Source organism: Talpa occidentalis, unplaced genomic scaffold (genome assembly GCF_014898055.3).
Source record: "Talpa occidentalis isolate TD23 unplaced genomic scaffold, MPIMG_talOcc4v2.1 talOcc4.2, whole genome shotgun sequence".
NCBI lineage: Eukaryota > Metazoa > Chordata > Mammalia > Eulipotyphla > Talpidae > Talpa > Talpa occidentalis.
Window position 1 is genome coordinate 101,030,207 of NW_023602073.1, and position 144,179 is coordinate 101,174,385.

Consider the following 144,179-nt stretch of genomic DNA (forward strand, 5'->3'; position numbering starts at 1 on the left):
TCTAAAACCCCCTCCAAGTCTTCCCCAGATGGACACATGGCCAGGGTGACTGTGCACAGGACGGAAATTACTCAGACATTCAAAGGTTAACAGATATTACCCTGCACTGATATGCGCCTCCAGAAATTAAAATGTCAACCTGGTCAGGCAGCCAAAGGAGTTTGTAAAGATGAAGTGATAGATGGAGTCTTGATCTGAGGCCATGCATAGCTGATCCACTGGGACTGCAGACCCTTTCTGTGTTTCTGTGGTTATTTCAATAATATGTATTTTTTAAAGATTTATTTATACAAAAACTGGTGTACAGTCAGAGGCTCAGGAGGGTGAGAGAATTCACCAGAGACAAAGCAGGGAGCAGAACAGGCATACAGACCAAAGACACTGGTGAGGGGAGCAGCAGGCAAGACAGGAGATGTCTGTCTCACTATGTGGGTTTTTCCCTGGCAGGCTGGGATTCGAACCCGCACTGCAGAGGCTGCAGACAGCTTCACAGCATGGTGCTCAACCACTTTGCCACTGGGGAGGCCCTCAATAATATATTTTTAACCAAAGATATCCAATATTCATTTCAACATGTAATGATATATATGGTCAATATCAAAATAAAGATATTTTACATTGTTTTTTCATGTTACTGTTTACATTTGCATTTTTAAATCATATTATTTATTGAGGTAACATTGATATATAATGTCATATATGATTCAAAGGTATAGGTTCACAGTTCTTCAGATGCATATTACCATACCACAGCCATCACCAAGGCATCCATAGTTCTGATACACTTTTTAGATTTAGGAGAGACTTTACACTATATTTAGATATGCTGTGCCAGCCCATTTACGAGCTGCCAGTTTTAAATGAGTTCCAGAGTAAAAGAAGCCTCGACTTTGGGCACAAGCTGTGTGCGCAAGTGACCCCGCTAGTAAGGCTTTATGACCAAACAGATTCAAAATCAGCAGACATTATGGAGGGTTTCATAAAGCATAAAATGTAATGATGGAAAATTAGAAAAAAATACCCTTAATGTTTAAAAATAGATGTACTCATATAATAGGGTATTAAGAAGCTATTAAAAACATACAGAATAATAATCAGTGACATAGAAATGTTCACCAACTATTGCTAGGTATGAAATGGTGGATTAAAAAGAATATTCATAAAAAGAATATTTATAATGTTATACAAGGGTTTATAATGCAAAATTTAAGTCCAAATTTAGTAATGATTCACACAGTTGTGCTAGATTTCAAAGATCAATTATAGCAACACCATCATTTTTTTTAAAGTTTTATTTATTTTATTTATTTATGCACACAAGAACTTGGGTGTAGGTTAGAGGTATGGAGGGTGAGAAGGCTCACCAGAGACAGAGCGGGGAGCAAAACAAGCAGATTGACTGAAATACACTGCTGAGGGGAGCAGTGGGCGAGACAGGAGAGGTCTGCTGTGCCATGTGGGTTAGCTCCCTGTTCAGGGAGAGAACTCAGGCTGCAGTGGCTGGTGATAGCTTGATTGTGCTGTGACTTTAACCCCTGCGCCACTAGGGAGACCCAGCATCCTCATTTTTTGGTGAGTGTACTAAAATCCAGAAAAGTTAATATTTCAATGTAGAAACAAACAAAATAGTTTGAGGACATCAAAAAATGTGTGTTTATGTGTGTTTGTGTGTATATGTATGTGTGTGTGTATATATATATATATTATATATAGACATATTAAGTTTGCAACAAAATGTTACTGACACTCTACCTGTGGTATGAGCCAATAATTATTTCGTAAGTTTTCTCTATTTCCACCACATTTGCAATGAACATGCAGAAACAAACTTCAAAAATGTGTTCCAGGAATTAACATGTGATTTAAGAGCCCCTGTTCAAAATGCTTCTCAAGACCTGCCCTATATGTACCCTACAGCTCTCAAGTAGGTATTCATTAGCATTTACACAAATTCATTAGAATTCCCACAAATTCTTTAAGTTCAACATTACCTTGGTCAGGATGCTATCTTTTTTTTTTCTTTTGTAAAAGCATCTGAAATAATAATCCCATTGCATGAAGACAGGACTATAATAAATGAACATTGAAGGTACATTGAGTACCTTTGAGTAAAATTGATTGTTGGAATCAACTAAACTTAGACTAGTATTCATGTAACATACATAGTTTTCTACTTAATTGTTACACTGCTGCTCAACAAATATATCTAAGTTAAAATTAGGTCACAAAAGTACCATAAAACCAAGCTTAATTTTGAATGTTTCCCTCTTTATGTGGTTTCTATTATGACTCCAGATTTCTAATTTTCCCCAGTGGAATTTACTCTTTAGTTCCCTTCACCGTCATCAATATATTTACCCTCATACTGACACACTGAAAATCCAGGGGCTAGACTTCCAGCACTGCTGGTTGACTCCCACCTTACACCTTAAGTGTTAAGAAAATATATGTTCATATCCATCAGCATCATCTGAGACGCATCATCAAAATCCAAGTGTTAAGCAGCTAGTCACCATACCACACTTGAAGTGCCCAGGAGCTATGGACAACAGAGAACTTAGGGCTCTAGAATGAGCTTTGGAGAATGAGGCCATGGCCCCATCACCCCATAGTGTCAGCTCAATAAAAACAAGCAGGTGGTGATGTGGGAGAAAGCAGAATGAAGAATGGCTCTGTATCTCTGGCATTTGAGAACTGAGTGAACAAAAGATCAGCAGAGACTTGCATTAAATAACATGGGAGAAAGAGGCTAGTCCAGGTACTTTAATTCTAACCCAAACTCTAAGGCATTCTAAAAAGCTGCAGTGGTTTTGCCTGTAGGTCAGTCTTAAACCCAAATTAATTCAGGGAAAAAGAGGCCACTTGCAAAAAACCATTCATGCCTAAAATTTGGAAATCGTTTATTCCCCAATGAGAGAAACACAATAAAATACTAATAGCAGGAAGAGTTCACCCAAAAAATAAGTGGAAAATATATATTAACTAACAGAGTTCTAGGGCTGGACCTCAGAGATCAATTATAACAACATCCTCACTTTTATGGTGAGCCTACTAAAATCCCAAGAAGCTATATTATGAAGAGTATAAGTAGACTGGGCAATAAGTTACTAAATCCCGAAACACCAGAAGCAGAAGTAAGGTGAAATTTTAAAGAGATTATTCTAAAAGCAAAATAGTGAATACAAATCTTGTATACTGATATGTTAAATTTAACTATTTGTAACCCAGCCAGTGTCACTGAAAAGTAAGTATTTAGAGAACTATAAAATGATAGACCATCCCCCCCCCAGTAGATTATTATGGAAATTTTATACTATTTGAGATTAGTGTTATGACACAGTCTAAAGATCTCTGGAGAGTGGTCAGAAAATATGATTCTTCCTATATCACTAACCCACTGTAACCCACTGTATGGCCTTGGACAAAACAATGGATCTCTTTGTGCCTCCTCCAGCCTCTCCAGTATAACAGAGAAGGCATAAGACATGACTTCGAATGTCAAGGTCTACTACACTATAATGTGAAAATTACACTTTCTGCAGATTTCTTGAGGGCTCTGTCTACAAATACTAGACTGTCCACACCTTTCCTCTTATTCACTAAGAACATCTCATGATTTCACATAAGCAAAAAAAAACCTTAGACCATTTTTAATATTACTTTTTATCAAAATTGCCTTAGAACTCATACAGCAAACCCTCAAATAATGCATAATGTAAATCTCTGTCTGATACCAACTCAACAAATATTATAGAGCGATAAAATTCTAATAAAAATGATGAAATATGTCCCACAGGAATGAGACAGCAACAAAAATACAATAACTATGTAGCCCCATGAATAATGAGCTTATAAATTACAGAACTGATACATAAAGCCTCTGAAAATTTTCTAACAAAGATTAAAAATCAAGATTTAAAAAAAAATCCTCCTCTAATTTTAAGTGATGACTGGAAAATACAACTGATTTAGGAATGATTCAAATACTTAGTCAACTAAAGCATTCTTAAAAAAATAAATCACAACACATGCTTAAATTATGAAACCATGTCCAGATTTAGAAGAATTTTTTAAAATTATTCTCTTGAACCTTATGAAAAAAATAAATTTGAAAATATGTTTTAGACACTTGACATTGTCAAATGTTCCACCTCCTCATCCTCTTTCTAGAAGTCAAGGTAGCTCCTAGTGAAGTGGATAATCATGCATGTTAAATCAATACCTCCTGCTCCAGAAATGTGATCACACAGAGTTCACCCTCTGGCCCACAGGCTTAGGGTAGGACTGAAATGAAAGGATTTTTTTCCCTAAAATTATTGAGGGGAGGAGTCTAATACATTTTTTTCAAAGACGTGAGCATTATTCATTAAAATGCTCAGTCATCTGGAAAAAATAATAATTGAAGTTTTGAGGGTTATTAAAAAAACAAATAATTTCAAGTTTAAAGACAGTGAATGAGATTCTCTCCTCAGGTTAATTTATCCAGCAATATTAGAATCTCAAGCACATCTTTTCCATCAAACATCTGACCTCCCTGAAGACTACTGCACTCCCAGACATTTATCAAAAAATGGTTCATATTTTTCAGTTTTCTTCATTTATGGTTTCTGGGAAACATACTGACATTGATTTTTGGATATGACTCTGATTGACTCCAGTGGGAGTTCTGCACACAATTTATAATACAAAATGATGTCACCCTAGCAGTCTATGACCCTCCATAGAGGTCTTTTATAGTTTCCAATTCCCAAAATTTTATTTTCTAAGTCACTTGCTCAGATCTTCAGAGATTTTTCTTTGTGTCCTCTAATATCTCAAAAGATTAAGTTCAAAACCTGGGTAAACTATTTTTAGTTGTAATTTCTAATGTAATATTTCTTAAACACACAGTCATTGTGGCTTCAGGTGCCTAAATGGTGTAAACGCTCTTACTAGCATTCACTTTACAAAACGAAAAATTACAAATCATAATAGTCCCCTGAGTAATTCACAGTTTATAGCAATGAGAGCAAAGAGATGTATTTTTTATTCCATTACCAACAGGGATATATATAATTTTTTTTTTCTTTTCATAGGAATTGAATCATTTAGGACAAATTCTGCTTCAAGTAATCAAATATGTGAATTAAAGTGGACTGCACATTAAAGGCATTTTAGTATCTCATGAAGACTGAAATATAAGTTTATGAGTTGGTTACATTAGCTGCTCAACTATGTCAGCGCTCTGGGTTGGCTTCCCTGCTTTTATGGCTCTACCCTAATGGTGACAAAATAGCTGCAGAACCACAAGCTTCTTGCCTTCACACGCCAAGATATGAAAAAAGAGTGTGGGCCTCTCTTCATGGTTTATTCCCTGGAACCAGAAGACATGAGTGGAACTCCATCTTCCCTGCTCACATTTCAGTCTTATCTATCCAAAACAAATGTTTTATTTGCAATGAAGTAGAAAGAATGAGTATAAGGACAACAGTCAGTAGAATCTATAGTTGGAAAGCCTATTCTACCAAAAGAGAAGCCACATTTATCAATTATTTTGTGTGACTGCTTTAAATTTAGTCACAAATGTACAGAAAGTTCCTAACAAACAAAGTCTCTGTGTGTAGGTGGGGAGGACAGTGGTGCCCAGGAACTCAATGTATTTATTCTCTAATCAAGAACCCCATATTTATATAAGGTCAGAGAAATTGAGATGACTTATAGAATACCTCAGGAACACCTAATTATCTTCACTATCATTAACCCATGCCTGCATTAATAAATATTTTATTTGACTATGCATCAACTCATATGAATACCAATGGTATAAATTTGAAAAATATTTAATATATCTGCAATGAGTAAATTGTATGATTATGTATATTATACCTCAATAAAGATATACATACATACCCCTCCTTTAAAAATGGTAATACAACTTAGGCACTGGTGCTCTCTCTCTTGGGATATTTCTTCTTGAAACCCATTATGCTGTGAAAAAGCCCCAGCCTGATGGGAGAATCCACATATAGATGTCCCAACCTTATCCCCAGCACCATCTTCAGCTGATAGCCAGCATCAACTGCAGACACTACAGTGAGCAACCTTCCAGATGATTCCAGGTCCAGCTGAAACTTCCAACATCATAGAACACAAAAAAGATATTGCTACCATACCCTATCCGAATCCCTAATAAACAGAAACCATGAAAGATAAGTTGCGATTGTTGCTTTAAGCCACAGAGTTTTGTAGTAGCTTGTTACATCAATAGATAACTGACACTAATGAAATCATCACACAAATTAGTACAAAATTATGACTATGACAAGTTATAAAATGAAAGCACTGAGAGTATAAAATTGGGGGATGAATTTATGTCTCATAATAAATACATAAAATTTCAGGAAGGGCTGCAATATTCTGGATGAGTGGATGATAACATGAGTAAGTAAATAATGTGATTTTGTTAAAAAGCCTAAGAATGAAGCCATAGGCACAGAATTACTAGACAACAACCCTAGTTTGGTAGTCACAATTAACTATGTGGCCTTGGCTGAGTAACCTCTCTGAACCTGTTTCATTGTATGGGAAATGGATGCATTGGAGGATTAAATAAAAAGATGTACGTTAAATACTTAGCTTAGGGTCTGACTCAATAAACGCTGAATATTGATACTATCTTGAAATATGTGGGTGCCACCAATAGCATCTCTGCCTATAAAATTGCCACTCAACCACTGATTTTAGAGACATGAAAATAATAAGTTTTTGAAGTCCTTAAAATAAAGTCAGGCATCTTCAAGTCTCTTTTACTAATTCCTACTTGTTCAAAGTCATTTGTAGAATATAACCATAGAACCAGAATTGCAGTTATTGCCAGCTGAAGGATGACGTTTTCATTTATTATTATAATTCATGGAATTTGATAGTGATAAATATTATTTCAGCTGATACCTTCTTTGCTAAAAAGAGAGTCTTGCCATGTCATTTTTCATATGACTGTTTATGAAATCATACAGCTTTTTCTACATGCTATCTGCTATTTATAGAACAAGTAAAGACACAGTCAAAACAAAAATGATTGAAAACTTGAAAGTTGACCATTTTTTCTTCCATTAAAGTTACTGCAAGTTTGTATTCAGAGAAGCTCATCAGTAATCAGTAGGGTGATAAGTTGCTTCTAGCAACCACGGTCCACTGCTGATAGCCAGACAGAACACAATCAATCAGATTCATCTGATATGGGCATCTTCTGCTGCATTTCACTGAATGACTTGAAAGGTGAACATGAAAAGAGGATGACCTCTAGTAAAAAAACAAGCAAACATTTGGAGCTTTGCATTCTATGTCATTTTGCTCTTCAAGGACATTAGCAAAGAATTGCCATCACAAACATTTATAAAGCAAAGAAGTTTTTCTAAGATTTAGTGTAGTCTGTTCTGTTCCTAGTACCTTGTATGATTCCTAGATCAGAACAAGCATTCAATAAATGTATACTGACCCGAATTTAAGTCCTAGGTCAGAAAGCATATTAAAAGTCTTCAGAATGCTTTATAGACCCAGTCCTGCTGCTGTACTTTTGTTATTCTCTCCAGGCCTTTTTTCTAGCTAGGACTATACATTATAGCATGGTAGATAAGTTCAAAATCTCTGAAGCACATCTGACTGAGTTCAAATTCCAGTTCTTCCACTTAGCTATGTTTTACTTTACACACGGACACTTACCCTCTTTGTGCCTTAGCATTTCACTTGCAAAATGGAGTACAGTACTACATACCTGTTAGGTTTATTGTGAGGAATAAATCCATACATATATGTCAAGTTAGGCAGATTTCAACTGGCACAAAATTAACAGTCAATAAAGTCTAATTGAAATGATAGACATAGAATGGCATTGTCTAAGGCATGGTGCCCAAGTCCTAACTCTTCCCCTCTTTTAAACCACAAAGACACTGCAACAGTGTCTTTGCATTCACACACTCAGAAAGATACACAGAGAGGGTTTTCTTCATGGAGCTCTAGAGAGTGAGTTTGATGGAGAGCATACTGTTAACCCTAGAAAGTCCAGCTATGAATACGACAATCTTATTTTATTTCATGGGCAGTTATTTTCCTGACAGTTTAGTTTTAATCAATGCCAAATATGTCTTGAAAATTCAACAATTCCTTGATTTTTCTCAACAAATTAGACAATTTTAATAGATGTTTTAAGAACTTAAAATATTGCAACCTAGAACAATTATTTCATAAAAATAACCAAGGCAGAGATCAAGAAAGGCTCCCAAAATGCATTCTAAATGTTATTTTAAAATTCTACAATGTAAATTAGTTATTTGTCTAGTGGTATAAATAAAATCAAACAAAAAAGTGAATGTAATTTAAAGTAAAAATAAATAGCATCTTTCACTGTTAGTTAATAATTAATATTTTAAGCCAGCTATCTATCATAGGCAACATACTACTTTTGTTTTTTCTGACTAGAATAATTCCCCATTCAGAAGATAATGGGAATATATATAGGGAATATATAACTTTGTTAATGCTCTTTGATTATTGCTAAATAAACTTCATTTTTCATCATTTACTAATCCACTTATTTTGGTCCACTCTGTATTTACATACAAACTCCAGGAATAAAATAATTCCACAACTGCCTACAACTGTTCAGACTACAATGATAATAGAATAAAATAGTCATGGAAAGATTAGAGCTATTTTTAGGTCATTTAATGGAACAGTGTCATATTTAGTAAAAAAGTATAATGAACTTAAACTCCTGAACAGTCATTTAGCACAGTTCAACAGAATACTTGGAAATATGAAAGTATCAGAAGTCATCTTCCCTTTCATGGATACTGTACTATGTGGAAACCCAATGTCTCCATCCTCAGATGGCATGATCATTATGCTCCCCCCATGCACCCGCTGCGCTTTTTAGTGGCTGATGTCTCATACAGCACATAATGTACTTAGTGATGGATCTCAATGTTCACAATAGGGGAGAATTTGATTACATGCGTCTAAATTCAACCATCATAAAATTATAGATTTCAATTCGAAAGAGGAATATAATATTACTGTATCAAATTTATTCTGGAAGGTTGGCTCAAGAACAAGAAAAATTAAATGATGAGGAGTTCCTCTAACATTATCTTCTCTGTCTTCGTATTGCTCTGCTATGGTCAAACATAACTATTCTACGCTTACGAAGTGAATACAGGGCTCCACCCACAATATGATGGAATAGAGAGTTTTGGATCACTTTCTTCCCTTAACACAACTAAAAAGAAAATAAAATTAGCTCAAAGGAAAATCTGGAGGTTCACTGACAGAGACAGAGGATTTTCCTGACGTTTTTGAAGTGAGGTTGGTAGCTTGCTGTGGAGGCAGGGCAGAGATAAGGGAAGCTCCCTCACATCGCGTCAGAAAGATCAAACAAAGGGAAACTCAGCTGAAGCTGAACATGTGAAGCTGATCCAGTCTCAGTTGTATAGAATTGCACAACTCATGGAGTGGGCGGAAAGACCTCTACCCCTTTCAAAAATATCCCAGTGAGTGACACACAGTACCTGGTGGTCTGGTTCTCCTTCCTGGAAAACCAGGGCAAACAGCTGGTACCTAGCACCCTGCCAGGCAGTGCAAGTCATTCTGTGTCTACCTGCTCATGCTCTGCATATCACTCCTTATACCCTTTGCAGGGCTCAAAGTTGGTGTAACTTAACCCCATACCACAGAGGAAATCAGCAAGGAGGCATGGTAGGAATTTAGGATCCCTGGAGCACTTAAAAGAGCTTGCTTTCAAGAGAAGGTAGAGGTGATCTTTCAGCCAAGTACTGCTCACTTCTTCCCACCAGGACTGAGACTGAGTCTCAACTTCCTCTTACTTCTCCACTTGCTGCCAAGGCAAACAAAAAAGAGAAACAAACTAAACTAAATCCACAGTATAACTCAAAAACAGCCAAGTAAGGCAACATACATGAAGCAAGGAAGATATGAACATACATTGGAAAAGCAAGAGAAGAATATAGACTATAAAGCCACAGATATATAAAAGGTGCAAAGGCAGAGGATCTAACAGGCAAAGAATTTAGAATAACAATTTTTTAAATGATAAATGAGGTACTAGAAGGGCAGTTAAATCTAAAGGAAAACATGAACTTAAAATAAAAGGCTAAAGACAAGTGCTTCTTGCTAGTAGCACAGAGAAAATGCAGGAATTGCTAATCTCACATCTGATAAATTAGACTTTCAACCAAAAAAACGGTTATCGGGGTCAAGGATATTATATAATGATCAAGGGAACATTTTATCAAGAAAATATAACTACCATTAATATTTATGTACCTACCATAGAGATACCTAACTATATAAAACAACTATTAACAGACCTAAAACACACTGAAAAACCCACTTTAATGGTGGGGACCCTCAACACACCACTTACACACTAAGGAATAGATCATCCAGACAGATCATTAACAAGGAAATAAAGGCATTCAATGTGGGGTTCACCAATGTTTTTAATTCAGTTTCATTTATTTCCATTCAAATTTTCATAATTTTTCTACCTTTCTTCTACTGAGTTTTGGTTTTGTTCTTCTTTTTCTAATTCTTTTACAAAGTCAGATTGTTTATTTGAGATTTTCCTTGTTTCTTGTCTTGGGCCTGTATTTCTTTTGTGAGACTGACATGCTGGGCCAAGAGGCCCCTAGCAATACTGCTTTCAGGTTATCTCATAGGATCTGGTAGCTTATCTCTCCATTCTAACTATTGTCCACATACTTTTTGATCTCTTCTTTGAGAGAAATGGTCCGGCCAAATATTGGTCCAAATTCTAACAAGCAGGATACTTTGGTAGAAATCATTTTCTCTAATTTCTTTGAATGGTTCTTTTAAGGCTAGCAATTATATAAGTAAAATCAAAAGATATACCTTAAAAATTGCTAAATTATTTTCAATTTATATCTTTTAATATATGATTCCTTTATAAAATTAAATAATTTATTCATTTACCAGTAATTCTGGCCATCTACAATATATCCAAATTGCACTGGGTTTGCAGAAGTTTAGATATTAATTAATCTCTATATTCACCAAAATCCTAAATTATAAATTGGTAAGGTGACATGATTCAAAACAATATATAACTACTAAAAGTTAAAATAAATCAGAACTCAATGATTTCCTAGCATTTTTATTCATAGTAGTATAATATCCAATGTAATTATTACCCAATTTTTCCCTGAAATGATCCAATATGTAGTGTCATTATGTCTGAAAAATGTTCTTCCACACTGCTTTGATAGTTACAACTTCCTTAATATACCAGAATGACATAAGAAAAACAGGTTAGAATTCATAGACAATCCCACTGATTATAATGCCCAATAGCATTATGGGTTTAGATGATACAATAACACAACAAAAACTGAAAAAAGAACATTTTTTAAAAAAGATTTATTTATTTATGCATACAAGAGCTGGGGCACAGGCCAGAGATGTGGGGGTGAGGGTGTGAGAGGATCTACTAGAGACAGAGTGGGGAACAGAACAGGCAGATTGACTGAAATACACTGCTGAGGGAGCAATGGATGAGACAGGAGAGGTCTGCCTCACCAAGTGGGTTTCTCCCTGGCTGGCCGGGGATTGAACTCGTGCTGCAGAGGCTGTGGATTGCTTCAGTGTGATGCTTATCCCTTTGAGCCACCAGGGAGGCCCATGAAAGTAAACATTTTTATCTGAAGTTCTTTCCACATTAAAACATTTCTCTAGGGGCCTCCCTGGTGGAGCAGGTGGTTGAGCACAGCACTGAGAAGCTTTCCGCACCCTTGGCAATGCTGGTTCGATCCCCACCAGTTGCGAAGAGACCCACAGGGCGCAACAGACCTCTCCTATCTCACCTGCTGCTTCCCTCAGCAGTGAATTTCAGTCAGTCTGCCTGTTCTGTTCCCTGCTCTGTCTCTGGTGAATGCTTTCACCCTCCTGCCATCTGGCCTATACCCCAGTTTTGGTATAAAAAATAAATAAACATAAAAAAATTCCTCTAATTCATTCCCAAATAGGCTCTAACTCAATCCCCAGCAATTCATAACAATAAAGATGTTATCAAAAAAAAGTAGAAGCAAAGAGCTTTTAATATTTCTTTTTTAAGAGTTCTATCTGATGTGCTTATATAGTGGCACACCATATTGGCAATTAGCACTATAAAGTTTATTATAAAGGTGCTCTTGATATTTTGGCACCTGAGTTATAGAATTATTTCGTAGTAAGTACAGATAAAGATGTCTCTACCCCATTAAAAAGAATATTGAAATAAGCCTGGAGCCAAATGAAATGCCAAATGAAAGCCTCTGTGAAAGCATTATTAATTCATCGTTATTAATTAAAAAATACTAAGTTTTTATAGAAAGCTCCAAAAGAGAGCTTATAAAGCCACAGCAATGACAGACTTTAAATTCTGTGCCCTTTCTCCTGAGGAACCAATGCAGTTCATCCAAACTGAGTTCTAGGCTGTTCGAGGATATAACTATAAGATTACTAAAAGATCACTGTTAAAGTCACATACTTTTTCTCAAGTAAAATTTCAGATACTCAACAATGTGTGATGTTCTCACTGAAACACTTCCATAATAAAATTATTAGCTTTTCCTTATCTGCTTCCAAGCAGACTATAGTCAATGGGCTTTTTTTTTCCCTCTCACATATAATTATTCTGCTCCATTAATATCCTTTTCTGACCATACGTACAGAAATAAGAAGAATCTTCTCCATCCTTGGAAAATGCTTCACAACCAGATTAATTTTCATATACTATTTCTACCATGTTATTTTTTTCTCCTCAACCACATCCAAAGATTTACTGATAATAGGTAATACAATTTAACCTGCATTCCCTGCCACCCATAGCCTTTCCCGACCCTGCCTTCCTTAGAGCCTGGTACATGTCCACCTAAATCCTCTGTACTATTCACACTTGTCAGCCTTTTGTCTTCCAACACATGTATAAGTTAACTATGGTAGAGCATTTTACCCCCAACATGTTTCACTTGAAATGAGCTCTCACCCTTTTCTCTACTAGTCAGAACCCTTTCATGATTTCATCTTCATAGAAAGTCTCATGTTCTCTATGAAGCTTTCTGTAAAGCTGAAAGTCCATCTCACAGTTGTTCATACTTCAGAGGGTTCTGTACTGCAGTAATTGTCTTAGCTAACCAAATAACATTTATTATATTTCTTATATTTTTTAATGAACTACTTGAATATTATATATATATACACCCACACATATAAGTTTAATAAGGATAGAAACACCTTTTTAAAAATATTGCTTTTACCTTTATTGTCCATATCATTCATGAATGTAGCAGGTGTTTGGCAAATTCTTAATTAATTCAAATACATGCAAAGATCAACACAAGAGATTCATGCTACATATAAAACATTCTTTTGCAGAGAAACCTGCCAAGCATCGCTTTAAGCTTCCAAAAAAAAATCTTATCCCCTAGGAGTCACTAAAAATAGATATACACTGGGCCTCCCTGGTGTCGCAGAGGTTAAAGACAGCACTAGCAAGCTATCACCAGACACTGCAGCATGAGTTCGATCCCCAGCTGGCCAGGACGCAACCCACATGGCGCAGCAGATCTCTCCTGCCCACTGCTCCCCTCAGCAGTATATTTCAGTAGATCCGCCTGTACTGCACTGTCTCTAGTGAATCCTCTCACGCACCTCTGGCCTATACCCTAGTTCTTATGTGCATAAATAAATAAATCTTTAAAAAAATAGATACACACTATTTTGTGCTGGATGATAGAAACAAAAGTAAAAACTCAGGAAATAAGTAACCAGGGGTGTACTAACCCTAGTTCTCCTGTTTCATTATTCTTTAGACATTTCAAATAACTTCCAAACTGTAAACACACAAAAGAAAGAGATAATTTGGTAGTTGAATGGATACTTTAGTCTCCAGTGCATGCAGGACATGAAGAAAACCATTAGAGATAGTGAGTGCTATTTGTGAGTCTAAAGTTAGGCTTGACAAATCTGGGAAAGTTCAAATGTGTTAAATATAGATAGTTTTTATGATATATACCTTCTATTGTACAATAATAGCCAGAATCTACTATCATCTCTCAGTTTCATCCTTCTATCTCTACCGTTAACAACTCTGCCTTTTCATTGGTCTGATATACCACTTAAATTTAATGCAACTATTAATAAGATTGGTATGCAAATAACACTTTGCTGCTTGATTTCTATTTGTCCTGTTATTTTTTTTTTTTTTGATTCCTAGTTTCTCCTTTCCTGCCTTTCTTGGGGGAGGAGGTGATAACTGAATAATCTTTATTATCTTATTTTAATTCATATTGCCAATTTAGCTACATGTATTTATATTATTTTGGCGGTTATCATAAAGATTAATTTATCACAGTCTACTTAGACTTATTAGTGTGTCAATTTAATGTAACTTTTTTTTTTTTTATAGAGGCATGTTTTCTTTCTTTCTTTCTTTCTTTGTTTGTTTGTTTTGTTTATACATGTACTGGGTACAGTCAGAAGCGCGGGAGGGTGAGAGAATTCACCAGAGCCAGAGTGGGGAGCAGAACAGGCAGAAGGACCGAAGTACACTGCTGAGGGGAGCAGCAGGCGGCAGGAGAGGTCTGCACGCCATGCGGGACCCTCCTCCGGTGGCCGGGAAGCAGCCGGGGATCGAACCGGCGGCGCAGAGGCCGCGGGCAGCTTCGCAACCCAGCGCTCAACCGCTGCACCACCGGGGAGGCCCAGTGTGTCAAGTTATATAAAATTAAGACTCTTGCAAGAGTAAAATTTCATTTGACTACTTCTTATTCTTTTTTCTACTGCTTTCATATATTTTACTTTTGTTAGAAATTTTGATGGACCTTAGTCAGTTATCTCACAAAGAAAGTAAGAGAAGAAAAAGTAATCTTTCACATTTGCCTTCATATGTACCTTTTCCAATGCTCTTCTCCCTTGCAATACACCCAGCTTTCAAACGATGTTATTTTCCTCTGCTTTGAAGTGCATGCTTTAGTATTTCTTGAAAGGCCTGATAAATACTCATTATCTCAACTTTTATTTACCTGAAAAAACTTCATTTCACCTTCATGTCTAAGAATATTTTCACTAGATTAAAAAATCTAGATTGATAATTATTTTCTTTTCTTACAAGATTTTAAAGATGTCATTCTATTGTCTTCAGTATTCCAATGTTTTTAATGAGAAAGTACCTACAATCTGTACCATTGTTTCTATTTATGTAACATGTCTTGTTTCTCTAACCACTTTCAAAATTTAACCTTATGTTTTCTTTCCAGCAATTTGACTATGATGTCCCTAATTTGTAGTTCTCTTTCTATCTTTCCTGTTTGGAGTATGCTGCATTTCCTGGACCTGGCAAGTTGATGTTTTTCACTTAATTTCGACCATTATTTTCTCAAATATTTTTCTTCCCCATTCTATGTCTAAAGATCTATAAGATCACATATTATCATTCAGTACACTAAAACTGTTGATTTTTCTCCTTGTATTGGTTTTCCTTCTTTTCATATTGGCTAATTTTTGTTGATCTGTCTTCCAGTTCCTGACTCTTTTCTCTACTTAGTGCTATTAAATCCATCCAGTAATATTTTTTGTTTCAAAAACTGTACTTTTTGATTCTAAAATTTCTAGGTTTTTATAGATTTGCTTTCTTTACTGAGATTTCTTATATCTCTCTACTCTTCATAACCATTGTTTCTTTTATGTCATAAATACATTTTTAAATTCAAGTTTCAAATCTTGTATGATAATTTCACATTAAATTCATTTGCTTTTTTTCTCCTGATTACAGATCACATTCTTTAGCTTCTGTGCATGTCTATATACTTTAATAGTATATTAGATATGATATTTTATTGTAGTAATATTGGGGTCTTTTATCTTGTATCCAAAAAACATTTGATTTTTGTTCTAGAAAGAGTTAAATTACTGGATTGTCACACAGAATTGTGAAGGCTCGGTGTTATGCTTTGCTAGGGTAAGTGGAAAATCCAGGGAGTTATAAGTTCCCTAATTTGAAAGGATTCAAACTCCAAACTCTCACTTCTTTGCCTTGAGAGTATCTAAAATCTCTTTCCAGGTTTTCGAACTTTCAAGCATTATTTTTTAATTGATTTCTTATAAACTTCCTGTGCATGTATAGTTCATCAACCAAAGATTTGAAGAGTTTAATTTCATATATTGAGTTTTCCTCACTATGAATATTCAGGCTATCCATCCAAGTTTTCATTCATTCTAGCATTCTTGAATTCTACTCTCTTATTCTTTAAGCCAGCAGAATTCTGGCTTTCTGCTTTTTTGGCTTTTAAATGTTATATATCAGGCAGATGTCAGAGAGACTTCTGTTTTTAAAGTCATATAAAAATGATTCTCAGAGTTAAGAGTTAAATCCTCCCTAACTCTCCAATGCCTTCAAATTATGCATATATACACAAATATACACACATGTATATATTAGAATTGTTATCTGTGAAAAGGTCAGTCAAATTTTCTGCAATTACTGGAATTAGAATTCCATTCTTGGCATTCATTTGCAAACCATCACTCTGAACTATAGCAGACTCTGTAACTAGTTCCCAAGAGTTTTTAACTCCTCTTTAGCTTACAATTTTACCCTGCTCAAATATATTCTCCTTACAGTAGCCAGTTATTTTATTAGAAATCCAATTTTAATCAAGTCACTCTACTTAACACTCTTTCATGGCTTCCCATTACACCTATAATAATATCCAGAATTCTAAGTACAGCATTCAACAACTTATATAATTTGCCCATCTATTTCTTCAACTACATTTAAAACCACATTTTAAATGAGTAGATTTCTATTATTTTTCAATATTCATTATCTTTATTTTCAGAAATGGAAGCAAAAGGAATCTACACTACTCAAGAACTATTGCTGTCATGGGAGTTAGCCTCCTGGATTCAGACACACCAGCTCCCATATGTTGAATTAAGCTAACAAGCAGATTGTTACTTTAATCAAAAGTTTTTCTTGGTTGAGACAATATTTGAATAGATGCATCATAATTTAGTATTCAGTTTGATAAGGACTATTCGTTAAATACGTAGGACACATTAAAAATAAACCTTACTTAAGAAGCTAATAAAAGAGTATCAACTTGGAGGTCACTATTTTGAATATATCTGAGTTTGTTTTCAACATTAGCAGTCATCAGAATTCTCAGTTACAAGTTTCACAGTTCAGATGACTCAAGAACAGCAGATCTCAGGAAAAAGTCAAATATTTTCCATTCCTTTACCTCTAAAAAGGTAACACTATTAGCATCACAACTGAGAATGTTCATGTTTCTCAGAATATATCACCTGCAGGGTTCATTGGACAGATCTAGAGTTCCTCATCACCCCAATTAATTTTCATTCATTCATTTATTCAACAAATATTTCTTTTGCTGCTTCTGTGTGGAAGTCACATGCTGGACACAGGAAATACAAAATTGATTGAGATAAATATGGTCTCTCCATCATGGAGCTTAGAGTCTGGTGAATTTAAGAAAGTTATCTAAACTTACCTATACATCTCCCATTTGTTGTATCCTCCATATGAGGGACTTCCATATAAAATAAAGAATATAGACTTTATGATAAGAGTTAAGCAATGAGGGCTTTTTCCCTTCCTCTTCAGATTCTCTATTTTCATTTTATACCACTATCATTTCATAAGAAACAGTAACATTTATCTCATTCATAAATTAAAAATTTTCCTTTAACCACATTTTCAGTGAGCAAGCTTCTGTTGATTTTCGGTTTCTCTGCATTAAGTGCTTTGTTCTCTCAAGGTGGAAACAGAAGCAGATCATAAATGAACTAAAGCAGTATGCTCTCAATAGATTAGAATGTAACCACTGGGTGACTGGAATTGGTAGCTTCCTTGAGCTTACCAGGTTGAGTCAAAACAATGAGACTAAGATATTTGATGAGAAGTTTCTTGGCAATGATATTATTTTAGTCAAGCTGAAAGTATATCCCATTCTATTCTCATTGCCTCTCAAAATAAACATTACAATGATAAAATAACAAAAAGAAAAGATTGGCAATTCATGAGTTCCTCAGCACCAAAAGTGAATGTAGCAACTAAGTTAAACAGGACTCTGTATTACCTAATATTCTGTATAAACTTCCCCTGGTGAGTACTAACCATTTAGCAGCCTCTGGAGAAGCTTTGCTTGCCAGAGAACTCTGTAAGATGCCAAGAACACTGGAATCAGATCAATTCCCCACTTCCTTTGACTCTGGGCATTCCCAAGTCTAATTCCCTTGCCAAAACATTACTGGTGATGGTATTTCTTCTAGTAGCCTCCGAATTTTGTGATTTTTAAAAAAATTATCTTATTTACTTTTCTGAAATCATTTCACCTTTTATTATTTCCAATCTCCCTCATTTCTCCTTATTTTCTCTCTTATTTCAGGATCTCCTGAAGCAAAGCATTTTTTTTTTCATGCCTAACCTGCTGGGTGTGAAATCAACAAGGATCTCTCATCCATTCTTAATTTGCTTCACAGCAGGTGCTGTGGTGCAGCAGCAATTCTGGACAGAAATGTAGTAGAGCTTTTGTTGCAGCTGCCATGCCAGTTACCAGAAGATCAATAAATGATTAGAATACCTAACACTGTGAAGGATTCCAGTAGCATTGAAATGATGATATAGGAAACCACTTAAAATTCATGCATACACTTACTCTTTGACTGTCAAGATTTCAAATTTACCATGCACAGTACCTAACCAGTTTCTGAATATATTTTTTGAAAGAGTTTTAAGGTTGATTTTTTTGTTCCATAAGTTCCCACATACATTTAAAGAAAAAGATAAAACAAGTTAAAATGTTGACAATTTAATCAATTAAAAACTAAAGATGTACAAATAGAGTTTATTTGTTCAGCACTTGTCAAGTACATTTTCTGGATAACTTATTTTTGTTCTTTCTGGAATGAAAATTTCAAAATTTATAGCCATTGCAAATCAACAAACATTTTCAAAGTTCCTATATATAATTCTTTTCTTTTATATAATCTGAATATTGAATAAAATTTCATTTTTATCTTGATGCAAGAATTCCAGTTATTTGTTTGCACTTGGTTTAAATGACTTTAGCTGTAATTGCTTTTTTATAGCTTTTCCATCTTTCCATGGGTAACAGAAAATGCCACAATCTCACAGAATGAATGTATTTCAAATCCCTATGTCTATACTTGGGCTCTCGACACTGATCATCAGTCCTTCTCTCTTTCTTGTTTATCACTGTATCCTTCCTGCAGAATACAAACTGTTCCCATGTACTCAGGCTACCAATTTCACTATCCACTCTCACCTCCTATGGTCTTCCTATAATATTGAGAAAATTGAACCATGAATGCAAGAAGGTCTTTCCTATTTCTAATTCAGCATTTCAACATAAGCTTCCCTTCCTCAGGGGAAGAATGGGTCCTTTGACCTCTGCTTGCCGCCTCTCTTCCAATGAACTACAGGAGTTCCATCAATTATTTCTCCTGATTGTTCCATTTTAATTCTGTTTTCCTCTTAACCTATAAACCTATATGTCTCTTTCATGGTAAAAAACAAACAAACAAGCAAACCAAAATAACAAAAAACAAAAAACAAAATTCCTATTGATATTCTAGCATGCTTTTAACTATTGTTTGCTCGTACTGATTCTCATTCATGACTGGTACCTTCAGTGTTTTAAAATTTTGAATTCTGAGCTCAGTTAATCTAAATCTATGGAAATAAGGGGAACTATCTTAAAAGTGAATTTTCTAGAGAGTAATTTTACTTACTTCTGCCAGAAATTATAATAATTTCTAAGTTTGGGATTATATAGATCAAAGTACCAACTTCACATGAAGTCAGGATTATACTTAGGAATTGCTAAGAAATACAGTACTATCATTCACTTATCTAAAGCTTGAGCCAAGGATGAACAAGTGTCATGTACCTTTGCTGATGAGAAGACCTTCTTTTCCGAAAGACTATTCTGAGAAAATATCCCTTTGGAGGAACTGGCTATAGAATCACAAGGTACAAGGTATTATTTCAGCCAAGAAAACCAAATCTCCTGGTACCAGAAAATACCTTCATGCAGCCACAAATGCAGCATTGGATTACCAACCCAGATTCCTGCATTTTCTTTACTTTTAGACAATGAGGTGTTTCCTTGTGAATGTTAAAAAATTGTTACATTATATTCAGTACATTTCATAGGTGATGGAGCCCTTCATATTGCTGGAAGCAAAAATCCCCAAGTTTCTCTAGCAGAAAAACTGGAGTCCCATCTGTCAAGGTACTGTCAGAATGAATTATTGTGATAACAGGGAGCTCCAAAATAGCAAGTTGTATATGCCTACAAAACAAAATATTAATATTTTAATCATTTTCTAGTAGAAAGAAAACAACTAGTCCAAAGAACATCATACTTTATATTAAAGAACAGGTAAAAATAAAAAGCTATATTGCACAGTTAGCTATGGAAATTATATTAATCACAATTTCCATTTCAAAACCATGTAGGAAAATAAGCCTTAAAAATTTAAGCTAACTGCCTAAAGTCACACAATAATTAAAGGATAAATCTTGCTTTTAAAACTAGAGTTTGCTTTTTAGAGAATCCACAATAAACAAAAGGATTATAGCCGTTTAGAAGTTTCCATTATATAGTTATTAAGCAGACATAATGAAATAATTTTTTAAAAAGATTTATTTATTTATGCATACAAGAGCTGTGGTGTAGGCCAGAAGTGTAGGAGTGGGAGGAGGTGGTGAGAAGACCCACCAGGGGTCAAACTCCTGCAGTAGCTGCCTACAGCTTCATATTGCTGAGACTTAACTTAACATAATGAGATAATTTACCTTTAGGATACAAATAAAGACTTTAAAAAGGAATCCATGATATATTGATAAAAGAAAGAAGACTCTATAGAAGAGGACAGGAAGTTTAAAAATAATAAAATAGAATTTAAATGAAAAAACCTAGCAACTACTCCTCTCATTTGCAATTATAAACAAAAAATTAAAGATCAACCTTCAAGCTAACAACAACTATTAAAGCCAGCAAAATATTTCTTAAATCTTTCATTTCACTCAAGGATTAAAAAGGCAGGGATGAATTGAAAGGTCAAGATGTAGGAGTAAAACTTAAAACAATAGAAGAGCTTTACATTTAGGGACACTTCTTTAATGCACATACATGCTCATACCAGAAGACATACCTGGGAGAATCAGGAACTTAGCAGGATTTTTAACAGATTCATGGTACAAAGGTAACAAAAAAATAGAGTTCACTACCTGTCCAGAATAGGGATTATGATAAATACCTTGGACTTTGGTTTGAGACCACAAAGAAATATACCCTAGGAATGAAGCACTATCACAAGACAAGCTTTATAAGAGCTGATCCAGGGGCCTCCCTGGTGGCACAGGCAGTTGAGCGAAGCACTGTGAAGCTGTCCACAGCCTCTGCAGCATAGTTTCGATCCCGGCAGCCTCTGCAGTGTGGGTTAGATACTGGCCAGCAGGAGAGATACCCACATGGCACAGCAGACATCTCCTGTCTTGCCCACTGCTCCCCTCAGCAGTGTATTTCAGTCTGCTTGTTCTGCTTCCCAGCCTGTCTCTGGTGAATCTTCTCACCCTCCCACACATCTGGCCTGTACTCTAGTTCTTGTATGCATGAATAAATAAATCTTAAAAAAAAAAAAGAACTGATCCAATAAGAATAATACTCCCAAACAAACAAAAAAACAAAACGGAGTCATGTCAAACCCTGACTGAATTAGATTTTCTAGAACTGGAATTTCTAGCCATCTCCCAGAATTTCTATAAATCCTCTATGATGGAAAATAATATCTTCATACCCCTAAATTATTCCTCCTGCTTCATGTGACATGCACACTTTATATTAAAAAAAATAAGGAAGATATAGGAAGAAAATACAACATGATCACAAGCAGGAGAAAAACAGATAATAAATATAGACACACAAGAAATCCAAATAAGAAACATATTAATATATTCATGGAAATATAAAGTGAAATTGAAAATATTTAATAGATACCAAAAAGGGGGGGAGATCAGGTGGAAATTCTAGTTATAAATAAATACATCAACAAATTAACAACTCATGGGTTTACAGTATATTAAGTATATGTGAAAAAGGAGTAAGTTACCTGGAAAATAATTCAGAAGAAAATTTAAAGAATAAAATACAGAGAAACAAAGAAAAGTAAAAATAGAGAATATTACATAAGTGATACATAGGCAACACAGAAAAAAACTAAAACATATGTTACTGAAGTCTCAGAAAAAATGGGGCAAAAAATACCTAAAAATATTATGGCTATGCATTTTTCACAACTAGAAAAGGATATTGAGCCACAGACTCAGGTTGCATTAGGTAATCCAAAAATAAAAAATACAAATCCACATTGGCATATGATAGTAAAATCATGAACATGAAAAACAAAGGATATAAAGGATAAAATAAAGGATATAAAATAAAAGATATAAAATCAAAGATTAGTTATAGGAGAGGCAAACAGAATAGCTTGATGGGATCCACAATAAAATTCATCATTTAATTTTCAATAAAACTAATAGAAACAAGAAGACAAACATTTGCACTTCCAAAGTACCAAAAGAAATTACTGTCATTTTAATGCTCAATAGTCAATAAAAACATCTTTGTGGAATGGAGCTAAGTTATGATATTAAAAGATCAAAACAAAAAGAATCTGTTGTCAGGAGATCCACTGACATTGTTAGCATATTCCATTAACAGGAATGTTAAAGAAATTATAGTCACTACTAGTAGAAAGAAGGCCCTAATAACTGGGACAGGACATAAGGTGTCTTCTGGGTGCTGGCAAAATTCTATTTTTTTAATATTATAATATTACAAAACTTTATTATAATATTATAAAACTCCAAAGCAATCAAATGATAGACAATCTTATACATGCAAATGGATTTTGAGCATATAATTGGGACTAAATGAAATGTAAACATAACACATATTTCAAATGTATAATCTTTAAAAATACATTCTGTAATCAAAAGTAAAAATGTATATATGTTTTCTGACTTACATTATTCAATCAACTGGTTTTTTAGAAAACCATTTTAGCTTTAAGAAGTGTATTTTTAAAATATTGTTCTCAAAAGATGCCTGAGTAGTCCTATGAGTAAGATTAATGTCAGCTTAAAGGTCCCAAAATTTTCTTTAAATGGACCAGTCATAATTTCAATTTTTTTTAAGAATGCAAAATAAATATTGAAGATAGTTTTGTCATTTTAAATTAAGGAATATTCATAGATATAACTAATAATTGACAATGGTTCACTTTCCTAAAATATGATGGTCTCTAATAATTCATGCATTTTTACATTACTTGCTATATTCTGTGCTAAGTAGCAAAAATTGTGTCTATTTTTTATATATTATTTTTTATTTTTTATGTATTTTTTTACCAAAATTCTATTTTTTAACCTACATCATGGTTACAGGGTTTATTTTAAAACGATTCACTTAGGGCCTCCCTGGTGGCACAGGCAGTTGAGTGCAGCGCTCTGAAGCTGTCCGCAGCCTCTGCAGTGCCGGTTCGATCCCCGCCGGCCTCAGAGCAACCTACATGGTGAAGCAGACCTCTCCTGTCTCACCCGCTGCTCCCCTCAGCAGTGTATTTTGTCAGTCTGCCTGTTCCCCACTCTGTCTCTGGTGAAAACTCTCACACTCCCGCGCATCTGGACTGTACCCCAGTTCTTGTGTAAAAGAAAATAAATCTTTAAAAGAAATAAAATGATTCACTTAGACTTATCCTTATGATTTGTGGATAAGTTATACTCAGAAAATTAATGAAGTGTATATACATCTGTGCAAACTACCCAGAGAACAGCATAAGGAAATACACAGACACAATGAAGAAGTTTAGAGACACAGAGGCTAGAAAGTCTATAGAAGTTACAAAAGGAGAGACTAGAAAGAGGAAAGAAACAAGAATATTCTAAAGTGCTGAAAGAAAATAACTGTCAACTTAGAATTCATTGACACATTTTTGATGTATTCAACAAATGAATACACTTTCTAGATACAGTATTAATGAATACATTATTTCTTCTCTCATAGTTATAAGGTCAGAAGTCTGAAATTAAGTCCAAGCATGGTTCTAGTACCTTCTGGAGTCTCTGGGGGAATCCTTTCTCCTCTGGTTTTAGAGTCAGCTGGCATTCATAGACTTGTCACCCTGTCACTTCACTTTCTGCTGCAGCATCATATTGCTTTTTCTGGCTCTGAGTCCTCCTGAGTCCTTTTTTTATAAGGATCATTGTGACTATATGAGGCCCACCCAGATAATCAAGGATAGTATCTCCATTTCAACAGCCTTAATTTAATCACACCTAAAAAGTCCCTTCTGTCATATGAGAGAATTCTGAGAATTAGGATCTAGAGATCTTTAGGAGACAATTATTTAGTCTCATATATTATGAATACATTTCTGTTGAATTTTACTTCGGAGCAAATTGTTAGGGTAGCTATTCATTACATTCAGCACTAGTCAATAATGCCAAACAGTTTTTCCAAATTGTTTTATCTACATATACATCCACTAGCAATGTTTCACATACTTTTCAACACATAAAACTGTAGGTCTTCCCAATTTTAGCTATGGTGGTAAATGTGTGTTATTTTATTAGTTTAATCTTGATCATGTTTACTTTCTATTTATTAGTAACTAAAAAGTTGGGCATATATCATATGTTTTAATGGTCATTTAGATAGTCTCCTTTGTAAAAAGATAAACAGCTGGGGCTACAACAAACTAAAAAGATTCTGTACAGCAAAAGAGACAGTAACCAAGAAAAAGAGACGCCCTACTGATTAGGAGAAAATATTTGCACTCCGCAAAACTGATAAGGGACTGATATCAAAGAACTACAAAGAGCTTACACAACTCAACAAAACAAAATAAAGAATTCAGACAAAACGTGGGCAGAAGAGCTAAAAGACACTTCTCCAAAGAGGAAATACAGATGGCGAACAGGCACATGAAAAAATGCTCAGCATCACTTATAATCAGGGAAATGCAAATCAAAACCACAACGAGATCTCATCTCACACAGGTAAGAATGGCCAACATTAAAAAAATAACAACAGGGCCTTCCCGGTGTCATAGCAGGTTGAGCGCTATGCTGCAAAGCTGTCCACAGCCTCTGCAGCACGGGTTCGATTCCTGGCCCCCCAGGGAGAAACCCACATGGCGTCACAGACCTCTCCTGCCTCGCCTGCTGCTCCCCTCAGCAGTGCTTTCGGTCCATCTGCCTGTTCTGCTCCCTGCTCTCTCTGGTGAATTCTTTCATCCTCCGGTACCGCTGACCTGCATCCCAGTTCTTGTATAAATAAATATTAAAAAAAAAAAGTATCAACAACAAATGCTGGCAAGGATGTGGAGAAAAAGGAACCCTCTTACATTGCTGATGGGAATGCAAACTGGTCCAACTACTATGGAAAGCTGTGTGGAGGTTCCTCGAATTACTAAAAATGAATCTGCCATATGACCCAACAACTCCACTCCTAGAATCTAGCCAAAGGAGACAAAAACATTAATTCAAAATGACAATTGCACTCCTATGTGCATCACAGCACTATTTACAATAGGTAAAACAACCTAAATGCCCCAAAACAAATGACTGGATCAAGACACAATGGAATACTACTCAGCAATCATAAAAAGATAAAATTATGTCATTCACAGCAACATGGGTGGAGCTGGAAGGGATTACGCTCAGTGAAATAAGTCAGAAGGGAAAAGAAAAATATTGGATGGTTTCACTTATATAGGGAAACCAAATAAGGGATCAGGAAAAAAAATTATTATAATAAATAAAAAATACAAAATTAAATAGGCTACTATAAATCAGAGACATTCTGCAGGGAATGGAGAGGGAGAGGTATCGAAACAGGAGGGAAGAGCACAAGAGTCTATGGTGATGGTTCATGGATGTCTTAATGGTGGTAATTTTGGGGGGCAACACCTGAGAGGAGAAACAAAAAATTGTACAAAAATGAATGATGATGTAAAAATATAGAAATTTTTTTTTTTAAATTCTCCTTTGTAAAGTGTCTATTAAGTCTTTTATGCTCATTTTCTTATTGGGTTATAATATTTTCCTTATTGATTTGTAGATGTCTTTTATGTGTTTTGCATATAACATATTTGTAAGATATATACATTGAAAATACTTCCTCCCATTTCTGAGATCTGCTTTTTCAATACCCAATAATATCTTTTGATGATAGCTTTGATAAATTTTAATTCATCAGTTTCTTCCTTTTTAGTACATTTGGGGGCAACGTATAAAGAATTTTTGCCTACTCCAAAGATGCAAAGCCATTTCTTTATGCTTTTGCCTATAAACCGTTTTAAAAATATTTTTCTGACTGCTGTGTAGGCAGTAGTCTTAGATAAACTACAACAGTTAAGAGATTGCTAATAAACAATCCATTATTCAGAGATATCAGTGCCAAAGTCTCAGTAATTCTCCTGGATTTTCTTTGCAATCAGTGGCCAATAATGTTCTTTCTACCACATTCACTTTGAAGGCATTAAAATGCAGTAAGGTGCAATGTTTTTTCTCTTCCCTTTGTTCTTCCCAGATTTATCAGCTCTGTCTAAAGACTTCTTCCCAAAGCTACACCCAAAGGCAACTCTGTAATCTCCTCTGCCACTTCATATGTAAGAGTGAAGAGAAATTCTAACTTTGAGCTATTCAGTCACGCTGAGATAATTAGAATACAATTTTTAAAAAGGAGGAGAGAATGGATCTCTTGGAGCTCATTAGCAATATTTCCTGAGGGGAGGAGTAGAAGCAGGAAGATCACTTAGAAGCCTACATTCCTACCAATAATGTATACAAGGGTTCCTTTTTTTCCACATCCTTGCTAACATTTGTTGTTTCTGGTCTTTTTGATATAGGTCATTCTCACATGTGTGAGGTTATATCTCATTGTGGGTCAGTTTTAATTTTTAAATATTGATAGATATGACCCATATACCTCTTTGGGAGGTATTCAAAAGGTTTAAGACCATAAAATTCCCTGAGACCAAAAAAGCATGGTGGATTAAACCACTTCTTTTTTTTTTAAAGATTTTATTTTTATACAAGAACCAGGGTACAGACCAGACACGCAGGAGGGTAAGAGGATTCACCAGAGACAGAGCAGGGAACAGAACAGGCAGACTGATGAAATACACTGCTGAGGGGAGCAGCGAGCGAGACTGGAGAGGTCTGCTTTGCCATGTGGGATTTTTGCCAGCCAGCCAGGATTGAACTCACGCTGCAGAGGCTAAGGACAACTTCTACAGTGCGGTGCTCAACCGCCTGTGCCACCAGAGAGGCCCTAAATCACTTCTTTTGTTGTAGGAAAACAAAACCAAAATGAAAGTTTCCCCTTTTGCCATTCTACCACTTTATTACTCCACTGAACCACTAGTCCCAAGGAACAGTCAGATGTAATAATTAGGTACCATGTTCAAACACAAAAAACCTGTCAAGAGAATGAGAGGAATCTGAGTGAAGGCTACCCAGATAATCGATGGCTCTATAGACAAAACACCAATGTAAGTTTTCTGTTTTCATTTCCATCCTATATTTACCCCAAGTTTAAAACAGAATTACCTTCTCTTAATTCCTGAGGTCTGAGAAATTAGGATCACTGTCTGATTCTCCTTGCACAGTTGCCCCATTTAGAGAGATTTCTGATATACTCCATTGGTGACCCTATATTCTGATGCCACTGCCCAGAGGTCTTTCTGCATGAGACTATTTCTCAGAGGTATATCCTTACTCTGGAATGGAAAATGTATTTGATACCAGGTGCCAACACTGATATATTGTTAGCAGCTGACTGGAACATTGTTTGAGAAGGATTCTGAGGATTCTGAGGCATTTCCAGGCTTAGTAAGACAAATGCCATAATTGATTAGTGGTCTACCCTGGGTGCTAGAAGAAAGAGTGTTTGCTTATTTGCTGTATATTTGCTGAGTGAAATCAATTGGAATTGCTATAGTCAAACAGATGCAGAGCAAGACTATAAATGTTTAGTGCATGTAAAAAGAGACAGAAATGTAGCTACTATGACGCATAATAATTCATATCAGCAATATCTTCCTCATAAGCAAATTTATCTGCTTAAAATATTAGCACAGATTTTAAGATTCAAAGAAACAGATTAAAGAAACAGAAGAATTACCTTAAAGGTTTGCAATATTACTAAATTCAAAGAAACAGATTAGTATAAAGAAATATAAGAATTGAAAAGCTTCTGCACAACAAAAGAGACATTAACCAAAACAGAGACACCCTACTGATTGGGAAAAAATCTTTGCACTCCAGTCAACTATTAAGGGTCTGATTACAAAGGTATACAAAGAACTCACATGACTGAACAAAAACAAAACAAACAATCCAGTCAAGAAATGGACAGAAGAACTTAAGAGACATTTCTCCAAAGAGAAAATGAAAATGGCCAACAGGCATATGGAAAAATGTTCAACATCCCTTATTATCAGGGAAATGCAAATAAAAACCACATTGAGATACCAACTTACACCAGCAAGAATGGCACATATCAAAAAAAAAAAAAAAAAAAAAAAAAAAACAAGCAACCAGAAATATTGGCAAGGATGTGATGAAAAAGGAACTCTCCTATATTGCTGGTGGGAGTGCAAACTGGTCCAACCACTATGGAAAGCTTTCTGAAGGTTCCTCAGTCTACTAAAAAGTGGAGCTACCATACAACCCAGCAATTCCACTATTTGGGAATTCCAATACTTTGGGTAGGGATCTACCCAAAGGACACAAAGACATTGATTCAAAAGAACACCTGTACACCTATGTTTATTGCAGCACTATTTACAATAGGTAAAATGTGGAAACAACCCAAATGCCCGAAAATAGATGAGTAGATCCAGAAGATGTGGCATAGGGGCTCTGCAGTGGTGCAGCAGGTTGAGCACAGCACTGTGAAGCTGTCTGCAGCCTCTGCAGTGCCAGTTTGATTCCCAGCTGGCCAGGGAGAATCCCACATGGTGAGGCAGATCTCTCCTGTTTCGCCCACTGCTCCCCTCAGCAGTGCTTTAGGTTCATCTGCCTGTTCTGCTCCCAGCTCTGTCTCTGGTGAATCCTCTCACCCTCCTGCGACTCTGGCCTGTACCCCAGTGCTTGTATAAATAAAATAAATTAAAAAAAATAGATGTGCCATATACACATAATGAAATATTATTCAGCAATCAAAAAGATAAACTCATGCCATTCGCAGCAATGTGGATGGAACTAGAAGGAATTATGCTCAGTGAAATAAGCCAGAAGGAAATAGAAAAATATTGCATGGTTTTACTTATAGCAGGAATATAGGGAAACCAAATAAGACATCAGTGTAAAAAAAATAATAACAGTGCAAAACACAACAATGCAAAAACGGACAATTATAAATCCAGAGATACACTGCAAGGGAGGAGGAGGGAGAGGGATCAGAGGGCGGAAGGGAGGAGCACAGGGGACTGAGTTGATGGTGCATGGGTACACTAGTGAAGGAAACTATATGGGGACTACACCTGAGGGAGTGGGGGGAAACAAATATTGTTTAAAAATTAACAATGATGATGGGCCCCCCTGGTGGCGCAGGCGGTTGAGCACCGCACTGTGATGCCATCCGCAGCCTCTGCAGCACGGGTTCGATCCGGGCCAGTAGGCGAGAATCCCACATGGCGAAACAGACCTCTTCTTTCTCGCCTGCTGCTCCCCTCAGCAGTGTATTTCGTCAGTCTGCCTGTTCTGTTCCTCACTCTGTCTCTGGTGGGTCCTCTTGCCCTTCCGTGCATCTGGTCTGTACCCCGGTTCTTGTATAAAAAATGGATAAATCTTTAAAAAAAATGAACAATGATGTAAAAAAATAATTAAAAAAGAAATATAAGAATTACCTTAAAGGTTTGCAATACTTATAAATTTGTAGCCATTTTTAATTTTTACATGAGCCAACTACTCTTGATTTGGGCACTTGTAAGATTTTGGCCAGAACAGATTTTCAGAAACAATATCAGAATTTAGGAAGATGAATTTTAGAGATGCCAGCTATGGCTCTTGACAACTTCCAGATATTGGCACTACTGCTGCAGTGTGGCATCTGCTACAAATCCTCAATTTCTTTATAACATATTATCTTGCTGTTATAATTAATAGTTATTACATGGAGGAAGAAGAGGATGAAAATGGAGAGAGGAGAAGAAGCAAGAGAAAAAGAAGGAAGACACAAGTTGCTCCTGGAGATTTGAGCCACTGTGAACCTACCCTGCCTGACAGGATGCACAGACACTACATATTTCTTTAGAATTCATCCCTCTGACAATTAGCTCCGCACACCATACTGTCAGCAGTGATACAAGCTGGCAATAGAGTTCTTTAAATCACATTTTGTTGATGAAATAGGGGAGTTTTCAGCTCTTTTGAAAATGAGGGCCAAGCACTGACAAGAACACTAACTTGTTCCTTTGCGAATTTGCCTTTCTGTCATTTTGCCTGGGAGTTATACTTTGGAGAAGTGTACGCAGGAAAGCAAGTGATGCCTGGAGCTAATAAATCTGCCTCTAAATACAGCATTGTGAAAGATTTGAGGGAAAGTAGCAGAACCAGGAAAGACTAATATAGAATGTGTTCCCTTGGAAACATATAACTTAGTGCTTTAGGACTTTATATAGATAAATATAATTTGCAGTAAAGTTTTCACAAAACGTGGCTCTAAAATGAACTTCTGGGGCCTCCCCTGGTGGTGCAGCAGTTGAGCGCTGGGCTGCGAAGCTGCCTGCCCCGTCTGCAGTGCCGGTTCAATCCCAGGCCACCGGTGAGGGTCCCACATGGCACGCAGACCTCTCCTGCCGCCCGCTGCTGCCCTCAGCAGTGTACTTCGGTCCTTCTGCCTGCTCTGCAACCTGCTCTGGCTCTGGTGAATTCTCTCACCCTCCCACACTTCTGACTGTACCCAGTGCTTGTATAAATAAATAAATAAATCTTTAAAAAAATAATAAAATAAAATGAACTTCTGACAATAGAACCACAACACTAGTGAGAAATAAATGGGGGAGGGGAGCATCAATTCATATTGAACCTAACAGCTTACAAAGTATTTACATGCATTTCATTCCATAGATAGGACTCAAAGACTATACCAATGAGAATGTGACATGAACCATAAGCAATGTCCATTACTGATTGATCTTCTGATAAAGGTAAAAGATCACAATGAGCAGAAACTTGCTCCCTCACCCCTCAAACAAAGCTGCAAATATCAAAAGGGAATTTTAAACCTCACTTTGAAATAAAAAGAAAATGAAAAATATAGGAATGCAGAAAATATTCTAAAATAAATTACTAAGGCCATGACTTTTTGGGATTTAGTTGGAGAAAATGTCAATTAGTAGGAAAAAGTATGAGGTCCTTAACCTAAGTCTTGGGAAATGTACTCCTAAAATTCATAAATTTGAACTCTGGAATTCCATAAACAAGGTGGCATTCCACCATCTTCCCTAAACAAAAGGAGAAATATGGTATTTTAAGAAAATCATACTCAAGGGTATATATTAGCTCTCTTTCATAAAACAAATGTATCAGACTATTAGCTATCTTTAAAGCCTCCTTGAACTAATTTTATTTAAAATCTAGATTTCTAGTATTTTAGCGTCACCAGTTTATCACAGCAATGTACCTTTGATTCTGAATTTTGTTAACTTTAGTAAAGACTTTATCATTGTTATCAAATGTATAGATGACAGGTGGTCACAGAAATAACAACACTGAATAATATATCTAATTTCTGAGATAATCTCATTCAGATAGAATAGTTTGTTCTTTTTAGTATCCCCAAAGCATGCTACTATGCCTGGCATATAGACCTCAAACTCTATTTGTTAAAAGGATGAATGAGTGAATGAAGGGGTGAAAACTAAGAAGATGAAAATTTATCAAATGAAATTTATTTGTTCAGTTACAGAATAGGTTAAACCTAGTTTGATAGCAATTTAGATAAATACCAGTCAGAAACAGTGCATTACTAGCTCAATTTAAGCCAAGAATTCAATTAACAGAACTATAATATCTAGGGAAATTAATCTCACTGACATCTGCTCTAGGCAGACTATGTGTAAAATACTAAATCCCTTCTGGGAATCACTTTCTAAAGCTGACAATGACAAAGTAGAGTACAATAAGAAAGAGTAGCCAGAATATCTAGAGGTGTGGAAACCTTGTTAGGAGATATAATTGAAGGATCTCAGGTGTTTAACATGGAAAAAGAAACTGGGAGGGACAAGTGTCAAATAATTAGAAAGCTGTCATGAGAAAGATATTAGAGTCATCCTGTCGATCATTCACCAAAAGAACATGGAAGCTACAGAACAACAGACCTTGTAAGAAGGAGGAAGGAATTTCTAACAGATCTGTCCAAAAATGGACGTGTCTACTAGCAAAGGGAACATTTCATCATTTTAAGTGTTCAAGCAAAAGAAATCTGCATAGTCTATAATTCTATGATCCCGCAGTGAATCGCCACCTCTTTCTTCACTTACTCATAAGGTAGTCCAGCAAACTGACACCATGGCAGAAAAAAAAAAAAAAACCCTCTTAAAAGTCACAACCTCTTTGCTCTAATAATCAATGCATTATTTTCATTTCCTTTCAGTCTGCAGGGGTACGAACTATACCATTCCCTGTACCTTCTTGCTTCCTTTATTTCTACTTCAATTTCACCTTCCTTTTTCTGGCCTTTTCTCCCTCTTCTTCCACCCATAAAACATAGTGGTTTCCCAAGGCATGGATGCCTTTTAATTATAGGATTTAATTGCCATTTTTGATGGTGAGATTGTGAAATCTCTACAATAATGTCAGTAATGTAATCAACACTGTCATGTCTTTCCCATTTCTCTATAATGACAAATTATAAATACTGACTTCTTTGATAACACTCATTTTGCAGTTAAGTTTTATTTTCCTAGTTGAACTGGAATAAGAACTTCAAATTTTGTTGCTTTGTTTTCCTAGTTAACAGGAGGAAATCCTGAAAATTTCTCCAAAGTTTCTCTTGGAGAAGCTTTACAGAATCATATCTTTTATCAGTGAAACTATCAATCCACATTACCTATGACAGAAAATTTTATTTTAAAATAATAAAACTTTGTTTAATTTAAATCATGTACCTAATGACATAATCATTTACCCGGTGTGGCTGAAAAGGCCATGAGCCCTTTTCACATAATGGATATGTCAAAATTTAAGTTTCTAGAAGCTATTAGAAATATTTCTAGAAAATTCAAATTGTATTTTCCAAGTCTACACCAAGATTGTTCTTCAAAGTCTTTTGTCTTCTGTGTTATCATTATTCTGGTCTTACATTACTTAAAGCTCCTCTACTCTGTACCAGATGTTGGCCAACACTGAAATATTTCCCATTCAAATTCATATTCCTAAATTAAAATAGATAAAACTACAATTGGGGCATATGATTGATTGGTGAAGACAGTTGCCTTGAGTCTCATGATTTCAGAGTCTGAAGAAATGTGTGCTCTTTTCAAAGGTCTAGATTGGAACTCTTCAATAGAGTATTCGGTAAAGATGAAGATGGTTTGCTATACTCTTATAAGAGAGCCATGAGTAACTATGGCTATACAACATTTGAAACATGGATATATTTACTGAAGGACTTACTTTTAAATGTTATTTAATTTTTAAGACTTTATTTTTTTCAGCATATTTAAGTTTACAGCAAAATTGACAAAAAACTATAGCGATGTCCCACATGCTCCTTGCCTCCATCTATATACAGACTCTTCATTATCAAGATCTCCCACTAGAGTGGTACATTTTTTATAATTAATGAACCTACAAGGACCCATCATAATTACTCAAAGTCCCTGGTGTTCATTAGGATTCATTTTTAGTGTCATATATTCCATGGGTTTGGAAAAAATCTATAATGATATATGCCTATCATTATAGTATCACAGAGTATTTTCACTGCCCCAAAAATCTGCTGTGCTCTGCCTGTTCATCAACCCCTGCAAATAACTCCTATTCATCAACCCCTGAAAATACTGCCTCCTCAACCCTGCAAACACTGATCATTTTAATGTCTCCATAGTTTTGGCTTTGCCAGGCTATCACATAAATGGACTCATACAGTATGTAGCCTTCTCAGATTTGCTTCTTTTACTTCGTAGTGTACATTTGAGGTGCCTCCGTGTATTAATGACTTGATATTTCATTTCCTTCTAGTGATGAATAATAAATATTCCATTGTTTGGATGTTCCACAGTTTACTTATCTATTCACCTACTGAAGTACATCTTAGTTGCTTCCAAGTTTTGGCAATTATATATAAAGTTGCTATAAACAATCATATGGAAGTTTTTGTGTGGGCCTGAATTTTCAACTTCTTTAGTAATACGAAGGAATGCAACTGCTGGATTGTACTGGAAAGGTATATTTAGCTTTGTAAGAAAAGTGCCAAATGGTGTTCCAAAGTAGCTTATCATTTTGCATCCCCACCAACAAAGAGGTCTTTCACCAGCATATGATGTTTCCAGAACTCCACATTTTGGCCATTCTCACAGGTATATAATAGCTTTAATTTACATTTCTCTGATGACTTAATGATGTGGAACATCTTTTGATATGCTTATTTGCCATCTGTTTATTTTCTTTCATAAGAAGAACTCTATTAAGGTCTTTGCCCATTTTTAAATTTTGTTGCTTTCTTATTGTTGAATTTTAAGAGTTCTTCATGTATTCCAGACAACATTCCTGTATTGGATGTGTCTTTCGCAAATATTTTCTCCCAGCCTGTGGCTTGTCTTCTCATTCTCTTGACATTGATTTTGGACAGGGCAAGTATTTTGTTTTTTTAAAAAGTTCAGCTTATCAATTATTTCTTTTCACGGGTCATGCCTATTGTATCTAAAAAGTCATCACCATACCCAAAGCTACCTATCAATAAGTTACCTGCTAGGAGCTTTACAGTTTTGCACTTTACATTTAGATCTATAATTCATTTTGAGTTAGTTTATGTGAAGAATATCAGGTATGTATCTATATTTTTTTGTTGTTGAAATGCTGTTCCAGTACCATTTCTTCAAAAGGCAATCTTTGCTTTCTTTGCCAAATATCAGACAACTATACAAATGTGGATATATTTCTGGACTCTTATTAAACTGATTTAGTTTCTTGACATCCATAAAATAACTTGCTGGGATTCTAACTGGGATTGCACTGACTCTATAAGTCAAGTTGGAAAGAATTGATGCTTTAGCAACACTTAATTTTACTATTCATGAGCATGGACTATCTCTCCATTTATTTAGTTCTTTGAGTTATTTTCTCAAATTTTGCAGTTTTCTTCATGTAGACCTTACATCTTCTGACAGACTGACACCTCTTTTATTAACTCTAGCTATAGAGCATGGCGTTAAAAGTATTTTTTTAACTTAAATGTAAAGATAAAAAGGGAAAAAGAAAGAAATATCGACTTTTTACTGATCTCAATGTAGGAGAAAAGCAAAATAAACTTGCTACTGGCTTCTTCCATTTCATCCACAACCACATTTATAACCTTAGTTTTAAAGTTTTAAACATTTTCGCATTATATGACTAACCAACTTTTCCCTTAAAATAGGAAAGGGTCTAGAATACATGAAAGCAACTCAACAGTCTTTATGATACCCAAATTGTTCATCTTTGTGCAAAAAAAATACAAAGTAATTACCTTCAGTAATGTCCTACACACATCGCTCTGGGCCCAGGTAAGAATTAACACCATTTCCTATATAAAGGGGACAGTACATTTGGTTAAAAACAGCTAGAGATGTGGGAGAGGCTCTTTGCAGGTCCAAGCACATCTCTTCCCGACCCCTCCCTCCCAAACAAGAGGGCAGACGAGGGGCGGGGGAAAGTGATGAACTTGATCCAAAACACCAGGAATTATGCAAACATAGACCTGAAGTAACACTCTACTAACTTGACGCCATCCTGCAGGACTCCCGCAAGACGCAGAACATGAGCGACGGCAGCGCCAGCACCGAGAAGGTCGCCCCGCCCTCGCGCGGGGGGCGAGGCTGAGCGCCTCCGCGTCGCGCGCCGTATTTGCGTCGGGGGCGGAGCCTCTTGTCCCTCCGCGCGGTCCGTTCCGCCTGGCCTCCCGCAGGCGTAGGGCTGACGTGTCTGCAGTTCCTCGGCGGCGCAACGCACTCGGCAGTGATGGCGGACGCCTGGGAAGAGATCAGGCGGTTGGCGGCTGACTTCCAGCGGGCGCAATTCGCAGAGGCCACGCAGAGGTGCCTGATCCTCTTCATTTTCTGGTTCCGAATATCCTCTAGGCGGCCACGCCAGTGTCTGAGGCCGCAGATTTCTGGCCCGAGACCCCAGACTTTCTCAGCCTGTCATCCCGCCATCCTTTCTCCTTCCCGAAGTTGGATTGAGGTTCCGAGTACAGTTCTCGCGGGGAAGCCCACAAGCTACTACACCCCAAAACTCTAACCCTGCCCCGCCTGGTGCTGGCGCGCCCCGCACCCACGACGGCCTGGGCTAGTGGCTTCCAGCTGTCTTAGTGTCCGTCCCATACCTGTCACCAGGTCACTGGGGCATCACTGCCACATTATACACTTGCTGACTTAGACTGAGCTCGAAAGGAGGGGCTAACCCCAAAGTAACAGCGTTTCGCAAATAGTACGTTCACTCTTGCCTTTTTGTCCACCTGAACAGATGTGCTGGGCCACACCCTTGGGCCCTTCTGTTAGTTGTACGAACTCCAGGACACTGACGTTTCTTCTAACACCACTAACTTTTTGCTTTTTTACTTTGTGCTGTTATAGAACACATTTAATGCTAATCGAATTCTTTTTTTATACAGTGATTACTTTCTTGCCTTCGATATTGTTGTTCTGGGGCTGAAGACATCCTTCAATGTTGTGTTTTGTATCACTGAGAGCAAACTAGGGCACCTGAGTGCTTGAAGTAACTACAATTGCAGTTATGGTTTTCCTAGGACAGGCAATTTGCAGTTAATCTAAAACAGAATTCTGGGTGCTTTATTTTTAAATGAATTGAAACTGGAAGTTGAAAGAAAAGTAGACCAGTTTTTTTTTTTCCTGCTTAAATTATATGTCCACACTCTTCTGTTCAGATTTGAAGATTAGAAGGAGACCTGGAAGAAAGCAAACTTGAAATCTGTAATAGGATGATTTCATCAATTAAGTGCATGATCTCAGGACATGCAAATCTGCTTATTCCCAAGAGTTTAACTTATTGAATCAGTATTGCTGTATTAGTGAAAGATACAGATTTTGTAATGAACTAATGGCACTTTGTGCAAACTTCGAAGGTCTGCTTTCATACATTCTGTTTATTTTATTGATCCCCAAATGTATCAAGTGTTTTTTAAAACTTTTCCTGTTTCTTTTAGATTGTCAGAGAGGAACTGCATTGAGATTGTGAATAAATTGATTGCTCAAAAACAGCTAGAAGTAGTTCACACACTTGATGGGAAGGAATACATTACACCAGCCCAGATTAGTAAAGAAATGAGAGATGAGCTACATGTCCGAGGTGGTAAGTGACTCCTTAGTTTTGTTTTGTTTTGTTTCTTTCTGGTTTTTTGAAAAGAGGGAAACTTTTAAAACCATAAATTATTTGGAGGTTATTGGACATCCTACTCAATTGTTAATACAGTAAGCTACCTTAATATTTTTAACAAATTCAGGCAGACATAATACAATTTAAATGAAGTCAAATATTATCACTTTACAAAATTGTATTTTTTGAGTTACGTATTCTATGTGAATTAATCAGTTTTCTTTTCATAATGTATTAATTTGTCCGTGACTTAGAGGAGGATACTTAGGTGCCTGTTATCAGGTGGTAATTATGAAGGGGGAACAGGGATTTTAAAGGATTATATATTCTTGAAATTCATGATGGTACTGCAGTGCTTTTTCTTTAAAACTTGCCTTTTTAAGTATCTTTAAATTAGGAAACTCAATTCAATATGGTACCTCACCTATTACATTTTAAGAAATGTTATTACACATACACAAAGTTTTGATTTTCCTTTGTCTTTTTAAAATTTGAACGAACCACTATGCAAAATACTATTTCATTAAAATAAAAACACTACTATGAAAACTACTCTTTAAATCTTATTAGACATACCCTTGCTTTTTTTCCAATCTTCTTACCTAGTGCTAATAAAATGTTAGCTATGATTTGAAAATTATAGATATCTTTAATTAGGAATACTTCACATTTTTTGCTGATAGGTGGGAAAATACTTCTAATTTCAAATAATTGAAAAAGTTCAACTAAATTTAATTGTCCATATCTTGGTCACAGTAGATAAATTCTGAGTTCTGAAGAGAGATAAATATCCTCCATTGGTCTGACCAACTTGTATATTAGTTAGTACTTGTAATTTATCTTTTGTGACAAAATTTTGAAATTAATATCTATTCTGTCATGAGGATTTATTCAGCTAATAGTTTGTATTGGACTGTGACTCTATGTCCTTTGTTGAAAGAGGATATAGACTGTCCAAAGTGTAAATCTGTTGGCATTTACAGGTCTTGATGGTATGTACTTTATATGTAATCTAAAATAAATGAATGTCTTGTCTTTTAAGGTCGAGTTAACATTGTTGATCTACAACAGGTAAATTTTAAACTTATAAAATATCCTTTTGCTTTCACAATTTTTTATATGAATTTTTTCAGTGTCTTTAAATGTATTCACTAACAGTGGTATTATATTTTCTATGTTTGTAAAGAAATAATTGCATAAATAATCCTCACTAATACACTGCATCAATAAGGTTTTTTTTTTTCTCACTGACTGACTTATTGTTTATTCTTTACCGACTTAGTAGTCATTTTGTGTAATAATAGGGTTATGTGATTTTGGGAGATAAATCACTAGTTTGTGATTACTCATTTTTAGTATGTGGAAGTATTAGAGAAATATAAAAAAGGTAGAAAATAAATTTAGAAAATATATGTATACCTATTATCAATAAGATACACTATATACAAGAAGCTGGTGAATCTTGTATGAAATGGTGACTGTCATATGAAAATGTAATTCTCTGCTTAACATACTTTCCTAGCATGCAAAGTGTAATTATTTCAAACTGAAAGTAAATAAGCAATAAAGCCTCTAATTTTTTATTTATTGACCAAGGCTTTTTTACAATATTCCAAATCAATTTGAAATTCATCTAAGAGTAAGTTTTTGAAAAGATAGTTTTAAATATATAAATTCAAGCCTATTAACACTATGAATTTATCACTAATAGAATTTGTATTTATTTTATAGGTAATTAATGTGGACCTGACTCATATTGAAAATAGAATTGGTGACATCGTTAAATCAGAAAAACATGTTCAGCTAGTGTTGGGACAATTGATAGATGAGTAAGTGTAATACTTAAGATCATTTTGTCATTACTTTATTGTTCAAATTAGAATAGTTGTAGCCGTGTCACCATTTTATTTAGAACTCTTATAAAGCTGATCTTTACTATACAGATCATTGTACTTAAAAAGTAAGTGCTTAAAAGAATATACACTGAACCAAGGAAAATCTCTTCAATAAATGGTGCTGAGAAAATTGGACTGCCACATGCAAAAGAATGAAACTACACCACTATCTTCCAACATATGCTAAAATAAGCTCAAAATGGATGTAAGATCCTTACTTGGATGTAAGACCTGAAATCACAAAACACAGAGAAGAAAAGATAGGCAAAGCACTCCATAACATAAACTTCAGAAATATCTTTGTGGCCTCTCTCCAGCAGCAAGAAAAACAAAGGAAAAAATAAATAATAACTGGTTCTGCATCAGACTGAAAGCTTCTGTACAGCAAAAGGGACAGTCACCAAAACAAAATGCATCTGACAGGGGACTGATATTGAAGAGTTATGAAGAGCTCATACAAAAAGAAAAATAACCCAATCAAAAAATGGGCAGAAGAGCTAAATAGGCACTCCTCCATAGAAGACATGCAGATGGCCAACAGGCATAGGAAATTATGTTCATCATCACTTATCAGTGAAATGAGATACTACCTCACACCTTTGAGATGGCATATATATATTAAAAAAAAAAAGTGCTAAGGAGGGTGTAGAGAAAAAGGAACCCTCTTACACAGTTGGTGGGAATGTAGACTGGTCTAACCACTATGGAAAGAAGTGTGGAGAGTACTCAAAAGACTGAAAATGGATCTACCATATGACCCAGCAATTCTACTCCTAGGTATATAGCCAGAGTTCAAAAGCACTAATTCAAAAGGAAACCTGCACTTCTATGTTTATAACAACACTATTTTCAGTAGCTAAGACATGGAAACGACCTAAATGCCTCAGAAAAGATGAGTGGATCAAGAAGATAATGGTGTACACACACACACACACACACACGCACTCACGCACACACACGCGCACACACAATGGAATATTACCCAGCAGAGAGGAGAAATTCATGTCATTTGTGTAACATGGATGGAACTTGAAGGGATTATCCTAAGTGAAGTGAGCCAGAAGGAGAAAGATAAATACGAGATGGTTTCATTTATATGTGGAATACAGAGAAACCAAACAAAGGATTAGAAAAAGAGACTTTTAAAACTGATTCCTGAAAGCTGACCATAGATCTGAGGCACCAGGAGGGGAGGGGGGAAGGGAAGGGAGAAGGAGAGCTGGATGGACTATGGTGGAAAACTATGGTGACCACACCTGAGGAGAGAAAACCTGTATTATAAAAAAACAAACTAGATTGCAAAAACAATGTACGTTATTGATTAAGAAAAAGAAAAAGAGCTAAATTTTAAAAAATAAATGCTTAACTGTGTGGGCTTAACTTAATTCATGTACTTGGAAATATTTTTTTCTGTCATCTTAAATCAATACGAAACATAATATTTTTAATCTTTACTATATGATCTTCATTCTGAAAACAGATTTGTTCCAAACATACTAATGAAAAATGATTGCAGAATTTCCAGTGTTAAAAAAATGCTGACACTCATAATTTGATTAACTTTATATTAACTTTATAGTAATGAGAAAAAATAATTATCAGAATGAGTGATGGTATTCACCTATCATACCTCATTGCAACATACCTTTTGGGGCATACCTTATTGCAACAGAAATTGAACATAAAGTGGAAAATCATTACTCCTAATTATTTTTTTCTTTGACTTTTTTTTCAATATTAGGAACTATTTGGATCGGGTAGCAGAAGAGGTAAATGATAAATTGCAAGAAAGTGGTCAGATAACCATATCAGAACTATGTAAAACCTATGATCTTCCTGGAAACTTTCTGACACAGGTATTTTTTCTTGGTAATATAATGTATCTTTTTAGGGAAATAAACATAGAATTCTAATGGGAGGAGAAGACTGGACTTTTTCTTATTGTGGGTTTTTTTTTTTTTTTTTTTGGCAAGTGTTTGTGACTATTAATGTTGTAGAATAATATTTGGGAGTTAATTCTTAATACATTGATGGCTATGATAAGATCATTTATGGAATCTTCTGGTCTATAGTAAGATGTGTTACCCATTGTACACTATGGTATACATATAGTATACCACATAGTATACCATATAGTATACCATAGTGCATAGGCTTATATAATGGAAGGATTCAAGTTACCTATATCTAGAATATTGACTAATCATTTTTATTTAACATTAGAAATATAACCCTTATAAGCAAGAGCACTGTCTTTCAAAGTACCAGCAATTTGACTCATTCATTTCTTGGTTCTGACATGAGATTATAGATTCCTGGATCCTAAATCTTTGTTTTAGCTCATATAGCTTGTGAATTTATAATGTGAATATTAAAATTCCTCCATCACATTTCTCAGTACATCATCATGACACAACAGCAGCATGACTTTGAAGAATATTCAAATATAAATACAGGTATAGTTTTGTTCTTTCAAATTAATAAAAATTTGCATCTTTATCCCCAGGCACTAACTCAGCGACTAGGTAGAATTATTAATGGACACATTGATCTTGATAACAGAGGAGTAATTTTTACTGAAGCTTTTGTAGCTCGACATAAAGCACGTATCCGTGGGCTATTCAGTGCCATCACCCGGTAAGCATGTTTCAAAAGTATATATTTTTACAATTTTTGGTCATGGTTAGCATTTCCTTTCCTAACAGCTGAATCTTGTTTTAGCATAATCTCATTCAGGACTCTTAATGAATTTCTGTGAAACAGGAGCTCCAGAAAGTAGTCACATTCTCTTCACATCTCCTTCACCTCCCTCCCTGTACCATACTTTGTGGCTGCAAATGCACTTCTGCAGAATACCCAAATCAATATATAATGTCACCCTGTGATCATGTAAAGAACATGTAGTTTAAAGTCAGAAGAAGCCTTTAGGTCATAGAACTGTGATGTAATAACCATGTAACCTTGAGCAGATTAATCAATCATGAGTTTCCTTACCTCAGATGTGACTGGATGATTTTAGGACCCTTTTTACTAAATACACTGTACAAACGTTCTAGTGACTAACAGTGTTACTTTCAAGATCACTTTAACTTTCCTGAAATAAGAATTACTAATGTGTTTAAATCTATGTGTGGAATTAAGAAAACCTGCATTCTCATTTGCCCTCTCTCCTGTGTCATTGACTTTATCTCAGTGATTTTGTGTCCTACCATGCTTTTATATATATCCTAATTTCTCTCATTTTACAGCAAACCTTCTGAACCCCATAGTCTATTCCATATACCATCCTGTTTGTTCCTTTCTTTAGACTGTCCTTTCAAGAGTTTATGTCTACATTTATTATCTGAGTTTTCTTAACTTCTCAATTAACCCATCTGGGTTTTACCACTTATCATGAAATCTAGTAGATACTGCCTATCGTAGTTTACTTTGCAGCAGTACTTAACTACAGTTATTTCTTTCTTTTTGAAATGTTACCTTTTTTTTTTAAGACACCACACTTTACAGTTCTCTTTTTATATCTTTTTTCTAAGTCGCCTATTCTAGATCTTCCTCATTTCCCTAACCTTTCAAATTTTATTTCAGACCTTCTTTTCTTCTCAGTCCAGCACTATCTTCTTGAGTAATTTTACCTATTAAAATTCAGTCTCATACTAACTACTTAGCATCGCTACTAAAATGTTTTACAAGTACCTCAAGTTCAACATATTTAAAATAAATTATTATCCCTGAACCAACCTGCTCTACACTGCAGCTGAATTTATTCTTCCACTTGTGTTTCTACTACCAATAAATGTTACCATCTTGTTTGTTTTTTTTTCGAGAAACCCGGCATCATGCTTTTATAACCTTTCTCTTTCCTCCCCCACTCCCATTTCCAGAACCCAAAATCTTTTGAATTCCATATTCTAAATATATAGGTATTCTTTACTTCTCTGATATCACCATTCCTACCACGGGTCCATTTTTCACCAGGATTATTTTATTAACTTTCTAACCATCTCACTATGCTTGCTTACTACATTTCAGGAACTATTTTTTATTGCAGCCATAGTGGGTTTTTTAATAACTTTCATATATTTTTTACATCATTTTTCATTTTTGCACAATGTATGCATTTGCAGCCATAGTGATTTTTTTATTGAGCATCTAATGCAGGCAAGACTCTGGTGTAGTAAAAACTAGATTAGAAAGGAGAGCTTGCAATGTAATGCAACAAATGACTGACATAACATCCCATTATCACAAATACTTTAGTCTGTATGTCCAACAAACAAAGACATTTATCTTATATAATACAAACATCTAATCATCCAGTGCTACCACCCAGTTCTCAGATCCCACTCACATTTCACCAGTTGTTGCCGTAACATCCATAAGAATCAAGGATCCTGATGAGAATAATATACTGCATTTAATTGTCATATCTCCTTAGTCACTTTCAACCTGCACACTTAACTTGATCTTTCCTTGACTTTCATGACCTTGACACTTGAATATTACAAATAGTTATTTTGTAGAATATTCTGTTTTGCTTATCTCTCATTTATGTTCCAGCTTTCTTCCCTATGTGAAGGCCCTCCTTACCCCACATAGACTTTGAAAGCTGTACCAATCACCCACTAATACAAAAAATGCTCACAGTTGATTGTTGGAGAGCAACTAGGTAACTGAGTGATAGGAGTAGAGGGGAAAGTATTCCTGCAACTTTTTTGTACCCTCTGCATTTATTACTTAGTAAATAATTCTAAAAATAATTTTTCCTGTCCTTTTTTCTTTGAGTAATTATTGTTGAAAGTATAGTTATCATCAGATGCAGCAAACATATTTTTCTGACTCATGGTAGCCCTGAGTTTTTCTGTATGGAGATATTATCAAGCCATGAAAGAAAAAGAATATTTGAGCCTCACAAGATGTTGCAAGGCTATGTGGTAAAGAGTGTTCCCTTTATGTACCATATCTTCATATTTGCCCCTTAAATATAAGGAATCACCTTACTTTTCTGGTCTTATCTTGAGAAAAACACCTGCATCTCTGATTAAATAAAATGAATTTATGTTGTTGTTATAGGATACTAGAAAGAAAGCAATAAATATGTAGAAGTGAGATATGTAGGTATATCAAACTATGTTGTATTACAAATTGAAATAAAAATGCAGCAGCTAAAGTTTCATTGTACAAAAAAAGCTAGAAATTTTGTGCAATACAAAGCAACATTTATTGAACACCCACAGTATTATTTACCCAGAAATTTTAAGATACAGTCTTTTAAGGAGCCCTCTGTATTTTTGTAGAGATGTGCTCAGGTAAAATGGAACAGAAAACACACAAAAAAATAAAACATGGAAGGTTGTACTAATTATAAACAAGGGAGAGCAAACTTCACACAGCTCCTTAGTGAACATAATCGGTTTGGGGAACCAGTAATTTAGTTGAAAGACTTGGATAAAAAATTTAGTAAAAAAAAGAATTGATTCACATAAGGATTTAGTGAAAGTAATAATTTAGTGAAAAATTCCCTTTATTTTCAACTGCTCTCCCAACTTTATCATAAAGAAAATTTATGACACTTTAATTAATAATAGGGAGTTAAGTAGTTGTAATAACATAATAGTCTCTTAATTATATAGTTAAAAATAAAAAACAGACTAATAAACCTAGGTCAGCAAACAGGCATAATGACTTAAAATGTATTGGGAAAAAAATTATAGCTAGGGAAAATGTCTAGATCCTGTTCTTTATGGTTTCCTTAAAAAAAAAGTTATAATTCCTATACAAGGGATCTACCCAAAAGAAATGCAAATGTATGTTCACAAAAAGACATGCACACAAGTACTCATAGCAAGTGGCACTATTGTTTTTATGTATAAAATTGGTTTGATTTATGATCTGTAAATTACACCTTATTAAAGCAGCTAAAATAAATGCTAGTCATTACAGAAAATACTAATAAACAAAAGAGAACATTTTAAATGTATTCCCCCCAGTCATCCACCTGGGAATATATCATTTTAGATTCCATATATGTATATCATATATGAATGTAAATACACATACTGTTATTTTCCTATGACATTCTCTTGACTATTTCCTAGTAGAGAAAGAAACTTCAGGACAGTAAGAACAGAATTAAGAAATCAAGCACACAAAAAAAGGGCAAGACAGACAATAAGGTCACTAAATCTGAGATGAAAATTTGATGGGAAGGTAAACTGTTTCTGGACTGAGAAGACATACCAATTTCTTGCTATTTCAGTAGTATAATTCTGGTTAAGGATGTAAAATTTGGTGGGTTTTGCCTACATTTTTTTTCTTTTAAATTATTTGATGTTTTACATTAATTATCCTAGTTCCTTTAATTTTAAACATGTGTACCTCTATAATAAGAAACTTTTGTGTTTTTCTTTCCATAAAGGCCTACAGCTGTGAATTCCTTGATTGCAAAATATGGATTTCAGGAACAGCTTCTTTACTGTGAGTTTGGTTTAAATCATATCAACTGATGGCTGAATATTGGTATTGTAAAACTCACCATTTTAGGGCTTAGGCTATGTTTGCCTTCTCTTCCCAACCAGAAATGCCATGTAATTTAGAACATGACAGAATGGAAAACTCACCAGTCACCAAACTTATATTATTGCCTCATCTAATCTTAAAACTTAATGTAACTAAAATATTTATGGTTGAAATAGGTTCTCTATACCAGTTTCCATTATCTGTTTATCTTTCACATCCTCTAAACATTTAATACTGACTACACCCTGCCCCAGGAAGGGAATGAAAAAAATACTATATCTTATCTGCTTTTTAATATTTATACCTGCTAATTTATTTCTATTTATTTGGTTTTGTTTTAAGCTGTACTTGAAGAACTTGTTAATAATGGACGCATACGAGGCACTGTGCTTGGTGGGAGGCAGGATAAGGCAGTGTTTGTCCCTGACATCTACTCCAGAACACAAAATACCTGGGTGGATTCCTTTTTCAGGCAGAATGGCTACCTGGGTAACTAATTCTTTTTTTTTTTTTTTTTTTAAGATTTATTTTATTTATTTCTGCATACAAGAACTGGGATGTAGGCCAGAGGGTGTGTGTGTGGGGGGGAGGCAGGTAGGGGGGTAGTGAGAAGATTCACCAGAGACAAGAGTGGGGAGCAGAACAGGCAGATCTATTGAAATACACTCCTGAGGAGAGCAGTGGTAAGACAGGAGAGGTCTGCTGCACCATGTGGGTCAGCTCCCTGGCCAGGCATCAAACTCATGCTGCAGTGGCTGCCAGTAACCTGATAGTGCTGGGACTTAACTCCTGGCACCACCAGGGAGAGCCGCATTTTTTTTTTTAAACCAAAACTTCTTTTTAATAATAAACATATTAATAAAAGTGTTTTTACTAGCCCTGAGACTACACACATACTTTATTCTTGGCCAGAGCTTACGGTTCTGTCTGAATATAAAAGTAGTCACACTGCAGCTTGTTGTGGGCCTTGGAATCAAGTTTAACTCCATAGTGAATGAACAGGTTTAATATAAAAAACTGAAAACTGATGTTCATTATTACTAAACTTCCAGTAATATAATTATACTATGCAACTTCAAATATTTTTAATTCATAAAAAAATTAAGTTTAGTCTATCTTATTTTATAAAGTTGTTCAGTTTTTCAGTTACATCATCCTGAAATATTTTATTACCTTACAAATTCATTTTTATTAGGTATCTAACAATTCAGATATATTGGAATTATTCTAAATTCTGTGTCTAAATTTCTGAGTAAGTCCTTTGAATAAAGTAGTTTGATTTAATTCAATCATTGATATTATTAGCAAATACATATAGATATATGTAGCTCACTTACTGATCAATTTCCAAGTTAAACCATGGAAGAAATTAGTTGTTTTCTCAATAATAAATCTATAACATATTATTAGTTCTCAAACAGTTTAAGTTAATACTAGGATACTGGGCTTTGCTTGTGTTTTCTTGAATTTCTATAAAGTACTTTTGAGTTTCTTCAACCATGGACTTGGATTGGAACCTTCTTATAATTATTATCCTTAAATATGATTACTTGTGAATGGAGAGAGTAAGGTATAATCTCCAAAATGTTAATGGTTATAAGCTTATGTCTTATTTTCTACTTGTGTTTTTTGTGCTAAATGTTTTACTAATTTAAGTAAGAATGGATACTTACATTTTGTCGTAAGTTGGCTGAAAAAAAATTTGAAAAATAGATTCCATTCCTTTAATATAATTGATTCCAATTTGTATTTCTTTATTTGAATTGTTACCTTCCCAATCGCCTACTTATACTTTTATTGCTCTGTAGTTCTCATGTTTACTTTTGACCCTTCAATTGAAGAAGTACTGAAACAACTGGAATTGAAATGCTTGAACCACTTTTTCTATAGATGTTTAGTGACAAAAGCATGGGAAGTTAACACAGTGAGGGAATAGACTGTTACATTTCTATGTTTTATTCTTTTAAAAATATTAGTATACATTGCATAAGGTGTGAATGATTGACAGTTCTATTCCAACTTTGTGTTGTACTTCCAGAATTTGATGCCTTATCCAGACTTGGAATCCCAGATGCTGTGAGCTACATAAAGAAAAGATATAAGACTACACAACTTTTGTTTTTGAAAGCAGCCTGTGTTGGTCAAGGACTTGTGGATCAAGTGGAAGCATCAGTAGAGGAAGCCATCAGCTCTGGAACATGGGTTGATATTGCAGTATGTTTTATCCTCTTAATTTTTCTTTAAACCAGGGTTAACTGTTATTTCACTAGTATATGCCAATTTTAAGAATTAAGATACATAAATATAATCTTGGGTTTAGAGGCAAATTTTAGCAGTCATTGGTGTAATAACAATAGTCTTAATATTTTATGATTAAAGATTTTTATATATGGGTGAACAACATCCAGAATTTAATAAATCTCAAAACAAATAACAAACAATATAACGTCATATGAATACTGCCATACAGAAATTGATATTTCTCACAATTTTATCCAAGTATTTACAGCTTTACTAGCATCAAGTTTCATGTAGCATTTGTTTACCCTATAGTAAATTAATCTCTGCCAGTGTATTAACACAAGCTGCTTTAGCTGTGATAGTATTTTATTTCAGTGTTCAATGATGACCTGCCTTAATTATGCCAAAGATAAACAGTAAGTGAAGAGAGAAACAAGACACCAATCCATTTACTGGTCAGAACTCAGACTCCCTTTATAAAGCAGAAAATTCCTTATTTTGGATACCCAAGTTCCCAAAGTTTCCACATACAAATATTTATTAAGCAAATTTATATATATATATATATATTTTTTTTTTTTTTACATTTTTCATTTTTGCACAGTGAATGCATTTTCATCTTGGTTATAGTCCCCATACAATTCCTACCCCCCTTATTTTGACCATAATCCTTCTCCCCTACCCCCCACCCTCTGAAGTGTGTCTCTCATCTATAGTTGCTTGTCGATTTTGATTTTTACTTTATTATAATTAGTCTTTTTCCTGGTCCCTTATTTAGGTTTTCTAAATTCCTGCTATGAGTGAGACCATCCAGTATTTTTCTTTTTCTTTCTGGCTTATTTTGCTGAGCATGATCCCTTCCAGCTCCATCCATGTTGCTGCAAATTGCATGAGTTTATCTTTTTTGATTGCTGAGTAATATTCTATTGTGTATATGTACCACATCTTCTTGATCCAATCATCTATTTTGGGGCATTTGGGTTATTTCCATAGCTTAGATATTGTAAATAGTGCTGCTATAAACATAGGGGTGCAGGTGCCCTTTTGAATTAATGATTCCATGTCCTTTGGGTAAATAGCTAGGAGTGGGATTGCTGGATCATATGGAAGCTCCATCTTTAGCAGGTTGAGGAATCTCCACACAGCTTTCCATAGTGGTTGGACCAGTTTGCACTCCCACCAGCAGTGCAGGAGAGTTCCTTTTTTCTCCACATCCTCGCCAACATTTGTTGTTGCTAGTTTTTTTAAGTATGTGCCATTCTCACTGGTGTAAGATGGTATCTCATTGTAGTTTTGATTTGCATTTCCCTGATTACAAGTGATGCTGAACATTTTTTCATATGCCTGTTGGCCATTTGCATTTCCTCTTCAGAGAAGCTACTTTTTAGCTCTTCTGCCCATTTTTTGACTGGATTATTTACTTTGTTTTTGTTGAGACTCTTCAGCTCTTCGTAGATTTTTGTGATCAATCCTTTATCATTAGTGTTGTGTGCAAAAATGTTCTCCCAGTCAGTGGGGTGTGTTTGTTTTGGTTACTCTCTCTTTTGGTATCCAGAAGCTCTTTAATTTGATGTAATCCCAGCTGTTTATCTTTGCCTTCGCTATCACTGCTTTGGGTGATGAGTCTTTAAAGATGCTACTGAGGTGTATGTCATGTAGTATTTCACCTATATTTTCCTTCTATATATTTTATGGTTTCAGGTCTTATGTCTAGTTCTTTAATCCATTTTGAGTTGAATTTTGTGCATGGTATGAGGTAGTAGTCAAGTTTCATTCTTTTGCATGTAGCAACCCAGTTCTCCCAGCACCATATATTGAACAAATTTTCTTTGCTCCAATGCATATTCTTTGCTCCTTTGTCAAAGATTAGTTGACTGTAAATCTGTGGGTTTATTTCTGGATTTTCTATTCAGTTCCATTGATCCATAGTGTCTGTTCTTGTTCCAATACCATGCAGTTTTGATTATATGGCTTTGTAGTATAGTTTGAAGTCTGGGAGTGTGATGCCTCCATTCCCTTCTTTTATATTTCAGGAGAGCTTGGCTATTTGGGGTTTTTGGTGGCTCCATATGAACTTCATCAATATTTGTTCTATTTCTTTTGAAGAATGTCATTGAAATTTTTATTGGAATAGCATAGAATCTGTAAATTGCTTTTGGTAGGATGGCCATTTTGATGTTAATTCTTTTAATCCATGAGCAGGGGATGTCTTTCCATTTCTTTGTGTCTTCTTCTATCTTCTATTTAAGTGTTTTATAGTTTTCTTTGTATAGGTCCTTTACCTCTTTTGTTAGGTTTATTCCCAAGTATTTGATTTTTTTTGGTTTCAATAATAAAAGGGATGGTTTTCTTGATTTCTTCTTCAGATTTATTGTTTGTGTATAGGAAGCCTACTGATTTTTGTGTGTTGATTTTGTATCCTACTTTACTAAACTGATTGATTAGTTTGATTAGTTTTTCTGTGGTGTTTTGGGGGTTCTCTATGTATATTATCATATCATCTGCGAATAGTGATAATTTGACTTCTTCCTTCCCTATTTGGATTCCTTGTATGTCCTTCTTTTGTCTTATTGCTCTGGCTAGGACTTCCAGTATTATATTGAAAAGCAGTGGTGAGAGTGGACATCCTTGTCTTGTTCCAGATCTTAATGGAAATGCTTTCAACTTTTCACCATTGAGAATGATATTGGCTATGGGCTTGTCATATATTGCCTTTATGATATTGAGGTATGTTCCTTGTATCCCAAGAATTTCAAGGGCCTTTATCATAAATGGGTGTTGTACTTTGTCAAAAGCTTTCTCAGCATATTGATATTATCATATGGTTTTTATATTTCTTTTTGTTGATGTGCTGGATTACATTGATTGATTTTCTGATGTTGAACCATCCTTGTATTCCTGGAATAAATCCTACTTGGTCGTGGTGAATTATCTCATGGATACATTGTTGGATTCTGATAGCTAAAATTTTATTGAGGATTTTTGCGTCAGTGTTTATTAGAGAAATTGGCATGTAGTTTTCTTTTTTGTGTGTTGTCCTTGTTTGGTTTTGGTATTAGTGTAATGTTGGCTTTATAGAACATGTTTGGTATTTTCCCTTCCTTCTCAATTTTTGAAAGAGTTTATGTTTTGAAGGATAGGCACTGATTCATTTCTGAATGTTTGGTAGAATTCATTTGTAAATCCATCTGGTCCTGGGCTTTTGTTTTTGGGGAGGGTTTTGTTTACCATTTCAATTTCACTGCTTGTAATTGGTCTGTTTAGGTGTTCTATTTCTTCTTTATCTAGCTTTGGGTGATCGTAGAGTTGTAGGAATTTGTCCATCTCTTCTAGATTGGTGAACTTGTTTGCATATAACTGTTCATAGTAGTTTCTGATTATTCTTTTGATTTCTGCTGTGTCTGTTGTGATTTCTCTTTCATTTGTGAACCTATTTATTTGTGCTTTCTCCCTTTTTCCCTTTGTGAGCCTGGCTAGGGGTTTGTCTATTTTATTTATTTTTTTGAAGAACCAACTTTTGGTTTCGTTGATTGATATTTTGGATTTTTTTTTTTAGTTTCTGTTTCATTTATTTCTGCTTCGATTTTTATTATTTCCTTCTACTGGTTTTAGGGTTTTTTGTTGTTCTTTTTCTAGTTCTTTGAGATATGAGATTAAGTTGTTTCTTTGAGTTCTTTCTTGTTTTTTGATGTGAGCCTGTATTGGTATATATTTTCCTCTTATTACTGCTTATTAAGCAAATTTTAAGTAAGTACCTTCTTTATGCCAGGTACCATTCTACTATTGTGAGATATATTACAGTAGTAATTGTGAGTATCCAATCTACTATTGTGTGGTATCATGCTCTTAAGAGATAAGTTTCCTGCTCTTAAGAAGGATACTTTAATTGGGGAGAGATAGTTAAAAAAAAAATAAGATAATTTCAGACAGTAGTACTAAGAAGAAACATATCTTGGATGTAAAGTCATCAGAACTTGCTGGTGTATATTGTTGTGGGTCTGTGAGAATGAAAAACTGGGTGTGACTTGTCGAATTGGGGCCTGGTCAACTGAATGGAGAGTGGTACCAATTACCGAAGTAGAGGGATTGATGAAAGAAGAGTGGGTGAGAGCTTGGGGTGTAGGAGTCAAGACATTGGAAGTCAGTGTTGGTTTGGACATGTTAAATTTGAGATGCCTATTGGGCATATGAGTAAGGAGATTAGAGAATCAATAGGATTTGTGATTCCAGAGTTAAGAGTTATGATGAAAGCAGAAATATAATTTGGAGGTTATCAGCATGAAGAAGGCATTTAGGAAAGATCGCTTAGGGTGAGCAAATATGTAACAGATGACATGTCTGTATTATATTGTATTTATGCTTTGTTTTCATTTTGTTTTTAATTCTAGCCTCTACTACCCAGTTCTTTATCAGTTGAAGATGCTGCAATGTTACTTCAACAGGTGATGAGAGCATTCAGCAAACAGGCATCAGCTGTAGTCTTTAGCGACACTGTTGTAGTCAGTGAAAAATTTATAAATGACTGTACAGAACTGTTTAATGAACTGATGCACCAAAAAGCTGAAAAGGTATGCTAATTGCTTTAATCTATTAATCTTAACAGTATTTTCACATTTGTATCTGGTATTTTTGAAAAATAGGAAAAGTAGTGTACCCCAAAATAGATATTGTGTTTCATATATCATTTTCCCCTAATGTGTCATATTCATGCCTTCACATTCCTATCAGGACATATGAATTAGAACTTGGGAAACCTGTTTTATGAATTCAAATCATATATAAGTGAAATTATATGCTTCACAGTTAACTCACTGTCAGGTACTCAACAATACTCTCACAGAACAGTGTCTGTGTATTATATGCATAGGTGTACAATATATTGGTCAATCAATACACTAAATATTCACAAATTCTAGCAGAGCAAAGCCTTGTTATTTTACCTTTTGGGGGTGAACAAGTAGGATAACTTACTGAGGAAATAAATTGTTACTATCAAAACTGATTACTTTCTCAGAGCAACTGCTATCAAAGTGTTGAGAAGTAAAGGTCATATCAGATCGACTTTATGACTGCTCATGTTTCTAGTTAGGATCATCTACATATAAAGTCTGCTGATCACAAATAGGTACAACAAGCCCATTTATCTTACACTGTAGTAAATTCATAGGCATTTATTAAATATGGAAATAATTTGCATTTATCTATATTTCTTTTAGCTCTTTAATAGTCTAAAAAAATGAGATCATTTTCTACATGTGACTTGTTAAGTAGAGAATAGTAAAAAGAACAGAAGATTAATATCAATAAACCTGAGTTTTAATTTCAACTTATTTACTCTCTGACTTTGGACAAATAGATCTCAATATTCTCATCTTCAAAGAAAGGATACTATAAATAAAGGAGGGATATATATCATTGTTTGGTACCTGCTAGCTACCAGTTACTAAATTTTATTTTTGTTTTATGACGTGTTAGCAAAATAAAACTTAAAATGCTCATTAATGTTTTCCTCTTATGCTCCTTCCTCTGGCCACAATTAGAAATTCAGAAAAAAATGGTGATTTTATTGTTTGAACTGTCAACATTTTTTCATCAGAAAACCTAAAGGGAAATATCCTTTTTTAATTTATTTTTTTCCTTAAAATGTTCCTTTTTGTGCAATATTCCATTACTCCCCTCAGGGCTAGTCCCCTATAGTTCTACCACCATAGCACCCGTGAACCATCTCCAGTGTCCCTTGTACGCTTTCTTCCCCTGTTTTGATTCTTCTCCCTTCCTCTCCCCTGCTGTATGCCTCAGATCTATGGTCAGTTTGCAAGTTTTGTCTTTTTCCTGACCCTTTGGTTTCTCTCTATTCCACATATAAATGAAACCATCCAATATTTCTCTTTTTCCTTCTAAATAATTTCGCTTAGCATAATTCTTTCCAGCTCCATCATGTTGCTGCAAATGACATCAGTTTATCACTGACTAGTGTTCCACTGTGTATATATACCACATCATCTTGATCCATTCATCTATTTTGAGGCATTTAGGTTGTTACAATATCTTAGCTATTTCCTTTCACATTAGTGTTTTTGTGTCCTTTGGGCAGATTCCTAGGAGAGGAATCACTGAATCATATGGTAATCCATTTTTAGTGTTTTGAGGAGTCTCCACACAGCTTTCCATAGTGGCTGGTCCAGATTGCATTCCCACCGTGAACAAGTATAAGAGGGTTCCTATTTCTCCACATCCTTGCCAGCATTTGTTATTCCCAGTTTTTTGGTTTTTTTTAAATATGTGCCATTCCCACCGGTATTAAGGTGGTATCTCATTGTGGTTTTGATATGCATTTACCTGATAATAAGTGATGTTGAACATCTTTCACATGCCTGTTTGCCATTTGGATTTCTTCTTTGGAGAAGTGTCTTTTTACTTCTCTGCCCATTTTTTGACTGAGTCATTTGCTTTGCATGTGAGTTGTGTAAGCTGTTTGTAGATATCATAACAATGAAAATGTGCTTTTTCATTGTACAGGTTTACAATGCTTTCCCATTATAAGGAACCAGTTCTTGAACTTAGGAATAGTCTGTTGTTCTTAACAAAAATTTTAAAAAGCAGAGACCAAGATTGAAACAAGAAGGGAAAAAAACATTTATATGACTAAATGTATAATTCATATCCAATCATTTTGATCGGCTGGTAATTGTATATTTTCTTACCTTTCTAGTAATCTCAGGTATCCAAGTAAAACTGGACTTTGGAGTTTCTGAAAGAGAGAGAGTCAATAAGCAATGGTGAAATCAACCAAAAAACTGGTGGAAAGATCTATATCTGATATTATGTGATCTGGATTTCTTATTAGCTGATAATAAATACATAAGCCAAGAACAGCAAGAAAAGAGACTGATTTTCTATAAGGAGAAATAGTATCAGAATCAGAAACAACAATTGTGAAACAAAACTCCATAGCTCTTCTTAATAATGAAACCAAACAAGAATAATTAGGATATAACTTGTAAAAACAACCTTTATTTTCTACTTTTGTAGTATTATGTTTTTTGCCTTCAAAAAAAAAAAATGTTTTATTTTAGGAAATGAAAAATAATCCTGTCCATTTAATCACTGAAGAAGATCTAAAACAAGTCTCCATGTTGGAAGGCATTAATACAAATAAAAAGGATAAAAAGGATGAACGAAGGAGGAAAGCAACAGGTAATAATTATTAACAAAGAAGTTTTTAGGTTTGCAGTGAGCTTTACATTCATTAGGCCCTAAAGACCCTTTATTTTGGTTGATTCATCTTTAGCTGCTAATATTAATCAGTTCTTTTTTTTTTAATAAGTTGAATTTTAACTATGAAAATGGAAATATTGGTAATTCCTTACTTTATAATTTATGTTTTGAAAATCAAGTCAATTTTATGATCTAGCCCATCTCCTGTTGTTCTTTCCTTACCTCTGTTCCAGCCACATTCACCTCAGGGTCTTTGCACTAGCTGTGCCCTCTACCTGGCATGTTCTCTCCCAAACTTCAATTTCCTGGTTTCTTCTTGTCATTGAGAGCTCAACTTTAAATGTCAGTTCCTCAGAGAGTCCTCCCTAACCAACCAGAATAGTAGACATAGTCATTGTTCATTATATTATCTTCCCAGTGTTTTCCCATCACTGTTAGTTATCACTGTGGTGTATTTTATTGTTTGGGAACCTTGTCCATCTCATTTACTATTGTTTTCCTAGTGTTTAGAGCACACGAGCATATTTTAGTGCTCTGTAAATGTTAATTATGTGAATGCATTTCCCAAGGAGATATTATTTGTTTTAATATCTATTTTTAATTAAGAGTCATTGGGCATTTTTCAAGGTAGCACTGGTATACTAATCACTTGCATTTGGAAGATAATATGTATTTTCCATACTTTCTATGGTAGGAATAATTTCACTTGCGCTGCATAAAGGCTAAGAGCTTAGATAATTCAACTCCTTTTACTAATAAATGCAGCAATATTGAACATGTATTATAAAAACCTAATTTTCATTTGCTATGGGAATTTATTTCTCTTTGAGATTGTTTCTTTGCTTTTCAAAAATCTTTCAGTGGTATTTTGGAGTTTCTATTCTTGAAAAGCTATAGTAAATTAGTCAATAAATCACAAACTCACAACCATGCATGTTATCATATTACTTGGAGATATACTATAATTAATTGGTTGTACTTATGTAAGTATATGTTTTTGTTTTATTTTCTTCTAAAAACTGTCATCTGGTGGTCTGATAGTGATAGTCCTGTAATGTAATAGTTAAACTACATTGTATGGAATAATGTCTTAACATGAAAGTCTTCCCACAAGAAACTTGCTATGAAATGTAAAAAATACATTCACTTTAGGCTTGTACTTTTGAACATGGTATTTTTCAATAAGAAAAGCAAGCACAAAATAATGGAAACTTTCATTAATATGATGATATCTAAGGGAATTCTACTTTGAATTTAGAAAAAGATCTTTAGTTTAAATAAATCATTTTATTTCATGACATTGTATCTTTTATAATGAAATATAGGTTCCATAGGTTTCAACCCTGTTAATAAGTATTCTCTTTTTTTGAATATTTTAAATGTAAATATCTAATAGAGACATGATTCTGCTCTCAAGAAGTTCGTGGTCTGAATGAAGTGGTGGATGAGTTAGGATGTCTCTATAAACATGGGTGGTAGTCTTTCAACCAAGAAGACAAAACTGAGTATAATTAAATTTGTGAAGTATTGTAATGGGGGATATTAATGAGACTGTGGTAACAGAGAAAAAGAAAATAAGGGCAAATTTATTTTAGGGACGATAGAAAAGGAGATACTGGAATAGGCTTGATCAAGAAAATTTTAGACAGACTTATAGAAAAAGCTGAAAGAAAAGAAGTGACATTGGAGACTGGGGAAGAGAATACATTTAGAAAGGTGGGTTACCTGAGATGCTCAAATTCAAGAGATTTCATATTTTATTATTTATTGCATTTCATCGGTTGAATTTGCAAAACTTTTGGTCAGTAATTAAACGTTTCTGTAATTATTTGACTTTTATTTTCAACTGTAAAGCTAAATATGACAAAATAATGTTAGCATTTTCTAAAAACACTAATTTAGTTAAGTAAAACTAATGTCATTTTTCCACCAGAGGGCAGTGGAAGCGTAAGAGGAGGAGGTGGTGGCAATGCCAGAGAGTACAAAATTAAGAAAACCAAGAAGAAAGGAAGAAAAGATGATGATAGTGATGATGAGTCATCTCACTCAGGTATGTAGCTTTATTTTTTTCTTTCTTTATACATGCATGATTTTTTTTTTTTAACATTTTTCTTAAGATGCATGCAATTAGGTGTATATGCTTATACAGGAAATCTTGGCACAGTTTCAGTAAGCATAAATTTCAGTTACCACACTTTAGTTAAATGTCAGCAGCCCCTCCACCAACACAGTTCCTATTTCATTTACCAGGGTATATTAACTATGAGTGATTGCATTGAATAGAAACCTCACTGGTAGCTCCTCACTCCACAAATTGACACATAAATAACAGATGTGCACTATTATCCATGACAATCACATCACTTATTTCAAAGTTTGTCAGTGATTGATCATGGTGCATCTATTACTCACTTTATACTTAGACAACAAGGCATATGGTTGTATTGCTTTCTTATCTTGCAGTGATAAAAACACAGACTTTACAATCAGAAGAGAGTATTTGCCAGCAAAGATAAAGTGCTGCAAGAAAGTGAAAAATGATAACACTGCAAAGTAAAATAGTAGTCAAGAATAAAAGGAGTTTTAACCAATATAACAATATGGGAATGTTAACATTGCCTCTATTAAAAAGACTAGCTATGTAACCAGAGGAACATAGTAAAGGCACACTACTGACATAAGTTAGAAAAGTGGTTGTGACAAAAAGAATGAAAATATCTTAAAGATGTCAAGGTGGCAAAAAGCTTCCTGTTAAAAGAATTTTGAGATGTTTTACAGCATTGAAAGGGCAAAGAATAAAATGTTGAAAAGTGATCCAGAGTTTCAAATGAAGTATGAAGACTTATCAAGGCAAAAGAAAGATATTTATTTTATATTGTTAAGTTACAGATAAGAAAAGAACAAATACAATTCAAACTGTTCTTGATAAAGTTTTTTGGAAAGAAATAAAATGTTTTCATTCTCAAAGATGAGTTGTATTTCCTTATACATTCATAACCAAGAATGAGAGCTTTAAATGTTTACATAAACATTATTAAAATGTTATAGAGTAATTATAAAATTCCCCATTAAGCACAATTTCAGCTGGCCAAGTCATTTTTATGTCTCCCAGTGCTATACAAAACAATTTGCAATATTTTATGAAAAGTTAATTTCTGCATATTTAAGTAGGAAATACTCATTTTGTGCTTGTTTAATTGTTATGGTAACACTGAGTTGGTTAATTGTTTCTATCTAATGGGAAGAATTTACCATATGCATTCTTTCTTTTCTAGACTTGTTAGTGTTTGGTGTGGTTAAATCAGCAAGAGACATCTATCTTTGTTTTTCTAAAGAAAATTATCTTTTGTTTTTCTGTTTAAGAAAATTAACTTAATGAAACCATGATAACCCCTCTTCTCCTTTTACCCAGCCAAACAAAATTGAAGTAGCAGTTTGAGATTTTATTTTTTCTAGTCCCCAAAGTTCATTATATATGGATTTAGAGCTAGCAGATATTGATATTAAATGACGTGATTTCATCTGTCAATGTGCTACTAGTTGTACACATTACAAGTATAATACACAATTGTTTAAGATATGTATTTTATTCTAAGTTAAGTAAAATTATCTCTTGTTATCTACATGCATAAGGGAATATTAATTAAGGCAAGTATCTTCATAGAATCTACTTTCTTTACCCTTATTTTAAATATTAGGAATATCTTTTGTGGATTTTACTTTTATATTTTTTTTATTTGTTTATGTGTACAAGAACTGGGGTGTAGGCCAGAAGTATGGGGGCTGAGAGGATTCACCAGAGACAGAGTGGGGAGCAGAACAGGCAGATTGACTGAAATACACTGCTGAATGGAGCAGCGGGCAAGGCAGGAAAGGTCTGCTGTGCCATATGGGTTAGCTCACTTGCAGGGGATTGAATTCATGTTGCAGTGGCTGCTAATAGTTTCACAGTGCTGAGACTTAACCCCTTGCACCACTAGGGAGGCCTCTACTTTTATATTGATTAATGAATATCTTGTTCCCCAGATGTGGTAGGAGTGGGAACAAAGGGGCATTTAAGAAAATACTTCCTTAAGTAGTTGTTAAAGGAGATAATCTTTTTGTATTTAGCTGATTATGGAAAGGACTAAAAAAAGTAGTTAAACCATTCTACCTAAAAAAATGTAATTTCATTGCTTTTGAAAAAGCATTGTGTTGTAATTTCTGAAATGGGGGATGTAATTAGGTTCTCAGTGAAAATATAAGATCAACTCATGTGAGAGATTACTAAAATGAAGTATAATTTAATAACTTATAAGTGCATGCAGGAAGCAAACGGAAATCAGAAGAAACTATTTGGTGTGAAAGATCAGGATAGCAGAATTCAAGAAGAAAAGATAATACTTTATTCTAAAGCTGTGTTCACTTAGATATTGATGCATAGTGAAAATTGATTTTTGAGCTATTTTCCCTTTATTGCTAAGGTTTCACTTTTAGAGTTAACCTAATTTATCAGGAAACAATCACTTTTTTACTTTTACAATTAAGAGTGGAAATATTGTTGCCTTTCATTGTATACAATCTATAATTTTCAGGTAAATGAGTAGGAATAACATTACCATGATTAACAATTACTTCCATTACAGTAGCTGCATAGAAATTTTTCTTGTGTAGAAATTATTTTTGTGAGAGCACATCTAAATTATATGGGTAAAATTGTGAATTTTTTTAATCTATGCCTTTCTAAAGAGATAAATGTTAGCTTAGTTGTACTGGAGTTCTATTTTACTTGATTATAAAGATGTTCTGAAGATCTTATATAAATTACAAGGATGACTTGATTTTAGTAAACATTCATTTTTATAAAAAAAAGTCAACCCAGTATCCATTGTTGCTCAACAAAGTAAGATTATTCTTTCCTACAAGAGTTTTCCATTTACTTGATTGTTTTGATTTCTGTTTGCATCATCCAGATTAGATCAGAGGAAAAAGAAATCACCTTTATCATTTTTGATTGAATCAGAAAACAGTCATTATGAAATAGAATTGGAAAATTTTCACTCAAAAGAATACTACTTCATATCCAATGTTTAAAATTGTTTTCAAATAGCAATTGCTATGGCTATTTGACATTGACAATATTGTTGACAATAAAAATTACTATCAGTGTTTATGGTAAGCAACATGTTAGTATCTTAATGAACTTTCTTTGCTTTTAGGTTACTTATTTGTTTTTGCTGTTGTTTTTCACATTACTTATCTCTATTGTAGGAAAAAAGAAACCAGAGATCACTTTTATGTTCCAGGATGAGATCGAAGATTTTTTAAGAAAACGCATACAGGATGCTCCTGAGGAGTTAATTTCTGAACTTGCTGAGTATTTGATAAAGCAAGTATACAAATATATTTTTTCTGTTTTGTGACAGAAATTTAGTGAATTATTACATAAAGTTTTCACCTACATCATAGAAAACATATTTTAGGTATTTTCAAAGCTTAAATGTTCATCTAGCCCCCCAAATCCCCAGTAATGGTTGTCTACAGCAGCAGTTTAATTCAACAGTAAAGTGCTTTAGACAAGGAAGTGGGGGAGTTAAAAGGCAAGAATGTGGAGATGTCCTGGTTCATTGATCTTCCAGCCCTAGTCACTAATCACTGCTGGTGTCTTCCATAACATTAAAGGTAGCATCTAAGAGGACTATTGTTTTTTATATGGATTTGACAGTTAAGGGTACACTTTTAGGGAGAAAATAAAGTAACTACTTTCAGAGAGAAGCAATTTAGACAAACTAAATTTCTTTAAATACAAAAGTAAAAGAAGTTATATATAACTTGACCATTACTAACAAATATGATCTTTCCTAAGTTTGTCCCAATTTGTAAGTTTCTATAAATGTGACCCAGGAACCCAGTGCATTTAGAAATATAGTTTGTGAGATATTTTTAAGTGAATATATTTGGCACATAACTAATTACATAATAAAATGGGGAAAAAAAGGTGAAATTGTTAATGATAGTCATTTGCATTGCTATTTAAAATAACCTATTTAAAAAAAATTATTTCTATGGTACTTTAGAGATAGAGAATTTAAGTTATTATTCCTGAGGATGGGAAATAGACTCATAGTCTCTACTCTTCTCCAAATTACTTTAAAAAGCTGCTTTGAACTGAATTTGAATGAAGTTTTTTATTGTACCTTGTCTCTAGTGCAATAACTTTTCAGTTCTTTAAAATTGAGAAAAATGATACATTTAAGTTATGATTCCTGGAATTAGAGGGCAAAATCTGTGAACTGTTCTCCAAATTATTCTTATTGTTTAAGAAAATAGAGATATTTTCTTAAGTCTCATTTCCATAGAGGCAAAGTTTTATGGACATAAATTCAGTATATTTTAATAATCTAAACATATTTTTCTTGTGCACAGACCTCTTAATAAAACTTACCTTGAGGTGATACGTTCAGTATTCATGTCTTCAACTTCCTCTGCCTCTGGAACTGGCAGAAAGCGCACAATCAAGGACTTGCAAGAGGAGGTTTCAAACCTATACAATAATATTCGATTATTTGAAAAAGGGATAAAGTTTTTTACAGGTATGCTTAATACAATTTTTTCACTGATTATAATTGTTCTTGGACACTCATTTTAATCAAGCACTGTTATTTTCCAGATGATACACAGACAGCTCTTACCAAGCACTTGCTGAAGACAGTGTGTACTGATATCACTAACCTCATTTTCAACTTCTTAGCTTCGGATTTAATGATGGCGGTAGAAGATCCTGCAACAATTACAAGTGAAGTATGTTGTGATTTTCTTGACACTCTTGATGTTTTGTTTTGAAATCTTAGTTTGTTGGATTCTCTGACTTCTGAAATAGTCTGAATAGAAAATAAAATACAGAAAAGAGGTTTTGGAGAAAATATATATACAATTTTTAGTTTAAATTTAGTACAGTGTTTATATAATTGCTAGCAGAATTGGTAGTATAATTATTTATTAAAAATAAGGGTGCTGGGGCCTCCCCGGTGGCACAGTGGGTTGAGCACAGTGCTGTGAAGCTGTCTGTAGCCTCTGCGGTGCAAGTTCGATTCCTGGCTGGCCAGGGAGATTCCCACATGGTGAGGCACACCTCTCCTGTCTCACCCGCTGCTCCTCTCAGCAGTGCTTTCTGTCTGCCTGTTCTGCTCCCCACTCTGTCTCTGGTGAATCCTCTCACCGTCCCGCGCTTCTGGCCTGTACCCCAGCTAATATATAAATTAAAAAAATCTTTTTTTAAAAAAAAAAGGGTGCTTAGTTGTTTTGAAATCAACAATTTTACTTTTTCCTAATTATTGTTAAGTTACATCATTTTTTTCCTGCTGAGTTGCAAGTTCCTTAACAGTATTCTAGCCAGCTACTCTAACTTTGCAGTCATTTTCATTGAATGATACCATCTCATTTCAATATTAAATTCATCCCAGTTCATTTTTTACAATTCTAAATTCAAACTATTTCAAAACATAGCTTTCCTTCTTGCAATATAAGGTTGAGCTATGACTCCCCCCAGTTGGGTAGGGGAATGTGTAGTCTTACCCTGAGACTCCTCTTCCTCCTCTTCTCATTATTCTAGGTCCACTGTAGGTCAGAGCTTAGGAAACATGGAGACAAAATTGTTTTCATATGACATACACATATCATTGGCTTTGCTCTAGGACAAACCAAATCAGTATAATGGTAGTAGCCTCTGATGATGTGGCTGTTGTCACATAGGTTGCATAGGAGCTTTGGAGATTGTTTTAAGCATCATGTGACTCCCTCTTAACCTCCAGAAGGTATAGTTATTTCCCTCTCCTATCCCAGAAGGCATTGACCCCTAAGATCCCTGGCTACATGAACAATTCCATGTATCCTGCCCCTATACCAATCTTTGCTGTGAGAAATACTCAAGGCTCTGTCCTGACCTTTCAAAGGCCATAGAAGGATAAGTGTGGGATGTGGCAGGGAGGGAGTAGGCTGCCCCTGTCTTCCCAGACACACTGCTGGGCCTCTGTTGATTGTAGTAGGAATTCCAGTCCAACTACAAAATTCCAGAAATTTTGCAATAGAAGGAGCCCTGACACACAGGTCAAGAATGCAGTCAAACTTCACAAGACATATCTTTGTAAAGAAGGGTGCTAAAAAGATTCCATACATCATACAGCATAAGAAGCACCCATCCATGGAACAAGAACCCAGGCTTCTAAAATTATAGGTAACCTTAATGTTTATGAGTATGCACCCCTCCCCGCCTTACCTGAAGAGAGAAAAACACTCTTCCCCACTGGAAAAGAGAGTAGCCTTAACTCCAAATTCATTGGTATCTCTCTCTCTCTCTCACTTTTCCCACTCATTTTCTTTGGAGCAAATGAATGGGAGGAATAGGTAGGATTTCATCTACCTTCTCTGGCTAATTGAATATTGGTTTGCTCTTAGATTTTAGAATGTTTTTAGCATATTTTTATCTTAAGTTTGAGATCTAAAATTCAAAAACAGACAAATTCCACTCAGCATTCTGTTACAATATAAATATACTTTTGTTTCATATGATCTTATATCAACCACATGTCAGAAGCACAATGCCAAAAGAATTTTTATTCCTTTACAGGTAAGAAAAAAAATTTTAAGTAAATTATCAGAAGAAACTAAAGTAACTCTCACAAAACTCCATAGCTCTTTGAATGAAAAGGTAAGTAAAATTTTATTCTATTTAGAGATTGGAGCTGTAGTTTCTAAAGATTTTTAAGTAGATTTTTTTTTTTTTAGAATAATTATAAACTACATCTAAAACTAGTACTCTGCACTCATTCTTATATGGGAATGAAGGGGAAGACCAAGTTGAGGATATTTTACCCTCTTTAGTGCTTAATAACAATTCTGAATTTAATAACAAAATGACTTTTTTAAAAATTGTATTTAGGATGGAAAATTATAAAACAATGTTAAATGGCTATATTTCTTTATGCAGCTTGTACATAAAAGTAAGTCATGGTATTAAATAACCTTTTCAGAGCATAGAAGACTTTCTTTCTTGTCTGGATGCTGCAGCAGAAGCTTGTGATATTATGATGAAAAGAGGAGACAAAAAGAGGGAAAGGTAATATTGAATTGCTCTATACTGTTAATTCTATGTGTGATATTTCATATCTGATATTGGAATTTGACTGTCTGAATCTTGCAGAGAGAACTATTGTTTCTAAATGGCTGTAGAACTTTAAGCATATTTAATCTTAATATACTTAGATGTCCTTCTCTGGCCTATCTTAATCAAGTCTCAGAATTCCTTAAACCTTTAGTTGATCAAGTCTTGGAGCTTTTTCTTAGCTTTGAGATCTACATTAGAAGAAAACTTATTTAAACCAATGCAGTTCTATTTAATCAACAACTCAAAAATAAAAAGTATACTTTGAATAACCTTGATACCCAGCTGTTTCTGTGATTTTTTAGCATATTTATCATGCCATTTACAGTTAACGTGTTTCTGTGTCTGATATCTAAAAGATCCCTTAAAATGTTCATGGAAATAAGTTGTATAATTAAACTAGAGAAGCTAACAGTTTATATAGAATGGAAGAACTTAATAAAAAAAGTCCAGTTGGTAAAAATTCACTAAAATATGTTAACCTATTTTTGTGATTTTCCTTTTTTTAAGGCAACTACTGTTCCAGCATAGACAAGCACTGTCTGAACAGCTAAAAGTCACTGAAGACCCTGCTCTTATTCTGCACCTCACATCAGTCCTATTATTTCAGTTCTCAACCCACAGCATGCTCCATGCACCTGGAAGATGTGTCCCACAGATCATTGCTTTTCTTAATAGCAGAATTCCAGAGGTATTACATTTTTAGTACATTTGAAATTTTTAAAGCTTTTTGATTCTTAATATTTTGAGTGAATAGATGTGAATCATTGTAAACTCTAAGACACAAAACATATTAATATCATCTTCCTGCTTCCAGGAATGGCAGCAGTAAATTAGTAAAACTCAAGAATCTTTAAGGATCCTTCTAGATCTATGGGAAAGAATAGTGTAAATTTGGAAATTAGGCTTTTAAAAATGTTGCAGTTAAGTCCAGTCTGCTTATGGAGGTTTAACCTGCCCCTTTAAAAACCAGCTCGAAAAGTCTTATCCTGCACACATTCTTCTGAGACACTTTGCAGCTAAAAACAGTTTGCCTTCTTTGAACTTCCATTTCACTTTCACATTATCTTTGGTGATGGAACTTAGGTAAATCAACTTACAGTAGAGTGATCTGTGATCATACTTTATCTTCCCTTAACTGTAAATTGTGTGTGACCAGGGACCTTGATAGATTCAATCTTAAACTTACACAGCCAAAGTTTTGTAATAATGAAGACCATCAGTGAGTATAGGTTGAATAAATTCTACTTAGTTCCATGGAAAATCAAATCATGGATTTGTTAACTTCTCTTTTCTCTTTTCACAGGATCAGCATACTCTTTTGGTAAAGTATCAGGGTTTGGTTGTAAAACAGTTAGTTAATCAAAATAAGAAGACTGGACAGGGAGATGATCCCTTGAAAGATAAATTAGACAAAGAACAAGAAGATGTCATCAATACTACCCGTAAAGAGCTCCAAGAACTTTCTTCATCCATTAAAGACCTTGTTCTCAAATCCAGGAAATCATCTATGTCAGAAGAGTAATGATTTACTTTACTTTTTTCATATAGTAAACATTTTTCCCCCAAATTAAAGATGAGTACTTACAAAAAAGTATTCATGAGTCCCTGATCTCACCCTAATATGCCCCTCCCCCACACACAGTTCAGTTAAAACAATAGTGCCCGATTTAATGTAAAGCTTATAAAAATGTAAATTTTTGTAAATTGGGTTCTCCATGGGAGTTTTCTTTTTCACATTATAATTATAAAAATTACACATTTTAGGTTTACTTCTCTCTAGATGCTGTAATAAAGAATAAATTTTCTGATGCCTTTTATTTCTCTAGTAAAGGACTCATTCATTGTGTTAATAGATTCAAGTGATATTTAAATACAGAAACTTAAATGTCATGTTTTACAAAAAAAATACCCCTTTTGCGTCAAAATTGAAACTTGTGTATTTTACTTTATAGTTAATAGAGAATGCTGCAAACCTAAAATACAGAGATTTGCAAAATGTTTAATACTAAACCCTTGCCCTCATTTCTGACAGATTAGAGCGCCTTCCATTTCTCCCACTGGAGTAAACTTTGTTTGTGCTTGGGCTATATCTTTACAGGTGCAGAACACAGAAGGCCCATGCCTTGCTGTGCTCTGTTCTAAAATAAGATGCTAAAACTTAATACAAGTATTTTTCTTTAACCCAGTTTGCATTTGTGAACTTCATGGTTTATACCAATAGTGACTCTAATACCTAATATTTTGTTGTAGGGGGATCTATAAGTACATCTGAATCATTGGAACTTTTTTTTCTCCCAAAAAGGAAAGAAAGCCCTAATAAAAAATACATTTTCTTGTTCTAAAAAATACTAGTTAAAATAATAGTTAAAATGGGCTAAAATAGTTCCTTAATTACTTCATCCAAATGAGTTTTAAGCAACAGTATGTTGTTATTAAAAAAAGGAATTTAATTATTTTGAATAGCAAATTTAATATCAGATATTTTTAAATTGATATTTTATATAATTACTTATATGGCATTTAAAACTTAAAATTTGTGAATACAAAAGTCAGTCTACCTCTATTCTTGACAAAGTATTAATAGTGAAAGAAGTTACATAATTGCTGACTAAGTATTTATTATTAAAGTTGATAGGAATGTAACATTAAATTTAAAAATATTTTCATTGGTCATTTTCTATAAATATATTTTCATATGGACAATTGAAGAAAAATGACAAATCTAACCACAAACACCAATTATTTTGTTTTCTCAGCTTCCAAATATTGAATATCCAACCTAATTTTTTATTCAGTTTGTCTTTCAGAACCTTATCATTTATACTTCAGCAGATACCAAAGTAATCCACATTATGTCAAACTACACCATAGACTACACCAAACAAAATCATTCTGACTTTATTTGTGAAAATAAATACAGAAGTGACAATGATGTAAATAAAACTTTCAGTCTTAGTCTGTTTGCATTAACTTTTCTTCTTTTATCAAATTAGTTCTTTCACACAACAATCAGAACAATTCTTACTGTTTTTTGTAAATAAAAATAGCTGATTTTGTATGGAAAGAAATTTCATTAATAAAACCAAGATTGTTAAATGTTTCTCTACCATGATCATAATGGGCAGGTTTAAAAATATTTAAAATAAAGTTGCCTGTTGTTTCAATTGAATTTTTGGTACTCTGAAGCTTTTATATGATGCACATATTAAATTAATGTATATTTCAAATTCTTCTGAAGATTTTTAAAGATTTTTCTTTTGCTTTGCTTATTACGGAAATAGTTACATAGTCTTTAGCTTCTTTTATGTCTTGCAAGTTTGTTATTTATGGGCCATTTCACCTCAGTAAATAATTTCAATTAGCTAGATTTCAACTATGCAACTATACTCTCTTATTTTCCAATTCCTACTATTGCGAATATAATGGAGCTACTTAAGTAGCATACTTAAATTAAGTTCACAATCACATGTTCTTTCTCCAAATCATGTTTTTGAAGAATCAATGGAAAGCCATCAGAAAGTGACAAGCAAAAGGTGGCATATTTTATCACATCACTGTGTATTTTCAGAGAAGACCCTAAAGCTAAATTAAGGTAATAAATGTAGAAATTGTTTAACATGAATGTAGAGCCATCTTGATCTTTTTAGAGAGCGTAATTTTGTCAGATCATAAAGCACTGAGATAAGGTCCAAGTACAATACTGAGCTAAAGTATAGTGGCACTTGTAGATTGAGAGAAATAGCTCATTCCTTCTTCAGAAATGCCACTCAACCCAGGGCCAAATGGGATTTTTTCCCATCAAGATCTTACTGATATAAGTTAGAGAAAAGGTACAGACAGTGGGAGGTTTGCTTTTTTTTTTTTAATCCTAACACTAATGATGACTTTTACCCCAGTGCATATGGAGGACGAGCTAATATTTATATAAACTTCTAGGTGCACACTTTCCACAGAAATCTGAGAGCATTACTAAAGTGACTATTAAAATTGTCTACATTCTCATAAGTTGATCTACCTTGAAAGTCATACTAGATAAACAATTAAATAAAGCCAGAAGAGACTTCTAAAATATCTGAGAAAGAAACCATGACTTACATGCTTTCAGAAACATCACAAAACAAAGTGATAGCTACTTTCTTTTCTTTTTTTTTAAGTTTCTTTTTTTATTTTTATATTCCCCATACAATTGCAACCCCCTGATTCTACTTTCAACATATATTAAATTTTTGGAAGTTCTCAGGCTTGTGTTGTATTAGTTGTTTTACCAGGCTCTAATTGTACTTATGTTTCTCTTCAGTGATTAGTAGTAACAGCTAACCTGAGTATGTATTTTGAGGAGCAGGAAGAATGGGATTATGTTGGTGATGTGTTGGAAGAAAGAGAGGACATGGTGAATTTAACGCTTAAAAAATAGGCCTTCATTGCAAGGAGATGGCAAGAATCAACAATTATAGTTCGGTGTAGAATTTTGAGAGAAGTTAGCAGAGGATATTATAGGAGAAAAAATGAAATACAAACTCTTGCACAGCAGGGAGTAGAATTACACAGGCTGGAGATGACTTCCTGAACTGAGCCCTGATGAAAATATGGGAAGGAAAAGCCGGTATTTCTGGAGAGAGAGCAGGATGTACTAAGACATGAATTAATAGGAAGTAATAAGACACTTAGGAAACCCTAAAGTATCAGAAATTAAAAAAACTGCCCAGGGAAATAGTATAAGAAGTTGGAGAGACCAGGGGTGTAATGATATGCATATACACTAATTTTAGAAGTTGAACCATTATCCTGAAAACAAAGGGAAACTTCCAAGATTAAGTTAACCAGGGAAATAAGTGGATAGATTTTGTCTTTGAGAAGGATAACCTGCAGAGAGAAGGTGGACATGTCTTGCAGAGAAACTTTTCTTGACTCTGAAATAATGTTTATTCAAATGTTAGTTCACCAAAGAGAAAACCTTTATCTGACTGTTCAAATTAACACAAAGATCCCAAAGGTTTTCTTTTCAGTTTCTTGTTATTCAATGTAAAAAAAAAACAACAAAAAACTATCAAATTGTTCTACAATTTGTCTTTAATCGCCTGCAATGTAGTTGTTAACCTAGCTCTATTATATAGGTTTCAAGGTTGTATAAATTGAAGGCATGACACATGCTAATATAGAATAATGTACTTGTCTAAATAACATCTAACAAATGTAAATGAATTTAAAGTGGGTGTTCTACATTTTCTCCTTCCCTCTTTCCCATCTAATTCTAAATCCTTGTGATTCATACTTTATAAATGCTCAAAATAAACTTTGGTGTTGAAGAAAAGAAATCTGAGAGGACAAGGAAAGAGGTGCACTCAGATCAAATTTTATAATATTGCAGCCATTCACAGCCACGTTAAAAAAATTTAATTGATTCGTAAATCATTCACAGTGCCTTAAGTAAAAATTGGATCTAGAACAACATACAATGTGGTCATGGTTTGTAATTAAATATATAAACATTTCCATACATTTACATAAACACTTCCTTTTATAGTTATATGCATACATATGCAATATTCTGAATAGATTTGGTTAAAGATTTGGGTCTCTTGGATTGCAAGCCATTTCAAATGGCTTTTCCTTATATATTTTTTCAATCTTGTTACAGATTTTCTGCATTTTATAATTTTCTGTATTTTTTAAGTCAATAAACAGACATTTAAAGAAATTAGGGCCTCCCTGGTGGCGCAGGTGGTTGAGCGCAGCGCTGTGAAGCTGTCCACAGCCTCTGCAGTGTAGGTTCCAGCCCGGCCTGCAGAGGAGATACCCACATGGCGTGGCAGACCTCTCCTGTCTTGCCTGCTGTTCCCCTCAGCAGTGTATTTCAGTCAGTCTGCCTGTTCTGTTCCCCACTCTGTCTCTGGTGAATCCTCTTACCTGCCCGCATATCTGGCCTGTACCCCAGGTCTTGCATCAATAAATAAATCTTCAAAAAAATAAAAATTAAAAAATCATTATTGTTCTATTATGATGCACAGAAAGAATAGAAGGTGACCAGACCAGGGTAGATGTTTTATGACTGGTCCAATAACCCAAGTGAGAAATATGAAGACCACAGCCCAGGTATGACAGATTTAAGAGAGATTTAACAAAGTAGAACTAACAAGCAGTGGAGATAGTGAAATGGGCATCTACTGCTTCACCCATGAGTTCTTGGCTTCCCTAGATCACAGAAGAATCAGGGAGCCAGTGGCCGCATTGAAAGCAGGAGAAAAGAGAGTGCAGTACGTGTAGAACAAGTATATTTGGAACAAAACAAGGCAAAGCTGTTTGAAGCAGAAGTAAAAGCAGCAAAGCAAAGCTCCTATTACCACGGGGGGACTCGAAAATTAATTGTCATTGGTGGAAATCAGGGGGCTGCTTTTATCTTGCTTTTATCTGTTGGTTTTTGTTGTTGTTGCTATTCTCTCTTTTGAGGGGGTTTGTTATGGGAGTAGCTCCGCATGTTTTTTGCAGCTGCTGTTCACTGGCCTTGGCTTGTTGCTGTACCCTGGATATTGGTACCACTATTTCCCTTAGCCCCCGCGTCTCTATCTCCCTGCGGCTGTCACCTGAGTTTAGTCATTCCCTTATTCAACAGGGGTGGTGAAGAACAAGTGAAGAAAGGAGGAGTCTTAGATGAAGGCTTGGAAGATTGTTCCATACCCTGAGAAAGGAAGCATAGTAGACTAACAGTTTGGAATGGGAGAAGGTGAAGTTTCTTGAGCCTGTTGAGTTTGAAATACCTGGGGCCTCTAGACAAAGATGGCCAGTAGGGAACAGGTTAAAGGTCTGGAATCTTAGGAGTTGAAAACACTTGAGATTTTGGAGTCATAGTATATAACGGTTAATTGCTTTGATAAATAACCCCATGGAGAATTTTCAAAGCATACCAAACTGAGAATGGAACTCTAGGGGAAGCTGAGGTGAATAAAGGGAAGAGGGAGCTGAGGATACTAAGAGCAAGATGAAAATCAAGAGAATGTAACTTAATGAAACCAAGGAGAAGATCATTTCAATAAGATTCAGCTGTGGCCAGAGATGAGCCATCTTAGGTAAAATTAAAGACAAGAACTTTTGAGGTACCAATCAAGATTGTTTATGATCTTAATGAAGATTTTCTGGTTGAGTATTTCAAGTGTTCAAGTGGAAGGCAGATTGCAATAGGTTTAGGAGGGAGCAGAAGAACCAAAAGTTGTTTCAGTGAAGGTAGATTACCCTGTCCAGGAGCATAGGCATGAACAAAGAGGGTGATGGCCCCAAACTAGATGGAGACAAAGGCAACTTTACATCTCTCAGCCTCTTCCCCTAGAAAAGGAAAAGGATAATGTCTGTCTAGCATTGGTGTCATAGAAGATTAAAATCTATTACTAATTGAATGTCCTTATGTTCTTTCAGTGAATCAATTTGTTGCTCCAAACTTGTTCTTATTTCCATAATCTCTTAATCATCAAGTCAGGTCAACAACAAAGCACAGATTTGATTGGCTTTGCAATTCCCTACCTCAAGTTTTTTGAATCTATAAACACATCTGAAGTTGACCTCAAAAAAATAAACATTAAATTGCTTTAGTACTTAGGAATAGGACAGTTAAGTTTGGTCTGGGAATAAATAGAGTTAAGATATAACGTTTCTTCTCTTCCCCTACCTTACAAACCAAAAGAAATTGCCTTGAGTGGAGCTTTTAGGAGAAAATTCACTGGATTTATGGATCTGTTTGATCCACTGAGAATTCCTGCTGTGTTTTATTCAATATCTTCAGGTCCAATTCTTGAAATCTCTAGTTGCTTTCATGCTTTGAATTGAAGATTTCAAAAGACCAAATAAGTCTGCTTAAATGAAGTCATACAGTCATGACATGACATAACAATTGTTGCCAGCTCATAGAGAAATAGGCAGAGGCAGGTAAAGCAGGTGCAGGAAGCAGGTGACTGCTTTGAGTTAAGCTAGTCAAATCCAAGTTCAAAAAGTTCCCTGGCTTCCCAAGAAGGCAATGATAGAGATCACCACCCAGGACTCATCTCTCAAGCTCCACGAATTCAACAGGTGAGAACATGGGGCCTCATCTCTTTCAGCCTCATCTCTTTCAGAGTTGAACAGAAAAGCTCTGCTGTGTGGCCATTACTAACCTAAAGAAGGTCTTTGATAGTCACCAGAAAACAAAACCAAATGAAAAACAGTTTAAGAGAAAATGTATTACCCTTTTAGAGATTTTTTTTTTTCATATATAGCATGCCCTTAGTGAGTGTATGTGCACTCTGTATTTTAATCATTTGGAGCATCTCCAGATATTTCAAATACTAATCCAGACAGGATTTCCCTTTAAGGATATCCTGTGGAGAATTTGTTGCTCATGGTTTTAAGTAAAAAATGACAAGGAATGCTTTTTCAGTGCTAGCAGCCAGTTACATGCTCCGTCACGTAGCTTGGAGGAGACCCACTGACCCTCCTAATTCCCTCACAAAGTTGAAAGTGCTGCCTTTGGGAGGAACTCTTGGATAGCTCTGGTGGCACATTCTGTTTCTTTTGGAGTTGGCATACACATGTGTTAGAGGAAAAGTCATCCTATATTCTTTTTTCATACTGTTTACATCATAGGAAGAAGCAGTTTTAAGAAAAAGTGAGTTTTGTTTTCTTTTCCTTAATGTTCACTTTGTGTGTTGTTTTTTTTTTTTTAAATGTGATGTATTTTTGTATTTTTTTTTAAGTAGGAGAAACTCTTACTAACTTTCTAGCGACCACTGGAGAGAAAACTTTTACTTGGCATGGCATGTAAATATACATTTTGAAGATTCTTAAAGACTTTAAAAAAGCCAAGTGAGTCACTGGTTGTCAGATTTTGTATTCTGAGCTCTTCAGATTTCTCATGGTAGTGATATGCATGTGGTGGCAACACAGGGATCAGATCAGTTCTGGAATTCTCATCGTGGTCTTTATACATGGGGGCAGAGCTTCATCCTTATGGAAAAAAAAAGGGGATTCTGGAATTTAATTTGATTAAATTTAAGTGAATAACTTTATCACTGATGGTACTTTATTGCAGGATGTATATTTTCAGAGCACAATTTGAAATCATTTACAGATTCTGGGTTAGGAAAATGTGCCTGTTATTTTCAAGAAAAAACTGCCTATTCTCCCGAAGGAAGCATAAAGATAATTCATAAATCTCAAGTTTTCTAGGATTGAATTAAAATGTTTGCATGTTTGGCCCTCACAGACATAGAATATACTGCATGGTTGGAAGTTTTACATCTTGAAACTGAGAAGGTGCTATTTAAGCAAAAGTCTGCATCCCATATGCGTGTATGCTTTCTCCCTCACTGTTTTAGTCAGACACCCTTTGGTGTCTGTCATCCATTTGAAAATTAAATGCATTTCCTCAGCTGTCAATTTGGGTTCAGAAATGCGGGAACTAAAGTGAATCATTAATAAAATGTGTAATTCTTATAAATAAAATGTAAGAAAACCCTCAAGCTATTTTAACTGTCATTTCATATTCACAATACTGTCACATAGATCGTCTAGCATTTTTATTAGCAAAGTATATGGATTAAAATTTCACACAAATATTGCAAACATATGTACCACACAAGATATTTCTTAACATATTTGTTATGATATATGCCTAAAGCCATAATCCAAATTGCTTGATGGAGAAGGTAAACTCTGATGTCTGTTTTCTACACTTGTTCTATTTATTCCCACATGTTATCATTAGTTGCCAATTCTGGGACTGTTCTACCTAAACTAGAGCAGCAGATTTGTATTTTAGTGTAACATCACCTCACTGACAGTTTTACCTCTTGTTTTTATTATACTTGCCAACAACATTTTGAGTAAAGCTGGATTAATTTGGGTTCCTTAAGCAAGCTACTAACTTTCTAGTGTAATGTTGAAGATAAATGTCTACCTCCAATATGTTAGAGGTATTTTGATTTGTTTTTTATGCCTTCATTCTAGGAAACAATGTCTTTAGAACTGAAAACCAAAATATTTGGGTTCACATGGAAAGTTCTTAGATGTCAGCTCACAAGCTTGCGTTTTCATGTTCTTGTGTTCATTTTCCTCTGTCATCATTTTTCTTGGTTACATTTTGATGGCCTGAAAGGGGCTGTGAAGTAGAGGAGAGTAGTGTGGAGGAAAGGGATTCCTTCCCACACCAACACCTCGAATCCCTCCAAAATGATGGGCTTGTGCATTTATCTCCACATCAGACCCTGTTGGGATCACAGATCTCCTTAAGAATCTGAGAGAATCAATAGATCCTCTTAAAAAGACATACAATCAGGCAAACAACAAAAAACTACTGTAAGTAGATTTTCAATGATATTTCAGGGATTCATAGATTCTGAAATCTGTCCTTGAGCATTTTCTGCAGTCCTGACTACAAATCACTATTCTCTGCCCTATGGAGCTCTGTGGAGCTGCATACCTCAGCTTCTTGCATACTCCAGTGGTAATGGGTTCACCAAATCTTTTAAAGGTTTGGAGTATAAGTATGCCTAAACTGTCCTTATCTCAGGACAGACACAGTTAAGGCAAGGATTTTAGCCAAAGATGAAGCTTAAGATTTGATTCTTAAGATAGTTGTTTAATATGTGTGCTATACTTGTTCAGAACTGTGTGTCAATGAAAGAAAAGTGGAAGATTCAAGTAGCAGAAGAGTTTCTTTTGTGGGCAACAGGATTCAGAATAGTAGGCTGAGAGAATTAAGCCTCTAAAGACCTCAGAATGTAGAAGACTAATAGGATCTTCCTATTTCTCTGATCAGACCTCCAAATCCCCATACAAACCATACTGGTAGTTTGGAACATAAAAGGGAAGATTTAGATGAGAATCCATTGCTTCATACCTGCCACCTCAGGATCACAATCATCAGTCTTTTCTTTTAGACTCCTTCCAAAAGTATTTAAACATGCTCAAATTTCTTGTCTTGAGAAAGCTTCTCTATCAGTTCTGAGTTCCTCAGGTTACCTTCATCCTCAGCTACATAGATCAATGTCTTGAAAGACTGTCTAATACTCTTTGAAGGCTCTCCATTTCCTTAGCCCCTGCTTCTCAATCTATTACAGTCTGGCTTTTGTCCTTATCAGTTTTCCCAAAGTACTCACTGAGGTTATCACTAGTATATTTCTGAATCCAGCAAACATTTCTCATTCTCTACCTACTTCGTGTCTCAAAAGCATTTGCACTGTTTTCTGCTTTCCTCATCTTGAAACACCTTTTTCCCGTGGCTCCTATTATATAATACTTCTATTTTTTTTAAAGATTTATTTATTTATTCAAGAACTGGGGTGCAGGTCAGAGGCGCAGACAGATGAGAGAACTCACCAGGGACAGAGCAGGGAGCAGAACAGGCAGATAGACCGAAGACACTGCTGAGGGGAGCAGTGGGTAAGAGAGGAGAGGTCTGCCATGCCATGTGGGTCTTTCCCTGGCCAGCCGAGAATTGAACCCATGCTGCAGAGGCTGTGGACAGCTTCACAGAGCAGCGCTCAACCTGCTGCATCACCAGGGAGGCCCCCATACTTCTACCTTTAAGACCATTATTCTCAGTCTGTTTTGCAAATTTCTCTTCCACTCCCCTATCTCCTAGACCCTTTTTTGCTGCTGTGTGATTTCATTGCTTCAGTTACAGATTCCATATATTTATGAGTCTAAACTTTTGGTCTCTGTCTGAGCTCTCTTCTCTGAGCTTAGGTCTGTATGTCCAATTATCTGCAGAATACAGGATTGGGACCCCAATGATGACAATGTGGGAGGGGAGGCTAGTTAAAATTTTTGACATCGAATTTGCCCTAGGATGCCTTCCAAAATACTCAAGTAACTTACATGACCCTTCTCTTGGCACAACTAAACAGCTCTGCCTGGTCAGCCCACAGCCCTCCAGATTTTGTATTTTATTTTAAAAGAAAACCCATCATTTCCCTCTCTATTTCCCACTCTACTCCCCACCCTCCCCGCAATATGCTCTTGCTCTGTAAATGACTTGATCCGACCAGTTGCTCAAACCAGAAACTTGGAATGCACTAACTCCTCCCTTTCTTTAATTCAAATACTCAAAGATATCCATGTTTTATCAACACAGACTCACTAATGATGCAAATGGTTTTCAGTCCCATTCAGTCATAGTATTAACTGAATAGAATAAATGATGTCTACATTAGAACAAGAATTATTACATATTACATATATAATCATAGTTACATATGGCCGTGCTATATATGTACACACACACACACACACACACACACACACACACAGACACTTCCCTTCCAGTAGATCAACAGTCCAACCCAGAAACAGCATTTGAAGAGAAGCTCTTTCTACTACAGCCAATATTTCCTTTTTTTAAAATATGTCTTAAAACTTCCTGTTCCCTATCTTCATTTCTCATTTTAGAGTCCTTCAGAAATGTTCTATAAAATACATTCATTCTTTACTAATCACCTGCAACCTACAATGGAGTATGTGGGCTGCTAGAAATCCATAGTCGTTCACTCTAGTGGAGCATACAATCTTATAGGAGATACAGAAAAATAAATGAGACTATAATTTGAGGGCACACTGTTAGTATGTTCCAAGTATAGATATATAGCGAGGAAGCCATATATCTAAATTCACAGGCAGTCCTTATTTGTTCATGTAAGATGCTGGGGCATCTCAACAAATGTTTCAAAATGCATTAAATAAATAAGAAAGGCTAAGAAGTCAATACAACAGAAATAATGTGATATTGAGACTGAAGCTTTAAAGTCTGATCCATGTTGAGTCCTCTTTGAACTTGAGCAAATTACTTTGTTCCTCTCTACCCTAAAGATAGAATGAAAACATTCTTGTAGAATTTTGTATTACAGTAATAGCAACAATAATCATTTTTTAATGTTTATTCCCTCTCAAATTCTTGTGTCTTTCAAATTTTGTTGCTCCTGGACTTTAAACCCCTTTCACACGATTACTAGCAAAGCTTTGAGATATTCCTTAGCTTGTTAATGATTCTTACAACTGTTTATAAGACAATTTAAGTAACATGTCATAGTCCTATAACTCCTAATACTTTTAAAAAGAGTATTAATAATTGTCCTATTAATCAATATTTTGATTAACAATTAGCCAATTAATCCTATTTGATCAAATATCAAAGCATTTTTATCAACTTTTGACAGTCAAAAAGTAAAAAGATACAGATCATTCAGTCATGTATTCACTCATTCATTCATCAAGCAGAAAAAACTAGGCTAGTATCCATGGAAAAACTGGTCAAGCATTCAATGTTCTTTATATCTCTACATTGCACTGATGCCCATTTCACAAGGCTACTATGAACAAGGAATTGTCTATCATGAATTTTGACCAAATGCCTCTCCGTCTAGAACTAGCAATGCATCCACTTAGTGTAAAAAAGATCACATAAAGATCAACACTTTTCAACAGATTCATGAGTATAATTTGCATGTGGGAAAAAAAAGCATCTGACACCAAGCTGTCATGCTGCATAAATGTAGTAAGATTTAATTTTTAAAAATGATTTCTGGGCTTATAAATGCATTTACTGTATTCATTTGTTCTCTTGAACATTTTTAAAGTTATACTATCATAGACTATTCTAATTGCACAGTTTGTTAAAAATTAAACAACTGTCTTCTAATTTTGTTTAATACATTATTTTTCCTTGTGATCAAAATGATACATTATACATTGTAGAATTTAGAAAACACTGAAGAGTAAAAATGTTTTTAAAATCCATAACTTCAATCAAGAGGATTAACTTTTGAATGTATTTTCTCTTCAATTTGTCTTCTACTCTTTAAGAGCATTTGTGTTATTGAGATAGCACTGATTATTCAATTCATACTTTTTTTTCACTGAAAGCAATGTCAGAAGCATTTTGCCATGAAATTAAATACTTTTCCAAACATCATGCTACTAATTTCTATTATTTAAAAAGTCATTTAGGAAAAAATTTTATATTCTTTTGTGCAGCATGTAGAAAGTCTCTTTCAAATCCCAGCTAAACTTAACAAACACCTAAGCATAACTTAACAAACACCTCAAAAAATAAAAAACAAAATATATTTTAAGATTTTAGGTCAAGGGTCAGCAAATGTGTTCTGATAAGAGCCAGATAATAAATATTTTAGGCTTTAAAACAACTCAACTCTGCAATAGTTAGTAGTTCAAAAGCAGCCATGCATAGATGTAAAAGATAGTGTGACTGTGTTGCAATAAGCTAATTTATAGACATTGAAATTTGAATTTCACATGTCAAAAAGTTATTTTTTTAGAAATTTTTTTGATCATTTAAAGGTGCAAAAGCTGGGCCTCCCTGGTGGCGCAGGGATTAAAGACAGTGCTATTTGGCAACTGCCAGCCACTATAGCATGAGTTCAATCCCGGCCAGGGAGCAACCCACATGGCCCAGCAGATCTCTCCTGTGTCACCTGCTGTTCCCTTCAGCAGTGTACATCAGTGGATCTGGCTGTTCTGCTCCCCACTCTGTCTTATTTTTATTTAAAAATCTAGTCCTACATAGCTCACTATTTCAAACTAGTCTGAAAAGAAACTTGTTAAAATTCATTTGTTTAGCAATGTATTTCTATTAAATATTTTCAAATTTTATTTGGGAAAAATATTCCATTTGCCAATTTTCCAGAAAGGAATATTAACTATGTGAATGCCCACTTCAGAAGTTAGTTTCCATAATTGTAAAAGGAAGAGATCTATTTCTTCCAGTTCTTATGTTTTATAATCAAGAACAAAAGATTCAAGGGGAATATGATTGGTACTAAGGGGTTTTATTTAATTTTTAAAGTAGGCCAGTCATACATTTGGTACAAAATTTAGAAAGTACAAAAGGCCATACCTCCCTGTCACCCCATCACACTGTGTCTTGTGGTTTCCTCTAGAGTGACGTTGGATATTTTTAAGTTAAATGTCAGTGGATGAGAAGCTAAGTTTGTTTTTTATTTGGATTTATAGCTAAATATTTCAGTAGTATTAGAATAACAATGTGTATATATTCTTAAAATTTATATATATTCTTAAAATTTGTCATTTTCTGTCTGCCCTTTCTTTAATTTCAGTGTACTTTCCTCCTCAGCAGTGTGTTTCTATTTGCATAACTCATAATAGTTTTTAAGGTATTTTGATTTGCATTAGCTCATCTGCTATAAAGCAAGTTCTATGTATGTAATTCACAATACTCTATCTTGCAAGCAGAATATAAACATCATTCTTTTAAGCCATCTATGTACTTAGTTGCTGCCCCGATGCCAAAAATGATGCTAATAATGGAGTGGCTTTATGAAGTGTTACTATGACCTGAAGATCATAAAACCACATATTCTACAATACACATTAATGCCATGATTTATAAAAACCAATATACTATGTAGTTAGACTTTACTTATCTTAGGAAAGAGTTATGTGATTGATCATGAAATCCTACTTATTGCTCTAAGTTGAATGACTGAAAGTTCTTCCTAATGAATTTAACTGTAGTTATCATTTAGGCAATTCTTGAATTAAAAAAAAACCCTTCTTTATAGACTCTATTAGATAAAGAATACATCCATCATTTCGTATTGGCCGCATAGACATATTTTTTGATCCACAGTTGGTTAAATCCAAGAATGCAGAATCTGCAGATATAGAGGGTCAACTGTATATATAAGCAACTATTAAAAAAATAAAATCTTGCCATTTGTGACAACATGGGTGAACTTTAAGGGCATGTGCTAAGTGAAATAAGCTAGAGAAATGCAAATACCATATGATTTTCACATATGGAATCTAAAAAACAAACATAAACTAACAAAAAAATCAAGCTCACAGATATAAAGAACACATTGCAGTTGTGAGAAGACAGGGAGTAGGAGATGGATGAAATGGATTAAAATGTTCAAAAGGTACACACTTTCAGTTATACAATAAATGAGTCATTTGTTACAATGTGCAACATGGTGACTATAGCTAATATTTCTCCATTGTATATTTGAAAGTTGCTAACAGACTAATCTTAAAATTTCTCATACTAAGTAAAAAAAAAAAAATGCACCTATGTAGGACAAGGAATGCTAATTAGACTTATTGTGGTGATCATTTGACAATAAATACAAATATTGCATCTTTATGCTGTACTCCTGCTATATGCCAATTATACCTCGCTTTTTAAATTGCAAAATGAAAATATTTGTTCAAAAGAAATTAATAGAAAGTAATTTTTGCTTGATTTTCCTATATTATGAGGGGCATATACATTTAGTTTTTTAAAGTATAGGATTAAGGTGAATCAACTGGACAGAGATAATTGGAGCAGTTGGCAGAGTTCTTCCTGGGCCTGTGATTTTCCACCTAATCTGCTCCCAAGCCACTGTTTAAAGATATTTTTCACCCCTTCAGGGTAAATTAATTGAATGAAGGTTGACTTTTCTCATCACTCATTATGTAATGAAATTAGAATTTATTCTAAAATATCCAGGAAAATAAAATAGCCACCTCAGTTACACAGTGATAATTCGCAATCAATGACACATTATTTAAGTTTTAGTATATGTGCTGCCGAAGCGAGCACAACACACATTATTTAAGTTTAAAAAAAGGGAAAAGAGGGCCTCCCTAGTGGTGCAAGAGGTTAAGACGCAACCTCTGAAGCTATCCACAGCCACTGCAACACGAGTTCAATCCCTGGCCAGGGAGCTGTTCCCCACTCTGTCCCTGGTGAATCCTCTCACCCCCACTCCCACACCTCTGGCCTGTACCCCAGTTCTTGTATGCATAAATAAAGAAAATCTTTTTTAAAAAGGGGGGGGGGAAGAAAAGTTATAAAAGACATTACCTTTCCTCTCTGATGAAGCATATTCCCCTAGAACCATAGCAAAAAAATTTTGGTCACCTCATGCACTCAAATGCCTTGCCCTGGGATGGTTATACTGCTGATTAGATTATGTTACCTGTGGCCCAGGTCAGACACTTTTAGATAATTTGTTTTACCTTGGTCCTTGTATATACCAAACCCTGACTAAATCAGAATCTCAAACAAGATTTGGAGGAGGCCCTGAGGCAACAAAGAAACTGGATTTGCTCTCCCAGAACTTTTAACAGAAATAACAGAAAGGAATTGTGGTGCCTATGGGATTAAAATTGCAGAGAAACGCCTAATGATGCATGGAAAAAAGAGAAAGCTGGTATATGAATAGACAGCCATCTAGATAATCCAGTTTTATAGTAAAAAGCAGTGTTCTTTTTGTCTTGAAAATTTTCTCATATCCCAGTAAGGAAAAATAACCAAAGATGGCAGAAGACCTGTGTATTTTCTGAAGTTCTACTTTTTAATTTTTTTAAGAAGATAATATTTGATAAAATATGGTTATGCTTATACACTACCACAATTACATTTTACCTCTCTTTCAGTAATAGCTGCCATAATTACATGATTCTAAATGCAGTCCCTCCAAGAAAATCATGCAGAACACTTTTTCCTTGTTAGTATCCACGGGCCAACTTAGCCAAATGGAAAAACTCTAGTCAGCTGTTTCATTTCATGGGAGAATAGTTCATCAGCTCTCAGGAGAATCGGTATTTGACCTCTCCACACAAGACATTCGGCTTCCAACAAACTGGGTTTGCAAATATGTCCCGAGAGACTAATATCAAACATTCCACCACAATTCTATGATGCTTGTTTTAGGTTATTTTTTGATTGATAGGCCTGAAGTTATGGCTTTAGTTATTTTTAAAATTGTTTGTTGAGTTTTTAAAAAGTTGTGGAGGGGGAAAGAAAATAGCCTCCCTCTTCAAAATGAGAGCTACAGTTATAACTGCACATTTTCCATCAAGTCAAGTATACCTACAGCTGACTTACCCATGACTTCTCCATTCTTACTTAATCCTTGAACAGGATCATAAGCAGCTGATAGTTCTCATTTCACACTTAAGGAAAGTTGGGGCCAGAAAGGTTAAATGTTCTCCATAAGAGGGGGCAAGTTATATGCTATTGCTAAGGCAACCAGTTTAACAAGCTACAGGTTCTGATTCCTAACCCACAACTCTTCTCAATATGTTACATCTTGGGTTACAAGCAAAAAAAAAAAAAAGATAAGAAAGTAAACAGCTTCACTCAACTCTACCCTCAGAATCAGGAAAAGAAATAAAAGACCTAAAAGTAAAACATCTAAATTAATAATTCTAAATATCTTATATTTTAAAATGGGCCAAAAGTTCTTTTCTACTAAGGAATTTATCCGATCTGATTTGTTCACATAGACTTCACAGGACTTTTTTTTTTATATATATCTCATTTAACTCCATTATATTTTGTCAAATTCATGCAGACAAGTCAAACAACACTATAGCAAACATAATAGGTCTCAAAAAACTAAGTTGTTGCAATTTTGGTAAAGATACAGTTTGTCTAAAAACATCACATGCAAAAAGATTGAAATTCTGGTGCAGCTTCCAACAGAATGAAGTATCTAATCAAACAGTTGGAAAATTGTTAATAGAGATTATTGGTACCTGTAGTTTAGGAAAAAAATTTAATGTCGACAGATTTGCTACCTACTTCTGTCGTTGCTTTGGTATCTTCTTCAGCTGGTATTCTAAGGGCATTCCAGCTGCCTTCTTCAGCTGGCCTAACAGAGAAAATGAAGAACTTTCCTTACCATGGACAGACCCCAGAGGCTTTATCTTCTGTGCTCTAACCTTTATTCTCTGTCCTTTGACATATTTGCCACAGATATGATATGATTTAATTCACTATTTAAATGAACATATAGCTTGCAAGTTCTTAATTCTTTTTATACTTGATCTTTTTCCTTTGCTTTCTTGGACGCCACATCCTTAGAGAAAACAGGTTTTCCATTTATTTATTCAGTCATTTTTCTGAGGTCCTCCCTCCTATGCTAGCATCTGAGATATACAGATGAAGTAACATCCTTATTCTTGAAGAGCTAACAAATAAGAGATAGACACAAAGGATAAAACAACTGTTATAAACGTAAGCAAAAGAAACACAGGCATATGTGTTAATTGTAAGAGAAGGATTTTTCACCTGAACCTGACTGTGAGGAGAATCAAGTGGTCAAGGTAGATAGGTGTCCAGGAGGAGGGTGCTGAAGATAGAAAAATCATGTGTGAATTCTCAGTGTATTGAAGGAATGGGGAGTCATTGGAAATGACTAAAGAATAGATGGTGTGTGTGTGTGTTATGCAAGGTTGACAAAGGCCTAGAATGATAGTGGGGAAATTAGACACGTTAGGAAAGGGTCTCTACATGTGATGGAGTTCAGACTTTATTTACAGTAAAGTGCTATTAGATGTTTTCACAGGGAAGGGAAATGATCATGTGTGTCTGATAGTTTTTTTTTTTAATTGTGGAGAATGTTCTGGAACCCCCCAGAGAAACTGACATCATCATCAGAGAACAAAAATCATGTAGTAGAAATGCATGGTTCCACCCAACAGAATAAGAAATCTTAACTAATATCTTCAGTTCAATGTAAGCCACTATGCTCCATCAGAGATATAAGGAGGGCATAATATTAAGATTTAAGGGATGCTTTTGATGTGGATTCAGTGGAATGTGGTACCCAAGAAACAAAGTAGGGATGTAGACAGGTGGGGGAGAGGAAAATGAAACATTTGCCTCAGCAGACCCTGTGGGTTGTATAAACATACACTGCGCACAATTCCTATAACTTTTCCGAGAGCAATATACTTGCTCAATGAGACTTCTGAAATGCTCTTGACTGGCCCCCACACCTCTGTCCTCAGAGCAACAATTCAAGTTAAAGACTTACTGGGAAAATGACCACAGGTTAAGTCAGCTAAGTACAGTTAAAATTAAGATTCTTCATCCAGTTTTTGTCTGTAGCAAAGTCTGGTATGTCAGGCAAGTTTCAAACTGTTATTTCCCAAGAGCATTTTAATATTCCTTACAGCACTCAGATTTAAACCCTTCCCTAAAGGAAATCAGAAACAAATCTACTTTACAGAATCAATAAAAGACTTGAATGGGCAATTTAAATAGTCATTCCACACTCCCAGATGAACATAGATGTATTTGTACGGGCTGAGTGAATCTACTTTGTACAACCAGATGAAAATTAAGCCAAAATCCTAGCACACGTTGTAGAACAGAGCACTTTTACATCGGCGCAAAGTCATGCTTATGGCAATATTTGCAGCTACTTAGGAAAACTCACAGCTCATGTCAGAGATTAGAAGTATTAGAGATCAACATATTCTTAAATAACTTTTACTATATATCCTCCATTTTAAAACACATTCAATTTTAAATATTTGAAAGGTGTAATAAAATGAATGTAGTGACTTCTAATTATTATTTATAGCAGATATTTTATGGTAATTCAACTCCCTCAAATAATAATATTCAACTCGCATAAATAAAATTCTTCAGAAATGTATCAACATAGAGATATTATTGGAAACCAGCAGGCTCAAATTATATCCTGCTACATTTCAACTCCACAAGAAGGAAAAGCTTCTCAACCTTTGAAATTTATACCTATGGTAGGAAAGTAATAAGACACACAGGTTTCCCTGATTTGCACGATGTTCATGCCTGAAACTCACGCATATTGGAAACTGTCCTCATGTTGCATGTGTGCATTGACATATTGAGAGAGAAACAAGAGAATTTTATTGTTTCCCTCTCCCCTGTCTTGCATCTATAATGGTCCCCTCAGCAGTCAACCCTTTGATTCAGGCCACCATATTTGAACAGCGGCCCCCATGACCACCATCAGAGTGCAAATCCATATTGCTACACCCATCCGGATTATTCCTCTATTGAAAAACACAGGGAAAGGATGGTTAACACATAGCACTACTACTTCTTTACCATCCACTCATTTTATAAAAGCCTTTCAATTATAATAAATACATACCAAAAAAGGAATGTTTCTAATCTATCTTCAAAGTACAACAAATAACAATTCAGTCTTAAGAAATCAAACATTTCTAATATATTTGAAATTCTTTTGCCATAATCCTTTCATGTATTTGACCTAGGTTATAAACTCTCTAAGGTTAGAATTTTAATCTATTTTATTTTCACATCCTTCACAACTTCTAGTCAGATTACTTTGCAAATCAAAAATATTTACTGAGTGCAATGAATAAAAGGTATGTGGCTCTCTGCAAGCAAAAGTATGTTTCAGACATCACACATGGCAGCAAGTCCCTGTCTCTCTCCTGCTTGACATTCTCTCAAGTATGCTACTTGTGATCTATTAATTCTGCTCAGCATATTAAAAATATAAGTGGGTATATATTGCTCCTAGCATTAATCTTGTAATAAATAACTCACCATAAAATGTAACTTGACACAAAATTATGCTTGGTTTTGAAAATAACATCTAAGAAAAAACAGCTTTCTCAGCTATGGAAACACTAATAAACTCGTGTTCTTTTAGGTAGAAATGTAAAATCTTAAGATAAGCACCTGAAAAAGATAGTGTTCTTTCGTGACTTTGAATTCCTGAGCTGCTTATCGCCATAGGTTCTTTGCTATAGCAGTGTTTCTCCAAATCAACCTTTTACAACTCTAGTATGTTATAATAAAAATTCTCTTTAAACCATTGTATAATTGCAGAATGACTTTGAAAGAGGTTTGGCAAGAACGTCTAATTGATATTGATACTAGTATTTCTTAGTTCACAGCAGAATAAATGCCATCCAGCTGAGGAAAACTTTTACTATTAAGATTTATTATGACTCATAAGTATAAATCAATGCTTCTCAGGGATTTTAAACCTTTGAAAGCAGAAGTTTTCCAATATTTTGCCAGATTACCCTTCAGATGGAGACCCCTAAGAATCACATAGGTTTCATCATCTTTCTACAGCCTTGCTTGTGAGGGAATGATTAAAAACAAGATATTTGGTCTGCTCTGCTAGACATAAAGTTTCCCTGAGGATATAAAGAAGGGATAAATAATAAAGGGCAAATAATCTGAGGGATAAAGAAGAGGAAAAAGTACAGTAGGATGTTGTAGGGGCAGGAATGACACAGTGCAGGTTTTCCAGGATCCAGCAGACCAGGTAAAGGAGGAGTCATTGTCCTCAGTGGTTTTTTGCAGGTTTTTTATTGGGGTCCACCAGGCATATGGCAGGCAGGGATGCTGGGGGGCCGGGAGGCTGACAGTCCTTCCAGCCCCCAGCAAATCCTCACTATCTGGGCTCTCCGACCTTCTCTCGGCTTCTGATCGGCTTCTACTGGCATCCCTGTGATGCCCCCTTAAAAGCACAGTCTTAGCCCAGGTGAATCTCATCTACCTATGCCCACACCCTACTCCAGGTGCCCGCCATCAGGCATGCACTCAGGACCGCAGGGATCCATCATCTATCCTGATGGCAGGAGGGCAGAAAAGCCTGACAATTTTTCCCTACCCTACAGATGTTTAAGAGAGAATAAAGTGGTAAAAGTGATGTGGCTAGAAAAAAATCTTACTCTTCCCTCTTCTGCCAGCCCCATCCCATTTAGCTCTGCTTGTATTAGAGGTTCACATTGCTTTAAAAAGCTTCAACCTATTTTATTGCATTTTGCTTATTTTACTTTATGGATACTTGTTTTTCACAAATTGAAGGTTTGTGGCCACTCTCCCTTCAGTTAGTATATTGGTGCCATTTTTCTAACAGCATGTCCTTGTCTCTGTGTCACATTTTAGAAGTTCTCTCAATATTTCAAACCTTTTCATTATTTATAGTGCTATTGTGATCTGTGATTGGCAATCTTTGATGTTGTTATTCCAATTGCTTTGGTGCACATGAGCCAGACTTATACAAGATGGCAAACTTATCAGTAAATGTTGTGGGTTCTGACTGCCCCACCAAACAATCATTCCTCCAATCTCTCTCCTCTGCTCAAGCTTCCCTACTGCCAGAGACACAATAGTGAAACTAGGTCAATAAATAACCAACAATGCCTCTTAAGTATTCAAGTGAATTAGGAAGAGTTGTATGTCTCTCATTTTAAATAAAATATTGGAAATAATTAAGCTTAGTGAGAAAGGCATGTCAAAAGATAGGCCTGAAGCTAAACCTTTTGTGTGCCAAACAGCCAAATTTTGAATGCAAAAGAAACCAACAATCAGTTATCTCAAGTTATAGTCACTGTGATTAAAGTAAGAGCTAAGCTATGAGAATTCACACTTCTTGAGGGGAAGGAGATGAAGTTTTACTCAGTATGATATTCAATAAATGTTCACCTGAACTAAGTGCCTACTCTGAATGTATATAGTTTAGTAAAATGCAAAGTCACAGGTTTTGAGTTATTAAACAGACTGTTCTCATCCTTCCCAGCTCCCTAATATTGCTTTTGAAAAACAGATAGGATAAGAAGTAAATTTCTCCTTTGAAAAAATGGGGGGGAAAAAGGTCCATTTTGTTAAGAATTTTCTGTGAAGAGAAGCCTATTATTAGGATGAAAGTGGAGAAGGACCATCTCTTCTTATACTTGTATTTAGACAAGCTTTTATTTTGATTGATATGTATTTAGCTATCAACATATATTTACAATATTTATTTAGATTTTTATATTTTAAATATTTAGATGCTTGACCTGATCACCAAAGGAGGTACAAGTATTGTAATGCTGGTGTGTTTAAAGTGTTGTTTAAAATGGCACTTAAACTGCTACCCCTTTCGTTGTTTCTTCACTTTATAACTAAAAGCTTCTGTAAGTAGCCTGTGAGTTCCTGAATCTAGAGAGATTGCATTTCATGATGCCGTTACATACATCTAAAACTACTTAAACATCAATAATGAAAATGGCATTTTTCATGTGAAGTCATGAAAGTTAAGTGTATATAAACTCATTTCACTATTAAGAGATAATCACTTCACCAAGAAAAACATTTGATCACTGTAAATGTGAATAAAGCTTCCTTTAAAATCTTTCAAGAAAATCAGATCTATTTGTCTCCTGTTTCCAAGCCGTCAATAACCCTCTTAATATTTTTGTATTCAGTAGAGAGGAACATCACTGTGGAATTAATCAAACAGGGATTTCAGTGTTCCTTGCAGTGGAATGTACTGTTGAGGCATTTCTTGTCTGAATTTTTCTCTTTTCTGGGAAAAGTTCCACGTGTTTCCAATCTTAGGTCTTTTCTCTGTCAGTGAGAAATATGTAGCCAAACTGTACAGAATTTGGGACAACTTATATTCATCAAGACACCTTGCTGGAAAACATCATCATTAAAATAAAGGAAGGCAGAAAGTATGGAAATAAAATACAAGCAAATAAATATTGATACTAAAAATTCTGAACTAAACATCACAATAGTTAATCAAGTTTCTCATTTTGCTATTTTTTTAACTGAGGTAGCGAATTAGAAAATATTCACTGTTCCTAATATATTCCAGTAAGTCCAAACGACAAATCTCATTTTTCAAGAAAATCAGTGGCACTGCTTTTGGTTACAATGAAAACTCATATTCATAGTCAAATTAAAACCTTCTGAAATCCATATGTTTTGGTTCTTTAGTGATTTTCCTAAATTTCAAAATAATTAATCAGAATTCTTTTTCTGGCTTTGGCTTTATGTTTCATGTAGATTTTCATACTATAAGATGTGCTGTCTCCCTTTCCTACAATAAATGTATACATTCCTATAAGATGCTGTATACATTTGGTGAAGCACCAGAATCTGAAGATGCCTATAACTGTTTTCTACATTGATGGTTTGATCTACACAGCTATCTCCATCTGGATACTTCCTCAACTGTATTCACCAAGACCAGCACAGGGACTGAATCCTACCTGCTCAGGAGTTTTATTGAGCCAACTTGGCATGGGACATTTAAATGGAAATGCCAGGAGCCAAGCTGATGGCAGGTTAAAGCTGGAGATTTTTGGGTGGTTGAAGCATAAGTAAAAAGGCTGTTTCAAGGGAGAATTTATGGTATTGATAAAACCTTATGGCAAAGGTTCAGAATCATCTTTTGGCACTCAATAAAGATTTGAGAAATAAAAAATGGCCTAGAAATGGCAACACACTTCATTATTAATTTCTATTTCAGTTAAAGTCAAAAAGAGTATAGTTATTTCCATGGAACTCTGCCTCCAGCACTCTCCAGTGAGAGAGTAAGTGATGACAGTTAGTGAACGCCCTATCAACAGTTCATATTTATATCCTTGAGGTGAAACCATTCTATTTCAACACATATCACATTCTCATTGAATTCCACATTAGTAAATGATAACTACAAGATGTTTTTCACAATCTGGCTGTTGGCTTTATGTATTTTGTTAGCAAAACACATAGGAACTGCCAAGAGGGGAGTGTAACCTTCCCTAAGTCACTCCATGTCACCATGGCTACAACCTATTTTTCTAAATTGGCTTTTAGCCTTAGAGAATATAAATTTATCAAGTGTTTCACTCATATAGTATTAAGTTTTGATAATTGATCTTTAAAATGCTGCTTTTATATACATGAATAATTATCTTATTCACAGGATTAAATAGAATGACAACTGCTCAATTCGATTGTCAATACTGTGCAGCATCACTTCTTGGGAAGAAATATGTACTAAAGGATGATAATCCATACTGTGTCTCATGTTATGACCGCATTTTTTCTAACTACTGTGAGGAATGCAAAGAGCCAATTGAATCAAATTCCAAGGTAAGTCTCAATTCACTGAAATTTTGCGTGTGAACAGCAGACAAATGCTTTGGAATGCCACTTTTCCTTTAGTATTGTCTATTAATGTCCTTATGCTCTGTTACTCGGTATAAGGATCTTCAAAGTTACCACCAATCAAGTTCCAGGCATACTTAACACTATGAAGTACACATAAATTGGAAGTGTAGAGAGTCAAAATTATACATTATCTGACTTCAAAGCAGTCTTACCTCTACTAAACCCATTGTTCCCTGATACCTCTCTCTCACACACAGGTCATTCCTCCAACACACATTGCATTGTTTTCTTTTTTTGCCTTGCTTTAGTTGGATCATGTTGAAATTTTATGTAGTTAAGTCTAACAGTATTAAGGAAATTAAATCTAATGGCAACCTAAAAATTAAAATCATTACATGAAAAACCTCTTTGTAGTTTATAAAAGAAAAGGAGATAAGAGAAATAACAGAGATCATTTATTTTTCTCTGACTTTAGTGACCAACCAAGAAAGCCCCAGATTCCAGCTCTTAATGACCCCAGAGAGTCTCCTCACTGTGGGTAATAGTATCAACAACTATCCCTTTAGCCACCAGCACAACCTGCTCGCACGAGTCCCGAGTGTTCAGTTTTGTTTTATAAAATGGCCTGTTTTGTCGCAAACACACTTAATTAACTTCTATTTACTGTCTCAAAGGATCTTTGTTACAAAGGCCGGCACTGGCATGAAGGATGCTTCAATTGTGCCAAATGCAATCACTCTTTGGTGGAAAAACCTTTTGCTGCCAAGGATGAGCGCCTGCTATGCTCCGAGTGTTTTTCTAATGAGTGCTCCTCCAAGTGCTTCCACTGCAAGAAGACCATCATGCCTGGTGAGATCATAGGGAGCTCCCATCTCTACTGAAGTGTAATCTTTTGAATTAGGCCCAAGCACAGGAGCAGTGTAAAACTAACAAAACCTGCTTTTGTGAAAAATATATCTTCCTTGCTGTCTCTTGATCACATCTAGGGTACTTTGGAAATACAAAGGTTATCATTCTGTCTTAAATGGGCAAATGATAGATTATTGTGTATTTCCATACACTTAATTCATAGAAACATTTGAACCATAGTCTGAGTCATAGTGATAAAATCTACACCAACAGTACTAAGTTACATTGCATTAAACCCCCTGACCTAGACATTGATAGCATCAAAAGCATAGACCATCATGGGATAATGGCATCCACCATAAATTTGTAAATTGACTGAAACTGGTTTGAGAGCCAGTCAATTTTATTTACTCTAAGGGAAGACAAGGGTCCTTGTAAATCATAAGACTTTTAGGGAAATACATTCTCTGTATTTTGATCCTCTTCTCACTTCCTATAGGTAGCAGCATAAGAAAATTGTTCTCTCTCATATTCTTATGGATTTAAGGATTTTTCTGAGAGATCATAACTGTCCAACATCCATCTCAGGAGCTTGTACTGCAGGAAATTTAAATGTCCCTGTAATGACTATTGTGGCTTAATTTATCTAAACCATGTGCAGAATCTCTACTTAACAGTGCTGTCTCATGTCCAAATTGTAGCTTACATAGCACAAAAATTTTCAGTGAAAGTGGCTCACCAGCATCCTGGTTGAATTCTATTAACCTTTTAAAATTTTTTTTTGCAGATAAATGTTTTGGAAACTAACAAAACACTTTTTCTATGAGGACATTTGACTTATCACCTTAACTTAAAAATATATATCTTAAGTAATTTGACATATCTTCACTTAAAAGAAAATAAAATTATGCTTGATTTGTACTGACAGATTTTTACTTTGGGGTACAGGCTCTCGAAAAATGGAATTTAAGGGAAACTACTGGCATGAAACCTGCTTTGTGTGTGAGCACTGCCGACAGCCAATAGGAACTAAACCTTTGATTTCCAAAGAGACTGGCAATTATTGTGTACCATGCTTTGAGAAAGAGTTTGCTCACTACTGCAGCTTCTGTAAGAAGGTAATTATCTAGAGCCAATGAAGTTTGTGGAATCTTCCATACCATTGCTTTTTAGTTGTTCTATGTTCTTGGAATGAGCTGATAATATTTGTGTTAGTTTTCAATTCCAACATGTCCAAAAGCACTACCTTTTCACAGTGAGGAAGGCCATCTATTTTTATCAACCATAAAATTCCACCCAGAACATGAATTTAATATTCTGAGAGCTCGAGTGATATTCCAGTTCCACTCACTACTTACACAAGATTTTGTGTATTCTGGTAGACAGTATACATCTCCCTTTGAATACAAAATAGTTCTTGGAAAATAATTTTTGATACATTTAGTTTCAGAGAAGTATGAATTTGTCTCAGGAGTGACCAAGGAAACCAATTTAAACAGGATGCTTAACTCTTCACATTATGTACCAGTGATATAAATGTCTCTTTGACTTGAGGCTTTTATGTTTCCAAGAGCAGATAGGTAGCTCAAGAGAGTGACAAGATCATTAGGGAAATTCAGTAAACAGAAATACAGAAAAAAGACTAGGAATTTCAAGTGCTTTCTTTCAGTTCTTGTTCAAGAGAATCACATAGGGCCTCTTGACTTAGATGCCCATTCACAACATATTTTTCAATGAGAAAAAAGTAATTTTTTCTCATAAATTTTGTGTGAAAATAGTTCCTCATCTCTATCACCTTGATAAAAATCTGCCGGCAATCTACAATGTATATATTCAATATTAATGCTCTCAAAGAAATCCTTGGTCTGTAAGGCATCATAAGTTACAAAAAACACTATACATTGTAATGAAACATCTGAATCACGAAGACAGATCAGTACAGTGGTGTCCAACTAAACATTTTGATCTATAGACTACTTTGACAGATCTCTTAAAATCATTTTTATACTTGTGTCTGGACAGCCTGAAGTCACACGACCACAACAAATGTATATACATTTGTTATACACACACATAACGCACAGGGTAATTTTCTCTATATATTACAATACCAGTGCTGCATTTGAAGAGGCATCAATACACTCTTTTTTTTTTAAAGATTTATTTATTCATGCATACAAGAACCGGGGCCAGATGCACAGGAGGGTGAGAGGATTCACCAGAGACAGAGTGGGGAACAGAACAGGCAGACTGACTGAAAAACACTGCTGAGGGGAACTGCGGATGAGACAGGAGAGGTGTGCCACGCCATGTGGGATTCTCGAACCCATGCTGCAGAGGCTGGGGACAGCTTCACAGTGCTGCGCTCAATCACCTATGTCACCAGGGGAGGCCCAGCATCAATACACTCTTAAGTTACAAATTTTTGAATTATATTAAAATGATGATGGAAAATTATAATTGATAGTAACAAGACATAAAATCATCTTATGTCAGATTTCCACTACTTGATCAGAAACACTGACTTAGAGAAAGAATTACTGTGCAAATAATAGGAACAACCTGTGATCCTGTAATATATGAAGCTGCAAAAAATTACCAGAGTGGATGACATGCATTTAGAAACAGATGCAGGAAACAAAATGGATAGTTTTAACTCACTGTTTTCAGTTACTACTAAGTTGGCCATTTTTAAGTTATATATTTTATTTAAAGCCTGATGTAAAATTTCGTTGAGACTTACAGGAGTTATCTTAAAATCATTTATTGTGCACACAATATACAGGTCTTTCCATGTTATAAAGATTCAGCAGAGGAATTTCTCTAGCTCATCAGAGCTGAGCACTGTCTAGGGCCAACCCACTGGTTTTTCCCAGGTTAAAACTTTTCCTATATTTAGAATATGATTTGAAGTCTCCAAAAATTTATGAAATGTTTATATTGGACAGTAGACAAATCATGACATGCCATGCTTAATTTTTAAAACCACAAGTCCCTTAAGGAAAGCTGAACATAAAAGTTTGTGATCAAGATGATCCAAGCTAAAGAAACACAATTTGTTTCAACCCAAATCAAAGAGCAACTACAAAAGTTAAAAAATTAGACAAAAAGTACTTGACAACCAGGACCTTAGAATTTTTTTTAATAGACTTCATTTTGTGAAACTAAAATTTATTTTCTACCAAAAAGCAAATAACTTCAAACTACAAGTGCTTTGAATTAAAACTTCTCAGTTTTCCAATAGAGTTAAACATATTCAGCAATTCATCAACTATATTTTTGTGAGTACAAAATGAGTATTGCCTCTATTTTCCCAAGGAGGGGGGTAACTTGTTCTAAATCCCAAGATCAATCAGTGGCGCAAACAGCTTAGATATTAGACTTTATTTTCTCATGCCTGCTTCTTCAAATGGAACATAATCACAAGCAAACTATTTTTTAATGTTCCAGAGTTTCTTCTCCCTAATTAAGCAGTCTTTGCTGTATATAACAAGTTTTATTTGACTGTGAATACATTTTTCAAGTTGCAAATCTTTTAAGCACTGCCTGATAATCATTTGACCAAACAAATCAAAGGAATCTTGAATTCTACTGCTCGGTTGTAAGTCATTTGAAGTCAGTAGTGGGTATTTTAAATTGCTTTACTTCACATACCCCATTATCATTCCTGTTTGCTTGTTTAGAATAGTATACTTCCCCCCACCATAGGAAAAATAACAATTTTTACTATACTTTTTCCTCTATAGAAAAAAATAACCTTTAAATGAAATCTTTAGTTTTAAAGATTTTTAAAAGACATTTAAGATTAAAAATATCTTTAGAATAATTTTTTTCAAAAACCAAAAATGTTTATATTTGTTAACAATAACATGGCTTAGAATAGGCTTTACATTTTCTGTATCTAATTAATTTGAATAAAAAGATGACACAAAACATCTTAGATTGTATCATTATTAAGACATATACATGATTATAATCCAGGTTTCATTCCTACTCCTGGAGCTCCACAGCGATGGATTTGAAAGATGCTATGATTTAGAAATTGTTATACAAGAAGAGATATATGGGGCTTCCTTGCCCCGACCTGGCCTGGACTGGCCTGGCCTGGGAGTTCCACTTTATTTCTGTCTCTTTTCTCCTGAATAAACTTTCTCCAAACAAACAAAGAAACAAACAAAAAAAGATGTCCAATAGTCACTCATTTGATTCTAAATAAATATGTCTCTGCCTTTTAAAAAGTAGAATGTGGGCCTCCACGGTGGCATGGTGGGTTGAGCACAGCGCTGTGAAGCTGCCTGCAGCCTCTGCAGCATGGGTTCGATTCCCGACCGACCAGGGAGTTCCCCACATGGCCCAGCAGACCTCTCTTGTCTCACTCGCTGCTCCCCTCAGCAGTGTACTTTGTCAGTCTGCCTGTTCTGCTCCCCACTCTGAATCTGGTGAATTCTCTCACCCTCCCACACTGCTGGCCTGTACCCCCATGCTTGTATAAATAAATAAATCTTTAAAAAAAAAAAAGTAGAATGCATAAATTAAACTACTTTAGAAAAAATTATCTCATGGAGAAATAATAAGCACCTATGATAAAAACCTAATACACCACAGATTACGTTCAATGTACAACCAGCACTAATTACTAAATAAGTAATTTAGTAATTACCTAAAGCTGAAAAGTCATGCAGTGCCCAAAGCACCCCATTTGTGCTAGATACAATACTGGAATTGCTTTCAAACATATTTTCTCTTTTGTGTTTATTCGTTCATTCAAGAAGGTGTTATCAACTACCTATGAGGGCAAAGTCATCTTACCTCACTATTGTATTAATGTTTAAGTGCACAGGCAGTAGCGTTAGACTATGCAGGCTTAAATGCTAGCTCTGTGTGACCCCAGAAAGCGATTTCATCATGCTGTCAGTAGTTGTTCATCTCTAAAAAGGGAAAGATAATAGTTCCTGCTGTGTTGGAAGGTTGAGAATATTAAGATGAGTTCATATCTTAGCACAGAACTAAGGTCTGAGTAAACACTTAAATGTTAGTCATTATTAGCAGACAGTGGTGCTTATGAATTCTACTCAGGATTGCTATTGTTGGATATCTTGAACCTAGAGTAATGTTTTAAGAAGAAGCTTTTCTTTTCAACATCCTTAAAATTATAATGGAAATAAGATCATAGCATAGAAAATATATTAGTTCTAATGGTAGAACTTTGAAAACCCACAAGAAAGTCAGAAACATATCAGCAAAGGGCTCAAGAGCTCACTCTTTTTATTCACCTATGTCAGTCCTGCTTTCCTGCTCCATTATAGGAGATAAGTGAGGCTATTTCTCACCAGTTCTATTCAGTCTCCTTAGCCTTTTTCTTCCTTTATTGATTAAAAATCACAGAACAGGTCATCCTCACACAAGATGATAGAAAAGCCTGAAGGTATCATTTGTGGACATATGAGAGAATCATGAAAGATCTGAGCTGTGATGGCTTCCATGGTAATTACCTTTTTTGTGATCTTTGGCAGGTGATAACCTCAGGTGGGATAACATTTCATGACCAGCCATGGCACAAAGAATGTTTTCTGTGTAGTGGCTGTAGGAAGGAGCTCTGTGAAGAAGAGTTTATGTCCAGAGATGACTATCCATTCTGCTTGGACTGCTACAACCATCTTTATGCCAAAAAGTGTGCAGCCTGCACTAAACCCATTACTGGTGAGTTCTTTGGTTCAGTGCAGCCTTACCATGAGATAGATATGACTATGAAAATGCCACATTGTTAATTTAGAAAGTACAAGTGAATAATGTCTAATCTTTCCCATGTGTTTCCTTTTGATATAAGCACACATGGGTACCTATATATCAGTATTACACAGACCCCTCAATGCAGGTATAGAATACAAATGATGTTACTATCCACTAGATAGGACAGTTAATACAAAACCTAACAGTATTGACTCTAAATAAAGTAATAGTCAAGGAAATTCAGGGGAATAAGTTGAGCTGAGAGGTCAGATGACACCTTCACTAGGAAGCCTGATCTGAGACAGACCTTCAAGGATTTGCGTGGGAAGACGGGATTCTTATCCATCAAAATCTTGTATAATTACACATGAGGCCAAGGACCTTAAAACTGAAAAAGTTTTAATTAAATACAAGTATTGTATAAATCTCTAAGGCTGAAATAATTAAGATAGCATAGGTCAGGAATTAATTAAACTTTTTAAAATGTTTCTGACAAATATATTTTTTCTCTCTATTCACTTGCAATAAGCTTTCATTAGGAATAGCTGAAATAAAACAAAATAACATGCTGCTAAAGAAACAAAGTACTCATAACATGATATGAAGATTACATAAGTGGTAAATCAATCCATGTGAAATACATTCTAAGTTAAAAAACTCATTATGTTTTCCTAAACCTCCAGTAAAAGAACAGATTAGCATGATAACTAAGAAACACAACAGTCATTCTTTGAGGCAATTAATAGTCATTGAATATTGTAGCGAAACTGTATTTCTACTCTCCATTCCTAGAATGATCATGTTACTTTTTTGAAGAATTTATATAACGTACAGTGAAAAGTTATATTATTTCTTACCTATTTTCAAATATATCACAAAACAAAAGTTTATGCTTCTTGTATCTTAAAAGAAAGAAAATAGTTTTACAGCAAAACCAATTTGGCAGGCATTTACTAACTTGCAAAAGGAGAGCGAGAATTACCTGGGTAAACACAGCATGGTCCTATGTGTCTATACCAGTTTTTCAGAGTCTCACCAAAAACTTTTCACCAAGTTTTTCAGAGTCTCACACTGACCTATAGGCTACATCTGACCCACAGGCCTGTTGCTTTGGCTTGCATGTGTTTGGAAACAACTAATATCTGCATCCAAATATAAATGAGGAACCGTCATGAGTGAGCAGACTGTCCTCACATTCCGCAGACAAATCACTGTCCTATGGGGCTGAGCAGCTGCTTCATCAAGTAGGGCATGCCCTCTGTTTTTCATACCTTGTCTCCATCACTCTGCTACCTCACTTTTGCTGCCCTGTCAGAAACCTGAGGAGGCAATCCTAAACAATCAGGCAAACAAGCTTGTGTTCTCAAACATGCTGTTCTCCTGCTTTCCACATATCTGGCAACTTCAGCCAAGAGAATAAGTCCCCAATTCTACTGATCTTACTTAGAAAACGGGGCTTCCAGAAAGGCAAAAAATAGTTCCTCGAGCTCCAAAATCTCCTTAGTATAACCTGCAACCGCAGCCTATGGATTTCAATTAGTTAATTCTACAAGTCTTTTCTTGAAGTGAGCCAGGAAATAAAGGGATTTTCTTGAAGAAATGAGAAAAACATTCAAAATGGGTTTGAAACTTTCTAGGGGACCCAAATGGCTAGTAATGATCTATAAATAGTTCATGCGAGCCCTGAACTTGATGGTTTTCAATTCTGAAACCATCAAAATTCATGTGTCTGTGTGATTTTTTTCTGATGGATTGTAGCAGGTTCTGATGGATTGAGCCCAGCTAATTCAGGTTTAGACAGAAAACCACATTGTTCTGCATAAAACAAAGAATGATCGAGGACTAAAGATTCAGAAGTAATCTGAATGCAGGATTATGTATTTAATTTAGAATTATTTAAAAGTAATTTAGAATTGATAGTCTTCTTTTGGCTCTGTAATTGAGAGAAAAAAAAGAGACTGAGATGCATGCAAAACTCCTAACTCACTTTAATATCTTTAAAATGGAGCTATTGAAATAATGTACCACAGGGAATTTTGATAATAACATATATTTATCTTTTGAAATTTGGCTATTCGTGCAAATACTGTGTCAGTCTAATAAGAGACTATAGTGGTTACAAAATACTCTTGTATATTTACGAAATATAGTCACTGGACATAATTTTAAAAATACCATCACAATGAACTTGTTTCATTTCAACATATATACCCATTTTTATTTCTCCTCTGAGATTTTCAATTTCTTAACTTTCTGGGATAAATGAAACAGTTTAATGTAGTGGGAAGTGCTCTGGATTAGAGAATAAAAGAACCTGGTCTAGTCTCTGCCCGCAGCTACTGTGTGATCCTAGGAAAATAACTCACCTCTGAAAGCCTCCTTTGCTTTACTTGCAAAATTAGGGTTTGAACAGGATCACATTTATCTTTCCTTTATTTCGAGGAATGGGAATTTCAAATGTTAGGGTTTCTTCAGACAGGAATGCTAATGTTTCAGGTTATGATTCTTACAAAAGACAAATTCAACCTTAATTTGGTGAAGTTAAGAGCATAGCCTGAAGCCAGATGACTTAGAATTGAATCTCAGATCTGCCACTTACCATCAGGGCAAGCAGTTGAAACTCTCTTTTCCCCAGTTTTTGTCTGCATTGTAGAACTGATAATAGTATCTAGCCAATATAGGTAGGTGAGACAGATTTGAAGTAATACATGTAAATGACTTAGAAGAATGACTGACTGATCATCATGTGCTCAACAAATGTTGGCTTATATTCTGATCTTTCAGGAATAAATCATGTAACACAGGTGCCACAGATTTGCTTCCTGGAAGATTTTGTTCTTGAAAGTGATCCTTATGACTGAAGGGAGTAAATATATCCAAAATTGAAATAATTTATAAACATCTCACATATTGAGTCATGATTTTTTTTATCCCTGCTGCCAGATGCTTCTATTTTTTATGCTTTGTAGAATTCTCAATAATCATTTTTATATTTTTCATTTGTACAGGCTTACTAATGAAATCAAGAAAAACTCATAAGCATCAAAATGATAGATGTGTGATAATTAGTTTATGAAAAAATGACTTATGTATATATAGAGAGAATATTATCCTTACAGTCAGCTTATTATTGTTTTGAATAGCATTAATGGAATTAATTGGTATATTATTGATTTATTCCTGTTAGAAAGTAATGATGATAGCTTCATAAATAAGAAAGCTATAAATTTAGCAAGGAAATAGAAGAATTTGATGTAAATTTATCTGTAAACTAGTAATTTATATGTAAAGGTATCAAATAATGTTTCTCGTGTAGGAGCAAAAGTTCATTATCAGAGATAAGGAAAGTTTATCTGAAATAAAACAACTGTCCAGTCTTTTAGTTTTACTATCCCAAACAGAACATCTGGAAATTATATATGAATCATCACATTAACTGTTTTAGCCTGAATGAACTTCCTGCATGATTACATGAAGTTCCTGGATGATTACATGAAGTTCATAGCACTAAGTTCACTTGGAGAAAAATTATAAAGATCCAAGCCTAGGGTATCCTAACCCTCTCCCAATCACTAGACCTTTTCTCTTTTTCTACAACTCCTCAAAATCAATTCCTTGAACTATACTATACATTCATATTAGGGACACAGAGTTAGTCTCACTGAAGACTCAAATTCTACCAACCTTTCATAGAAAACCTATGGCTCACGTGAAATCCAGGTTAATGTGGTAGAAGCAGATGAGGCAGTTCTTAGAAACCTTAATGATAGAACACTTGATCTATTCTTTCAAAAGATTGATTATTATTTTTCTCAATTCTTTTCTAGGTCTCAAAGGTGCCAAGTTTATTTGCTTCCAAGACCGCCAGTGGCACAGTGAATGCTTTAACTGTGGGAAGTGCTTGGTTTCCTTGGTTGGGGAGGGCTTCTTGACCCAGAATATGGAAATTTTTTGTCGCAAATGTGGTTCTGGGATGGACACTGATATCTAGAAGGAGACAGTCCTCCCCATCTGAAATTTACATTGCTTTTGTTCTCACTAAATTCAGAACTCAATTGAAGTAGTATTTCTGTCTAGAAGATATTAATGTAGAGTTTATAGCAGAAGAGTTTGCACACATTCTGAACTGTATGATCAGGCCTCAAAAGTACAGAAATGAATATATACTAAATCACCTATCCTTACAAAATATTGCACTCTGCTGTTAGGAACATAGGAAAGTATCTTTTTCTTGGAATCAAGTGTATGACTAATACTGTAGACTGCTATTTTTCAAACTGCCGGGTTAAAAAAGAAATTAAGATATAAAATTGAAAGTCATATGTGAAACCAATATTTGCATTCCTAGCTAGCTGGTTATATGTAATATAAAAGACTAACTATAAATGGTAGAAGAACAAAACTAATCAGGAGAACTGATAAACAATCATCACATTTAAGAATTCTCTTATTTAGTCACTCTTCTATTGTTCACACATTCTGACTATGGAGATGATAAAGAAAACTACAGTGTGCCCTCATCCATACTGCTTCTGCAGCTGGTTGTTTCATTTGTTCAGTCAATGGAAATAGAGAATTGGAAGCTATAGCTCTCATACTCTACATAGGATAAAGGGGCCTTTCTACTCAAGCATAGTCAATGCAAGGGTTTCAATACATTTTAAGTTAAATCTATTTTCAAAATCCAAAATGATTTTCTAAATATTTACAGATTCCATGAAAGAAAATTCTATTCTCTCAAAGAACTAACCAGGATAAGCATTGTCCCCAAAGGCAAACCTTTAAAGTAAATAGATCATTAAGTCATCCCTTGTGGAAATGAGTTTTAGGGAAAGGATTGTGTGTTGGAATATGGCTTTTATCCAGCTATCTAAAGGCATAATAGAATGCATAATTAGCTTTGAGCTTCATGCATTTGCCTTCTAAAATTATATAGATGATTAATGGAAAGACATAAAAGTGGGATTTAAAGAAATCTAGTAATAATAATAACTGAAAAATTCACTGCTAATGATTCAGGACTTGCAAAGCAGCACAATATAAAAATGTGCCATCCACCTTACCTCTTCAGAGTAAGACCTAGAATTTCAATTTCCTGCATGACTAGAAGGTGCCCTCCCAATCCTCAGCAGTCATTGTGCAAATAAATCAGTGTTTATTGGTCACAAAGTGAAAAGTTTATCACAATGGATATCTTCATATCTGATACCAACTAATCATGACAATCTAGCTGCTGCTGGATAATATTTTCCACATTATTTGGAACAGAGGGAAAGAAACCTCTGTTCTTTATGGTTCATTACCACCCCTGGTCATAGCATTTCACAGGTGGGGTACAAGGAGGTTAGGAGAAGAAACCCATATGTAACATTTTTATAAATGCCTACTCTCAAATTACTACATAGCATTAAAGGTTCTGTTTGAAGTCTAATTATATGCTGTGGCTGATTACAATGTTTAAAATAGCATCACAGGAGATTCAATTAAAATTGTTATGGAAACACAATTTTCAAAATAGTTTTAAATACAAGGACATTTGAAGATGCTAAGAACTTAGAAATACCACCAAACAGGCTACACAAACTCTTTTAAAGATATAATTCTATTTTTGTATTAAAATCAAGAAATCTCACATTTACATTATAAAATGTTCACAAAACTACCAATATTTTTCCTGCATTGTTTGAAGTTGCACATGTGGAACTAAATATGCCCACTGTTCTATGACCTAGGAGATAATAGAATATTATATATTTAGAAGACCAAGCCATTCTAAGTCTGGATAGACACACAGCATGTAATAATGACTCAGTTAACCAATTATAGACATACATACAAAATACAAGATTTTTAAATAATGGAAATGTTTTGGCATTTTGTTGTATGGGGGTGGCTGAGTATCGACAGGATCAGGCTTGCAATCAACCTTTTAAATTAAAATTCATAGAGGGGCTCCTTGGTGGTGCAGGCGGTTGGGCGCAGCGCTGTGGAGCTGTCCGCAGCCTCTGCAGTGCTGGTTCGATCCCTGCCAGCCATGGAGATACCCACATGGCGAGCAGAGCTCTCCTGTTTTGCCCACTGCTTCCCTCAGCAGTGTATTTCAGTCAGTCTGCCTGTTCTGTTCCTCCACTCTGTCTCTGGTGAATCTTCTCACCCTCCCACACATCTGGCCTGCACCCTAGTTCTTGTATAAATGAACAACAAAAAAAAATTAAAATTCATAGAATCATTTCCAAATAGAGATTTTGTTATTCTTTGATAAGTATAGTTAAGTATGTATACTTTTACAGATAAATAATGCCACATTTGAAAGGTAGCTTAGTCATCAGACATGTATTAAATGCGTACTGAGTATGTGCAGTTTGTTGTAGTTCTGGGTGATGGGACAATGTATCAGGTATGCAAATGTAGAAGTGCCAGATGTATTATTCCTTCCTGCAGCTTATAAATGTATCATTGTGGACAAAACACACATGCAAAATAATTTAAAAAGAAGACCTGATTTGACTGACATACACACAAAGATGAAAAAATATCATATACTATAACATATAATTGACTTCAGATTAGTAAAGAAACAAACTGCAACTGAGTCAACAAAAATGGAAGTGGTGGCTCTGAGCAGTTCAAGGAATGACATCTGCATAGACAGGGAAGCAGTCAGAAGCAAACGTGTGTGTTAATAACAACCAGATGTCAAGGAAACAGTAGAAAGACTGCCAACAAGTAGGCAGAAATGAAATTGTGAAAAGATAAAGGGTCAGATGGGTGGAGAATATTAACTTATAATATAAAAACATTTACATTTGCAATAATAGCCATTGGAAAGTTACTGTTCTTAAATAGAGAAGAAAAAGTATTACAACCATGTTTGAGGAACATTATGCTAATCATTCTGTGTGACCTACAATGGAAGAAGATAAGATTCCAAAGTTTAGAGCTTTACAGAAGTAATTGGTTTGATGAGTGGCAAGAGTGGTGAAAAGAGAAAAGAAGGAACAGGCGAATGTTGGACAAGAGCTCCATTTGTTGATATTGATGAGTCTATGAGTCAATAAATCAAAATATTTTATAGCATCATATTGGACTTAAAGATGACAGGTGGGATGCCCCAAGATTCAGTTTTCACATAAGAAAATCACAAACATTTTACATTGGCACAATCTAGGTTTGTATAAACAACAGCAAGCATGATGTCACAATCATGGATTCAAAACCCACGTAATCTACATAACTTTTTTTTTAAAGAGATATTGCTTCCTTTCTTGTTTTTTTTTTTTTAAGATTTATTTATTTATACAAGCACTGGGTTCAGTCAGTGTACAGAAGGGTGAGAGAATTCACCAGAGCCAGAGGGGAGAGCAGAGCAGGCAGACTGATGAAGTACACTGCTGAGGGGAGCAGCGGGCGGCAGGAAAGGTCTGCGCGCCATGTGGGACCCTCGCCCTGCACCTGGGGATCGAACTGGCTCTGCAGAGGCTGCGGTCAGCTTCGCAACCCAGCGCTCAACTGCTGTGCCACCGGGGAGGCCCTCTCCATAACTTTAAAAGAAAGAATTGCTGAGTTGCTTATTGGAGTGCAAGACTGGCCATCCATTGTAAAAAGGCATAACACTGTCACAGAGGCCTACATTAAAAATCACTGCAAATTTGAGTATCACAAATGAAATATCAACTTAAAAACATGCTTCTAATGTTAGTATCACCATTTTTTGAATGTAAGACTGCTACTTTTTAATCTACTTGGAATATTGATAATGCTTTAAATTAAAAAATGAATGTCATGTCTTTTATACATTTAATTGTGTTTGCACATTACTCTCAAATACATTTATAAGTAAATATTTGTTATTGTAAAAATATGGTTTTACTTCTTCTACAAGTTGTGATTTTTAAGAAGTACATTTTTGATAAACTTGCATAGGGCATAGTTCTCAAATTGATGTTAGATTTTATTTCGTGCAGTACACTATGGAATAACTTCATAGTTTTTCTATTTTTATTATGTAGAGAGCATAATGACATTTTTTGTGCCTTCATTCTTATAACATACAACTTAAATATGTGTTCAGATAACATTTTAGAGTGGTGTATAAACACCAGATAATTTCACTCATATGGACAAAATAAATGAACAAAACATGACAAAATAAATAAGTCAAACTCTCAGAAAAACATGGTGGTTACCACAGAGGGTGGGGTAGATGGGTAGAGAAGATAATCTGATAATGTTGACTGGCCCTAGCACTTTGGCGGTAGGTACGATGTTATGTATGTTTGTATCAAGGTGTGAAGCTGTATTCCTAAAACTTATACAGTATTGTGAACCAGTGACAAATCAATAAAAAATTTATTTAAAAAAGTAAATACTCTGAGTGAAGAATTACTTTATTTCTAATTAATATTTCAATGACTCTGAAGATACCATAAAAATATCAGAAATCATTAACTTCAACTGAATTTCCCAGTTTTAATGGCAATAGTCTTGCTAATTTCTAGTTATTTCCATATTGGAGGAATTGTTAAAATTCCGAGTGGTTTAAAACTCTTATTTTATCTAAAACAAAATGTGTTTATAATAAAAACCTTTATGAAATTTAATTAATCCACACTATAAACATTAACTATGTTCTCTCCAGAGTACCATTACATTATTAATTCATTTATTGGTGGGATATGTTTGACAATATTTGGAAGAACATCTCTCACCAAACATTTCTAGTTCATTTTTTGGTGTTGCATGGCCTTGAAAGATGAAATCCGTATGGATACTTACAAGACAGATTTTGTGTCTTGAAACAGTTTCTTCGATTAAAGAGAATATCACTAGAAGTTATACTTGCTCATCTTGAACCTCGACCCACAGCGGTGCCAGACCTTTAAATCTTTATTATTCAATCAGAACCATTCCAAGAGATAGCTGAGAGAAATATCAAAAAGTGACTAGGGAATTTTGAGTCCTCTTTCCAGGAAGATGTAAAGGAGATCTATCAGAACTTGGGAAAATATGTCATAAGATAGATTTGATCTTACAACTTCTCAGAAATTACTGTATCTGGATTTTATTATGCCAACATTACTAAAAAGACAGCAAGGAGCAAGAATTCTAGGAGCCTTCACATGAACCACCCAACTTAAGAGAAATGAGAAATGAATTTATCCACTCAGTCATCCATGTGACTTTGTAGATAGTACTAATAATGTGTCACCCAAAGAAAATTAGGAAGTTCTTTTTCAGAATTCTAACAATTCTGAATTTTCCCAGATTACTAATTTTAGGACCAGATACCATGTTGAATAAAGGAATGAGGGGATATTTCTCAATTTGGGAATGTTGAGAAAAGGGAATGTTGGGAAGGGAAAAGAAGCCACAGATTCATGTTGAAGTTGGAGTCTATAAAAGAAACAACAGGATTTATGTGTATTTGCAATGACTGGATTGTATATCTCTGTGGTTGAGAAAGGGGACAGCTCACTGTGATAGAATTAGGATCCATGTCACAGAGGAACAAAAAGTATTTGGGTCAAATATTTTCCCATGAATGGTAATAAACTTATGGAGGAATATCTATAAAGAGTCCTCTGAATGAGAAACATTAATGAGCTCAGCAGACATTATTTAATGACTCAAACAGTGACATTAAATGCTATTCCCACCACACAAAAATAAAAATCAAGTTTGGTATTTATGGAAGTCCACACACTAAACTCCAAAAGCTTATTCTTTTTTTTTTTTTTTAATTTCCATTTTTTTATTTTGAGCTTTTTTCTGATTGTTCTCCATAACTCACTTTATTTTTTTATAATAAATTTTATTTTTATATTCCCCATACAATTGCAACCCCCCCATTCTGACCCCAATCCCTCCGCTCCCGCCCCCCACCCCCCAAAAAGTGTCTCTGGTTCATAGCTTTTTGTTGATTTTGATTTTCACTTTCTTATAGTTATTCATTTTCCTGGTCCCTTATTTAAGTTTTCTAGATTCCTGCTATGAGTGAGACCATCCGGTATTTTTCTTTTTCTTTTTGGCTTATTTCACTGAGCATGATCCCTTCCAGTGCCATCCATGTTGCTGCAAATTGCATGTGTTTATCTTTTTTGAATGCTGAATAATATTCCATGGTATATATGTATATATGTACCACATCTTCTTGATCCAGTCATCTATTTTTGGACATTTGGGCTGTTTCCAAAGCTTAGCTATTGTAAACAGTGCTGCTATAAACATAGGTGTGCAGGTGCTCTTTGGAATGGATGTTTCTGTGTCCTTTGGGTAAATACCTAGGAGTGGAATTGCTGGATCTTATGGAAGCTCTATGTTTAGTAGGTCAAGAAATCTCCACACAGCTCTCCATAGTGGTTGGACCAGTTTGCACTCCCACCAACAGTGCAGGAGAGTTCCTTTTTCTCCACAACCTCGCCAACATTTGTTGTTGCTAGTTCTTTTAATATGTGCCATTCTCACTGGTGTAAGATGGTATCTCATGGTAGTTTTGATTTGCATATCCCTGATTACAAGTGATGTTGAACATTTTTTCATATGCCTGTTGGCCATTTGCATTTCCTCTTCAGAGAAGTTTCTTTTTAGCTCTTCTGCCCATTTTTTGACTGGATTATTTTCTTTGTTGCTGAGTCTCATCAGCTCTTTGCAGATTTTTGTGATCAGTCCTTTATCATTAGTGTTGGGTGCAAAAATGTTCTCCCAGTTGGTGGGGTTTCTCTTTGTTTTTGTTATTGTCTCTTTTGCTGTGCAGAAGCTCTTTAATTTGATGTAGTTCCAGCTGTTTATCTTTGCCTTCACTATCACTGCTTTGGGTGATGTGTCTGTAAAGATGTCTTTGATGTGCAAATCGCATAGTGTTTCACCTATATTTCCTTCTATGTATTTTATGGTTTCAGGTCTTATGTCTAGTTCTTTAATCCATTTTGAGCTGATTTTTGTGTATGGTGTGAGGTAGTGGTCAAGCTTCATTCTTTTGCATGTAGCAACCCAGTTTTCCCAGCACCATTTAGTGAACAAACTTTCTTTGCTCCAATGCATAGTCTTTGCTCCTTTGTCAAAGATTAGTTGACCATAAATCTGTGGGTTTATTTCTGGATTTTCTATTTGATTCCATTGGTCTGTGTGTCTGTTCTTGTTTGAATACCATGCAGTTTTGATGATTATGGCTTTGTAGTATAGTTTGAAGTCTGGGAGTGTGATGCCTCCATTCCCTTCTTTCTTTTTCAGGAGAGCTTTGGCAATTCAGGGTTTTTGGTGATTCCAGATGAATTTCATCAATAATTGTTCTATTTCTTTGAAGAATGACATTGAAATTTTGATTGGAATAGCATTGAATCTGTAGATTGCTTTTGGTAGGATGGCCATTTTAATAATGTTTATTCTTCCAATCCATGAGCAGGGGATGTCTTTCCATTTCTTTGTGTCTTCTTCTATTTCTTTTAACAGTGTTTTATAGTTTTCTTTGTATAGGTCCTTTACCTCTTTTGTTAGATTTATTCCCAAATATTTGATTTTCTTTGTTTCAATAATAAAAGGGATTTTTTTTTATTTCTTCTTCTTCAGATTTATTATTTGTGTATAGGAAAGCTACTGACTTTTGTGTGTTGATTTTGTATCCTGCCACTTTACTGAACTGATTGAAGAGTTGAATTAGTTTTTCTGTGGAGTTTTTGGGGTTCTCTATGTATATTATGATATCATCTGCAAATAGTGATAGTTTGACTTCTTCTTTTCCTATTTGGATTCCTTGGATGTCCTTCTCTTGTCTTATTGCTCTGGCTAGGACTTCCAGTATTATATTGAAAAGCAGTGGTGAGAGTGGGCATCCTTGTCTTGTTCCCGATCTTAATGGAATTGCTTTCAGCTTTTCACCATTGAGAATGATACTGGCTGTTGGCTTGTCATAGATGGCCTTTATGATGTTGAGGTATGTTCCTTGTATCCCAAGAATTTCAAGGGCTTTTATCATGAATGGGTGTTGCACTTTGTCGAAAGCTTTCTCAGCATCTATTGATATTATCATATGTTTTTATATTTCTTTTTGTTGATGTGTTGGATAACGTTGATTGATTTTCGGATGTTAAACCATCCTTGTGTCCCTGGAATGAATCCTACTTGGTCGTGGTGAATTATCTTATGGATACATTGTTGGATTCTGATAGCTAAAATTTTGTTGAGGATTTTTGCATCAGTGTTCATTAGGGAGATTGGCCTGTAGTTTTCCTTTTTTGTGTTGTCCTTATTCGGTTTTGGTATTAGTGTAATATTGGCTTCATAGAACGTGTTTGGTATTGTCTCTTCCTTCTCAATTTTTTGGAAGAGTTTGTGAAGGATAGGCACCAATTCATCTCTGAATGTTTGGTAGAATTCGTTTGTAAATCCATCAGGTCCTGGGCTTTTGTTTTTGGGGAGGTTTTTGATTACCATTTCATTTTCGCTGCTTGTAATTGGTCTGTTTAGGTGTTCTATTTCTTCTTTATCTAGCTTTGGGTGATTGTAGAGTTGTAGGAATTTGTCCATCTCCTCTAGATTGTTGAACTTGTTTCCATACAACTCTTCACAGTAGTTACTGATTATTCTTTTTATTTCTGCTGTGTCCGTTGTGATTTCTCCTCTTTCATTTCTGATCCTGTTTATTTGTGCTTTCTCCCTTTTTTCCTTTGTGAGCCTGGCTAGGGGTTTGCCTATTTTATTGATTTTTTCGAAGAACCAGCTCTTGGATTCATTAATCTTTTGGATTGTTTTTTTAGTTTCAATTTCATTTATTTCTGCTTTGGTTTTTATTATTTATTTTCTTCTACTGGTTTTGGGGTTTTTTTGTTGTTCTTTTTCTAGATCTTTGAGCTTTGAGATTAGGTTGTTTCTTTGAGTTCTTTCTTGTTTCTTGATGTGAGCTTCTATTGCTATATATTTTCCTCTTATTACTGCTTTTGCTGCGTCCCATACATTTAGGATATTGGTGTCCTCCTTGTCATTCAATTCAAAAAATTTTTTAATTTCTTCTTTGATCTCCTCATTAGTCCAGTGGTCTTCCAGTAGTGTGGTTTTTAGTCTCCATGAGGTAGGATAGTTCCTTGCCTTCTTTTTATGATTTATTTCTAGTTTGATGCCTTCATGGTCAGAAAAGATGGTTGGTATGATTTCAATCTTGGTGTATCTGTTGATGTTTGTCTTGTGCCCCAGTATGTGATCGATCCTGGAGAATGATCCGTGTGCGCTTGAGAAAATTGTGTACTCTTTTTTTGGGGTTTTAGTGTTCTATAGATGTCTGTTAAGCCCAAATGCTCTAGGTCCTTATTTAGAGCTTTAGTTTCTTTACTTATTTTTTGTCTTGTTAATTTATCCATTGTTGATAGTGGTGTGTTGAAGTCTCTCACTACATATGTGTTTTCTCTGATGTCTGTTTTCAGAGAGGACAACAGTTGTCTGATATATTTTGGTGCTCCTTCATTTGGTGAGTATATGTTAATGAGTGTTATTTCTTCTTGAAGTATTGTCCCTTTGATCATAATGTAGTGACCGTTGGGATCCCTTTTTACTTTTTTGAGTTTGAAATCTGTTTTATCTGATATAAATATAGCTGTTCCTGCTTTCTTTTTTGGTCCATTTGCTTGTAGGATTGTTTTCCATCCTTTAACTTTGAGTCTATTTTTATCTTTTGTAGCTTAATGTGTTTCCTGGAGACAGCAAAAGGTTGGGTTTTGTTTCTTAATCCAGGCTGCAACTCTGTGTCTTTTTATTGAAGAGTTTAGTCCATTTACATTTAGGGTTAATATTGATATGTTAGCATCTGTATTTGCCATTTTGTTTGTCTTTCCTTTGATTTTATTTATTCTTTTAATATCTTTTTTTTTTCCTTGCTTTCTTTCGTTGTTATTCGTCCCTCTGAGGTTCTGGCTTTAGGATTCCTTGTAGTATTTTTTGGAGTGGGGGTTTATTGGTAATGAAGTTCCATAGTTTCTGTTTGTCTGGGAAGGTCCTTATTCTTTCTTCATAGAGGAAGGAAAGCTTTGCGGGATAGAGTATTCTCGGTTGACATCTGTTTTCTTGGAGTCTGTTGACTATGTCCTTCCACTCTCTCCTTGCCCGTAGTGTTTCTTCAGAGAAGTCTGATGTCAGCCTGATTGGTTTTCCTTTGAATGTTATTTGTTTCTTCCCTCTTGTCAGCTTCATTATTTTTCCCTTGTCCTGGATTCTTGGGAGCTTCACTATTATGTGTCTTGCTGTATTTTTCCTTTCGTCATGGAAGTTTGGTGTTCTTCTTGCTTCTTGTATATCAATTTTCAGCTCCTTCTTCACAATTGGGAAGTTCTCTTCAATTATCTCCTGGAATATTTTCTCTGTTCCTACATCTCTCTCCTCTCCTTCTGGTATTCCTATAACTCTTATATTTCCTTTCCTCATGGTGTCTGATAGTTCCTGAATTCTTTCTTCTTTCTTTTTCCTTCGTACTTCTCTTTCCTTTTCTGTTTTGGTTCTTTTTATTTCTGTGTCTTCAAGAGAACTTATTCGTTCTTACATTTCATCTATTCTGCTTTCATTGCTTTTCCCAGAATTCTTTAGTTCTTCCATTAATTCTTTGATCTCCTGCATTTCTTTTACTTCCCTCTTTACGGACTCAATTTCATTCTTCTGATCGTTGATATTTTTCCCTTATCATTGTTTTCCTTTATGACTTCTGTCAGTTTTTTAATCATGGCAATTTTAAATTCTCTTTCTGGAAGGCTCAGAAGTTCTTCCAAGTTACTGTCGTTGCAATCTGGGGGCTGGTTTTCTTTTTGTGGTGTGCTTCTTCCCTGAGGAGTTGCTATGTTGCATGTGGTTCTTCTACTCCCTACTGTCTGTTTTCTAATTTGCCGTATGCGTTGGGACACTGTGTTGCTGGGACTGTTCAGCATCTTGGGTGAACTTCTCTGCTCCCCTCGGCTCCTCCGGGAGCCATCTGTCAGTTTCAAGCAGTCTTTACTGAAGAAAGGTCCCTGTTCTAAAATGCCGATGTGGGGACACACTCCCCTGTGCTCCTGGTCTGCCCCAGCGGTGGGTTCCCTCTCCCCCTCTGGGCTTGGACTGCAGGCCAGAGGTGTTCTCGTGTGGGCGAACTTCCCCAGCTCACCTCTGGCTCCTGAGGGAGCCTTCTGCAGGCAGTCTTTACTGAAGAAATGTCCCTGTTCTAAAATGGCGATGCGGGACACACTCCCTGCGTGTCCAGTTTCAGGCACACTCTTCTGCGCGCCTGGTCTACCCCGGCTTTGGGTACTCGCTCCCTCTGTGGGCTCAGACTACTGGTCGGCAGGGGCCCGGCATGGGCTAACTTCCCAGCTGGCCACTGGCTCCTCCAGGAGCCTCTACTGGTTTCAAGTTGCTAGGTGGCACCAGAGATCTCTCCTAGAGCCCTTGGGGAGCTGTTTTTTTTTTTTTCACCCCGTGGGACAGAATACAGAGTGGGAATGGTAGGGTAGCTTTGGGATGCTGTGTCTGCCTTGTGCCCCACCGTCGTGGAGAACCCACGCCCCGAATTTTGTGCCCCGGATCTCAGTTCCAAAGCCCTCAGTTCCAGGACGCGGGCTGTAGCCCAGTTCAGTGTCCACAGAATGGCATCTTTTGCAACCCGCTCCCGTGCAAAGGCTTATTCTTTATACAAATAATCTATCCCTGGTTTGTCTCTGTAGTGTCATTTATGGAGCTATTTGTCTTAGAACTCCAATCTCTTAAACAGAAAATGAATGAGAAATTATGGATAAAAGTAAAATGGAGAAAAAAAAGAGTAGGGATTTTAAAATACAAATAGCCCCGCAAAATAAAAAATTAATTTTTAAGCTTTTTCTCCACATTATAAAATTTTTCCAGGCCACCCCGGTGGCTCAACGGGTTGAGCACAACACTGTGAAGCTGTCCACAGCTTCTGCACCACGGGTTCGATTTCCAGCCGGCCAGGGAGATTCCCATATGGCCCAACAGACCTCTCCTGTCTTGCCCATTCCTCCCCTCAGCAGTGTATTTCGGTCCGTCTGCCTGTTCTGCTCCCTGTTCTGTCTCTGGTGAATCCCCTCACCCTCCCACGCCTCTGGCCTGTACCCCAGTTCTTGTATAAAAATAAATAAATCTTAAAAAAAAATTTTCCCCAAAATTACAAGGCATTCAAAGTAAGCAAAATAAATGGACAAAAGAAAATTATTGATAAAAGTTTGGACTTGAGAACTGCAATTTGGTATACATCTCCTACTCTCAAGTGAAATGACTCAGATGCCACCAAAGGAAACGCAGTCAATAAAATCAATAAGCTTCCATTTTCTATATGTTTGAGGTATCTACTACGTTACTATTGTTCAGCCTTCTTGTTCTTCAAGATCTGAATACAGTAGTCATTTTACTCTACAGATTATCATGTTGCAGCCTTTACATACACACAATTTTTATTTAAAATTTTTTAAGTTAAAAATAAAATTCTCATAGTCAATTCCCATCAGTAGGTTATAGCAATCTTGAGCAGATCCTCTAAAATAGTAATTTTTTCCTTTATGAGATATTTTTCGTGTTCAAAACACTTAGCTCATTACTTTCTTACACTGCTAAGGAGACAAAAGTATTTCTAGAGGGTAATTTGAAAATGTATATAAAGTCTTAAACTATTTTTACACACTTTGACCAAGAAATTCCAATTTCAGGCCTCCCTGGTGGTGCAGGGATTAAATCTCAGCACTATCAAGTTATAGCCAGCTCCTGAGGCCTGAGTGAGATCCCTGGCCACTTCTGTCCCATCTGCTGCTCCCCTCAGCAGTGTATTTCAGTCGATCTGCCTATTCTGCTCCCCATTCTGTCTCTGGTGAATCCTCTCCCCCCAACACCTCTGGCCTATACCCCAGTTCTTGTATGCATAAATAAATAAATCTTTAAAAATAACAAAGAAATTCCAGTTCCTAAGAATTTATACTGGAGAAATCATTGGATAACCATGCACTAGAAAATTTATTGCAGTGTTGTTAAAAACCCCAAACAAGAAATTAATGGCATGAAGATTAATTATACATGTGCATTAGGGATCTTTATTGAAGAGAATGAAATTTAAAAAAACTGTACACTTAGCAAAACTGCTAAAAATCATTGACATTGTATGCTTGAAATGACTGAAGTGTCTGATATATAAAGCATAACTCAATAAAGCCGGTTTCTGATTAAGTTTTGACTCTTCCCTCTCACCAATCCTTTACACCTAAGCGCTGAAGTCACAATTTTTAACTTTTCCTTTACAAGATTTCATCTTGCTTGAATATCATCCCTGTCATTTTTCTGTGCCTAAGATTCTCCTCCTTTCACCTTCCTGTAAAAGTTTTAATTAACCTCTACTACCCAAGTAAAAATCAACTCATATGTGAAAGCTTTACTAAAATCCCCTACAAAAATTTGATCATAGTTCTTCAACTTCTTTTGCAATTCTATGAACTGTTTAAACAACTTAATTTATATTACAGTTAGGAATGGGAGGCAATCTAATTAAAATAAGGTCATTTTTGGAGTAAAAAAAAAAAAAAACAGGTTCAAGTACCAGTTCTGCTACTTGCTGTGTGATATCTGGTAGTTAAGGAACTCCCTGAGCTTTGTTTTCCAATATATAACTAGGGAACTATAAACTGCTGGAATAGGAAATGAAACACATGCTAATTGCACACATCAGCCTTTTATTAAAGAGTTAATATCAATTATCTTCACCTTCCTTTTCACCCCTACTCTATCCCTAGATTATGCGTTTATTCATCTTTTATGTGCTTAGAAAAATGTCTAGTATTTGGAAGACAGTAAATACTGAACTCAATTCTGGTTGTGAAATTTATTATTGTGATAATATTTTTCCTACGTTGGTTATCAATAACTATGATTAAATATGTAAGTCCTTCAACTACTCACCTTGATCATCCTCTATGGAATGGCCATGTGTGAAGCAGCCAGGTTGCAAAGCAGTACCTGCAATTTGGAGTACTTGCTTTGAATTTTTCAATTAGATATCCTTGTTTCCTCTGTTTATGAACTATGAATCTGTAAAGATTGCCTCCCTCGGGCCTTCCTGGTGGCGCAGCGGTTGAGCGCTGGGTTGCGAAGCTGCCCGCAGCCTCTGCGACGCCGGTTCGATCCCCGGCTGCTCCCCGGCCACCTGAGGAGGGTCCCACATGGCGCGCAGACCTCTCCTGCCGCCCACTGCTCCCCTCAGCAGTGTACTTTGGTCCTTCTGCCTGCTCTGCTCCCCGCTCTGGCTCTGGTGAATTCTCTCACCCTCCTGCGCTTCGGACTGTACCCAGTGCTTGTATAAATAAATAAAAACAAATAAATCTTAAAAAAAAAAATACATAATTTAAAAAAAAAAAAAAAAAAAAAAAAAAAAAAGATTGCCTCCCTCAACCAGCATTCACATGGGTGTCTTGAGACACTTAATTTTCAGGTGCTATGGAGAACAACTGCATATATTACATTTTTCTCTTGGGTCCCCAAAGTAGATTTTGCATATACTGTATAGCTTTTACGTTAAAATAGACCATCCCAGACTTGCCTGCCAAATTTGGTGTCAATCTGTCCCTCAAGTTTTGCATCAAGAATTTACAGACAGAAATGTCATTGTAGTTACTTTGCTTACACTGCAAAATGCATTCTCTGTGTCTCTCAAAAGTGCACAGAATTTTACTTTAACCTATTGCTGAGTATGTGCAGCTTTGCACATCCTGAATTCTCTTATTGCATCAAAACAGCATTCATGGGCTGAGTTAGTCCTCCCTTGGTGCAGCATTTCTCTGTTCCTCCTTATTAAACTTCCCCCTTTCCTTGACGATTTTACCTCTTCTGTTTCAGTGCTCTCTTTCTCTTAATGTGTATTAATTCCCTTTGGACATAGATTCAGTCTATTCACAAATTACTTTAGATAGAATTCCAGAAAATAAACTAGGCACATTTCTTGATCCATATCGTCTGGTCCAGTGTCTACACTTTTGTTGCCTGATATCTCAAAATTAAACTCTTTAGGGAGTGTTTAAGGATGGGATAATAAATAAAAGCCGATAGCTAGAAAATATTGAGACAGATCCTGAGGTAGGGGAAACTAAAATAGTATGGGTATTGAAACAGCCTAATTCTCATTCTTATGTGTTTCCTAAAATACTTTTTTATCCCTCATAAGAAATGAGACCTTTGCCAGTTTATGAGAGAATTAGCAAACTCACAATGATTTTCATTCTTAGATGCAGAATAAGTTCTTTAATTTGTATTTCATTTCTAAAGTGGAATAATTATTGAAAGCTCTCAGCCTAATTATATTCTTTGTGAATAATTGTCAACCTTAAGGTGAGAGCAACCTCTCCTTCAAATATATCTAAATGGAGGGAAGTGTAGGTGACTCTCCCAATAACTACTCTAAGGTTGAGCATTGAACTTATCCCCAGTAATGTAGAAACTACTTGACTTTATTTTTCACAACCATCTAATATTGTAATAATTAAAAAAAATTGACGTGACATTGGTTTAGAACATAAGTTTTAGGTGCACAATCTTGTAAATCAAAATCTATATATATGACACTACGCTCATCACTAAAAGTCTAGCTTCTATTCTCTACCATACCATTGACTCATTAACCTGATTTACCAACCCTGACTTACTTCACTGAGCATAATATACTCTAAGTCCATTTATGTTGTTGCAAATGGCAGCAGTTCACATTTTTATAGCTGGTGGTATTTATTCCATTATGTATATATACCACATCTTCTTTGTCCAAACATCAGTTGGACACTTGGGTTGAATCCAACTCTTGGCTACTGCAAATAGTACTGTGATGAGCACAGGGCTACATAAATATCTTCAAATTAATGTTTTAATGTTCATCAGGAAAATACACACAAGTGGGATAACTGGATTATATGAAATTTCCTTTTTTTTTTTTTTTTTAAGGAATCTCCATCCTGCTTTCCATAATGACTGTATGACTTTACATTCCCACCAGCAGCGCTCAAGGGTTCCCTTTTCTCTATATTCTTTCTATATCCACATTGGTTTTCTTTCTTTTTTTCTTTTTGATGATTGCTATTCTCACTGGTATGAGGTTATATCTCATTTTTTAATTTGCATTGCCCTAATAATAAGAGATGATACACATATTTTCATATACCTATTAGCTATTTGTCTTCTTTAAAGCATCTATTAAGATCCTCTGCCCATTTTTTTTCATGGAGTTGTTTGGTTTTTGAGTTGCATGAGTTTTTTAAATAATTTGGATATTATCCTCTTGTTAGATCTATGAAGTCTCTATATTTTAATCATAATTTCCTTCATTTTGCAGAAGCCTTTTAGTTTTATGAAGTTCCATTGATTTATTTTTGCTTTTGTTCCTCCTTGCCATTAAAATAAAATCCCCAAAGACATCTCTTAGGTTGATGTCAAGAAACATCATCTGTTTCTTTCATGGTTGTTATGGTTTCAGATCTTACATTGATCTTTAATCCATTCTGCATTAATTTTTGTGTATGGTATTATACAGCCCAATCCATTCTTTGTATGTGATTGTCCAGTTTCCCAACACCATTTATTAACGAGACTTTTCTTGTTCCACTGTGTGTTCCTCTTAAGAACATACAACATTCCATCACTGAATCAGGTAGAAACAGAAAATATGAACAGACTTATCACAGTAAGGAAATTAAAACAGTAATCAAAGCCTCTGCCTTCCTGCCCCCAGGACCAAATAGCTTCATTAATTGAATTCTCCCTTGCAAAGAAGAAGAATTAATATCTATTCTAACCATGAGGATAACACTGTCTTCTCTCTCTGCCCCAAGCCTGGTGTCATCCTTTCCAGTCATCTCCCACATGTATGTTAGATTGTACTAATCCTGAGCCCGGCTCCAACTGTTGGATATCTTTTATATCTCTTTTCTCTTTTTCTCTTCTATGGTTCAAGTCTTCACTGCCTCTCACCTACACTCTAAATTGCCCATTGATGAAATATGTTCTTAGGCCTCAATGGCTACATCTTTTTAATCTATCTACACACATCCTCTATCAGAAAAATATTTCTGAAATAGCTCCTGATCATGGTTCCATCTTTCCCAACAGCTTTTGTTGACTCTCCATTAGGTCCCCTCCAAAATCTAGCCCCACTTTCTCTTCCCAGTCTTCTCTGTCAGTATTCTTCCTGAAATGCAATATCCATCTTTGAAGATGGAGTCTTTGTCTATTGTAATCACCATTACGTACTTACTAACTAGAACAGAATCTAGTATAGAGTAGGTGCTCAAATGTGTGTTGAGTGATAGAATAAAAAAAATCTTATCTGTTAGCCAGATCTTATTATTCATTGCTCCCAAAATAAACAAGTCCTAGATGTTTTTCTAACTGGTTTCCTTTGTTAGAATATTATCCTACCTGGGGAGTCACCACTATCCCTGCACTTAAACAATTTGGTTACCATAAAAATTTATCCATTATTACAGCTCATAAGTCAAGCTCTCCATTGTAAACATCCTCCTCTCATTTACACTATTTTTGTGATCAGCTCTGGACTCACATTTAATATATTTGCTTTGAATTACAGTCAATTTTCTCACCATTAGTTAATGAGAACATTAATTAAAAAAAGTCAAAGTCTTATACAATTTTGCAGCCAGCATTATTTTGACTATAAAATAAGACCAAATGAATGATTGCTGACATTTTAAAATGAATTGAGCCTCGGTACAAGCCACTTCTGAACTTCTTTCTCAGATTAATAAATAGTGATATACATGTAAACATTAATACAATTGTAAAATGATAATGACATTGAACGCAAAGTGTTTTGTATGGATTTAATCTCTCCAGTAGCCCTGTGAGATAGGTACTATCTTTATCAGAAAACAGGGAAATCAGAAATCAGGGAAACTATATATCATGCTCTATAGATATGTAAGCATCTTGAAAATGAGTATATTTGGATTTATATTTGGTTAGGTTCCACATTTTTAGCAACATTAAAAGAAATAATGAGACAATGATTTTTTACATACAAAAAATTTCAGCATGTTACTGAAAATGGAAGACTACATTTGAGATACAGTTTGTGGAAAATTAAAAGTTTTAGTAACACACAAGAACATTGTTTTCCTACCACAGAATGCTTAGAAGCCATAGCTTTGTGTTAATGTGGATTTTACTTTTTGAAATAAAACATGGTCTATTCCTTGAGTTATCCACTAGATGGCAGAAAACCGTTACAGTCAAAAGACATTACTTAGTGCAGTCTCCTTTCTAAGCTTTATATATATGTAAATTACCTTCACCTCTACCCCTAGCAATGTTGACCTTTTCTACACATGGCATTTAAAAGCAAGTGCCTATTTTTAGGCTTAGAAAGAAAAATCAGAGGTTTTCACAGTAATAAATATTACTGATGAGCACGCTAATTATATGTTTGCCATGCTCTTCTTTGCCATAACATGAACAGATGTACACACAAGGGAACAGGGCTGAGGCCCACACAGAATTCCATCCAGATGCCACACATTAAGAGTTAAGCAAAAAAGCCTCCCATAGGATAGTTTTATGTCTTTCAAGCCACAGCTCTCATCCTTGTTTGATTCACCCGGGAGCTCCACCCCAAATCCTAGCGTCCCTCGCCTAGTGGAGCATAGGACATTGCTATTTGGTCAATGACTAGGCATTTTAGTCATCTTTCCAGCTGTAATACCTAGGATTGATGTCTCTCAGCACATATATTACTATAATCTCTAATGTCTTTTTTGGAGAGGTTTGGGGTCAGAGAAAAGGGTCCTTGGGTTACCTCTGAGAAAAGTTTCACAAGAGCTCCCCTTTCAGCAGCACAGGGTGAGTTCCCCTATGAAGCAGAGACATTTAGTTATATCCAAAAGGGTAGGTTTCTTATTTTAAAAGGTAAAGGAGAGAAAAGAATGCTTGTACAGACCCAAGCAGGCAGAAAGAGCTGCCTCTGAAAGGGATAGATTTGTTAAAATAGATGCCTGCATAGACCTGGGCAGGCAGGAGAGCTGCATCTGGCCAGTGAAGGAATAGCACCGAAAAAGTATTCTTTTGGGGAGGGGTTCATTGCTTCGTGGAATTTGTTAACTATTGTTAAATTACTTCTGGGGTGTAGCTAGTATGATTTGAAAAGGCCTGTGATTCTCTATAATGGCCCTCAATCTACATTTCCTCTTGTCCTTACAGTCTATGGGTGTTTTCCATAGTAGGCTTGTGTAATGGCTGACAAGTTCCACATCCCCTGTTCTGGGCCAGACCTGAGGATATGTCACTTTCATAAATAGTTCTATGCTGATGTTAATCATCTTTATCCCCACCTCCCATTTCTGGTCTTGCAATACCTCCTTCCCAATTTTCTCTTAGCCTCCATCAAACTCCATGAATGCAAACGCTAATTCTATTCTAGGTCCTTTATGAATATTATCTCAGTTAATCCACGCTATAATAGTGTTGAGGAAAAATGACACATAAGTTTCACAACTAGCCCAATGCCTCAGAGTGATGGGGAAGTTGAGATTCCACCCAGAAGCCTGGCTTTGGAACCTGAATATATATAACATGTCAAAATTTCCTCAGCAATCGTTGGTTAGTGAGTGAACTGTATCCATCTCTCTAGTTTTCTCCCTATATCTGAAATTGTGCCTCTGTTGGCAATGATACTGTGAGAAAAGGACATGTCTCTCTTCCTGCCCTACCAGATAAGCACTCCTATTTCTTTTATTTACCCTCCTTGTTTAACAACCTTGTCTTACATTCTGAAAGGAAGAAACATCCCTAAGAATATGGAATCTCCCCAGAAATCTCCAGATGCCAGCATCAAAAGGACATGCTGACCCTTGTCCATCTCCCCTTTTAATCCTTTGTATTAATACCCTGCTCTATGCCAAAGACCAGGATGGTGGTGGTCTTCCAGACATGAGTTTGCTGCTCTCCTCAGTTTGTTGAAAAATTTAACTGTTTTCCTAATCCTTAAACGTTGTTTCCGTTTATTGGCTAAGGAAAACTGAGACTGGTGTTGGGTAACAGCAATATTGTCTCCTCCGTTGTAACTTAAGCTGCAGCTCTTTTTTAAAAATATTTTTATTTTATATATTTTTTACATCGTTCTTCATTTTTGTACAATGAATGCTTTCTCAGCTCACTTATAGTCCCTGTGAAATCCCCACCACCAATCACCTGTGTAACTTCAGCATAGTCCTTTGTTCTCTTCCCACCCCTGTTTTGATCCTACTCCCTTCTCCACCCATGCGGAATGTCTCTGGTTTGTAGATGCCTATTGATTTTGATCTTTACTTTATTATAATTACTTTTTTCCCCCTGATCCCTTATTTGGATCTTCTACATTCCTCCTATAAGTGAAACTGTAACAGGGTGGTCCCCAGGAAAGGGGGAGGTTCCCTGCCCCACCCAAGGGAGGGTGGAGCTGAGCAGGAGGAGGAGAAGCAGCAGAAGAGACTGAGGAAGGAAGCAGGATGGAGCCAGAAGGAGACCTGGAGGAGGCGCATGGAGCCTAGAGACACGTGAAGAAACTGCGCTTGTCTTTTGGTTGTGGACTGGGTGACACAGATGTGGGTGAGACCCATGGGGAGGTGACAATGGCAGCTTTTATCTTGATGTTGATTTTGCTCTTTTCCTTCCGGCCTTGTCTGGTAGTTTCTGACCCTTTTCTGTGGGTCCCCACTGGAACATGCTTTGGACTTGTGGCAGGCTTTGGGGCCTTGCTCTGGGCCGATCCCATTTGGATGGAGTTTTACCCACGAGGGGATGGGTAACTTTGGGTGCTTGATTTAGAAACTAGATTCTTTGCCTTTCCTGTATTGTTTCCAAATTGTATTAAAGTTCCTTCCCATTAAAGTCTCATATGTTTTGTGTTGATGTGGCGGATGGCAGAACCCATTTAGAATAGGCAGGTTTGCGGGGTTTGGGCTGCCCCTCTCCCTGTCCTATAACAAAACTATGCAGTATTTTTATTTTTCTTTCTGTAAGATACCACTCTTGACCTGAGTTGGAAATGAGCATGACATTTGGGACCTGCACTATGGATAAGGTCAATTCTAAAAAAAAATTTTAAAAAAGTACATTTGGGAGTGCTGGAGTGCTATTGTTTTTCTGGATGATATTGTAATTGTACTCCATAATCCCTGTTTGTTTGTTTGTTTGTTTTTTTCAAAAGATTATTTTGGCCACTCACCATCAACTGGGGCTGGGGTTTCCTTGACCAGATGACATCTGATTCCTAGAAAGCAAATTGTGGGCCAACCTGTGGAGTTTTCTTTTCCCAGGATCCTCTTGACCAATACCATTTTGCTCCTTGAATGGCAAATAGTGCTAATCCTGACCAACACAGGTGTTTGCTCCGGAAGCTGTTGAACCTTGGATTTCCCTGTTTTCCAGGGTTTTATCTCAAGGTGGAGGCTCCCCACGGCCCCATCTGACTGCCTACATTCTCAACCTATTTCCTCCTTCCATAGGATTCCACCTCACATTCCAAAACCCATAGATTGGGAGGACTGTTTTCAGTGTGGAGAGACTTTTACAATAACTGGACAGTGCAATGGAGGGAGCCTGACTTTGGAGGAAGGATTCCCACTGAGCAGGTAACCTTGAGAACAGCTCTTTGGACTCAGACATTATCTTGAGGATAACCGGATTAACACTGAGGCTGTCTCCCTAAGCAGAGCTTCCTTATGTGTCACTTGGTCTTACAGAGTGTGGGCCACAGCAGAGTATTTCTCTCATGGTATATACAAATTCCCTGAAATCAGTAAGAAGAAAGTTTTTCCTAACCCATTGTTCCCCTGGGACTGGGAGTCACCCAACAATAGTCAGGGAGAGCCAGGCAAGAAGTCTAGCCTAAACAGTGAAGAGGCACAAGAAAGAAATAATTCCATTTCCAAGGAAATGGAATCTAAACAAACAATTCAAATGCCCTACCCGCCCCAACACAAACAAAAATGACCATAACGGTTAATTTCAGAATTTGGATGAGACTTGGCACCTGATTATGGCTCTCGTCCCCGGAGTGTACTTGCAACAGAAATCCAAACATGAGAAGTGAGATACAACAGGCTACAGGAAAGTGATATTTCTATCAGCCTAAAATTAACTTAAAATTATGCACTGATAGAATTCCGCATAGTGAATTCCTGTATCTTAAACAGTTATACAAAACACATCTGATATTTTCTTTCAGAGACCTATTTCAAATCTATCAAGTTGTCATTGAACTGATTCAATGCTCTTTCCTTCTGTTTTTCTCTAATTTAGGAGTTGGTCTTCCTAATCTTTGTTCTGACACTGAACTTTTCTTCCTAAACAAGCTTAGCTGCTCTAGTTGTCTTCAGTCACAACATCCACACCCTTTTCACATCATTCCCTGTTTCCCTTCCTTCAAGTACCCACTCCACTTTCTCTCTGCAGCCTCACACCTCCAGCAGAGCTGGTTATAGCCTGTCTTTGTTCTAAACAAGACAACTCTACTATCAATTATCACTAGTAAGATATATAACAATTTTCTTTTTCCCAGTACAGAGTTTCAAACCCTTGTTTCTTTTTTAACATGCTCAGTTGTTTTTTTGACATGTTTGTCCTTCTTTCTGCACTGTAAACGTTTCCTTCCTGATGATGGTACAAACTTTCATGCTATCTCAGGCATTTCATATACAGATTGCTGGAATCTGGTCAATGTATTGCCCAATTTTCACCTGTTTCCTCTTGACCTCTTCTAGAGAGGTGCTGCCTGAGATTCATGACTGTCTCCTCTCTCTCCTGAAGCGCATGTGATAAATCCTCAATCTGATCAGCAATACAATAAGGAGCATATATTTTGATGTCAGAGAGACCTGGGTCTCAGTCTTGCTTCCATCCCTTACTAGCTTTGTGATATTGGGGAAACTCTACTTCATTTAGCATTATATTGAGTATGACAAAAATACAACTTTCCTCATAGCATTGTCACAATGATTAAATTAACTAATGTAAAGTACTATATGGTGTTGGCATGTAAGTAAAATATGGGGATTATTTGGGGTAGAAGGTGAATTGAGAAATGACTAGAAACTCAAAGAGCAAACTAAACTGTAGGAAATAACATTTCTTCTTCCTTATACCCCTTGCACCGAAACCCACACCCCATACACACTTACAGGAAATAGGAATTGTGTCAAGAAAGCAGACAAATGAAATAAACACTGATCAAAGAGTTAAGTAGTTTCATAACCAAGCATTCAGAAGTGATAAAAGAGATAATTGATTTTAAAGTGAGTTAAGGAAATGAAGGATGGAACAATTAAATTTGAGAAGAGTTCACAAGTATGTTTATTTCTTATATTTCTTATTATCTTATATAATACCAGTCCCAACTTTTTAAAATTCAGTCTCTGTGTCCTGACTTTTTGATTCAAATAGATCTTTTCTCTTGGCAAATCTTATAGATCAGATTCTTAAACCATCTGGCAAGTATTAAATAAATTGTTAAGTAACAAATTGCATTTTTAAATAACTAGTAACTGTGCAGTTCTGTCAAGAAAATGCATATATTTGGCCTATAGGAGTTTGTGTTTTAAAACAGAAACATACAAAAATTGGAAAATTAAGAAAACGTCAGTGAGAAGTTTCTTCCTGTTCTTCTCCCTCATTGTTCCTCCACTTTCCTCCCAGACTTCTAAGTTTCCTTTTGATCTTTCAAGAATTCCATCATTCATTTACAATAAAAAGTGGTAGGTGGCTTCTCACAATTTTTACATTAAAAACTAGCATATTAGCTGTACTATCCTATTACACACTGACTTTCTCAAATTGAAGTTTTCTTTTTGAAATAATTGTAGAGTCACAAGCAGTTGTAAGAGATAATACAGAGCACTCCATGTCTCCTTTACCCAGATCCCTAGTTGTAATATCTTGCGAAACTATAGTATAATTCCACAACCTGGATGTTGACAGGGATACAGTCTGGATACAGAACTCTTCCATCTATGATGAGGATTGTTCATGCTGTCCTTTTCACAGACCCACTTCCACCCTCTTTTTAACTTCTGGGAACTACTAATCTGTTCTCCATTTCTATAATTTTTGTTATTTCAAAAATATTATATAATGAAGTCATGTAGTATATAATAGTGCATATAACTGACCATCTCTGAAGACTTTTTTCAGATGCCATACATATCAATAGCTCACTCCTTTTTCCTTGTTGAGTAGTATTTCATTACATACATACCACAGTTTAAGTTCTCACTCATTGGGATATTGCTAATTTTTGCCTATTGTGAATAAAGCCACTATAAACTTCATATACGGATTGTTATATTTCTCTGGAATAAACTCCAAATAAATGCAATTACAAGCAGCATTACAAGTTCCCTGGCTGTAACAAAGTAGTTACATGTTCCATGAGAAACTATTAGACTGTTTTTCCAGAGTGGTTATACCATTTAATATTTTCTTTAGCGACATATAAGTGATCCAGTGTCTCAGAATCCTCAGCAGCATATGGTATTGTCACTAGTTTTTATTTGAACCACTTTAAAAGGTGTGTAGTGACATCTCATAGTGGTTTTAATTTGCATTTCCCTAATGGTTAATGATGTGAACATATTTTAATGTGTCTATTTACCATCTGCATATCCTTTTGGTGAAATGGCTTTTGCCTGTTTTATATTTAGATTATTATTTTTGTTTTTCTGTTTAGTTTGAAGAACTCTTTATATATTTTAATTACTAATTCTTTGTTGGGTATGTGGTTTACAAATATTTTCTCCTAGCTTGTAGTTGCCTTTTCATTCTCTAATAGGGACTTTCAAAAAGCAAATTTTAAGTTTTTGATTAAGTTCAATATATCCTTCGTGTAGATGAGAGTTCAGGCTCCCTCTTTGACATGTTCTCTGAGAAGCCCGTGGAAAAGGGTGAGGGAGGACAGGGGTGAAAGGCTATTCAGTTTTTGCTTGTTGTTTTGTAGTTTTTGTGGTTGTGGGTGGGGGTAGGGACACAATTTTCCTGAGTTTGGATGGAATAGCTATTGTCTAAATGCTAGCCTGTCCATTTCCAGTCTGTAGGCTAGAAAAAGCAAACTTTTGTTGAGGTTTTTTTTTGTCTGCTCCCATTGGTATTTCCATTTTTTTTTAACTTATTTCATTTATTTATGGCTGCCATTTTTTTTAACTTATTTTATTTATTTATGCACATAAAAGCTCAGTGTAGGCCAGAGGTTCGGGAAGTGGGTAGAGGGGTAAGAGGAGAGTATTCACCAGAGACAGAGTGGGGAGCAGAAAGGGCAGACTGACTGAAATACACTGCTGAGGGGAGCAGTGGACAAGACAGGAAAGGTCTGCTGTGCCATGTTGGTCAGCTCCCTGGCCAGGGATTGAACTCATGTTCCTGATAGCGTCATAGTGCTGAGACTTAAACACTTGCACCACCAGGGAGACCCCAGGTTGCCAGTATTTTAAGCAACAAGTCTACAAGTCTGTAATTTATGAGACAGAAAGAAAACCCACGGTACTCACCACCTTGTTTTTCTTGGGTCCTGAGATTCCTACTTGGTCTACAATGTCTTCTTCTCTCCACCTTTTAGTCTTCCTGTTGTTCTTTGATCTTTGTTCATAAATAAAATGTCCAAGCTTTTTATTTGTGCTAGGGGAAAAGAATAGGAAAAATTACATCTACTCAGTCTTTCTGGAGAATTATCTATGCTATAGCATAGAGACTTTCCCAATTTTACAACCATACAATATTCCATGGCATAATTCAGTTAACTTGTCCCATATCTGTCCTGCAATTATTAAAACTCTGCAAAGAATATGTTATCCATGTTATTTCACAAGATTTAAATTATATTTGCTGGAATAATTACCCAAAGTGGAATTATTGACTCAAAGTCATATGCATTTGTAATTTACAACAAAGCTTGGAATTTCGTTACATGTTGCCAAACTATTCTCCATAGGAATGGTACCAATTTACACTTCAGCTGGTTAGGTTAGAGAACACCTGTTTTCTTAAGCAGTGTGTTTATCATTTGATTCCCCAAACTTACAGGTGAAAAAAAAGTATGTCAAGTTATTATAATCTGTGTTCCCTCTATTTTGAGAGGAGTCTAGCTTTAGTGTAAACTTTCCATCTGTATTTATTTTTCTTTGAATTGATTGCTCCTATAGTTTGAAGAACATTCTATCAGTCAGTTGAGCTTTAAATTAATTTCTAGAATTGCTTTATGACTTAGAGACAAGATGTAATTTAAGTATATTAAAATTCATCCACTTTGAAAATGTAGCTTGATGTATTTTGACAAATGTTTTCACTCTTGTGGCCACCAGCATTATTATCATATAGGACATTTCCATCACCCTAAAAGTTCTCTTGGGTCTACTTGAATTCAATTGTTCCTCCCCAAGACATTCTCAAATATCTTCTACTCAACGAAAAGTAGACTTAATTAAGAGTGACTAAAGATGTATTTTTTCACACAGTCTAATATTTACTCTTCTTTGGGTCCAAAGGGTTAGTAAGGGAAAAGGGTGAGTATAAGAAAGACTCTTTTTTTAAAGATTTATTTATTCATGCATACAAGAACTGGGGTATAGGCCAGATGTATGGGAGTGTGACAGGATTCACTGGAGACAGAGCAGGGAACAGAACAGGCAGACTGACTGAAATAAACTGCTGAGGGGAGCAGCAGACGAGACAGCTGAGGTCTGCCGTGGCATGTGGGTATCTCCTTGGCTGGCCGGAATCAAACCTGCATCGCAGAGGCTGAAGACAGTGTCACAGCACTGCACTCAACCACCTGCGCCACCAGGGAGGCCCAAGAAAGACTCTTATCATCTTAGATCGTGAACTGCTAGATAACTGAAAACATGACTTTCATATTTTTTATATTAGATTTAGCATTTGCATTACCATTAATCAATATTTCCTTCTAGACTGAAACCAGTCATCATTTGGTCATAAAAATGAGGATACCATCGACTCACAGTCTATAACACAAAAACAGTCCCCTACAAACTAGACTAAATGATTGTGAGTAGATACTTATAGACTTAAAAAGAAAAAAAGAATGACAGCGATAATACCTAGGCAAAAATCCTCTCATTAGAGTGAGTGTGAGCAATGCATTATTGATTGGATGAATTCATCATCCCCATATTGAAACTCTCTGCTATAGAGCTGATATGCAATCAGAGTCACATCAGCTTTGCAGGACTGAACAGGAAGCTATTACACACCTACAGACCAGAGTAGCACCTTGCAATTATTACAATTGGACTTATTTCTGAGGTTGTTTCTATCAGAGTGGGAAGAATGGAAACCACAGGATCTAGATATAGATTAAGGTCATCTGAACTCATTTCTTATATACTAAAGGAGGCAGCATAGAGATATTTAATCTTCAAATCAAATAAAAGTGAACCTATGATGGAGTGCTGTATTTCTAATACAAAAGCATTTCAGATAGGTCAGGTTGAGGCTATTGCTAAATAACATTCCTCTAAAATTAAAGGCAACAAACAGAAACTGCTTCCATTTTAAGTACCCAAATATGATTAAGACTAGGCGATACTGGAAACCTTATTTATAGGGAAGTTTTACGTCAATGTAGCTTTTACCATATAAAATAACAACTTATATACTTCATACACCTCCCTTTATGGCTAGCTAAGGCTGTTTCCTAAAAATTTCAAAGAAAAAAATTAGGACTTTGAGTAGCTTAGAGGAAAGACATACTTAAGCAACATAATGCTTGATTAGACTAAGCGTGACACTAACACTAGCCCTAAATAACACACTAAATGATTAACACAGTCCTAATCAATGCATCTTACCCAGCAGGCTCCTCTCTTCACTCCACATAACCCAACTGTTTTCCTAAGCCTATGAAAAGTCTTAATCACAAAGCACACCAACATACTAGTTTTTCATATTTCTAATCTAAATTTGAAACACTTCCAAACTCTAATATTCCTCCAGGTAAATTCTTGCTAGGAAGTTTCATCATTATTTGATTACTTCTTCTTTAGCTCCTAAACAATTGTACACAGTTTTATGGGTACAAATACAATGAAATCCTTCCATGTGATCCTTGTCTAATGAAAATATGAAAAGGAGAGTAATTAATAGGTTCACACAAGTGTATGCCCACAGTTCTACTTTCTGGTGTAAGTTTGCAGATTTCTACACATGAAAAAAAGCTAAAATGTTGAAAACATCACTATATAGGGTCTTTTAATAGATATCCCAAACAAAAAGACCTATTAACAGTTTAAATTAATACTTTCTGGACTAAACAAAAGAAATAAATCAGTAATAATTAGGAACAACTACTTATAATCAGCATACATTTTAATTCATTCTTGTTCTTTTTTTTTTTTTTCTTGCATCTTCAGTTACTTTTGTAGAGTAATTTTTCCCCTTAGTGCAGCCTTCCCATCACCACTCTGCCCCAAACCCCCACCCCTCTCCCCTGTATCTCCCTCTCCCACTCCAACCCCTTTAAATCCTCCCTCTTGCTGCATGGCCCAGATCTACCCGGCCTTCTCCTTTCCAGAAAACTTGTCCTTTTCCTAGACAAGGATCTGTGCTTCCTGGACCACAGCAGACCAGCCTATTCAGATCCCCAGGAGCAACCGGGAGGTAGGTAGCAAAGCAGAGCTGTTCAGGAACCTTCTGAAGGGCAGGTTCTCCTGTGTGGAGTGAATCCCCAGACTCCTTGATTTTGGAAGTTCCTATGTCTGATCTCTGGGTTCTGTGCCTCCTCATCCACCCGGATTGTTTGTCCTTTCCAATGACTGTCACATCATGCTGCTTCTGAGTCTTATAATTCTGGTGATGGGAATCCAGCTCCCAACAAAAGAAGGAAGCCTAACTCAGGCTGCATGCACATCTGTACCAGGTGCTTGATTCCCTAGCCCCTTGGATACTGTCCGTGGAGCTCACGAGGGCGGTCTCCCACACCAGCTCATCTGGCAGTCTTGTCCCTCGTGATTCCGACCAGGCTCTGCTTGGATCCATCCCAGATGATGACTGTGTCAGGGCTCTGATTTTCCCTCTGAGCTACTGGAGTCAAGACTCTGGAGGGCTGCAGCCAGTGTGCCTGAATTACAGCTGCCTTGGGTGGATCTGAGCCAAGTGGAGGTTGTATTAGGGGTCTAGTGGAGGTCCACCCCACCAGCCTCCCTCTCCTCCCCCATCCTCCAGCCCCACTCCTCCCTCTCACCCTCAGCCCCACCCCAGCCCAAGGGTCTGGTAGCCCGGAGGACCAGGGGTGGTTTTAGTTCACTCTTAACCTTTCAAGATGTTCTTCTGTAAGGTTAAAGTGCTTGAGCAGAGAAAACAGCAAAATCTTGCAGGTCTGAATAATGTGAATGTACCAGAACATAAATTTAAAAGAGTCACCCTACTAATAATGGTGAACTTTATACTAACTTATATATATATATATATATATATACACACACATATATGTCTATGCATATATACATATAGACATGTTTGAGAAGTTGTACAATAAATACAACAAAACTACCACCCCTCAAAGTCATTAATTATAATTGATATTGATTATAATAATTACTGTGAAATTCCTATAAAATTTATTTTTTCATCTTTACTGAAGTATCATTGACAATATTTTAAGATATTTTAAGTATATAATGTGATGGTTTGATATAAACATACATTGTGAAGTGATTTCCCCCATGTCAATTAATACATCCATCCTCTCACTTAATGGTAACAAAACCTTGCATTCAATTGAGTAAAAATCCTTGAATTCAAACCGATGTCAATAAGTGAAAAAATACATAATTGAGGGAGAAAATTCTTTGCTAAAGGCATTTTGCAACATTATAGAAATAATTGATTTATGCAAGAGTCATCAATGAATGCCCATACAAATGATTTATTAATTACAAAGAGTGAAATAGTAACTCTACAGAGGAGAAACTTGGTAGACACCACCTTAACTAGCCAAAATTAAGTTCACCAATGACTGGGCTAAATGAATCTTGTGCTATTTATTTATGCATACAAGAACTGGGGTACAGGCCAGAGGTACAGGGTGAGAGGGCTTACCAGAGACAGAGTAGGGAACAAAACAGGCAGACTGACTGAAATACACTGCCGAGGGGAGTAGCAACAAGTCAGGAGAGGTCTGCTGCACCATGTGGGTAGCTCCCTGGCTGGCCAGGATCAAACTTGTGCTGCAGAGGCTGTGGATAGCTTCATGGTGCTGTGCTGAACCTGTGAGCCACCAGGGAGGCCCTTAGTAAGGTTTGAATGTGGGCCATGAATTAGCTAACAGGAATATATCAATGTTAAGTATCCTTATTTTATAATTGTGGTTATATAGGAAAATATCTTTGTTCCTAGGAAATACACACTGAAGTCAGAGTGGTTGACTTATTACCAAGTGTTTCTGAACAATAAATAAGAGCAAATGATAGTGCAAATGGAACAAAATATAAACAATGTATTTCAGTAAGATTATGTACACAGATTTTTATTTTTATTTTTTTCAATAGAGGCATGTTTTATTTATTTATTTGTTTGTTTGTTTGTTTGTTTGTTTGTTTGTTTGTTTTGTTTATACAAGCACTGGGTACAGTCAGAAGCACGAGAGGGTGAGAGAATTCACCAGAGCCAGAGCAGGGAGCAGAGCAGGCAGAAGGACTGAAGTACACTGCTGAGGGGAGCAGCGGAATTCACCAGAGCCAGAGCGGGGAGCAGAGCAGGCAGAAGGACCAAAGTACACTGCTGAGGGGAGCAGCGGGCGGCAGGAGAGGTCTGCGCGCCATGTGGGACCCTCCTCTGGTGGCCGGGGAGCAGCCGGGGATGGAACCGGCGTTGCAGAGGCCGCGGGCAGCTTCGCAACCCAGCACCCAACCACTGCGCCACCGGGGAGGCCCTGTACACAGATTTTTAAACTGTTCCACTCACATTTCTCTAAGCTTGAAATAACATAAAAATAATAAGAAACGAAGGAGAATTGGTAACAAAGCTTTCTTAGGAGACAATAAGAAATTTATCAAAATACTCTATAAAAGATTTGTAACTATGGAAACAGCAGGAATCATAGAAATCTATGTTAGAAGAACTCTAGCAAGGACATAGAAGATTGCATTCCACTGGCTAATGCAACCCTTGGACAAAGAGTATCTTAGCCACATGGTTTAAAGTCTTAAGTCCCCATTGCACTGTTAATTAGACACAAATGAGCTTATTTAGGAAACAGTCATTTATAAACTTTGATAATATAATGCTTTGCCCAATGTTCACAGCAGAACCTTCTTCACATAGAGCCATAGACATTCAGCATATATATATATATATATATATATATATATATATATATATATATATTATAGACATTGTGTGTGTGAAAAAGTAACAATAAATTTTAGTCATACATATATGTTCATATATAAAAATACCAATCAGAATAGTAGAATTTTGCTGTTTTTCAGATACAATGAAAATTTCTTAAACATAAGGATTCAATTTTGACAAATGTCAGTGCCCCTCAATGAGGATATTTTCATATGTTAATTGTTTTGTCCCAAAATATTTTTCAAATTCCAACTGGTAGGAAAGTTGGTCTCTGAGCTAACAGCTTTATGATTTTTTTTAATTTTCATAATCTTTTATTAGGGTAACATTGGTTTACCACACTGTATATGACTTAGAAATATAGGAACCCAGCTCTTAAGATGTATATTCCAAAGTATCCAAAGTCCTCCACCATAGTCCCTTGGGCCTTCTCCCCAGTCTGCTATTCCCCTTTGGTAGCTTAGTTTTACAGTCAGGTTGCTAAGGTTTGTTTTTGGCTTGGTTGTGTCTGTTTGTTTTGCTTCTTTACATTTCATATATGAGCAAACCATCCAGCATTAGTCTTTCTCCTTCTGGCTCATTTGCTTAGCATAATCCCCTCCAGTTGTATCCATATTGACAGAAATAGCAAGATTTCCTCTTTTTTATAGCTTTGTAATATTCCATTAAAAACACACATATACATATATATAAAAATATGTATTTAATTGAGTCTCAAATTTCTCCTCTGATAATTGGGTTGTACTAGGGTCTATAGCAAATGATTGTACTTACTAAATATATTTTTAAAGATTTATTTATTTATGCATACAAGAACTGGGGTACAGGCCAGAGGTGTGGATAGTGAGAGGATTCACCAGAGACAGAGGGTCAAACAGAACAGATTGACTAAAATACACCACTGAGGGGAACAGTGGGCGAGTCAGGAGAGGTCTGCTGTGCCATGTGGGTAGCCCCCTGGCTAGGGATTGAACTTGTGCTGCAGTGGCTATGGATAGCTTCACAGTGCTGTGCTTAACCCCTTGCACCACCAGGGAGGTCCTTACTAAATATTTTAAAGGCTAAATAACAAATAATCAGAATAACATAAGGGTCACAAATCTATGTATTTTTGCCTTGAAAGACATGTGCTTAGTAATTTTGAGGCCATTAAGTTTTTCATCAGTTCTCTCAAAGCAATATATGTAAACAATCTTTTCCTTATATGTTAAGCAACATACATATCAAAAACTTACGTAAAATAATTTAAAAATAATTATCCAGTTCTTATCCTCAGATTTAATAGCAGTTCCTTTCCTGGGATCAGTCAGATGATGATGCAGAGAAGCATACTGGTTTTTCCATGGGCACTATTTCTATTTATAGTGGCTTTGAAACAGAACTGCAAGAACACAGGACACAGCATAGGATCCAGCTTCCAGGACAGCATCACTTACTGCTTGTTACAAGAAATGCCCTGTCATATCCTGAGATCAAATATATGTTATTCTATTTGTGAATGTTTTCTTTAAAGTTTAAAAACTCTCTCCTTAATTATATACCTTTATTTAAGCTCTCAGGTTTCTATTAAGTAATAGAAACACACACACACACACACATACACACACACACACACACACACCTACCTACTACCTTTAAGGCATATGAAATCACACAATTACCCTTCTGGAGAAGTTAAAATAGAAAACAATTTTCTGGCTGTGAAGCACAGCATTTTACTTTTTTTTTTCCTAGAGGTGGCATATGAATAGGAAAAGCTATCAAAGAGAGCTATTTCTGTTTGGGCATAGAGAATAATCTCTAGACATGTGATGTCATTTCAGATCGACTTTCCTCTCAGTGTTCCTTTGCATGTGTTATTATTTATTTTAAGAAAACACACAGAACAAGGATATAGAACAGGGCAAAACACACTCCCATGAGGGCTTTAAAAAAGATCTTATGTAAGTAAGTGCCAGGAATAATAGCTCATCTTTTTGGGTTTACAAATCCTACTCATGAAAAGCCAAGATAGAAAAATCAGTAGAGAACAGATCCTCGGGGACCCTGCTCTCTCTTGTGTACACTTTCTCCTGTATTTTCTCTGACTTCCTTTCTGAAGTTTATTATTTTCATCTCTAAACATTCTCAAATCTTTCCCAGTTCTCTCATCACCAGACAAGTTTCTAAAAAGTAATCCATGCCAGGGGCTCCATTTGCTTTTCTCATGTTTGCAGCGCTCTCTGCTCTCCAGCATCTGTGCCCTTGGACCAGAAAGGTTAGCGTCAGACCCTTAGTGCTGAAGTCGATGGACATGTCTGACAGTCTGTTGCACTGGAGCTGAAACATTGCAATTCTTACTTTCCTATGCTCTACCAGTTCTCCTCAAAAATCTCTGATTTCTCATTTTTTATTTATTTGAAGCCTCCCTTTCTTTAAATATTGGTGTGCCTATTTTTTTTCCCCTCTCCTCACTATACACACTATACTTAGCTAGTATTCATACCTATAGGTTCTTTGCATCTGGATACCAAGGACTCCTTTGTTTAGCTCAACTTCTCTCCTGTAAATCCTCCAGAAAAAAGCACTTAGATAGGCCAGCACCTCAAACATTGCATTCCAGAACAGTGTTGAAGATCTTTCCAGTCCTTCTCCCTTTGCTTCCCACAACTTTCCCCAGTGCTTCCTTGCTGTGAATGTATTCCCCTATACTAATAATAGTAGCTAACATTTATTAAATATTACTCTGCACTGGGCTGTTTTTCTTATATGCTCTTGTATACAATGTTCACTAGAACTCTAAGGAGGGGGCACCATTATTATGCCCATTTCACAGACGAGGAATGAGCAACATAGTGCAGAACCTTGCCAAGGGTCAGCATGGAGTGAGATCAGCTGGAGGACTCCACAGACAGAGCTGAGCCCTTTGTTGTACTGCCTCTCCTCCAACTCCCACCCTCCTGTGGTTGATAACACAGCTCAGTTGAATCTAGTTCTAATATTTCTTCAGCTAACAGTCTGCAATTGTTGGTTTAGTCATATTTATCTGTCTATTGATTACTACAGAAACCACTTTCTATATTTTCTAGTATAGTGGTTTCACTAGAGAAACCACTTTGTTTACTGTCTAGTATTGTCAACTCTATCCTCCATGTTAGTGAGAGAGTTTTCTCCAAAACACCAATCTGATCACATTAAACTGCAAACTCTTTACCATGGTATCCAATTTAGACTCCTTTCTTCTTTCTCAATTTCATATTTTTCTGTGATTAATAACATTGTAATCATATCAATACTTGCACCTGGTTCTAAAGAAAATCTATTCGATTGAACTGTGTGATATTGTTGATATTCAACCAATTTTGTAACTAAAAGTATCAATTGCATAATCAATCTATTGTTACTGAAGCTTAAAATGAAAAACTGGTTCCTTGCTTTTCCCCTCCCTAATCTCCAGAGATAACTACTTTTTTAATATAGTTTTTTACTGCAGTAACATCATATTATAGAATTTATATATAACAGTATCAGGTATACATCATTTTAAATCAGCATTGGTATATTCTACACTAAGGTTCACCACTAAAAGTGCAATTTTATCTGTCACCACACAATTACTTTTTATCCCTGATAGGTTCTTCTGGATGTAAGCACCATATTTTTCATAACATACTGAAATAGAGTTAGGTTTCACGCTCACAAGTACGAAGCAGCATCTCAAACAAAAGATAAGGGTGTTTGGTTTTTGTTGGCTTTTTCTCATAACGTAAAGATTTGTAGAGATTTCAGACATAATATATGGACATAATCAGTGCTTTATCTGTACCATTTTCAATTTTGCACCACTGACAGAGATGTTAAAGAGGAATAAGAACAAGCAATGGGGCAGCACCCCAGTTTCATCAAGATCGGAAAGCTCTCGCTTCCCCTGGGACTGAAGAGAAAAGGAAAGGGAAGCACTGTTGCAATTAAGTAACTACAGAGTCATCACCCTACAGGAGATGTGGTCTTAGGTGGAAAACGGCAGACAGAGCCAATCCCTGGTCCAGCAGGAAAGGAGCCAGTGGACTAAAGATCCTGACACTACCTAGTGCCTCCATTAGCTGAAGCAACAGGGAGCCAAAGCTCAAGGGAACCCTTTCACAAGTATCTGGTAGAGTATGGGTCTAAAGAGGCAAACAAAGGGTTAACAGAGACTATGTAGCACACAACTGTCCCAGCAGAGGTTTTCCAGGAAATGGTTACAGTATTATGTTTGGCAATATTTGGTTGCTTGAATCCTGTCCCATAATTATTTCAAAAAAATTTAAATCATCCCTATTATTGATTTTTTAAATTCACAAATTGTTAAAAACTTTCATGCACTAATATACCCTCTCTCATTTTCTATTCCTTATGGATTTACATTTATTGAGTGTGAGTACTGGGGGTAACAGAGGGGAGGAAATCTAGTCTTCAAGTCTCAATATGATTTTTATGCCTGCTTTAATTTCCCAAACCATTTGTATATCTTCATGAATGCATGGCTCACATCTCCACAGCTCTGTTCATCTATCTGGAATGGCCTTCATTCACCTTACTAATTCTCAACTTCCTTCCAATCAGCTCAGAAATTCTCCCTTAGGAAGCCTAGCCTGGTCCTTCCTTAGTTGGTGTTAGTACCTCCTGCTTTTCAGTAGAGGCATTAGGATGGAATGCAAAGAAGTAAATTCAGATTATTCAGATCAAGGAGTAGGCCAACTGCTGAAGGTTAGTGATACAATCAAAACCATCTCCTATAACAAAATGATTATCAACTGTACTTAGACCCAAGAAATACCTCCCTTTGATGGTGCTAATGTGTGCGAGCTGCCAAGTCTATGGTGAATGGTGAACTTTACCAGGGGATGGAAAACATAGTCCCCAAGGACCATTCAGCATCACCTACGTGATCTCACATATCACAGACCTGAAGCCAGGTGACCTTTCCCTGGCAGATGCGTATCATTGCCTAAATCACACTGAACCATTGAGAGTTAATGAGACCATTTCCAAAGCTCACAATCTTCAAAAAGTTAAGATAATTAGTGACTTCAAAGCTAAAGATTTTCAGACTGAAGGCTACACTCTTCATTTGACTAAAAAGTGGAAAGGGACATCTAAAATGCCTTTAAATTATTTCTTTTTCAAAACCATAGTCACTCATTAGGTGTGAAAGATTATGTAGGTGAAAGTTTCTATTTTTGCACTAATTGATAAAGAGGATGCTGCCAAAACCCATAATACCCCATGATTTATTAGGTGTCATGTAGAAGAGTTTCTTTGGGGAGTAACTGTTTTAGTAAAAAAAGTCTAGCTTTTACAAAAAAACTCCTTAAGCTTTGTCAGCTAATTCACTAAGGATATGTGAAAATTCTATAAATATGAATAAGATCAGAAAAGATTTTAGACCTTAGAAAACTATGCACCTGCATTTCAAATCTATATCTACATGAAGGTCAATAAATTTCAAATATTACTTAAATGCTATTACTATATTAGTACGTAAACACTATCAACCATAATATATAATGTAGTTATACTTATTTGAAATTATATTTGTTTTATGTATTGATATAAATATGATAAAACAACATTCTAAATTCAAAACAAATCAACAAACTGCCCTCAAAATTCTCAATAGTATGAGGAAATAATAAAAGGAAATTATTTATAGCAAAGGAGACTTTATGTTATTATATAAATCATTGACCAGGACAAAATTTGAATTAGTTCAACTATACAAAGATTTATAATTATGTGAAAAATTGACTATTTTAGCTTTTAAAGGACATAGCTGTAGATGTGGTATTAGAGACTCAAGACTTCAAAAATCTTTTCCATCAGTGATGATGTTCCAAAATGATAAGAATATACCAACTCTTGGTATGTTCAGAATAAAACAAAATACAATCTTCTTGTGATTTACACAATATTTGTACTCTTGGAAATGTCTCATGCATAAATAAAATGGAATTCAGCTCTGCACTCAGATAATAACAAAAACAAAACTTTTACTTTTATCTCTGGGTATATTTTTCCTCACGTTAACCTCTTTGAAATTGGGAAATTCATCTTAGAGTCAATGCGTTCTTTCAGTCTCTTTCAACAAGGTAACAGTCAAGATCAACAACGTTGATCAACTATTCACAGTGTCATCACTGCAACTGAATTATCTGCTTTGTGGAAATTGTATGTGCTGAATATAAAAATACAATTTGAAAAGATTATGCTATGATTCAGCATTGATATAAATAAGTATTCAAAGCCACAGAAAAAGGAATGGGCCATCAATTTGAAATTTAAAAATATTCATCATTGGAAGAATGACCAACATACAATGTTATTTTACCAGAAGATCATCTGATTGCTTCCTCTTTAGAAAAGAAAGTAAATTACTTCCCTCTTTAAGGAAGTAAGACACCATATAATTCTTCTTAAAAACCATGTTCAAGGTTTGCCGATTACAGGCCACTGAATACATCCAATTGCAAGAGAATTTATAGATTCCTCAGAGCAGGTAAAAGAAATGTCAAAGGAATAAGAGCTGTTGGAGCTGATCTATGTGTTATGCAGAACTACAGTAAAAGCACTGGGTCATATTAACTTGGAGAATTTCTTCCTTCCCAGTTGTCCATACTAGAATGGGACATCTTAAAATGAATGGTATCGTCTATCAAATGGCACATGGTATATGAATGTCTTGTAAAATATTCAAAATCCTGTAGTACCTGGAGCAATACAGCCAACAAATACATATTAACAATTTACCATGAGCCAGAGATTGTCCTAAATAAGATGAAAACCATACAAAACAAAGTGTATATGGATCTTGCCCTTACTCAGCTTGTACTGTCATAGGCAGAACATTAAACAAGCAGTAACAATAAAATAAGTTCTCTGAAAGCAGGGAGGGAATAGAAATAAGATTCATCTTGCCAGTGATAGTCTCTTTTTTTCCTCTCTAAAATAAATATTTTATTTTTCAATTAAAGTATCAATGACAGATAATATAATAAGTTACAGGACCTGACATCATCAAATGCTTATCATTTTAAAGGGAAGTTTCATGTGCCAATTCTCAAAGAATTGTCATAGTTTCAGAAAATGGGCATTAGATATACTGTAAATCCAAAAGCAAATTGTTTTCAACTTTATTTAGAGAAATCCACTAGATTATAAATTCTGAACCCAACTTTTAACCAAGTAACAACTCAGTCCCTCTGACTTCAGTCTCCTGATACATGTTTACTTCCTCTTCGTGCTGTTTCACCTAAGAATCCAGACTGCATATGTTACCATGCTTTGAAAACTAAAGAATGTTATAGCAATGATATCAGTCATTTGCATATGTCAGGTAAAAAGAAATATTTTATCTGTGTTTTAAACTATGCTTTCAAAGTAGCTTCTATTTTCTAACAAACTTTGTATATTTTTTTCTTTTTTAAATTTTTTTCATTAAATTGGCTTATTTTCTTAGACCATTATTCATTTTTGTACAGTACTTGATTTCTCTCCTCAGGTGTAGACCTCATAGTTCTCCCAACACCATAGCACCTATGATCTATCACCAGATCCCTTGTGCTCTTTCCACTCCCATTTTCACACTTTTCCTTCCCACCAGCTCCCCTGCTGTATGCCTCAGATCTATGGTCAGCTTGAAAGTTTTGTCTTTTTCCTGACCCTTTAGACCCTTTTATAGTTTCTCCATATTCCATATATAAGCAAAACCATCAATATTTATCTTTTTCTTCTGACTTATTTTGCTTTGTATAATCCCTTTCCGCTCCATCCAAGTTTCCACAAAAGGCATGAATTTATCTTTTTTGATCGCTGAGCAGTATTCCATTGTGCATATGTATCATATCTTCTTGATCTAGTCATCTTTTGGGGGGCACTGAGTTGTTTCATAATAGATATATGGGATATCTGGTATACAGATGGCATTATGATTTTATCTCTGGAGGCTACCATAAAAATTCCATTCCAATTACATTCTTTTAGCTTATTGGAGAAACTGTTTAGCAGGATAATATGGATAGGGTATTCTTATTTAACATTTATAATAATAAGGGCTGCTTTAAATAACAAATATTTAAATTAGAGTCTTTATACCAACTTTTTTTTTTTTTTTTTTCATATTTTCTCAAGCGCTCTACAACTTCAGTCTCAAAATGGAACCAGAAAAGCTTGGTGTGTCAATATGGACTGTACAGTCAAATAGGTACTGAAGACTCTTTACATTGAACATAAACAATTTTCACGTCATCCATTTTGTCAAACATAATACAAAGTGGAAGATTCCAAGGTCCTCATTTCCTCAATCTAATGAGCAATTTGATGACATAATCCTTAACTTTCTTTTGTACTATTAGATGTATTTGAATATACTTTTAAAAAGGTATATTATTAATATTATTTAGTTTCAAAAAGAAAGTATTTTACAGAATATGACCAATTTTTTAAAAATGCATTTTCTTTTTCCCCTTTCTCACCCCAATACTACAAGATCTAGCCCAGACTCCAGCACTTTGAAATAAAAAAAAAAAAATGACTAGGCCTCTGAAACAGAAATTAAGTTAAACACCAAATTGGGCTGTCTCAAGCTCTTGTTGAGTTATTATTGTAACTGAAGAGATTACCTTAAAAAAAACAAAGTCTAGTTTACATATTATTATATTTTCATCATCACGTTAAAATCTTTCTTTTCTCACAAAAATGTTCAATCATCAAACCCAAAGTCCTGAGTTAAAAGCATGACTACAACACTTCAGAGAGCTCAAATTTATTTCTTTTTTAAATAAAACACAAATGCACATTTTGCAGGTATTTAAACAATCTCTGAAAATGTTTCTCTAATATATTTGAAAATCTTTTTCTATTCTAAAATAAATAATTTAATATAATGGTTTCAATATTAATTTAATACAATGATTTAAATATTTTATGCCATAATTTATAGAGTATTTTACCCAGTTTAAGCTCCCCAAATTTCAGATTCATTTCTTAGCACTAAAATCTTTCCTGTTGATATTTGAGTATTAACAGAAGGCCTTTTTTCCTTCCGTATCCGCTTTCTATTTCTCACCCTTCCCTACCACACAAAATCTTTTGTTCCATATTTCTGAGTTTTAAAAATGAGAAGTTCACTGCTTGTCAGGGTGATAACAAGATCATCTAAAATAAACCTAGTGGGTAGCACTTACAGTGTCATGAATATGGATGTGAAAATAGTCAAGTTTGAAGCCTCAGAAATTCACAAGCACTGCAGTTCAATCTTAAACCTAAAAAAAAGATATTTAGTATCTTGCTCATTCTGTCTTTCAAATACTCTCTACTTCTGCCAGAGCAACATTTCACATACATTTCAAAATACAGTAGAAAAATCCCAACACGTGATAACCTGAATCATGAGGTAAAACCCACAAACACTGATACAGCTGTGCAGTTTCAGAATAAAAATGACAGGGATCATTAATTTTTTCTTCCCTTTCCAATTTGATTGGCAAAGCAGGCAAAATGTGATTTTGACTCATTTTTCTTATAGATAACTTCTTTAATCCAGTGGAAACTGAGGACATTCTTGAGATATTTTCTTAGATGGGAAATCATAAAGGTATTAAACATCAAAATTTGAATTTCACCGATAAAAAGACAAAGATCTCAGGGTGATACAATTTGCCCAATAAAAAAACAATAGACCTGTGGCTAAAAAGTAACAAAATGGACAACTTAGCTTTTTATTAGGTCCTTAGTCCACTCTCATGTGAGCATATCATCTAAAAACAAACAATTTGGACTTGAATAAGTGAGTTAATATCAATATTCGGTGATCCGGACATGCCAAAGACAAAAAGATGCACTAGAAAACAAAAAAATATCTTCCATCTCTAAAATGCCATGATCCTCTGTGTATCACTATGTTGAAGGTACAATTTTTTATCTAAGAAAAATGATTATAAATTTGAGGGGTTACATGATCAAGTTCTTTTTTATCCCTTTCTACATGAAGTTTTAGTCCTTGTGAATTACAGAGCAATCTATTACTCTTTTGTTAGAACTACTTTTGTTTATTTCAAGTTACTTATCTGTGCCTCTTAAAAGTTTATCTCAAGTCTTTATCTTATTGCCTCTCAGAGCTAAACCCACCTATCCTTTCCCTACTTTATAATGCTGGATCTGAACTGCTGACTATTTTATTACTTTGCCACCTACCAGTAATAGGTGGCAGAAGGAGAAGACAAGATTAGAGATGACATTTTTTCCATTAACATCTGTCATCTAACTTCAAGAAATTAAAGATTGTTTAAGAATGTGATAGAACTTTCTTGGCCCTCAGAGTCTGACTTGAGTTTCTTTGGGTAAGAATTCAAGGAACTCAGTGGTATCTATCACGCATCACAAATGTGGTTTGTCATCATTGCTACCATAAAGTCAAAGTTCCAATGTAATCGTTAAGTTAATATTTTAGCAAATATTTCTGTAACTCATGTTACGTGTCAGAGTCTGGCCAGGAGACAGAGACCACACCAGAATTGTGAACTGGGAATATTTAATATAAATATTTATGAACTAAAATTAAACACCAAATATATTATGTGGGAAAATTTAATATAAGCCAATTGCTAACTAAAATTAAATACAAATTGAAAGTGAGTTGCAAAATTCAATAACAGTTGAGTGAAAAGCCTTGACAAGTTTATCATGTAAAATTTAGGGCACTGTGTGGAAAGGAATGGGATCTCAGAAATGTAATTTTATATATGGCCCCACTGAGAAAAAAGCTGAGAATTTTTAGACACTAAATTTTTCAGCCTTTTTTATTAGAAGAATGAACTAATTCTCCCTTCTAAGAATTCCTACCTTATAAATAATACAATATCCTCACCTTACTAGGGGATGCCTATTTTGCGTAAGATATACATACCCCAAACACCCCTTTGAAACTAGAACTGTAACTAGGGTCAAATCTGAACTTGTTCCAGGGGTTCAAATATGAGTATGATCAAAGTGGAAAAAGTCATACCCCAAACAAACTGCAATACTTTGCCAATGTGTACTGGAGAGTCCTGGGGAATATACGTGTGAACATATTTTAAGATTTTAATATGAAGTACAGATTATAATATCAGGCTGAGTTCTTTGTTATGATGACACTTAAAATAGATGTTGGGTTCATTCATTACTGAAACTTTGACTCACTGATGGCCTGGCCTATGTTTAATGAAATTGAGGTGCCAGTGTTTCCCCAGAATAGTGTGGAGAAAGAAATACAAACACTTAGGAAGATAGGAATGCTGGAATGGGTTGAACCTATATAATCTACAAATAACACACACACCAACTATTCTCCATGAGAAGACCTAAAAGACATTCCTTTATTAAGGCATTAAGAAATGTATTAGTGATTATATCCTTGAAAATACCTGTGTTTGCTTTCATTTCTAGAGATGTAATAACCTTTGGGATGCTGCCACTGAGATAGGGTCCCTTATATGTGAGACTCCAGAATAGCAGAGCCCAAATGCTAGCACTTTACTTCCCAAAAGCTGTATAGGGATGTTTTGTTGCTGGTTAGTAGATAACAGAGTCCCTGGCAATAAAATACATTAGCAGCCTACTAGAAAATTGCCCTATCTATAAACAGATTCTGGTTTTCACTGCCAAATTTGGCCACAGTGGTCACTGCCTCTTAAGCCAGTTTCAACATCGCAAAGAGTATGGATATAGGATCAAGTGAGGAATAAGAAACATTAATACCATAGACCACAAAACTCTTAGCTGGATGTCGGGGTGGGGGGGAAGGGGAGAATCCTATTTCAACTCATGCCTATATCTTGTGTTAATTGTACTAATTCATCAAACCCA

The 144,179-nt window shown here is 35.4% G+C and overlaps 2 protein-coding genes and 1 long non-coding RNA gene across 7 annotated transcripts; 2 read left to right on the forward strand and 1 right to left on the reverse strand.

Moving 5' to 3' along the window:
* Positions 1 to 19,070: 19,070 nt before the first annotated feature.
* Positions 19,071 to 72,605, reverse strand: LOC119252710 (uncharacterized). Of its 5 annotated transcripts, XR_008553295.1 has the most exons (10): positions 72,384 to 72,605; positions 64,585 to 66,231; positions 63,139 to 63,193; positions 62,296 to 62,444; positions 62,009 to 62,107; positions 55,807 to 55,949; positions 55,071 to 55,117; positions 35,850 to 35,906; positions 29,823 to 29,965; positions 19,071 to 20,393 (listed from the first exon to the last, which is right to left on the reverse strand). It is a non-coding gene; the product is annotated as an uncharacterized LOC119252710 (long non-coding RNA). The 5 variants fall into 5 exon arrangements; XR_005126898.2 differs by lacking the exon at positions 19,071 to 20,393 and having other exon boundaries at positions 29,100 to 29,943; XR_005126897.2 differs by lacking the exon at positions 19,071 to 20,393 and having other exon boundaries at positions 29,100 to 29,965.
* UFL1 (UFM1 specific ligase 1) lies at positions 36,258 to 67,922 on the forward strand. The gene is made up of 19 exons (XM_037520124.2): positions 36,258 to 36,417; positions 37,545 to 37,690; positions 38,757 to 38,785; positions 39,446 to 39,543; positions 41,351 to 41,465; positions 42,116 to 42,246; positions 46,025 to 46,083; positions 46,468 to 46,614; positions 48,164 to 48,339; positions 52,755 to 52,934; positions 55,443 to 55,563; positions 57,518 to 57,634; positions 60,835 to 60,952; positions 61,990 to 62,156; positions 62,234 to 62,364; positions 64,190 to 64,270; positions 64,593 to 64,678; positions 65,234 to 65,414; positions 66,030 to 67,922. Exons 1-19 carry the CDS (start codon positions 36,341 to 36,343, stop codon positions 66,246 to 66,248), a joined length of 2,379 nt encoding a protein of 792 aa, XP_037376021.1. The 5' UTR covers positions 36,258 to 36,340; the 3' UTR covers positions 66,249 to 67,922.
* A 1-nt stretch (position 72,606) lies between the features above and the next one.
* On the forward strand, positions 72,607 to 101,038 carry FHL5 (four and a half LIM domains 5). The gene is made up of 6 exons (XM_037520125.1): positions 72,607 to 72,781; positions 90,217 to 90,386; positions 91,079 to 91,253; positions 92,202 to 92,371; positions 96,767 to 96,953; positions 100,811 to 101,038. The coding sequence occupies exons 2-6, from the start codon at positions 90,228 to 90,230 to the stop codon at positions 100,972 to 100,974; spliced, it is 855 nt and encodes a 284-aa protein (XP_037376022.1). The 5' UTR covers positions 72,607 to 72,781; positions 90,217 to 90,227; the 3' UTR covers positions 100,975 to 101,038.
* Positions 101,039 to 144,179: the final 43,141 nt, after the last annotated feature.

Coding starts and splice junctions, on each gene's coding strand:
- UFL1 (XM_037520124.2), top strand. CDS start 36,341: ATGGCGGACGCCTGGGAAGAGATCAGGCGGTTGGCGGCTGACTTCCAG. Junction 38,786..39,445: donor ACATTGTTGATCTACAACAG/GTAAATTTTAAA, acceptor TTTATTTTATAG/GTAATTAATGTGGACCTGAC. Junction 42,247..46,024: donor CTATTCAGTGCCATCACCCG/GTAAGCATGTTT, acceptor CTTTCCATAAAG/GCCTACAGCTGTGAATTCCT.
- FHL5 (XM_037520125.1), top strand. CDS start 90,228: ATGACAACTGCTCAATTCGATTGTCAATACTGTGCAGCATCACTTCTT. Junction 91,254..92,201: donor CAAGAAGACCATCATGCCTG/GTGAGATCATAG, acceptor TTTGGGGTACAG/GCTCTCGAAAAATGGAATTT. Junction 96,954..100,810: donor CTGCACTAAACCCATTACTG/GTGAGTTCTTTG, acceptor ATTCTTTTCTAG/GTCTCAAAGGTGCCAAGTTT.